At 45.7% G+C, this 144179-nt stretch overlaps 1 protein-coding gene across 1 annotated transcript; it reads left to right on the top strand.

Moving 5' to 3' along the window:
* Window positions 1-55863: 55863 nt before the first annotated feature.
* LOC148534683 (chymotrypsin-like elastase family member 1) lies at window positions 55864-123739 on the top strand. Its single transcript, XM_088465874.1, has 12 exons — window positions 55864-55900; window positions 57105-57202; window positions 60396-60496; window positions 61445-61570; window positions 62232-62368; window positions 63686-63831; window positions 69922-70081; window positions 91355-91394; window positions 91486-91578; window positions 92198-92290; window positions 110830-111123; window positions 123574-123739. The coding sequence occupies exons 1-12, from the start codon at window positions 55864-55866 to the stop codon at window positions 123737-123739; spliced, it is 1491 nt and encodes a 496-aa protein (XP_088322000.1).
* Window positions 123740-144179: the final 20440 nt, after the last annotated feature.

The following is a 144179-nucleotide window of genomic DNA, read 5'->3' as shown; positions in this document are numbered from 1 at the left end:
TAAAACACCCAAAATGTACGCTAATTGATTGTGTAATCATGACATTAGCAGCTCTGATTTCCACCTGCGTACGCTTTTGTGCTATCCCAATAAACTGCTTTCCAAACACATACCAAGCCGGTTTTCAATCCAACACTAATTACTTTACTGACCAGCCGCGATTAATCGCAGCACCATCGTTGAGTCCCGGGATGGAGGAGAAGGCCATCGCCAATGTGGTCGAGTAATCCTGACCCTAAGCTGTGCGAGCATTTTGAAGGGAAAGCGGATGTTCCAGTGACGTATGAGACGGTCCGAACACATTTGACGTTCGCATCTGCTAATGTATGTACGCCCCAAAAACGCCTCGCCACGCCTGCGTTTTTTCATCTCCACCCCCGTCAACACCCAAAAACGCCCTGTTCTGTCAATCACATTTGACATGTCACTTCCTGTACGCTATTTTAGGAACGAGAGAAAAAAAACTCGCAATCTGCCGTACGCACATGCGCAGTGTAACACCGACGCATGCGCGGTTAGTCAACATCGGAACGCAACGAGCGTACTGTTGTTAACGTGCGGCTCTGAATGAGGGCCAATATTCATTATAGTAAGTGGATTCCTAATAAGGGACAGGGTATCCCTTTTCCATAAACAGTTTGACAAATGCTAGACATATAGAAAAGGGGGCCCTAGACTGCACACCCTGAATATATATAATGGGAGGTGCTACCTGTGGAGACTATAGTTGCAAACACAAGAAGAAAAAGTACAGGTGCACAACTCCAACATTACTAATTATATATAATACATTGTGCAATAAAATTTTGCAATACATAGAGGTTGTAGCCCCCTGTAGTGCCCTTATAGTAATGCCCCCTGTAGTGCCCTTATAGTAATGCCCCTGTAGTGTCCTTATAGTAATGCCCCCTGTAGTGCCCTTATAGTAAAGCCCATGTAATGCCCTTATAGTAATACCCCTGTAGAATACCCTTATAGTAATGTCCCCTGTAGTGCCCTTATAGTAATGCACCCTGTAGTGCCCTTATAATAATGTCCCCTGTAGTGCCCTTATAGTAATGCCCCCTGTAGTGCACTTATAGTAATTCCCCCTGTAGTGCCCTTATAGTAATGCCCCCTGTAGTGCCCTTATAGCCACTGACACGCACACACACAAAAAAACTTACCTTAAACCCGCTCCTGTGTCCTCCGCCCTCTGGACCGCCTGGCAGCTCCTCGGAACTATGGGAGAGACGTCATGACGCCTCTCCCATAGTGCCCGTGGGGAGAGCCGGAAGCTGGAGTTCAGGGGAGAACTCCAGCCTCAGGTTACCACACAGTCCGCATCGTGCATTGAGCTGAGCAGTCTGTGTTCAGCCAGTGCTGTGAACGGAGTCTGTGACCATGTGCTCTCCGCTCTCTGCGCATTACACAGGCTCCTATCACAGCACAGGCTGAACACAGACAGCTCAGCTCGGTGCACGATGCGGACTGTCTGTGCTAGGGGGGGTGATCGCTCCAATTGCCCCCCCCCCCCCGGATCCACCACTGCCCAGGCCCACCCAAAGTTTCGACAGCCCAGGTTGGAATACACAGGAATTTATTTCAGATCCAAGACTCTTCATAATAGTACAGTGAGGTACACAATTTCCTGTTTCCAGCATGTCCAATCACTACCACATACAGTACTATCACCATCCCAAGTTTTACAAAACTAAAAATACATATGATAAACGTATGCTCTCTATTATCAGACAGGAGGCTTGTTTAATCATACTAAACATAGGTTTATTTAAAATATACATATAAAAATGCACATACTGTATATAGCAGCAATAAAAATATTTAAAAAATATATAAAAAAATAAATTCCCATATAATATACAGAACAATATGTCACTTCTAGTTGCTGTATCTGTTGGTAAGCCTGCAACTTAGTAATACAATTCACCACTTTACACACACTGCAGCAATAAGCTCATAGATTTATACCCAGTGAATAGTGAAGTCCATGATAAGTTTGCAAGACAGCTCCCAGCAAAATATCCACAATAATGTATCGCTTCAAATAGCTATTATTTTGTACAAAATCTGCAACATAGTAATTTGTTTGATTTAAAGCAGTTATTAAAAAGTTCCATCAAGCAGGACAAATCAAACCGGTTAGAGTGTAGCAGTGAAAAAAATCCCTGTGTCACTGGCGTCCCAGTGCACACAGTTTTGGTATTTTCCAGTACCACGTATAATTCAGTTAATATCCCCCTTTGGTAATATACAGTAAATCCTTAATATTTACCAATCTGCTGATAAGTAGCCTAGTCACGCTGCGGGGGATCCGCACACCCTGCACCCATATGTTTTGATTACTCACCCCTACCAAGTCTCGTGCCGGGCTGTCTCACTGAAGAAAACAAGTAGAAAAGACAAGCAAAAGAAACTCTATTTGGCGAGCACTCCTTAAACTGAAAATTATTCTAAAACATAACTTTTAGAGAAATAAGTCTAAAAAATAGTCAGGTTTCATATATCATCCAACTGACACCTACTTACGTGAAATAAATGAAGTAAATAACAGATTTCGCAATATCTACAATAATTAAATTACAACTTATAAGGAATAAAACAAAACAACAAAAGGTATATATATAAACACAAAACTAACACACTGGGGGCCTGATTCAGAGTTGGGAATAGAGAGAGAGATAGCACTTAACTGTACCTGGACAAACCATGTTGCAATGCAAGGGGTGTAAATACATACTTTTTTTTTTACATGTAGGGTAAATACTGGCTGCTTTTATATGTAGCCCACAAATACTGCACAGCTTTATTATTACTCTACAATTTATATGTCAGTTTGGACACCTCCATCCCAAATCTAAATTTCTCTGCACATTTTAAATCTGCCCCCCCCCCTGCAGTGCAACATGGTTTCACCAAGATAATCAGTTGAGAAAGAGAGATCTCTCTATTCCCAACTCTGAATCAGGCCCATTATCTCTAAATCGTCAGATATCTATGCTTGATAATCGCAGTGGAAATTTTGGTATTTATCAAGTAAACTAAACCTCTGTAACATTGGAGAAAACACCTGAAAAATGGCCGCCACTGCCATTTTTCCAGTGTTCTGCGCATATGCACTAGGGAAATTACCCTAGTGTGACTTGCGCATGCGCTGTAGACTCCGGGCACACTCTAGTTTACAAGTGCTGCGGCGCTGAGCGTGTCTGCCTCCGCAGAGAGAGGAAGGGGCCCGGGCAGAGAGTGCACACGGGCCCCCTCCTCTGTAGAAATGCCCCAAGGTAGCATCAAAGAGTTAGTGGCATCCGGCAGGACCAATTCGCTGGCCTAGCTTATAGGTAATACCAATAGGCCTGAAATGACTGATTTGTTTGCTATCTGTAAATATACACATTGTTCTTTTTATTTAAAAATACTGAGGCCTAAGGTTAAGTCTAGAACTTACATACAGTATGGGACCTAGCTGGGGAATCCACGGCTGGTCCATGTGCCGGGGGTTACTGCCACTTATTGTACCGTGTGCCACCGCTGGTCCATGTGCCGGGGGTTACTGCCACTTACTGTACCCTGTGCCACCGCTGGTCCATGGGCCGGTGGTTACTGCCATTTACTGTACCATGTGCCACCGCTAGTCCATATTCCTCTTGTGTTATATATAACTGGAGATCTTTTGCCTGCTCTCCTCTGTATTTAGCAGCTGCATTAATTACCTTTTATTAGTTTAGCAGGTGTGTTTTCTTCTATTCTTGATAAATTAGCTCTCAATTTAAAAACACATGAATATATAATTCAATAAAGGGACTCTCATAGCTTAGAGTTAAGGCCACTATTGGTGCTGTGAAGTGGTGAGAGGCTTATTATAGATTTGGAAATGCTTAGAACTAATGTAGGATACACACTGATACGACGTATCACTCAGAGCAGCCCAATCGGCCACTCGAGACATACCAAATTGAGATGTCCGTGTCAGTGGTCCCTGCAGCAAGTGTACGCACATGCAGATCGCAGATGCACTGATATAGCTGTACACTTCCGCCGATGCACTGTCGATATATTGTTCATCGATCAAATTGAAGTGTAGGAATGTGTGAGTAACGGAAGTGTAGGAATGTGTGAGTAATTGAAGCGTAGGAATGTGTGAGTAATGCAAGTGTAGGAATGTGTGAGTAATTGAAGTGTAGGAATGTGTGAGTAACGGAAGTGTAGGAATGTGTGAGTAATGGAAGTGAAGGAATGTGTGAGTAACGGAAGTGTAGGAAATGTGTAAGTAATAGAAGTGTCGGAACGTGTGAGTAGCAGAAGTGTAGGAATGTGTGAGTAATGAAAGTGTAGGAATGTGTGAGTAATGGAAGTGTAGGAATGTGTGACTAATGAAAGTGTACTGTAGGAATGCGTGAGTAACGGAAGTGTAGGAAATGTTTGAGTAAAAGAAGTGTAGGAATGTGTGAGTAAAAGAAGTGTAGGAATGTGTGAGTAATGGAAGTGTAGGAAATGTGTGAGTAATGGAAGTGTAGGAATGTGTGAGTAATGGAAGGGTAGGAAATGTGTGAGTAATAGAAGTGTAGGAATGTGGGAGTAATAGAAGTGTAGGAAATGTGTATGTAATAGAATTGTCGGAACGTGTTAGTAGTAGAAAGTGTAATAATGTATGAGTAATGTAAGTGTAGGAATGTGTGATTAATGGAAGTGTACTGTATGAATGTATGAGTAATGGAAGTGTAGGAATGTGTGAGCAATAGAAGTGAAGGAATGTGTGAGTAATGGAAGTGTAGGAATGTGTGAGTAATGGAAGTGTAGGAATGTGTGAGTAATGGAAGTGTACTTTAGGAATGTGGGAGTAATGGAAGTATAGGAAATGCATGAGTAATGGAAGTGTAGGAATGTGTGAGTAATAGAAGTGTAGGAATGTGTGAGTAATAGAAGTGTAGGAATGTGTGAGTAATGGAAGTGTAGGAAATGTGTGGTTAATGGAAGTGTAGGAATGTGGGAGCAATGGAAGAGTAGGAATACGTGAGTAACGGAAGTGTAGGAAATGTGAGAGTAATGGAAATGTGTGAGTAACGGAAGTGTAGGAAATGTGTGAGTAATAGAAGTGTCGGAAAGTGTGAGTAATGGAAGTGCAGGAATGCGTGAGAAATGGAAGTGTAAGAATGCGTGAGTAATGGAAGTGTAGGATTGTGTGAGTAACAGAAGTATAGGAAATGTGTGATTAATGGGAGTGTAGGAAATGGGAAGCTCGGCAAACAGCCTCAGTAGCACCATCATAGACATTACATAAAGTCCTGTAACATCTTTGAATACATTATCCATTAATATTTTTATTAGACAAATACCAAAGGAAAAAGATATATTGTTATAGTCCCTTTCATATCATGACTCCAGTTGCACTGAAACCAAGTCTGTGTTATTGGGACCCTTACCACAGCCCAACGTTATCCCATCCACCCTGATGATCCAGATGGGCTTCATAGCATTAAGTGTGCCTACATCTCTGAATAAAGCCCATAATGTGTTTAATGTTTTGTTAGTGTCACTAAAGTACTGGAACTTTATTGCTTTTATTTAGGTTTTTTTTTAAATAATTTTTTGGTCAGATATTGTTAAACTCCCTATCGGCAGATAAAGGACCTCATTGAGAGTCGGTCGAAGTGGACCCACGGTCGTACGCCACCGATGTTCGCTATACTGCGCATGCGTAAAGTTCGCAAAGCGCGTGCGCAAACTAGCTGCTACGATCAGAAATTTCTCTCTCCTTGAACACAGCCAGGTGGTTAGTTTGAGTGACAGATTGAGGCCTTTGTGCGTGGTAACAGGGGAAGGTGCTTGAAAACGGGGGAGTGGAGATCCTAATGCAGGCATGTCTAATTAGGTGAACAGTGTTTTATGGGAGTGCATACAGTTTATGGGAGTGCATAATTAACAAAGTAGCGTCATGGCACATGTGACATGGGAGGTTTTTACACTGACATGATCGTAGAGCTTAAGAGAGGGTATGGTCAACCTTAAGCTCTACGACCAGTTCCGAAGGTTCCAGATGGTATCGATTAATCCTTATATGCCCGAAGATGACGTGTAATGCGTACGAGAAGGGGGCGTATTTTATTTAATTCCGGCCGCTTCCTCCCCTTGGTCGGCCAGCTACCGATCCGAACTTAGGGACGCAACTTGCGAGGGAATCATTTGCATATGCGTCCCCTTTTCCCGTACGACCGTGCGGCCGCTTCGACCGACTCTGAATGAGGTCCAATGTGTGCAACCATAAACATATTATCACAATTTAACTAAAATAAAGAGACAAACCAAGTATATGCGATAAAATAAATGGTCGGCTTTATTTATTTTACAATCAGAGTATGGTGGAATAAGAAAGAACGGCAAGCCACCTGGCGCCCCACTTGACTTAAGCAAGGATATAATGCACTCACTGAAAAGGGCCACTCTCCCAATTGAAGTGTAAGAGTGATGTAAAAACTTGCAAGGGCTTATATCCCTCTCTGGCAAGTTAGACGGTATCCAGCCCCCATCCCAATGCACTATTTGGCCCACTCCGACGAGAGGTGCCGATGACCCCAGTAGGGTAAAATCAGACTAACCAGTGCATTGAAGAGGGGCTTACCGTCAATACTGCAGCAAGGTGGATGCTTTATATAGACTGCTATTCTTTTTCGCCACACATGTTCCCAAAGATGGAAACATGCCCGCCACCATACCACCTAACAAAGTAAACCTCCTAATACTGCACAGATACTCTCAAGAAATAAAAATTGTCCTTCCTCTCTGAGGTGAACCCCATCACTATGAAAAAGATGAGCATCTTGTACCCTAATTAAAGGGTAATGCACGACAAAACTTTCCTGGCCACCCATCTTTTAACTCTCTTCCTGGCCTTGTCCAGCCCCACAATACTATACCAACACCTCCAGGAAAGCCTGGCAATCATGTCAGACCATACAATCACACAATCCGGCCAAAGTCTGAGCAACTCACCCAAATCTCGTACAATAGTGTGCCGTAATTCGAGAGACGTCTGCTGGCACAAATCATTCCCACCCAGGTGAATCACTAAGACTATAGGAAGACCAAAGTCCTCCGCTGCCGTCTGTAGACAGGGCAATAAGGCTCCCCAACACATACCTCTGTGACCTAACCACCTAACGCTATCCCAATGAGGGAAAACAGAAGCATCTGAAGCGACAAACCAATCCAAGTGGGCTTACAATCCTGGATCCCACCTGCAATACATAAGTATGGTGACAATATGTTATTGCAGAGCAAGTTTCGGGGGGGGGGGGGGGGGTTTGGTAGAGGGAGAAGGAAGGCTTGACCCAAGGTAAAATCCTACAGAAAACCTGCTGGAGGATCTTTTTTCGTTTAGACTATGATATCATAGTTTTTTGTATATTGCCAATCATTGTCCAACGCAGGGCAAAAAAACAGGGCAAAATCTAAAAGGTGACGAGTTGGCCGAAGCATTCAAGCCTATAACAAAGTACATCAAGTTTAAGAACACACATATCTTCTAAAGGTGCTGGACCTCCACCTTCCCAGGGACTGGATTTCCTGTGAGGAAAAACCTGAAGAAGCCGCAAAGGTTGCCGCGCCAATCCGAAAGGAATGTGTACCAAACTCCGAGGTGGAAAGCCCAATGTGCGGGAAGCAACGATTGAAAACCGATCTGAATTGAAATTTAGTTGGAGGTGAACCATCTAAATGAATGAGCCAAGCCCCCTCAAGCATGGGGCGGCAATCAATATACTGCGAAGCTAGGTGTACCGGACAAATCCCCTCCACCGTATAGGATCGCAGGGACACCCAGCGACCCCATCCCATCTGATCGTCTTAGATCGTTGAATTCGGCAGAGCATGGAGTCACGTAGGACAATGTGAGAGTTCAGCAGCGGGGGGGGGCGGGGATGGCGGAACGAGAATGTGCAACCAACTCGCTGATGCAAAAAGCCCCATGGTAGGCCATCGCATAAGCGAGCCAGAAGAGCGACGTTTCGAAAGGGGACGAACACACAACTTGCAAACACTCAATTAACTGTAATAATAAGTCAGGACCAATGGAACATCAACGAACATCCGCTATCGGGCCTCTAAGCGCCTTTTGAATCAAAAAACCTTTAGTGACATCTTTACGTCTTGCCAGTTGCAAAAAGAAAGAAATGCCGGCAAGCCTCTGGGCCACATAAGCCCGCGACCTGCTGTCACCAAACAGATTCCACACGAATTTGAGCATGAGGGCACACTTTGAAGTACTTGCTGATCTCTGACTCTGTAAGAAGGATTCCCACTGGTGCCACGAGGCCTGATACGCAGTCAAGGTCCGAGGGGCCATGGACTGATGTGCGAGATCCTCCATGCCGGCTTGATAATCTGCCAACAATGAGATGGACACAGCTCACCCTGTAAAGCAGCAGCAGTGGCCAAGGCCCTGAACCTCACCCAATCCTGTCTAGACAGTGGGTCAGTGATAGCATTGTCAACCCCAGGCACGTGACCGGCGGTAAAGTTAACACTCATCTGTAACGCGCACACCACCAAACAGGCTAAGAGTCGCAGCACCAGGAGACACTAGGATGTTTGGTTGTTGATGGCCTGCACAACCCCCAGATTGTCACACCAGAACACCACAGACCGATCTCGCAACCGCCAACCCCAAAGTTCAAGGGCCACAATGATGGGAATGAGCTTAAAATATATTTAAAATACATGTATTATGAGTTTTTATTACAGGTAAAATGCCACTTTATTACTCTGCATTTTTAAAATAGGGAATTCTGGATCAATATAGGCCTATAGCTTTTATAAACGTGTCCTATAAGAGGAACAAGATGGTGGAAGCCTCATGACTAACAAAAGGTGATTCTTCAGCACTCAGGAGAGGAAAAAACCCCTGTGAAGGAAACCTCTGGGGAACCATGGCTGAAGGACTGCCCTTCCCTCTGGGCATTAGGAGGCTATGCAGAGTTTGCCCAGGCCACCCATCCATCTTGCGTAAGCGGCTGGTGAAGCACAGACCTGTACGTCGATGGCATGCCCACGTCCCCAATGAAAAGTCAGAAAAAAAGGGTTAAGAGAGAAAACAGTGGAACAGAAAAGGAGAGGGAGCTAGTGATAGGAAGACGGGGGAGAGAAGAGAAAAATAAGGGAAAGGAGGGGGAAAGAGACAGTGGAAGTGGGAGAGAGATGGGAAGAGGAGGCTGAGAGAGATGAATGAGGGAGAGAAAGAGAAATAAGGAAAACTCCTTAGTATTTGGGGCATCTTTATGTACATAATTTTGCTTGGAAATCACAAAAAACAGCAGTTTACAGGGGATACCTGCAAAAATCCCCCCGCCCCCCCAGGGTATTTGGTTCTGCAGCACATATCTGAGGTATCTGCTGCGGTTCCCATGTTTCCAATTGCAAAAGCAGCCCCCCATAGGTTTCTATGAGGGCTTCTAAATTAATTCTTTGCCCCGGTAGCTTACACAATCTTTAGATGGCATTATCCGTATCCCAGGCCCCCCGGAAGTATAATCTGGCCTGGATGGCTTGGCCCATAGTAGTTTATTATGAGATAATCTTCAGTATTTTAAAGCATCCCCAGGATGTATGAAGGGATGACCACAGCAGATATCAGACACATCTGCTGCAGCCCTTCCAGTTTTGATTGCAAAAAACATCTCCCATAGGTTTCTCTGGGGCTACATAATTGTGAATTTAACCAAGCTCCGAATTGCAAAGCATTCTAGGGCTTGGTCCCAGTAGCTAATGGGATCTTCAGATCTTCAGATAAGTTTTTACATCACTCTTATGGAGCGTACACACGGTCAGATTTGTCAGACTTGTCAGATTTGTCAGATGAACGACTGAACGATTGAACGATTTGAACGATTGAACGATTTTTGACTGCATTAAAATGAATGGAATCTTCCAAGTCTGACTGCAAACCCATCAGATGTCAGATATCGTTATCTGACAAATGGGAACGCGCATCGTTGATCGTCCATCGTTCAGGCATGTCAGATATGTCAGATTTTCCTTCAGATATGAACGACTGAACGATTTTTAAATCGTTATCGTTCATATCTGAAGGAAAAATCTGACCGTGTGTATGCACCATAACACTTCAATTGGGAGAGTGGCCCTTTTCAGTGAGTGCATTATATCCTTGCTTAAGTCAAGTGGGGCGCCAGGTGGCTTGCCGTTCTTTCTTATTCCACCATACTCTGATTGTAAAATAAATAAAGCCGACCATTTATTTTATCGCATATACTTGGTTTGTCTCTTTATTTTAGTTAAGTTGTGATAATATTAGCACATTTTAGCCTATGGGCCACTGCATTGCATGGTATATTTGTGAGAGGGATCCGTCCGCATCGGCCCGTATTGGTGCATGTGTAGCCGCCCGTATTATGCTCACCTGTAAATAACGTGATAGTTGGAGCTATCACTTTGCTTCTAGCCCTTCGCCAGGACACGGCTTTCTCAGAAGTTCTGTCCTGATACCCCAACATTAATAATTGCATGCGAAAATATATTAATTTTTGTGTTGCAAGTTGGGGTGTAATTATCGCATCAAATCTACATAAAAAATATGGAATGTGATAAATTTAGACATAGGGGTCTATTCATTATCCATTCAAATCTACAACAGTAGGTGAAAATTTAAATTTTCACCTACTTTTGTAGAAATTAAGTATCGGGGCCACTTATTATGAAGGTAACATAGGAGATATCATGGATGTCTCCTGCTTACCTTTCAGTCCTGATCTGGCTCGGCAACTGAAATTCATCCAGCTCCCTATATATAAAGAGAGGAGGGCTCATGGAGGGGAGGATGAGAGATATCGAGGAATGGGAACTCAGGGCAATGCAACTGCTATGGACGGTGGCAGAGCGATATGGAGGAAGGGAGCTCAACCTGTGATAAGACTGCTATGGAGGGTGGCAGAGTGTTATGGAGGAAGGGGGTTCAGGAGCAATGAGACTACTATGAAAGGGAGGCATAGAGATATAAAGAGGGAGGGGTAATAAGACTGTTGTAGGGGGGGAGAGCTATGGAGGGGGCAATAAGTGAGAAATATTAGGGGCATCAGGACATAACTTATTTTGGCCTTGTCTAATGTATGCAGATTTGTTGTTGTATGGGAATAAATATGTCAGTCTGTGAGGGGAGTTCTCTTTAAAATAGAGTTTAAGGTGAGGCCTGACCTGGAAGTTACTTGTAGGAAGCTGGGATGCTTAATTAAGTTTTTTTGCATAGAGGCCATGGCATAGAGTATGTATGAATGGCAGTAAATATTGGAAATGGCTAATACTGGTGTAGTTGATGCAGGCGCAACTGGCTGAGAATGGTAATAATGTAAATAGGTAACCAGGCTAACGATACTGAATTAGAACCTCTATACACTCCTTCCTATACCTTCTAATATCCTGCCTATACCTTCTAATATCCTGCCTATACCTTCTAAGGATGATGCTAATTTGCGTACGCAGACATACAGTAAATAAAGACTCCCGATCTAGAACTTGTGGTTCCAAAGCACAAAGTATTATTCAAGTAAAAAGTACAGTCAGTTACACGCTTATTGATCCAAATACAATTCAGCGCAAAGGAATTATACTGACCCAAGTACAGTATACATATGCAGCGCTTCTGGACCAGATTTAGGCATCAGCAAGAAACCCTCGTCAATCAGCATTCAGCAAGAAGACTAAGACCCAGGGTTGGAGCACACATATTTATACCCCCCAGCAATAAACAACACAATAGAGAAGTTTGTTGCTGATGCCATTGGTTCCCAAGGGGGATGCATCTGTTACAGAGCATTTAACAGGCTGATTCAAATAGACACAACCAAGTTAGTATGATGACAATTAGTATAAGGATCAAGAATTTGCCTATGCTGGTGATCACTTCCTGGACCCATTCCCCTAGACCTGAGAACCATTTCACTGGGTTCAGCCATGAAACCCATCCTTCTATCTTCTCCCCTACTTCAGCCACTGAAGCATTATGGTTCTTATGAAACTCCCATTTTAGCTGCAGAATTTCATCCATCTTCCGGTCTATCACCTCCTTGGGATCGCTGGTATCATTGGTGACATAGGTGCAACATTTTACTCCAAATTGGGTGGCTAACATTACGCAATACCCTCCAGTAACAGCAGTTAAATAATTCAACACTAGCCTGTGTTGCACCAGTTCTTTCTTGTATGCTTGCAATTCTCTCCCTGTATACCTGAATGTGTCATTGTACATCTCGGTGATATTATCTATCAATTTAGCAAGTTCCTGAATATATCTAAAATTTAATGTACCCCGAGCAATCCTGGTGGGATCCAGTGCGACTAAAACTTGAAAGCCAGTTGTCTCACTAATTAACTGAGTGGCTTTATGCACGTCACCAGGTATCATATTTCTTTTTGCCCCTGTGTTCATATTGCGTGTGAAGATATGGTGATGGTGTGTTTTTATGTATACCAAGCATTTCAACATGTGTGAGGGTCATAACTCCTGGGACTACTCTTCCCAGGTAAACAGTACTAAGATTGGTCAGACACTCCCCTGATTGGCATTGCACTCCTCCTGATTCCACTCCATCAGCACTGTCATCAGCTCCCATTTCCTCAATCGGTCCTCCATCAAAGACACTGAGTATCCCCAAACAGATCATCACGACAGAAACTCTGGAAGAAAGAACTAGGATGACCACAGCAGACCACTCCATTGCTGGAAGCACTGATCTACACATTTCTTTAGCTCAGGTATCTCACCGTCACCTTTTTAATCCTCCCGGCACAAGCTCGCAATCGACAGGTCCACGTTATCGGCCTCGTCTCCGCCTTGTATCTCCACCAGTTGGTTAACCTCCCTATAGTGAGTGGAATGGACCCACGTATCTTCCCTGGCCACCCTTTGAGGATGTGGTATTGTCAGGTCAGATATGGACCTTTCCACCGATCAGTCAAACAACCTGAGCTAAAAAAATTTGGATCATAACAAATTCTCCAGGTTTGACATCATGACAGTTTGCATTAGACATGTTAGTTAATGACACTTTAAATTTCTGTTATTCTCATTCATCTTCGTGAGACCCTGCACAGTAACCTCATTATCATATATTCACATGAGGCTGTCTGTTTGAACAGTATCTCAAAGGGGGACAAATAAAGGAAAAGACAGTCTGGGATAATCTTAGTGTTATTACCCGTCACCTTACACATGTTCTTGGAAACGTCACCTGTAAAATTAGTCCCCCTATCATTTTTAATAATTCTAAGTATATAGTATCTGCATACAGGTTCCTGCAATTAAATCTTGTTATTAATAGCTAAATAATGCCTGGGCCACTGGGTTGGATAGTATTCTGAGTATTCGACCTTAGCATATCCTTAGCAACCTTGTGTCCTGTGAGTGAAAGATAAGGCACAACAGTTTAATATCATTTAAACATGACCTAAATACAACAATAAATCGTCCACATTTTACATTAGAACAGATCCATTGGCAGGTTGAAAAGATTGTAAACAGTCACATAAGGCCTGGGAGAAGATACTGGGGTTGCCTATGAACCCATGGGAAACTCGTGTTCATGTGTGGTGTTCTTCACTTTGCAGTACTTACTTATGTGTCCCACTTGGTGACAGTTAAAACATCTTTTTGAACTAGGTGGATGAAAGGATTGTTGTGGGAGTTGAGCAAGAGGGAAAGATGGTGGGTATGGGTAAGGATATGAAGGATAAGGGTATGGTGGGAGGTATGAAGTTTGTGGGTAGCATAAGACCTGTGGTTGTGTATGATATGTGGGGTAAGGATGTGTTTGCTGTGGTGTGGGATTGGTGAGGACGTGTAACAGTTCAGGTGCAAGTGTGTGTATAGGTGCAGGTATGTCTGTTTGCTGTGATGTTACAGTCATTCCTTCCAGAGCTTGGATACTGACAGCCATTAGTTTTTTGCTCTGGGTCTCTCTCTTCTTTGAGATGTTTTTATCATGTTCTATGGCAGATTCTATGAGGGTATCTATTGTGACTCCTCTCCAGCCAGGTTGTGAGGTCTGAACCCTGGTCTTTAAGTCGTCTTTCAGACCGTCCATGAGTATGGTGACAATCATTCCCCTGTGGTGAGTGCTATCTTTAATATCTTCTAACCCAGTATACTGGGTGATAGTCTGCAGAGCCCGGTCGCAATAATCTTCTGCAGATTCACTCTCCTTTTGCTTTATGGTGAAAATTTTGTTCCAGTTAACTACTACCGGAATATATATACCCAATTGAGTTATGATGTGGGAAATATTATCTTGGTTTACTTGGTCTGTTAAGGGAACGTCACCATCCAATACAGAGTGAGAACTACCCAAATTCCTCAAAAATCTTTGACATTTGGCTAGTTCCTTTTTGGGATCGGGGAAATGATTTATGATGGAATTTAGTTCTGCTCTTGTCCAAGGACAATGCATTACCACTTCCCTCATGGGCACTACACCGTTCGCATCTGCATTTCCATTCGGAACAGTTATAGTCCGAATGGGATGCAGACCGGCAGTGCTGCTACCTTTGACCTTGTTACCTGGCTGGGGGTTTAATCTGCTGCTGCTACGTATGGTATTAACAACTTCCTCTACGGGTGCAGAGTGTGTTAGCACTTCCCTTGCTGTTACCGATGAAGATGGCGGCACCACTCGTGATTGTTGTGATGCAGCATCTATCATTTGCACAGCATGGGAAATGGCAGACATTACAATAGGCTCATCATCCACATCATGAACATTTTCTTTGTGGTTTCTTAAGAGAGGGTACAAATTGCTTGTTACATTTTTATGGGTATTTTTGGTAACTGTACTTGCACCTCCATCCACATAAGGTGGGGGTGGTGAGCGTGAACTGCTGGCAATACTCTCCACAACACTACCTTGCTGCATGTGCGCGCCATTTTGCGGCTCGCCCGCATTGCAATTTAGCGTCACAGATGCATTCTCTGGCAATGCGCTCACAACGCTAGTTTGCGTCGCTTGCGCATATTTAAGCCACGCATCCCCTTCATGCTGCCACAACTTTAAACGTTCTTAAGATTTTACCTTTTTACCTCGAGAACGCATCAGACTGATGTGGTCCCGGACATTATTCAATACATCTTTATCAAAATTACCAATTCTAGGAAACGGTTTAACACTCTTCCTCGTCATATTAAACCATAAATCACAATACCTGGTTGCACTGGCACCATACTTAATATGTATAATATGCCGCGCCGACCCAAGTGGCGCTTCCAACAGCAGCAAATCATTTAACATCTCTACCGATTGCTTGGCCCTCATCCTGGGAGAACCCTAAGTTTTTCAATAAAGTTTTAAATTGGTGAAAGACAGTCTAAATACTCTCACTTACCTACGGAAGAAATTTCCAGATGCCCCCGCTCACCTACGGAAGAAATTTCCAGATGCCCCCGCTCACCTACGGAAGAAATTTCTAGATGCACCCGCTCCCCTACGGAAGAAATTTCTAGATGCCAACGCTCACCTATTATCTCTCAGCTCACAATCACAAGTTTCCTAGTGCGGCTCAACTACAATGCTCAAGTAACCCAACCTAATTATTGAACACTGCAATCACACTGAGAGCCGGTCCCTACAACAAAGAAAACATGTACACCTGCTGATGTGTATAGAATGGTAAGCTACTTACCAAGCTATTAGGCCAACCCCTGCGCCTAGTACTTAGGGGTCATACAATACCCTTAACCTTTAGGTCCCGTGTTACACCCTAAACAAATACTCACAATCACACACTCTTTTCCTGCGCAGAAAACTATTGAAACTATTGGCAACAATTGAAAAGAATGTAAACCTCAATGGCTTTGTTTAAGCACGTGACAGCACAACCGGAAGAACGTATACGTTATTGTGCAACCAATTGCATACACCATAATGCGACTACCACACAACCATATGACAACTTTTAGCTACGTACGCAAAAGTGCATCTTTACTGTGCGCAAAACTGTGACTCAGCCACGTGCTCAATACTGCGGCACCCCTTTAAACGTTAGGTTCTATCAACAAAGGAAAACAAACTTTTTCCTCTCTTGTCCCTGGATTCTAGTCAGCTTCCTAGGCTCACACGAAAATGGATAGCGATCTTTCAGCACAAAGCGGTTGCAGGTAAACCCTGCATGTGGCCACTCCACCCTTTGCTGAGATATCGATAACCGTATGTGCCGTGTGAGTAGGTAAGTGACTTCACTACGAGCCCCCAACTAACGATACTGAATTAGAACCTCTATACACTCCTTCCTATACCTTATAATTTCCTCCCTTTACCTTCTAATATCCTGCCTATACCTTCTAAGGATGACGCTAATTTGCGTACGCAGTCATACAGTAAATAAAGACTCCCGATCTAGAACTTGTGGTTCCAAAGCACAAAGTATTATTCAAGTAAATAGTACAGTCAGTTACACACTTATTGATCCAAATACAATTCAGCGCAAAGGAATTATACAGACCCAAGTACAGTATACATATGCAGCGCTTCTGGACAAGATGTAGGCATCAGCAAAAAACCCTCGTCAATCAGCATTCAGCAAGAAGACTAAGACCCAGGGTGGAGCACACATATTTATACCCCCCAGCAATAAACAACACAATAGAGAAGTTTGTTGCTGATGCCATTGGTTCCCAAGGGGGATGCATCTGTTACAGTGCATTTAACAGGCTGATTCAAATAGACACAACCCAGCCTCTAACAACTGGGGGTCTCTGGTTTCCCGCCTCATGCAACATCCTAACAGTTGTTCATATAATGTACATTTTGTTGCTTGAAGTCTCTGCGGTTCATAAGTTGAGAATGCATGATGCGAACTCCACACCGATGATACCGGAATACTGTTGAAAGAGTACGCATCAGTACAATACCAAACATGGCTTACTTATCATGTATAAAACCTTAGTTACCAAATAATCTTTATTTCACAGCATTTATACTAAATTAACAAACTTAAATCTTATACCTTAAAGCTTATTAAACCTTTTATGTGAATAAGTAATATGTATGTATGCGGGGTGTGATGTAAAGACGCTAGTTAACTTGGGGCAGATGCGTGCGCATAAAGCTAATAAACAGCATTTTCATACAGGATCTTATGCATTCGCTAATATGCGACTAGTTAACAGCGCAATTGTGTGTATTAATGTGTATATGGGAAATGGTGAAAGATGCAATCGCATGGTGCTAATATTAATATCGCCATATGTACTTAATTGTGAGTTTATCTAAAATGGCGCTTGGGTGGCCATTCGCAAAATGGCGTCTTGCGATCTCATTTCCAAAATGGCGTCTTGCGGCCAGTCGCAAGATGGCGTAGCTACGATTCAATTTTAAACTGATCTTGTCTCAGCCAATTATCTAGCTTCGACAAGGCAAAAACCAGTATAGTAACAATAACTGGGCTGGAACAGGTGAGGCAATAGTGACAAGTCTGGGACCGGTGATATGTGTTGTTGAGCCCAGGCTGGAACCGGAAATTCATTAATGACCAGGCTGGGACTGGTTTACCAACAGAAACAGGTCTGGAACCGGCCATGCAGTAATGACTGAGCTGGGACCGGTATAGCAATACTTACTGGGCTTGTTTTGCAATGCAGTTATGACTGGGATGGGACCGTGCTATGGCTGGTATAGCAACAGTAACCGGGCTGGAACCGGCAATGCAGTAATGACCGGGCTGGAACGGTATAGCGACAATAACCATGCTGGAACAGGTGATGCATTAGTGACCGGGCTATGACCAGTATAGCAACAGTAACCGGGTTGAAACCGGCCATGTTGTAATGACGGAGCTAGGCCCAATATAGCAACAGTGACCAGCTGGAACTGGTAATGCAATAGTGACTGGGCTGGGAACTGCATACCCCCCAGCATGACCTTCTCCAGGAAGGATACAATACTCTGGTCCTGGACATCCCTGGTAAGAGGTGGGGCTGCAGCACAGTTCAAAATTCAAATAGGGGAGCCACACAAACTGTCATTTCACACGCTGCCAAACATCATTGGCTGGGACTCACTGGCAGTTTGTGTGACTCCCCTATTTGAATTTTGGACTGTACTGCAGCCCCACCTCTGGAGCCGCCACCAATCATAAATTACCAGGGAAGTCCAGGACCAGAGCATTGTGTCCCTCCTGGAGAGGGTCATGTTGGGAGGTATGGAACTGTATAGCAACAGTAACCGGGCTAATTCGTCAATGAAGTTATGACCGGGCTGGTATCGGTAAAGTAACAATAATCGGACTGAAACCAGCAATGCAGTAATGACTGGGCTGGGATTGGAAATTAAGTAATAACCGGGCTATGACTGGTAGAGCAACAGTAACCGGACTGGAACCGGCAATGCAGTAGTCACTGTGCTGGACTTGTATAGCAACAATAACCATGCTGGAACAGGTAATGCAATAGTGACCGGGCTAGGGCCAGCAATGCAGTAATGACTGGGCTGGGCCTGATATTGCAAGAGTAACCAGGCTGGAACCAGTAATGCAATAGTGATCAGACTAGGACTGTAGTAGCAACAGTAACCAGGCTAAAACTGGCAATGCAATAATAACTGCGATGGGACTGATAATGTAGTAATGGTTGGGCTGGACCCAATATAGCAACACTAGCTAGGTTGCAACCAGCAATGCAGTAAATACCGGACTGGGCCCGGTATAGCAACAGTAATCTGGCTGAACCGGGAATGCAGTGATGACTAGGCTGGGACCAGTCATGCAGTAATGACTGGGCTGGGACCATTTAACAACAGTAAATGGGCTTTAACTGGTAGTGCAGTAATGACTGGGCTGGGACTGTTTTAGCAACAGTAATTGGGAAGGAACTGGCAATGCAGTAGTGACTGGGCTAGACCGTTATAGCAACGATAACTGGGCTGGAAGCAATAATTCAGTAATGACCAGGCTGGACCAATATAGCGACAGTAAACATGCTGGAATGGGTAATGCATTAGTGACTGGGCTAGGACCGGTATAGCAACAGCAACCGTGCTAAAACCGGCATTGCAGTAATGACTGAGCTGGGCCCAAAATAGCAACAGTAACTGGCCTGGAACTGATCATGCAACAGTGACTGGCCGAGATCAATTTATCAACAGTAACCGGCTAGAAACCGGCAATGCAGTAGTGACAAGGCTGGGACTGGTAATACAAGAATAACCGGGCTGGACCGGTATAGCAACACTTACCGGGCTCAAACTGGCAATGCAGTAATGACCGGGCTGGATCAGTGTCACAACAATAACCATGCTGGAACAAGTAATGCGATAGGACCAGTATAGCAAACGTAACCGGGCTAAAACCAGCAATGCAGTAATGACCGGGCTGAGACCAGTCATGCAGTACTGACAGGGCTGGGACAGGTAAGGCTGTAGAGAATGGGCTAGGACCAGTATAGCATCAATAACTGGGCTGAAACTGGCAATGCAGTAATGACAGGGCTGAGAAAGGTATATTAACAGTAACTGGAATTGAACCGCTAATGCAGTTGTGACCGGGCTGGGACGGTATAGCTACAGTAACTGAGCTGGAACTTGCAATGAAGTAATGACTGGGATGGGACCGGTAATGCAGTAATGACAGAGCTGGCACTAGTATTGCAACAATAACCGGGCTGTACTGGTATAGTGACAATAACCATGCTGGAATGGGTAATGCATTGGTGACCGGGCTCGAACTGGTTTAGCAACAGTAACTGAGCTGGAATCGGCAATGCAGTAATGACCAGGCTGGGAACGATTTAGCCACATGTAACTGGGCTAGAACCAGCAATGCAATAGTGACTGTGCTGGACCGGTATAGCGACAGTAACCAGGCTGGAACAGGTATAGCAATAGTGACTGGAAGGGGACCAGTACAGCAACAGTAACTGGGCTGGAATCAGCAATGCAGTATTGACCACAGTAACTGGGCTGGAATCAGCAATGCAGTAATGACCAGGCTGGACTGGTTTAGGGACAATATCTGGCCTGGAACTGGTAATGCAATAATGACCAGGCTAGGACTGCTATAGAAACAGTAACCGTGCTGAGGCCAGCCATGCAGTAATGACCGGGCTGGGAGCGGTAATGCAGAAATGACGGGGCTGGGACTGGTAAAGTAACAGTAACCGGGCTGAAAACGGCAATGCAGTAAGGATCAGGCCAGTGGTCGAAGTGGGAATTTTGAAGTGGGGGTATGGCAAATGTAGAAGTTGTGGCAGTGGTGCAACCAGAAACAACGCGTCAGTGATATGAGTCGAGGGCGTCCAGAAAAAAAATGAGCATGGGCACGCATCACATGGGGTGTGTCAGGCAGTAATGGACGGGGAGAGAGTGAATGGAAGAGGCAGAGGGTGACAGGGAGAGGCTGAGAATGAAGGGCAGAGGGTGACAGGGAGAGGCTGAGAGTGAAGGGCAGAGGGTGACAAAGAGAGGCAGAGGGTGACAGTAAAGTAGAGGGTATCAGGGAGAGGCAAAGAGTGAAGGGAAGAGGGTGACAGGGAGAAGCAGAGGGTGATGGAGAGGCAAAGAGTGATGGGCAGAGGGTGACGGAGAGGCTGAGGGTATCAGGGAGAGGCAAAGAATGTTGGGCAGAGGATGACAGGGAAAGGCAGAGGGTGATGGTGAGGCAGAGGGTGACAGGGAGAGGCAAAGAGTCATGGGCAGAGGGTGATGGGGAGAGGGTGACGGTGAGGCAGAGGGTGATAGGGAGAGGCAAAGAGTGATGGGCAGAGGGTGACAGGGAGAGTCTTAGAGTTAAGGGCAGAGGGTGACTGAGAGGCAGAGGGTGACGATGAAGCAGAGGGTATCAGGTAGAGGGAAAGAGTGATGGGCAGAGGGTGATGGGGAGAGGGTGACAGTGAGGCAGAGGAAAAGAGTGATGGGCAGAGGGTGATGAGGAGCGGCTGAGGGTGATGGTGAGGCAAAAGGTTACAGGGATAGGCAAAGAGTGATGGGCAGAGGGTGACAGGGAGAGGCTGAGAGTGAAGGACAGAGGGTGACGAAGAGAGGCAGAGGGTGATGGTGAAGCAGAGGGTATCAGGGAGATGCAATATCGAAAGGAAGAGGGTGACAGGGAGAAGCAGAGGGTGATGGAGAGGCAAAGAGTGATGGGCAGAGGGTGATGGAGAGGCTGAGGGTGAGGCAGAGGGTATCAGGGAGAGGCAAAGAGAAATGGGCAGGGTGTCGGGGAGAGGCTGAGAGTGAAGGGCAGAGGGTGACGGAGAGGCAGAGGGTATCAGGGAGAGGCAAAGAGTGTAGGGAAGAGGGTAACGGGGAGAGGCAGAGGGTGACGGTGAGGCAGTGGATGACAGTGCGAGGCAAAGAGTGATAGGCCGAGGGTGACAGTGAGGCAGAGGGTGACAGGGATAGGCAAAGAGTGATGGGCAGAGGGTGACGGTGAGGCAGAGGGTGACAGGGAGAGGCAAAGAGTGATGGGCAGAGGGTGACGGTGAGGCAGAGGGCGACAGGGAGAGGCAAAAAGTTATGGGCAGAGGGTGACAAGGAGAGGGTGGCGGTGAGGCAGAGGGTGACAGGGAGAGGGTGACGGTGAGGCAGAGGGTGACAGGGAGAGGCAAAGAGTGAAGGGCAGAGGGTGACGGGGAGAGGGTGACGGTGAGGCAGAGGGTGACAGGGAGAGGCAAAGAGTGATGGGCAGTGGTGATGGTGAGGAAGAGGGTGACAGGGAGAGGCAAAGAGTAATGGGCAGAGGGTGACGGTGATCCAGAAGGTGACAGGGATAGGCAGAGAGTGATGGGCAGAGGGTGACGGGGAGAGGGTGACGGTGAGGCAGAGGGTGACAGGGAGAGGCAAAGAGTGATGGGCAGAGGGTGACGGTGAGGCAGAGGGTGACAGGGAGAGGCAAAAAGTTATGGGCAGAGGGTGACGAGGAGAGGGTGACGGTGAGGCAGAGGGTGACAGGGAGAGGCAAAGAGTGATGGGCAGAGGGTGACGGGGAGAGGGTGACGGTGAGGCAGAGGGTGACAGGGAGAGGCAAAGAGTGATGGGCAGTGGTGATGGTGAGGAAGAGGGTGACAGGGAGAGGCAAAGAGTAATGGGCAGAGGGTGACGGTGATCCAGAAGGTGACAGGGATAGGCAGAGAGTGATGGGCAGAGGGTGACGGGGAGAGGGTGACGGTGAGGCAGAGGGTGACAGGGATAGGCAAAGAGTGATGGGCAGAGGGTAACGGGGAGAGGGTGATGGTGATGCAGAGGGTGACAGGGATAGGCAAAGAGTGATGGGCAGAGGGTGACAGGGAGAGGGTGACGGTGAGGCAGAGGGTGACAGGGAGAGGCAAAGAGTGATGGGCAGAGGGTGACAAGGAGAGGGTGACGGTGAGGCAGAGGGTGACAAGGATAGGCTGAGAGTGATGGACAGAGGGTGACGGTGAGGCAGAGGGTGACAGGGAGAGGCAGAGGGTGAAGGGCAGAGGGTGACAAGGATAGGCTGAGAGTGATGGACAGAGGGTGACGGTGAGGCAGAGGGTGACAGGGAGAGGCAGAGGGTGAAGGGCAGAGGGTGACGGTGAGGCAGAAGGTGACAGGGAGAGGCTGAGAGTGAAAGACAGAGGGGGACAGATAGAGGCAGAGGGTGAAGGTATGTGGGTAGTAATTATAGGATGCAGATTGACATACATAGGTCCAATATAAGTGTGATACCCCTCGGGGGTGTCACATAAGGAATACAATAAGTGACAGAATAAGGCAGTAACACTGACACCATTTGCACTTACCTAGGTATAGTGTAGAAGGTCAGCAGTGCTGTGGGGAGTCTAGGCAGCAGTGTCTGTCTGTGTGCACTGTGCAGCTGATGAATGTTTGTTTCCTATGGCTGCATGTGCAGGTGGGCAGGGGATGGGACAGCAGAGCACACACAGGAAGTGGAAGAGCTCACCCGGACACCAGATGGAGGAGGCAGCGGCCGATAACAGTGCAGTACAGGTACACCTGCAGCAGTAACGTCCCTCCCCGCAGTGTCACCAAGTGAGGGGAGGGACACTGTGAGGGGCAAGGCCTCGCGGGCAAGGGGCATGGCCACGTGGGTGGGGCATGGCCTCGCGGCCCGAAAGCCATGCTCCATTGTTTATTACCGGGGGGTGCAGGAGGTGCGGGCTGTGTAGTGTGCCGGCTCCCTCACAGTGTCAGGAGCTGGGTACTGCATTTAATACTACAGTGCAGCACTCGGCTCCTGTCACTGAGAGGGAGGCTGCACCTTGGTGTCACCCCTCGGCGGGTGACACCTTGGTGGGTCTGCACCTCCCTTGTAATGCAGCGATGCCACTGACCTGCAGTCTGGCCGGTGGCAGAGAGACTGGCCACTGAGAGAACTCCAAGAGGTCCCCTCCTCCCAACGGCAGCACTCACCAGCTCACCTCCCCAGCGGCGCCAGGCAGCGGCTGACAGTGCAGATGACAGTGGGATTACTACTGACAGTTTGCATTGTCCGAGGCAATCCCGGAGAGGTGGCAGTGCTGATAGCTGTCAGTCTGATGGCTGTCAGTGCTGCGGATCATCAATGATGATCCGATCGTCAGGGAGGTCCCAGCGGGTTCCCTACTCCTGCATCCGGCAAAGTAGCAAAAAAAAAGGTTAGTGCTTGAAGTGCTGGTATGTCATACCATAACATACCAGCACACTTCGAGCACTGGATCGGGTAGGAACTGGCAATACAGTAATGACTGGGTTGGTCTATTTTATTGACAATAACCAAGCTTGAACCAATAATGCAATAGTGACCGGACTATGACCAGTATAGCAACAGTACCCGGGCTGGGACCGGTAATGTGATAATGACTGGACTGGGTCCGGTAATGTAGTAATGACTGGTCTGGGACCTGTATAGCAACAGTAACCTGGCTGGCACAGGCAATGCAGTAATGACCAGGCTGGGACCAGCATAGTGACAATAACCGGTATGGAATCGATAATGCAATAGTGACCTTCAGTGGGGTACTTCAGGGTCTATGTACTAAGCCTTGGGTCCGTATTCAATTTGAAGCGTTAAGTCCGGATCCGCGTTAAGTTACCGCCGTTGACGTCATTATCGCCTGTTTTGGTTTTACCCCGTATTCAAGTTGAAAAACTTTCTGCCTAGGCGGAAAGTCAATGCATAGTAATAGGCGGTAAAGTATCGCCTATGAATGGCAGGCGGAAAAAAGTGCAGAATTGGGGTTTTGGGGTGCAACATTGCGGGAACCCCCGTGCAGCCTTCAGACAGTCCCCCAAAGGTAATCTGTGTTAAAAAAAACTTAAGGACACCCCAAAAATTGACTTTGAAAAAGGGGGCAAAAAAAAATGTTGGGGTACAAACTTAAAAACTAGCGAACTTGACTCTGGGGGGGTCCCCAAGTATGCCCCATGTGTTTTTTTATTGCAGGTGTTTGCGGCAGGTGGATTTTTCACAATTTTTTCAAGTTCACTTTTTCAACTTTAAATATGCTGACCCCCATTTTCAAGTACCGAAAATTTGCTGGGATAACTTATTTTCTGGAAAAAATACTCCTAAATACTATTCTGCATCAGGTATAGAAAAACGGTATTTACCAGCTATTGAGACCATTTAAAAAACCAAACACCTTCAGCGAGCCAAATCGGGGGGCCCCATAGTGAACCCCCATGTCAGAGCATCATTTGGGGGGTGACAGGCTGATTTCCCCAAAAATGACAGTACTTTCCGCTAGTTACAGTATCGCCGGGTGCCGTTTACGCATACTTTGAAATTGAATACGGGTAAAGCGTGCACACGCGCGATACTTTAATGTCTACAAAACAGGCGAAGTCGGCGTTAAGTCCGGGTCGCGTTAACTTAACGCGGCTAGGCTCAAATTGAATACGGGCCTTGGAGAGAGAAAGTGGAGAAAGATAAGTTCCAGCCAATCAGCTCCTGTCAGTTTGCAGGCTGTGTTTGAAAAATTACAGTTAGGAGCTGATTGGCTGGGACTTACCTTTCTCAACTTTATCTCTCTCCAAGACATAAGGCACACACCGACATTGTAATCGTGCAGTCGTTTGTCAGTCTGTGGTGTGCCTACACTGAACGTTCAGCCGTTCAGTGCAGGCTCATCAATCATCTGCAAACATGCTAAACCTGACGTTATCGTCAGGTTGTTTAGCATGTTTGCCCGATGATAGATGTCTAAACGACCCGCGGGAGCGCGCATCGCTGGTCGTTTTCGACATTTTTCTAAACGATTTTCGAATGATTAATGAATGATTGAACGATAACGATATAGCTCAATTTAATCGTCTAGTGGATGTGTGCCTTAAGTGAATAGACCCCTTAGAGACTTAGGAAGGTCCTTTAAGTCTTAGTCTTATTTACTAACCAGTGTTAGGAGAAAAGTGATAAGGAGCCAGCCAATCAGCTCCCAACTGTCATCTCACAAGCTGTGTTTGAAAAATGACAGTTGGGAGCTGATGGGCTGGCACCTTATCATTTTCTTATCACTTTTCACTCTGTCTCCTAATACTGCTTAGTAAATAGACCCCTAAAAGACTTAGGAGAGCGGCAGACAATGGCGGAACTGCGTCACCGGAATCAGAATGCTGAGCTCCAGTTCATTACAAGTCTATGGGGGCAGTCACAGTAAGCGTCACAGTAAGAATCAGAGTGCTGAGCCCCAGTTCATTACATGTCTATGGGGGCAGTGAGTGTGTGAGACAGGATGTAGTTTATATCCCGGTGGTCTAGATGCTGACGCCAGAATTCTGACATCAGTCAGAATTCTGGGGCGCCAGCATCCCGACTGCCGGCACCCCGATGGTAAGTATTGGGGTTAGGGGGAGCGTTAGGGATAGCTTCGGGGGCTATTGGGCGTAGGGCATGTGTGCCCCGGTTTGAATACATTTCCATGACAGTCAATACTTGGATAGTCACATTTCAATACCAATATGTTGCACACTTACCTGCTTTCTATAAATTTTTTCTGGCAGCAGCCTGGTTCGAGGGGCGGCGCCAGACTGTTGGCGTAATTAGGCCCCGCGCCTTTCACGGGGAAGTATGCAAGGAGGGAACAGGGCTAAATGTAGCAAATCTCGTCGTTTAGCCCCGCCCCTCCTTGCGGACCAGCAAATTCCCCATTAAAGCTCCCCATCCTGCCCGCTTCACTAGGAAGTGGACAGGATGCGGGAGACCTGCCTACACTTCCGGCGGTGTGGTGAGCTATCCGAAAAATTGGGAGCCTCCCGCGACTTCCGGGAGTGTAGGCAGGTATGATATGTTGACATGGACTATGTTGAGACATTCAATATGTAGACAAGTACATAATTTAGACATAAATCAATATATAGCAGCAATATACAGCAGCACTACCATCATGGGATTTAGCAGCCGCAGCAATTAATGTAATTAATGTATGAACTACACCTGCTGGCATGTGTTGTTCCACAGCAGCTCATAGCATACAGACTGTCATATGCTAACTACAATCAGACTGTAGTTTCATTGCAATAAGCATTACAAGGGCAGTATTATCTGAGATACTAACTGCGATCAGCCTGACATGACAGACTTATGACTGTGGACATTTTGCTTGTCAACCTTTTCTGTAAAATTAACCTGTGTCTTTATTTTGACTGTTGACATTTTGACCTTGTTGACCTTTTACTGTCGGCCACATCAACCTTTTCTACCTGTCAAACTTTTGTGTTGACGAGTCTGTGACGCTGGAGTAGAGACGGAGGAGGTTGCTTTTGAAACAAGCGCTGCAGAAGGTGAATAATTAAGGACTAATTAAGCTAATTGGAAACTCCCAAATTACCTAATTAGTCATTAGGATAGGGGTGTCCAAAGGGTTCCAGAGCAAGTGCCACCAAGGATTTAAGAAAAAATTAGACCTGCTCTGGAGGCTCTCAAAACCCTACTCACAACTGAATACCAAACATTTGTGGTCAATTCGCACCTAATTGGAGGTGCCTAATAGATGAAACATGTATTTATTACAGTTTAGGATAAAAACAAAATTAATGTATAAAGCACAATATAATTCTCTCACAACTCTGCACATTAATAAGGATGGAAGAGTCACAATATAGTGAGATATACTGTAGGAGATGAAGCCTAATGGATATAAATAGGAACACACAGTCCTGTCCAATCAGCACTCACCAAAGTTCTCTGTCCCAGATGCAGCGCTGCTGGCATTGTCCCAGTAGGTGGGAGATTTTGTTTTTATCCGATACTGTCCTGTCCTTAAGGTCATATAGTAGGGTAGTCACGCTCCAAGTCTGCAGATCCACCCAACTGAGTCACCCCTGTGCTGTGTCATGTCAGTGTCCTGGCTGTGTGTGAGAGAGGCAGCAACAGCAAAGCACTGGTATAGGCAGTTACCATTATGACCTCACAGCATGACCTCACAGACACCTCACCAGACAGGCCAAGGCTGGTCATTTCTGGTTTGAGGCCCCTGTTGTCTCCTACATAAGTGATATAAGGGAAATGTGGGGGCAATTTCACTCCCTATTTAGAACTATTGCATTCACATCAGAATATTATCTATTATATTTATGGCAGGGGTTCCCTATTAATCATTAGCTACGTGAGGCTTTTTTTAAACTCAATTGTGACTGTGGTTACATTTATATTCGTAATCACCTCAATTAGCGATAAAACACTGATTACAGCACTGATCTCCCTCATTAGTATTGGGATACTTTTCATTATACAACATATTGGCCATATGGTATTGGCCATTTTGTTGGGGTGGGGGAGGAGCAATTAAAAAACCTGGGTACATTTGAAAATCTACCATGTTTTGCTCACCCAATCAACTTGGTGGTTCAGAAATGTTTTTAAAAATGAAAGGGGCATGCAGGAGATGCTGTCTGTGGCCATAACAATTTCTGGACATTTTTGGGATTCATCAACTGCATGTAGAAGATTTCAGTGGCTGTGGCAGTGCAACTTCCAACATGGCACATTTGCTGTAGGAAACAAGAGTGGCACTGCAGTGGCAGACAGGATGTTGTCTACTCAAAAAGAGAGCCAGCAATGCCCCAAACAATGCACAGTTGTATGGATACACACTGGGGTACAGCACAAAAAGAACAACTATTTTTTTTAAAACATTTTTTTTAAAAACCTTGACTTTTTAAAAGTTTTTTTTTATTTAACTTTTTTTTTTTACTTTTTCATTTTTTTTGTTTGATTGAATTTATTTTTTTAACACTGGAGTGGATGGACACCTTACAGGTGCGTCGGCAACATTGGAGTGGAGGGACAGGAGCATCGTCAGCACTGGAGCAGATAGACACTGGACAGGTGCGTCAGCAGCACAGGAGTGGTTGGACACAGCACAGTACTGAGCACAGGAGCAGCCACTGGACTGTATGGATGGCGCACAGCACAGCCCCTGGATGGACATAGCACAGTCCACAACTCAGCCACACAGCAGAGTACCGCACAGCCAGAGTAAAGCAAATGGCGCTGATCACCGCGGGGAGGGACTTATATGCAATCCAAAACCTGAGAGCATCAAATGCGGGATTGATGACGTTTTGCCTTGTTTTCGGATCCCAGTAAGGCCAGAAGACCTGAGCCTGACTCTGATCCTCTTCGTATGTGTAATTTTCGGGTGGGCCTGGATCTCAGAAAAGGAACCGCTTATTTCTGCTAACAATATGACACATTAGCATCTTATTTTACCATCAACCACTTTCTTCTAGCTACATGTTTATTATTGACTGTGACTGTCACCAATTTTTCTTTATCGGTTTTGGTTAATTACAGTATATGGGGATAACTTACTAAATATGTGGTGTTATATCTCCATCTTTAATCTATTTACATAGAGTTTTGAGTATTCCCATAATTACTAATTTCACACCATTTATCATTGTTATAGTAATATACAAATATTATACATATCACTGGGATGCAGTTGAAATCCTGGCTGTCGGCACTCAGAATGCCTGTACCGGAATCCTGACACCAGTCAAAATCGTGGCGCCGGCATCCCGACAGTAAGTAGTGGGGTTAGGGACTAGGGGGGAGGGTTAGGGGTAGGATTAGGATATTTACTGACAAGTGTCAGTATCATAACCCTGTCCGAGTGCCGGCGTCAGGATTCTGACTGCTGGGATCTCCAGCGCCGACATCCCTTACCCCACCCATATAGTCACAATCTAAATATTTTCATCCATACTTTGCACATAAGTTTGAAGATCACTTTTATTTTCTGTTTTTATTTGTCTACATCTTTGGGATTAACATCACATATTATGGCATAGTTGCCTACTCTCTTGGGAGCCGCGGGAGGCTCACGATTTTTTGGGTAACCCCCCGGAAGTGTAGGCAGATCTCCCGCATCCCGCCCACTTCCTAGTGAAATGGGCAAGACGGGGAGATTTTCCAAGAAATTTGCGAGTCAGTGTGGAGGGGGTTGGGCTAAATAGCGCAAATCACCTCATTTAGGCCTGCCCCCTCCTCATGGACCCACGAATTGCAGAGTTTTACTGAAAAGCTGAGAGGAGCAGTTCTTATCCAGCTGCTCCCGGAAAAGACTACTGAGAAGTCGGTAAGTATGTATTATGGTCACTTATCAATATCATCCTTAAATATGCTTCAATATTAGATGCGGTCTTATTTTGTCTCCACTGCACTTAAACTAATGTAGTTTACTATAAACACTTAGGGCTCTATTTATCAACATTATTTTTACTAAAATAATGAGAAAAAGGGTGTTTTCACACCCTTTTCACATTATTTTAGTATCACCTATAATTATTACAGGGCAATTGGAGTAGAATTCATAAAATTCTACTCCAAGCCCTAAGTATCACTTATTTTTAGTAATCAGATCACATTTCCCATAACTGTAATGGGAAATGTGATCGGACCAAAGTTATTAAAAATAAAATGTGAAAAAATATCGGGGAAAGCCCTGTTATAATAACGCCACCTGGAGGTGGCGTTATCCAGTGTCTCCCCCGGTTACCGGACTCCTGCCCTGCTCTAACTGGGAGAGCAGAGCCGGGAGTCGGTCCCAGTAATTAGCTGTGTGGTCAAAACAGACCGCAAGCTGATTACTGCAAAAAAAAGAAAAAAAAAATAGTAAAAAAAAAATTACTTACCTGACTCCAGGGACCGGTGATCGAGCCTCCGGTGATGACTCCCCTCCGGTCAGCTGGTCTCCCATAGTGCACTGCTGCCCGGTCATCAGGTGATCGGGCCCCAGTGCAGTATGGGAAACCACCTGACCGGAGGAATGGAGACCATCACCGGAGGCCAGGGGCATGCAGATAAGTGTAATTAAGGGAGGGGGGGTCGCGGGGGGGCAGGGGGGGTCACGGGGTATCCGCGATCGCAGGGGCGGGGCTTAGCACCGGGGGGGGGGGCCTAGCGCCGGAGGGGGATAGCAGCGGCGACCGGTCGGCGCATGCGCGGGCACTTAATCATGGTATTTTTTGCGAAAATACCGTGATAAGGCTCCGGAGGGGATTCGCAGGGAAAGAGCTTTATCGCAAGCTCTGTCCCTGTAAGGGATTTGTAGTAAATCCCTGTGATATTGCCTGAATTCGCAATGCGAATTCACTCGGTAATATCACACTACAATCTGCATTACCAATGCGGATTGTAGTAAATAGAGCCCACAGTCACTTCAGATCAATTTAAAATGTAGACTCCACCACTAGTCACTTTGTCACATCACTAATACCTTATTATCATACAGTATCTATATAAAGAAACATTTATGATTAGAGGTACCATGTTTATATAATTACACTTACAGACTCGCATTACTTACTTATACCCCTTTTACACCAACCGAATAACCCGGGTTATTGCCGGGACGATCCGGGTTGATTTACCTGGGAATCTTACTCGGGTTGAGAGCAGGGTTGAACACGGGTTGTTCCCGTGTAATGCGGCAGTGTGAACGGGTGCTGCCTGGATTATTTGACCCGGCTACATTCTGCTATTAGCTGATTGGAGCTTCTGGGGCACTGGAAGATGATGTCATTTGTCAGGGCCCTGCAGAGAGACGCACACGCAGCCATTACTTGCCTGCCTAACCTCCTGCACACAGCCTGCACCACAGCCTGACCAACTCCCACAAAACGCAGGCTGATACATAGGCTGCCACAGTCAGAATTGCAGCCTGCACCACAGCCTGAACAGCAGCTACAAACGCAGGCTGATACACAGCCATAACAGCAGCCTGACCCACACCCTGGAGCTCATTCAGAGTCGGTCGTGAGCGCTCCACAGCGCATGCGCACGACGACTACCGCTTGCATCCTACGACCGCCTCTGAATGAGGCCCCCTGTTCCTACAGCAGCATGTGTGCTGCCACGAACTGGACCGATGCCGATATCCGAGAGCTACTGCTCATCAGGGCGGAGGAAGAAATGAAACGCCAGATGACCGGCACAGTTAAAGATGCAGTAGTGTACCACAATATAGCCCAGATGCTGGAGTCCCGAGGGATAAAACGCACGCAGCAGCAAGTGGTAAATAAATTGAAGGCTTTGCGTAAGCAGTTCACTAAAGTGCACGATCATAACCGCAACAAAAGTGGTGCAGGCCGCAAGGAATGGGTGCATTACCAATTGTGCTACAGCGCTTTTGGAAATACAGCGCTTTCAAACCCCATAGCACTGTCCTCCTCAATTGCGCCATCCTGCTCCAGCCAGCAGGAGGATAGTCAAGAGGTACCAGCTACACAGGTTACCCTGCCGTCCTCACAAAGCAGACCAACATCACAGCTCCTACTGACCGATGAGCCTGGAGAAGGTAGTGGGATGGATTCATCTGTGAATGCTGACAGTATCACTGCCACCATAAATGAGTTAGTTGAGACAAGCTCAGAGACTGCGCACCCTAAAAAGACCCCTCTGCTACGCGCTAATAGTAAGTATTTTAAAAAAGAAAAACACCCACATTACACACACACACACATACACACACTACATTCACTTAAATCCAAATGGTAACTGTTGCAGAGTGCTGCTAGCGTGCAGGCAGATAGAAGGCCACAAGCACATATATGCAAACACCACTGCTATCACACCACTGCTATCACACCACTGCTATCACACCACTGCTATCACACCACTGCTATCACACCACTGCTATCTTTATGTCGACTCAGTGAATATTACAGTTATTTTTTTGTTTCTCCCCTTTGCAGTCTACAATGTGCCACCCAGAAAGAAGAAGCTCAATAGGTCGGAGCAAGCGGCTAGAGCGATGACTTCTGTGATCGTGGAGCATCTCCGCGAATTGGATGCCGACATTCAGAGGCAGGAGGATGCTAGATTGGATCGGTTTCTAGAGTCAGAAAGGCAAAAGCAGCAGTCATATATGAGGCAATTAATGGATATGCTAGAGAGACAGATGTCTTTTTTAGAGCCCAACCAAACACAGGCATTACCACAAGCCTTAGTGTACCCAGAACACAGATTTGGGCAGTGCAATATGGGGCCCAATTATTACAACCCTAGCACTAACCCTAACACAACACAAACAAACCAAGAGTCACCACAGTATACAGTGTATAGGCAATTGCCGTAAACATGGGCATTTTAAATATTTTATCGTTGTACCAACCGGAACATTTGCTATTTTAGTTTTGCTTTTTTATATTGTGTGGCTAAAATTATAATGTTTATTGTGTGAAGGCACTTTTCATATTTTTATAACTTTTATAGTGTGTTATTTTGACTGCAGGGATCTATAAGGCACTTTTCTTTTATACTGGACATACGTTGCTTGACATATGTTTTATACTGTTTTTATACTTTTGCAACAATCTGAGATTGTGTTAAAACTGTTCTATTAAAAAACACAATATATGCGCATGGTTAAAGTAAAAAAAAAAACTTTACAACCAAATAAACCAAAAACATGTTTGGATTTGGAATATGAAATTTTGCTTTTTATTTTAAACCAATAAGGGAAGGTTTGTTGCAATGGTGACCCGGATGAGCTCGGCGCTGTCCTCATGCTCCCCCACGTAGCTTACTGCATCACTTGTAATGCCCCCCACCTCAGTGTCCTGCACATTCCACACGGGAAGGAAGTGGTCCTTTTGAATTTCACAAATGTTATGCAGTATGCAGCAGACTGCTACTACATGGGGCATGATTTTTAGGTCCACATCATTCCTCTTCATGAGACAGCGCCAACGTCCTTTAAAACGTCCAAAAGCATTTTCCACAGCCATCCGGGCAGAGCTAAGGCTGTGAGTGTAGGTGACCTTTTCCGGGGACAACTGTACATGTTGTGTATAACCCTTCATTATCCAATGCTTCAAAGTATATGCCGTATCGCCAATGATGTGGACCAGGACCTCCACACCATCTACGGTCACCGATTTCTGTTAAAAAAAATATGGTCACTATAATGAGAAGTGGCATAGGTGTATTCACATGGTGGTCAAGTAGGTTTCAAAAATTTCATGTATTTTACAGCATAATATATGTGTTGACAAATACTTTGGAATATCATGCATTCCGCACCATTTCACACTTAATATTTTGCTAAAGCACATAAGTATAGTGGACATAAAGAGAAAAAGGACCATATATTCTTACCTCTCTAGGGAAAAGCCATTCACCCCGCATTTCCTCTGCAATGTTGTACAAGTCTGAGTTGGCTAGTACTCTGGCGTCATGTGCCCGTCCAGGCCACCCTATGAAAACATCTGTAAAACTAAAAAAAAAAAAATTAGTATTCTACCAACAAAAAACATAAATAAAAGTAGATATGAAAGAATAATTAGTACAAATTTACTTACCAGTATCGGTGATCCACAACAGCTTGAAGAATAATGGAATGCCACCCTTTCCGATTATAATAATCCACAGGGTTTTCATGGGGGGCGATGATGGGAATGTGGGTCACGTCTCTGGCACCAGCACACTGCAGATACCCACGCCTGAGGAAGCCTCGGATGGTTTCATCTAGGCGCTGTACTTCTGGCAAGGAGATAAAGCGCTGGTACAGGGTATCCATTAATGCCCGCGTCACCTGGTAAATGATCTTGCAGACTGTGCCAATCCCAGCCCCATATAGACAGGAGAGTGTGCGGTACTCTCCGGGGGTAGCATACCACCAGAGGGCAATGGCTAATCTCCTGATTGGGGTGATGGGCTTTCGGTAGTTGGTGGTCTGCATCATCAGTGCTGGTGCCAGTAATTCCATTATATAATAAAAGGTGGCACGTGACATCCGAAAGTGTTCCAGCCACTGCTCCACTTGGAAATCTTCTACAGTCAGCATGAAAGCTTCTCCATGGTGGCGGTCTCTGGCCCACATTCTTCTATTTCTCATCGTGGTCAATCTCATCATGGTGGTGATGTTGGCTGATATCAGTGCTCTCCTCCTGCACAAATATTGACGTCGAAATCTGGCCCTCTCAGCCAAGAATTGCGCTCTCCTCCTCAAACCCTGCACAAGGTGCCACATCATAAGCAGCTGCATCCGATTCTTTGTTGCTGGAATCAGCAGAAAGCTGAAAACAGTGACGAAATCGGGAATACCCACATGTGCTCCGTCTGCCATCATTGCTGCAATGCTGTAAGCAGTCCCCACCCCTTTCTTTTGTTGCCTTTTGTGACCTCATCTTTGTCAGCCCTTAAAAAAAGTCAATTTTTAATGACATCTATAGGGAAAAGCAGGGATTATCCGGGTTCAGTGTAAACGGGGCAAACCTGGGAATAACCCGGGTCGAGTTGCAGTGTAAACGGGGTCTGAAGCCGAGTGCGACTCGGGATTGACCAGTGTTCAAATTCCAGGTTCTGACCTGGGATTTTGGTGTAAAAGTGGTATTACTGAAGAGTTACATCATTTTATTTTTCTATGGTCACGAACTCACGATCTGTTTATGTCGCTCCCCATTTTAATCAATTATATAACTGTATAATGTAAATTCCAGGACCATAACTAGGGGTGTGCAAGCAGTGCTGTGACTCCCCCACAGCCCCTGCATCTACTAGCAGGATGGCTGGAATGGCACCCTGCAGCTAGTATGGATGTTTCAGGCACACTCCCTGCAGCTAGTATGGATGTTTCAGGCACACTCCCTGCAGCTAGTATGGATGTTTCAGGCACACTCCCTGCAGCTAGTATGGATGTTTCAGGCACACTCCCTGCAGCTAGTATGGATGTTTCAGGCACACTCCCTGCAGCCTGTACAGCCGCCCTGGTGCTGGTGATCCTATCTTCTCTGCATTATGTAATGTGCTCAGGGGGCGACCATCACAGGTCTACCCTGTTACAGCACTGGTAAATTCTGCCTTATTGTTATTATTTTCCAATGGGATCTCTGACACCTATTTTCACCTATATAATAATTTAAATAAATACAATATAAGCGATTCATGTGAATACAGCAAATATAACAACTGCAAATATTGGGCCTGATTCAGACCTGGTCGCATGCGCTGACCACTTGCAACTGGGTCGATGGTGGCCCACAGCTCCGTCGCTCCGGGTCTCGCACCAAAGTGGGTCGAGCTGTCGATGTTGAGTGACAGCTCGCCCCCTTTGGTGGGTGGGCCGGGGGGGTGGCTGCCCAAATGAGCCGAAATCTCTCTGGGGCTTGCGATGGGCGAGACCCTACCACAAGGGTCTCGTTGCAAGCCCGATGGTTGTGATGGTCTTGACCATCACGACCATCGTCATGGACGCTCACTATAGCTGTGGGTGGTCACCCACAGCTATGTGAGCGGCCAGGAGGCCGCTCCAAAAAAAAAAAAGCCCGGCCCTGATTCAGAGCGAGCGCTCTGTCAGAGTGAGCTGCTCTGAATCAGGCCCATTCATTCATTCCTATGGTACAAAGGGCCTGATTCAGAGCCGGACGCTATTTGCGCTCGCTCGTTCAGAAAAAGGGGGTGGCTATTTAAATTAACCGTTCGCTCTTTGCGGTCAGTTCACACCTCTATGTCTGAACGAGCGAACAAAACATGCGAACGTAATTTTGAAAAAAACGCCCCCTGGCTGCTCGCATCATACGTCATGTCCGCTATTTATTAGATTAATCAAGTACATCGGACGGCGTATGAACTGCTCGCTATTCTTGTGGTTGGTTTCTCCTACCGCAATCATGCGAGCAGTTCTGACTATAAAACAACCAAGTGACGTGGTCGATGACGCTGCTTTATTAATTATGCACACCCTTAAAACGTCCGTTTTGACCTTTAGGCACGCCTGCGTTCTGATCTCCACTCCCCGTTTTCAAGCACCTTCCCCTGTTACCACCCACATACGCCTCCTCCTGTCACTCAAAATAGCAGGCATTCGCTATTTAGCGAGCACACGATTTTTGGCCGCACTGACTGGTTCGCGCATGCGTATTACAATCCGTACGCATGCGCAGTTGTGCGAACATCGCTTGGAACGAACGAGCGGCCGCTTACGAGCGGCTCTGAATCAGGCCCAAAGTACGTGAAAATCTTAAATCTTTAATGCATCTTGTTTTTCTTTTGAGTCTTAAAATTCCTAAATATAAAAATTACAAATATAACAGCATATTTGGTAGAACTGACAACCTTGCTTTAACTAGCAACACCGGCTCAATAGGCTTTCACAAAACAACCTTCTATTGTTTGCAAAGAGGTCCAGCATATTCAGTTGCAAAGTGACTCTGGAACCATTTTATGTTTGATATCATAAAGATTCTTTTGGCCAAAACAAAAACCTAATTCCTGAGCAGCTACAGTCTCTCTATTGGCTGGTCTCAAGCTAACTGCTTGTTGTTTACAAAGAGATCCAGCAACAGACCAATGGTGTCGTCAGCAGTGTGTTTATATAAAATGGTGGTTGCTCAAATCAACTTAATGGCCCTTTACAGGTGCATGAAAAAGGAAGGGGTTAATCTAGATAAAAATTACTTGAATAGTACATGATAATAGAAATACAAAGATCTCAGTTCACATATATATGCAAAGATGTGTTTAAGCCACCAGGCCGCATCCAGGCGTTTCTGTTCTGCTGGTCCCTAATGCTACATGATAATAGCAACCACTTTGGGCACACTTGCCTACCCTCCCGATTTGGTCGGAAGCCTCCCGAAAATCGTCTGTCGTTCCCGACCTCCCGGGAAGGCAGGCAAGCCTCCCGGCTGCCGCTGACCCCTCCTATCTCCCCACAATTACATGTAAAAGTCCCGCAGCGGGGAGGGGGGGGATGGTGACGCGATTTACGCGGAATCACATCATTTTGGCCCTGCTTCACAATGCCTGTAATATTGGCATTGTGTAGCGGGGACGGGGCCAAAATGACACGATCGCCCTCCATTCCGCCCACAAACACTTATAATCTGGCTGCCCTCACCCCCGTGTGCTGACAAGTAATGCCGATCTGGCTGCTCCCTCCCAGAAGGGGCAGCCAGATAGTCGGCAAGTATGACTTTGGGTCATATAATTGCATGCTGTTAGGCTACATGATAATAGCACATACATTAATATATATAAATTGAGAGCCAACTCACCTGGAGTAACCCCAAAAGCCTCTAAATAGTACTACAGATATCAGCAGCACACCTTCCACAAATGCTGGTCCCATCCATGACTCTCAGAACAGTAATATAGGCAGTGTGTTGGCCACTGCATTAACTGTTTCTATTGCCATTGGCATTGGTTTTTCACAAAAACCAGCAAGAAGGGGTTTTGGATTGCTTGCATGAGGAATTTATCAAGCAATTATTTAGAGAACCATCACTTGAGGAAGCAATCCTTGATTTAGGCCCTGATTCAGAGCCGGACGCTCTGACCAGAGCGCTCGCTCTGAATCAGGGCCCACCTCCATAATTATGGAGCGTCCTCCTGGACGCTCGTATAGCTGTGGGTCACCACCCACAGCATATACGAGCGTGCAGGATGATGGTCGCGATGGTCTTGACCATCGCGACCATCGCCACTGCGAGCCGAAGCCTGCGGTTGAGTTTCTCAACCGCAAGCCCCGGAGTGATTTTGGCTCTATCAGAGCCAAAATCACTCCCACTGACATCACTTGTGATGTCAGTGGGGCCGGCTTCTGACGGTAGGCGTTCCCTTGGGAACGCCTCCGTCTGGCAGACACGCCCCCGGCACGCCCACCAAAGGGGGCGTGCTGTCAATCAACATCGACAGCACGCCCCCTTTGATCAGACACAACGAGCGAAGGAAAGTGCTTCGCTCGTCGCGTCTCGCGCATGCGCACGACGGAGCTCCCTCCGTCGTGCGCATGCGCAGTGCACACCATCGACCCACTTGCGAGCGGACAGCCGCTCGCGAGTGGGTCTGAATCAGGCCTTTAGTTCTCATGGAACTGTGGTTTCATGTACAGACAGCAGTAATCAGAAACTGTTATGAATCACACTAATATAATATCCTTGTGATAAACCTTTAGAACCATAACCTTATCTTTCAGCTATAACAGTCTCCTTTGTCATAAATCCAGGTATACTTGGATACTGTCAGGACATGAACATCAGTAGTAATGGCTTAACAATGGTTAGTGTAATTCTAAAGGATAAACAGGACATCTGATCTAATAAATAAATAAATAATATAGATAGAAACACAGGCAAAGATCAATATTAATGCTGCAAATTGAGTAACTAACAAACTATATAAGAATTATTAGCAAGAGGTTCCGAAGCAGCACAAGACACATTAATTATAATACTGAAAACAATGTTGCTGGTGCAACTTATTAAAGATGGAATATAATTTTCCTATATATTATGAATAAAGACATTTGCGTGAAGTGAATTTAAGATATTAAAAAACCTTGCAATGTTCAGAAGGGAAAAAATACTGATATGCAATAAGAACATATATATTTGAACTAGGAAAAATAAGTCTTAAATTAAGTTTGCATATAGATAATGCATCATTATAGGCAGGGGTAAAGTGGGCCAGAACGGGGCGGAACTGCGTCCCGTCACTTCTATTTGGAGACGGAACCAGTTCTGCCTCATCCGGCCCACCTTAGCCCGGCGCCGCAGGGAGGCTCCATTTGTCGGTGCCCACTGAGATTTTGTTACCAGCAAGTACCCGGCTCCTTCCCCGCAGCGCCAGCGGCAGCTGGAGGCTGGACCTCACTCATGAGCTCCGGTTTACTCCATGGGCACTATGGGAGAGACGTCATGACATCTCTCCCATAGTTCCAAAGAGCAGCCAGGTGTACCGGAAGGCAGCGGACGCAGGAGCGGGGTTTAAGCTAAGTATTGTGGTTGGTTTTTTTTGTGTGTGTGTACGTGGCAGTATTACAGGGGGCATTACTGCAGTGGGACTTTACTATTGGAGGCATTACTGCAGGGGGCATTACTATTGGGGGCACTATTACAGGAACATTACTATTGGGGGCACTATTACAGGGGATATTACTATTGGGGCAGCGGCATTTCTAGAGAGGAGGGGGACCATGTGCAGTCTCTGACACGGGCCCCCTCCTCTCCGCCCGGCGGCCGGCAGCGCACTGAGCTGTGTGCTGCCAGCGCCAGAGTTATAGACTCTGGGCACTAGAGTGTGCCCAGAGTCTATAATGAATGCACAGGTCACCGGGAAAATGGCCATGACGGCCATTATCCCTGTACTGCGCATGCTCAAACGACGGGAAAATGGCCACCGTGGCCATTTTCAAGTAATTTTACAGCGCCGGACCCCCGCGCCGACGTGGGACTCCGGAGAGGTAAGTAATATTATGGGTGCAGGGTGTTCGGTGCGAGGTCCCCCTGGAACAATTATAGATATGCCCCTGTATTGGGGGATTATTACAGGGGGCATTACTGCAGAGGGGAAAACTACAGGGGGCATTACTGCAGGGGCATTATTACAGGGGGCATTACTATAGGGGGCATTACTGCAGGGGCATTACTTCTAAAGGGGCATTACTATTGGGGCATTACTGGAGGGTGCATTACCACTGGGGGCACTACTACAGGGGACATTTCTATTGGGGGCATTAATACAGGGGGCATTACTTCTACAGGTGGCGTTACTATTGGGGGCATTACTGTAGGGGGCATTACTACTACAGGGGGTGTTACTACAGGTGACATTACCACTGAGGGCACTACTACAGGGGGCACTACTGTGGGGGGCATTACTACAGGGGGCATTACTATTGTGGGCACTATGAGGCATTACCACTGGGGGCATTACTACAGGGGGCACTACTACAAGAGCATTACTACTTGGGGCATTGCATAGGGGGCACCACTACTGGGGGCACTGCATAAGGTGCACCACTACAATATTCATTGCATAAGGGGTACTGGTGCTGTTGGCATTATGTGTAAGGGGCACTACTGCTGTGGGCATTATGTGTATTAGGGCACTACTACTGCGGGCATTCTGTATAAGGGACACAAATGTGGGCATTGTGTAAAAGGGGCACTGCTGAATAAGGGACACTACTATGTGATGTGAATCAGGGGCACTATGTGCAGTGTAATGTGAATAAGATTGTGCTACTGTGTGGCATAATTTGAATTGGGAATGCTATGACCACACCCCATTCTTTTGAGAACACGCCCCTATGGCGCTCTGTCCCTTTTTTTAAAAAGCACCAGGGGGGTGGGGGTACTTCTCTAGGACCACTTTAAGCACTGATTATAGAAATATATATTTGTTTAACTTCAAGGTTGGCAGCATGCCAATAAGTTGGGTGTTATATAAAAATGTTACCTAACTTGTTATTTCTTGTTGATCACAATCTGAAGCTTTACAGATAGGACTAAGATGACGGGTCATAGATGACTATACAAAAGAGACTGATCACCTTGCTGTATGAAGATCGCGGGCTCCAGATATGAACATCTATCTGTTTCAATGTGGAGAAGAGTCAAACCAAGTTGGCATGGACACTATTCTCTTTATGACTAAGGAATTAGGACCTCATTCAGAGTCGGTCGCAATCGCTGAGCGCTCGCAACTGACTCGATGTTTTGCTCCTGCGCACGCGCAGCGACCGCACTGCACATGCGCAAGCCCCGGAGCTCACTACAAAAGGGGCGGCTGACGATGCTGATCTACAGCTCGCCCCGTTTTGTAGGTGGGGCAGGGGGGTGGTTACAAAAACGAAGGCGTTCCTGATGGAACGCTTGCCATTTTGTGGGCGGCCGCACTGACATCAGCAGTGATGTCAGTAGGGAGCTTCCTGCTCGATCAGAGCAGGAAGCTCCCTGGGGCTTGCGGTTGCCGAGACCCAACCTTAGGGTCTCGTCGCAAGCCCCAATGGTCGCGATGGTCTTGACCATCGCGACCATCACCCTGGTTGGTCGCTAAGCTGTGGGTGGTAACCAACAGCTTAGCTGGCGACCAGGAGGCTGCACAAAAAAAAAAGAAGCGCCCGCCCTCATTCAGAGAGAGCGATCGCTTCTTGCGAACGCCTCTGACTGAGGGCCTTATTCCTCAAATTCAAGAGACTTTTGACCTGTGGACATTGAGGACATTTGCATATAGGCAATAGAAATTAAAAGATGTTACTTTACATTCTAAAAAGCCTAAATTGTAGATACCAATTAAGTGTTAACACTATTTACTAATGAATATTGTAATCAGCTATGGTATATAAGTAGGCTGTTGGAATAAGATAATTTAGAGCTTTTGGATTGAAGTTTGAAAGACAGCTGTCGTGCTGCCTCAAGGCTTGCTGATATCAAATGCTGATTGTAATCCCTTGCTAAAATAATTATATAAAGAACAATTTTACCTTTCACGTGGTGCACAAGTTATACAATCGCCTTAATAAGCTTATGGAACCAAACTTTGGCAAGAGGTGTCAAACACAGTCTTAAAGAAAATTGCCAGCTGTGAAATAATGCAGATATACTGTAGATGCTAAACAAAACCACAAACTTAACTATTGTTAATGATTGAGGCAGAAGAATAGTCAGGAACACTCTAGGCAGAACATCATAAAAGTCAGAGGATTAGGTGATCATAACCAGGAATCAAAGTAGCAAACCAGTATGGAGCACAGGTATAGACTACAGAGTAAGAAATATCACTGGCACAAGTGAAATGGCAAGGCACCTATTTAAAGTCTGGGTAGCCAAAGGAGTGGATTTGGAATCATGCCTTCTTGTAATGAATGATCAGCAGCAATACCTGAGAGACAACCCAGAGTAGGAGCTAAGCTGATTGGGTCTGCTAGGCAACTTGCACAGCTGCCTGGCTGACATTTGCTGGAATTGTCAATTCACCAAGTGGAGCTGATGGGAAACAGAGAGCAGAGCAGATAAGTCACTGCTGGAGATAAGTCACTGCAAGAAAGAGGACAGTGTCAATGTGCTGTAAACATGGGCAAGGAAAGAGAATACCACTTTTATAGTAATATTTGAAAGAAAAGTACTAATAACCTAGAAAGAGCATCATGTCTTACAGAAAAAACAAGAGATATGGTAAGAACTTACCTTTGTTATCTCTGTTTCTACGAAGTCCATAGGGTCCACAGGGTTGACCTTGGGGTATAGCTGTATCTGAATCCACGGGCACCACGCACTTAAAGCTTTAGCTGCTCCCAGGATGCTCTTGGGTCCATCCTCCTCTATACCCTGCCCCCGAGCCACAGGCACCTCAGTTGGTAAGCAGCCCAGGCTGGAGGAGGAGACTAAACAGAGAGAAGGAAGACTGGAACACACAAGAAAACCATACTCACAGAAAAGGGAGACGGAAAACCGGTGACCAGCAACACAGCCCTTTTCGAAGCCAGGTGCGTCAGGGCGGGCGCCCTGTGGACCCTATGGACTTCGTAGAAACAGAGATAACAAAGGTAAGTTCTTACCATATCTCTTGTTTTCTACTTCAGGGTCAATAGGGGGTCCACAGGGTTGACCTTGGGGATGTCCTAAGGGGATCAACTAAGGGCGGGGACACTCCTGTGCAGAAAGGAGAATCCTGCGCCCAAAGGATGCATCCTGAGAGGCAAAGGTGTCAAACGCATAAAACCTCAAAAACGTCTGAATGGAAGACCAAGTGGCTGCCTTGCACAGCTGAACAGCGGAGGCACCACGTCTAGCAGCCCAAGAAGGACCCACAGACTGAGTGGAATGAGCCTTAACAGAGACTGGAACAGGTAAATCTACCTGTACATAAGCCTCCTTAATAACAGAACAAAGCCAACGGACTAAGGTTTGTTTGTTGGCAGGCCAACCCCTCTTATGAAAACCAAAGAGGACAAACAACGAATCGGACCTTCTAACCGAAGCAGTCCGATCAACATAAATTCTTAGAGCACGGACAATGTCCAACGAAGCCTCACCAGCTGTAAGATCAGGAGACTGAAAAGCTGGCACCACAAGTTCCTCAGGACGAGTGCGAAGTACTGCTCTGTCCTGGTGAAAAATTAAGAAGGGGGGACTACAGGAAAGTGCCCCCAACTCGGATACTCTCCTGGCTGAAGCAATTGCCAGGAGAAACACAGTCTTAAGTGTTAACCACTTGAGGTCAACCGACTCAAGAGGTTCAAAAGGAGGTCCCTGCAGGACCCGAAGAACCACCGCCAAGTCCCACAGAGCCACTGGAGGCACAAAGGGAGGCTGGATTCTAAGAACAGCCTGGAAAAAGGTATGAACGTCAGGCAGTGTAGCGATTCTACGTTGGAACCACACCAACAGAGCCGATACATGAACCTTCAGGGAAGCAAGACGTAAGCCCAGGTCAAGACCTGACTGCAGAAATGCCAAAATCCTAGAAACCCTGAACACCTGAGGATCAAAGTTTCTGGACTCACACCACTGAAAATAAGTGTGCCACACTCTGTGGTAAATCCGTGCAGAGGCCGGTTTAAGCGCCCTCAGCATGGTACCGATGACAGGGCTTGAAAAACCCCGGGACCTTAAGACGGCTGTCTCAAGAGCCACGCCGTCAAAGACAGCCGACCCAGATCTGGGTAAAGGCAAGGCCCCTGAGACAGCAGGTCCCGACGCCGAGGTAGAAGGAACGGAACGTCGACGGACAAGCTCCTGAGATCGGAGTACCAAGGACGTCTGGGCCACGCTGGAGCCACCAGCAGAAACGTGCCCCCGTCCTGTTTGATTTTTCTTAGTACCTGAGGGAGCAGGGAGATCGGAGGGAACAGATACTCTAGGTGAAATGTCCATTTCACCGTCAGCGCGTCCACCAGGCTTGCACCTGCGTCCCTTGTCCTTGAGCCGTACACGGGTAACTTGTTATTGTGACAAGAGGCCATCAGGTCCAACTCCGGCAGTCCCCATCTGTTCACGAGGTTGAAACACCTCTGGGTGAAGCGACCATTCCCCGGGATGCACGTCGTGACGGCTGAGGAAGTCTGCCTCCCAATTGACGACTCCTGGGATGAAGACTGCCGAAATCGCTGGAAGGTGGTGCTCCGCTCAAGCCAGGATCTGAGATACCTCTGACATCACCGTTCGGCTGTGAGTTCCTCCCTGGTGATTGATGTACGCCACCGTGGTGGCGTTGTCGGAGTGCACCTGCACTGCCCTTCCGTGAAGAGCGGAGCCTGATGACAGCAGAGCCCTGTACACGGCCCGCAGCTCCAGCACGTTTAAAGGAAGAACTGCTTCCTCCGCAGACCAACGGCACTGAAGAGACAACGAGCTGGTCACTGCCCCACAACCCCGGAGACTGGCATCTGTTGTGAGCAGAACCCAGTCCGGGATCCAAAAGGGGCGACCCTCGATGAGATGGGCTGGCTGAAGCCACCAAGCTAGAGACTGACGCACTTCCGAGGACAAGACCAGTGTCTGGGATCGGATCTGGTGAGGCAACCCGTTCCACTCCGATAGATCTGCCCCTGCAGGGGCCTGCAATGGAACTGGGCAAATTCCACCATGTCGAATGCCGACCCTAGGACTCTCATGGCCGAGTGTACCGACACCCTCGTCCTGCTCAGGCAACTGTGTATCCGCAGTTGTAGGAAAGACACCTTTTCCGGAGTCAGGAAAATCCTTTGCTGACGAGAATCCATAAGGGCTCCCAAATGAACCATCCCTTGTGATGGGATCAGAGATGACTTCTTCCAATTTACCAACCACCCATGTGCTTGAAGACAAGCAATGGTCAGGTGGAGATGTCGAAGAAGTACCTCCGGGGAGCCCGCCAGCAGAAGAAGATCGTCCAGATACGGCAGCAGCCGTATACCCTGGTCCCGAAGGTGGGCGGCCATAACTGCCATCACTTTGGTGAACACCCTTGGAGCCGTGGAAAGGCCAAAAGGCAATGCCCAAAACTGGTATTGATGTTGCCGGATAGCAAACCTCAGATACCTCTGGTGTGCCGGTGCTATGGGCACATGAAGATAGGCGTACTGGATATCCGGGAAGACCATGTAGTCTCCGGGATCCATCGCCAGAATGATGGAATGTAACGTTTCCATCCTGAACTTGGGAACCCTGAGGTATTTGTTCAGAGATTTCAAATTCAGGATAGGGCGATGAGAACCATTGGGCTTCGGTACCAGAAACAGAGTAGAATAGTACCCCGTCCCGCATTGAGACTGCGGAATGGGAACAATGACCCCTGCTTGTAGCAAGGATTGTACAGCCACCTGAATCTGGGAAGCTTTGGCCTTGTCCAGAGAAGGACTCGTGCAAAAAAACTGGCGGGGCGGCCTGACCCGAAAAGACAGGGTGTACCCCTGAGAGACTACTTCTCGAACCCAGGCATCCGTGGTGGTATCGTGCCAACACTGGGTGAATTGGAGAAGTCGGCCTCCCACTCTGAGGTCCCCCAGAGGGAGGCCCGTGACATCAGGCCGCAGGTTTATCTTCCTGCTTGGAAGAAGGGCGCCGGCCACTCCAGGCTTGCTTCTTGGGTTTAGAGGCGGTCTTAGTCGCCGACTGTCTCGGGAAGGACTGACCTTTTGCCTTACCCTGAACCCGAAAGGAACGAAAAGCCGAGCTCCGGACCTTGGCAGGCGTTGCCGCTGAAGGGAGGAAAGCCGACTTGGGTTTAGCCAGGGTATCCACTATTTTGTCCAAGGGCCTGATTCAGAGCAGAACTCTCTGACCAGAGCGCTCGCTCTGAATCAGGGCCCTCCTCCATGAAAATGGAGCGGTCTCCTTGCCGCTCGCATAGCTGTGGGTGACCACCCACAGCATATGCGAGCGGCCAAAAAGATGGTCCCGATGGTCTTGACCATCGCGACCATCGGACTTGCGACGGAGACCCTGCGGTAGGGTCTCCCAGCCACAAGCCCTGGAGTGATTTTGGCTCTTCCCATGGGAACGCCGCCGTCTGGCATCAACATCGACAGCACGCCCCCTTTGGTGCGAGACCCGGAGCGATGGAGAGCCCGTCGCTCTCCGGGTCTCGCGCATGAGCACGACGGAGCTCCCTCCGTCGTGCGCATGCGCAGTGGAGGACATCGACCCGCTTGCGAGCGTACTGCCGCTCACGAGCGGGTCTGAATTACCCCCCAAGTCTGGACCAAATAGTAATTCTCCATTGAAAGGTAAGGCCTCCAGGCCCTTCTTTGAATCAGAGTCCGCTCTCCAGGACCTCAGCCATAAGGATCGGCGGGCAGACACTGCTGCAGCCGATACTCAAGAAGTCAGCAGACTAGCATCCAAAGAGGCTTCTCCAATGTAGGAAGCAGCGTCCCTCATCTGTCCCAACAACGCCCTCTGGACATCCGGAGTGTCGTCTGGAAAGGTATCCTCCAATGCGTTGGCCCATCCCTCAATGGCCTTGGCCACCCAGGAGATGGCCATGGACGGTCGGGCCACTGCCCCTGAGAGGGAGTAAATGGACTTTAAGCAAGTCTCAACTTTCCTGTCCGTGGGATCCTTCAGCGAGGGTATAGACGGTAATGGCAAAGTAGCGCTCCGTATTAAACGGGTGACGTGAGAATCCACCGCCGGTGGAGTTTCCCATTTTTTACAATGTGCCTCAGGAAAGGGATAATTAGAAGCCAACCGCTTCTGAGGTAGGAATCTCTTACTGGGCGCCTGCCAAGCCACCGCCATATGATCCGTCAACTGATCAGACAGGGGAAACACCGCAGAAGCCATCTTAGTTTTTTTAAAACTAGGATACTTCGACTTAGGAGCTGGTGCCTCATCCTCTATTAGGAGAATGGCTCGCACCGCCCTAACCAGTGCTCGCACATTAATGGATGACTTGGTATGCACTTCCTGGACCGATGTGTCCGAGTCAGTGTCATCAGGAACCTCCCCATCATCTGAGGACCCCTCTGAGTCCAATACACGAGCCGCCCGCGCTATTAGTGTGCGTTTGGACGCCCTAGAAGGCATGTCAGTCTGCAACATTGACTGAAAAGCCGAAGACGCGGCCGCCAAATTTTGTACGGAGTTGGAGAAAACATCCACCCAGCGTGGAGGAGCTGCCATAGGGGCCTGGAAGGGCACCACAGACTGCTGCGTCACAGGGGAAGCCTGTATATATATATATATATATATATATAGGTAACCCCGCATAAGGACCAACAGACTGAGACCCGGGGGGGCTCCGCAATAATTGCGGGACACCCGGGGAATGGGGGACGGTCGGCTGGGGCAACGCTCTAGTAGGGACAGCAGTCGAGACCGACAGACGGTCCGCAATAGACACCAGCACCTGATAAAACATTGCCCATGGTGGTTCCTGCGTCATAGGAGGTTTTGATGGTCCAGGAGCCAACGGCACCGTCTACACAGGCCATCCTGTGACAAATCCTCCCTATCCACTCCTGCAGAACAGCGTCCGCAGGAGACCAACACCAGAGCCACGGAGTGCTCAATCTCCTCGTCCGACATGACAAAATATATTATATAAATAAATATATCTGGCAACAGAGCAGAATCAAACGCTCTCACCAGTGTGCTGAACAACAGCCCACAATATGGCACTGTGTAGCACACAACTGTATGTGACGGACCTCACAAATACGTGATTTATATAGGTGAGGTCTGTAGAAACGCCCCTCCCCCACACACCTGTAGGGCTTGTAGGAGAAGTAAAGGGATAGGTATAGGCTGACAGTAAGTAGAAATAAGTCACAGACAGGCAGCACTAGCAAAAGTCACATACCATGCAGAGAAGATATACTCACTGCACCTTTCCACTACAATCAACCTCCCAGATTCAGTGTCTAGGAGGGCTATAGTGCTGTGTACGCTGTCCTTGATCGGGGGAGAGGTACACAGGGGGACCGGTCCGCATGCTCCCTGAGAGATATGCGCTGCCACAAGAAAATGGCCCCCAGAGATCTCAGAGGAGGAGTGGCCGAGTAACTGCAGCTCAGCGATGCCAGGCTACGAGCTGAAAGGCGCGCTGAGCTGAGGGGAGGAGCCGCTAAACAGGGAAGGCTTCCTCCCCTGGCTAGCCATTAACCCCCGGGTTGCCGGCATCCCGCTTGCTGCGTATTATAGAGGGAGCCCGCCGCCACTGCTAGCAGCCCCCGGTCTGTCCCCTAGAACCGGGGCAAAGGACTGCATTTAATTGTAAGACCGCGAGCCGCCGCTAATCAGCGACTCGCGGCTTACCTTCTCCCCGGCGTCTCTGGCAGCAGTCCAGGGAGGTCCCCAGAGTCCGGCTAGTACGGACTCTGGCCTCCCGCCACGATCCCCAGTGCAATACTGCGCAGGGTGACCCGACTCCGGCCGGGCACCAATTAAAACTGAGGTGCCTGTGGCTTGGGGGCGGGGTATAGAGGAGGATGGACCCAAGAGCATCCTGGGAGCAGCTAAAGCTTTAACTGCGTGGTGCCCGTGGATCCAGATCCAGCTATACCCCAAGGTCAACCCTGTGGACCCCCTATGGACCCTGAAGTAGAAAGCTGTATGTTTGACAAGAGGAGCTGCCAATCCTATAGTGAAAGCTGCCAGTGTTTGCGGAAAGAGCTGCCAATCTTTTACGAAGAGCTCACAGGTTACTAGACATAGCTCCCAGGCTCTCTGTCAATTCCAGACGGAAGTATGCTATTACCTGACAGTAAACTGCAAAAGATCTACAGTAATACAAGTTGTGACAGGTCCAAAAAGAGTCCAAGCCTAGGTCGGTTGTCTAGAGAAAGTCCAGGAGCTCAGGACCAGGTCTAGAATTGGAGAGAAATTCTGGAATTTTAAAATATCCTGTTTCAACAAAAAATTTGCAGGTGCTAGTTGTTGCTATTACTACATCACTATATCACAGACTAAAGGAAGGTCACTCGAGAACCATCCATCTTTGTTCTGTGTTTCAAGAGGGCTCCAGTTTTCCAACACTGGCTACTGGGCCTGATTCAGAGCCGCTCGTAAGCGGCTGCTCGTTCGCTCCGAGCGATAGTCGCACATCTGCGCATGCGTATGGGTTGTAATGTGCATGCGCCAACCAGTCAGTGCGGTCGGAAATCGTGTGCTCGCAAAATAGCGAATGCCTGCTAATTTGAGTGACAGGATGAGGCGTTTGTGGGTGGTAACAGGGGAAGGTGCTTGAAAACGGGGAGTGGAGATCCGAACGCAGGCGTGCCAAACAGTGAATACGGGCGTTTTAAGGGTGTGCATGATTAACAAAGCAGCGCCATCGACCACGTCACTTGGTTGTCTTTTAGCCTGAACTGCTTGCATGATTGCGGTAGGAAAATGCTACCACAAGAATAGCGAGCAGTTCATACGCCTTTCGATGTACTCGATTAATCTAATAAATAGCGGAGATGACGTATGATGTGAGTGGCCAAGGGGCGTCTTTACAAAATAGCAAGCGCATGTTTCGGACGCTCGCTCAGACATAGAGGCGTCAACAGACCGCAAAGAGCGAGCGCTCAATTTAAATATCCAGCCCCTTTTTCTGAACGAGCGTCCGCAAATAGCGTCCGACTCTGAATCAGGCCCACTGTCCACAAGTGTGAGCTGCTGCACTGAGAGTCTAGCCTTAAGCTACCTAATACTGACAGGACTACTCCAAACTTCATCTACTTCCCTTATCTATGTAGTCTTGTTGAAGTGGTTATCAGGGGCCATGAGAGGGGGCCAGTACTGAATACCCAGGGCTGGGCTTGTTGGAGGGGCCCGAGTCAGGTACTGAGGGGGACAAATGTTCCCCTTTGCAGTGTGAGTATATTTTTTTCCATTTTTCACTGAATTGACCACACTCTCCCCAGTACCTGTGCCTCGTTCAGCTCTCGGCAGTCCTGGTGGTTATTACCCACATTACTGTCTTTCTACCATAATATGTTAGGACTACTACTCATAATATTATCTTTCTCTTTTATAAGTATTATCATTTTTTGATATACCATCGCGACCATCGGGCTTGTGACAAGACCCTTGTGGTAGGATCTCGTCTGCCGCAAGCCCCAGTGAGCTTCCGGCTCTAATAGAGCCGGAAGCTCACTACTGACATCAATCGTGATGTCAGTAGGGCGCCCTCAAATGGCAGGCATTCCTTCAGGAACACCTCCATTTGACCAGCCACCCCCCCTCTCCGCCTACAAAACGGGGCGAGCTATCGATCAACATCGACAGCCGTCCCGTTTGTAGCGAGCCCTGAAGCGAGTGAAATTCTCACTCGCTCCGGTGCGCCCGGCCATTGACCCGCTTGCGAGCGCATAGCAATTGCGAGTGGGTCTGAATCAGGCCCAATATGTACACCAATACTATTCGTCGGTATCTCATCTTATTGTAACCCCCCTTTTATCACTAAAGGGTCACCAGGTTACTAACACCTCTATTACTCCTAATGTACCCACCCTTAACCTCTCTCTAAGTGGTGTACCATTATTTTATCAGTGCCTCCACCCAAGTATTGGTTGTCGGTATGGGTCTACTTGGGAAACCCATAGAATATGTATAGGACTTGCCTATGTAAGCCCAAGGATACACTCAAGTATTAATATTACTCCCTATAGTGTAGTGTGTAGAAGGGGCATGTTAGTTGAAAACAATATTATAACACAAAGACATCTGTTCCTTATACTTTTTGGATGCTTGCATCACACCTCCAGGTAAGTAAACACAATTACATATAGATATAACGTTCTTTATATTGACGAAATTCCAAGTAAATAAGAACATACATTCATCTCATTATATGACATAACAGTGTACTGTGTTGTATATTGACATACATATGTTTATCTGAACAATGCAGTAACATCATGCATAAATAATAACAATATATCAATATAGATTTCCTCCTAAATACTAAGTTCTAAAAGTCCGGTTGCAGTTCCTGTGGATCTCTGCTATCAGAAGCCAAAACTGAATAGTTACTTTACTGTGTGATCAAATGTCAATATACCAGTTTTCAGCTTTGTCTGAATAAGTGCAGTAAACTGTTCTCTCCTCCACCTCTTTAGTCAGTCTGGTATTAATGAGAGAGTATTAGAGATATAGTACATGAGGCTAGTAACTGCAGGTAACACGGCTGCTATTGGTGTGACTGCACAGATTTTTCTGCATCCTGTAAGGGCACAAGTTATGGTTACTCACAGCCGATGACTGGTGCTTTCCAGGGAGATAGACGGCTTTTTGACCACGTCAGCGTTTAGTGCCTGCCCCGGCAGGACACTAGTCTGCTTCACTGACAGGGGCTGTGTGCACACAGGCTCTCCAGCTGCTTGTGCAGGGATGACTGCTGATAGCCTCACCCCATCAGCTGCAGTGTCTCCCTCTCCCCCGGCTGTCATAGCCTGCCACCAAGCAGGCAGCCCTCCTGTAACTGGACAGTAGCCAGAACTTCCGGAGCTGCCTCCCCGCTGATGTGGCGGCTGACGTCGGGGCTTCCTGCGTGGCTCCAAGCCACTTCCACTCATGCTGCCTAGTCCACGTCCCACAACGCTGCCTCTCTGGCATCATCAGGTAGGCAGGGTGGGTGCCACTGTTCCACCTTCTTCCCCAGCTCCGGCTGGGCTCCATCTCCGGCTCTGCCCCCCTGCGCCCGGCAGCATATAGCCGCTCACTGGCTGCTCGGGTCACAGGAGGGCAGGCACTGGAGGGAGGGATCAGCAGAGTGCCTCTCAACTGCTGCTAACCACTGTTATATCTCCTCCCTCTCACCGGATCCTATTTTCCTGACAGGAACCAATTCACTCCCATCTATATTACTCCGCCCCCTTCTGCAACTATCACCAATGTCTGTGAAATGTATATCTGCAGCATGAAGCACCAAAGTCCACTGACATCATAGATATCTTACATGCACAGGGTACATACATTTCCACATATTTACTTATATTTATATCACATCACATCTATCCCTACAGTATATATAACATTTACCTCATAAATGGCATTTTTCTGTAAATAGATGAATGAAAATATATACCTGTTTCAATTGAATATATGAATTATCTCCGTAACCCTAACCAGGGTTACATTATTATAACCCAAAGAGGAGAGAGTTCTGTCTAAGGGCCTGATTCAGAGATGTGCGCTGATGCATTCGCAGTTGTGATCCTGGATGTAGCTGCTGTGGAAACATATGCTAATGCTGGAGCCGGGTGGAAATGTATTGAGACGGCCAACAGCAGCTTCGCAGGTCCAAGCAAGTGTGTACAAATACGCAGTCGCCATCACAGAGTATTCCATAACCAGTCATCTGAGTAGTCCTATGGTTACGCAGAATGGCCACCTGAACTGAGCCATCGGAGCCACTTTATCTTAGTGTGGGATCACAGATGCAGGCTACAACATGCCCTGAAAACCTCCGCACACACCTGCTTTTTTTGCGGCCACTCCCCTTTACCTCAGCCAAAGAGTCCCTGACTGTCATTCACTTCACGAAGAAATCCTCTATTTGATCGACCTCATAACATTACCTTGGCGCCTGCACAGTGCGACCCTGACACATGCACAGTCGACCGATAATCACTCAACTGCATACATTTAAGAATAGCGCACATCTCTGAATCAGGCCCTAAGACACTATTTAGATTAGGGGGTGTGCTTGCAGGTTGGAATGAGAGTGCAGTCCATACTAACTCATACCAAAGCCTGAGACTTAAGCAAGAAGTGTGAAACATAACAAGGAACTGCCACACAGCAATGTTCCAGAGTGCTAGAAGAACGGTCACAGGTTAGTGAATAGGGTCACTGTTAGTATTGTCATCGTAGATTCTGCCATTTAATCAATGCTATCAGTGTTTATGTTATTACAATGTGTTGAATTATCTAAAGTACAGTATATGTTAAGTATATATGGGACCTACAGATGTGTCCTTATAAATCTTTGCTGCAGTCATGCTAAAATGTGTCTGTCGCGATGCGATGTGATTAGGATGCACCTGTGCTGATTAATGTGATATGTGACCCTTGTATATCTGTGTGCGGCTGAGTCCCTGAATCTGCAGCTTTTTTCATTCCGAGTTCCGTTGGGCTTTATATACAGACTCAGGTGCACATAGATTTACAAGTGTAGAATATGAAATTAATCAGCACAGTCTGCTGGTGTGTCCTAGTCGCATCAAAAGACACCCAACGTTAGCAGTGTAGCACAGGACCTTTAATAAACGTTCCAAGTGACTTTTCCATATATAGTGGGTGTTATGTCATTAAAGGTGTGGAGAAAAAACTTTATATATATAATATGTGATTTGTTTGTCAAATGCAGATGATATCTGTGTTATCTCCGGGATACAGTCAATATCCCAGCACCTGTCAGAATCCCAGTGCTGGCATCCTAAAGGTAAGTAGTTAGGGGGAGGGTTAGGCAGTAAGGGGGTAGGGTTAGGTTTAGGGTGAGAGGAGGGAGATGTTAGGCTTAGGCACTAGGGGGGAGGTTAGGTTTAGGCACTGGGGAGCGAGGGTTATAGGTAGGGAGTGGGGGAGGGTTAGGATACCGACCGATAGCTGGATTCTGACTGCCGGAATCCCGAGCACTGGCATCTAGTACTCAACCCGTTATCTCCTGTGTCTGACATTGGTAAACCCAACTTTACTAATATAATGTAGAAAATGCTATTTCTGCATTATTTATGGGGCCAGTGGTGATGATGAGGAACAATTTCTACGTAACATAAGACCATAATAAGCGTAACAGCATATACAGATACCTTTATACCATAATCTGATAGTGTAACATAGGGAAGGAGAACTTTTTTAGATCTTTGGAATATTCTTGCAGCGGTTATTTTGATGAACTCATTCAGCAAAATAATTCAAGAACGTACGGAACACAGATTTTGCTATAAAATATTAAATACTAAGAAATAAATACAAAAATACACATAAAAAGGGCGGACTGGATGGTTCCAAAATGCTTTTAGCGATCAATTTTGATGCATCTATGTTTAGTAAGGCAGATAGCTTTCACTATTAGGCCTGGCCATAAATATTATAATTCCATCTTGTTTGGCGGTGTCCAAAGCACATGAATAGGAGTGGTAGATACTGTAGCATTGGATATTTGAGGCGATCATCAGAAATACGAGTCTTTCATCTATGTTCTATTCAATGACAACTTTTTTGAAGGCCGCTTGTTTCTTTAATGTACTGCCATGGTTGAGAATAAAGTGGAGCTGGAATCACTTCAAGAACAAGGCAGTTTGCTAGTGTTTGGTTGAGATAAAGAACTGCCAGATCAAGAGGGTGTAATGTAGAAATTGGGGAGAGAAGTTGTTGTAAAAAAGTTGTTGAAAATGACTAAAATAAGAAAAAAAGAGCAAAAAGAACCAGCGCATGGGTATAATGTATATAAAACAATATTTAAAAAATACATACAGAAATGCATATATTATATTAATTGGTAGAGTAATAGAGAATATTAGAAAATGTAACCATAAACATTATATTCAATACAATGCACATATTTCGGATATCCACAGATACCAAATTAATAGCAGGCACGTAAATAATAGCTATTCAGTGATATTTAAACTTTATGTCCAATATAATTCCACTAGAAGATAGCATAGTAAATAGGAATTCCTCCAAGTAACAGACAATAGAGTTTCTTCTTCCTTTCTTAAGAGGGTGATGTGATCCACCTGAAGTAAGACCTTTATATATGTATATACTGGAGCGGGAAGCAGTCAGGAAGCCGATAGACGGAATCCCGACCGTCGGCTTTCCGACTGTCTAATCCCGGCAAGGGTTTAAATGACAGGCGTCGATATCCCAACGCCTGTCATTTTACCTAAGCTGGGAGCCCGACACCCGGCTTACCGATCGAAGGTAAGCCGGGCGCGGACAGCCCTGGGGAGGGGGAGGGTTAGGTTTAGGGTTCCCGGGGGGGACTTAGGGTTAGACACCCCCCCGGGAGGTTAGGTTTAGGCTAGGGGAAGGGGGGGTTAGGTTTAGGCACTTAGAGGGGGGATTAGGGTTAGGCACTTTGGGGGGTTAGGGTTAGGCACCCCTAAGGGAGGGTTAGGGGGTAGAATTAGGTTAGTAAATACCTACCTTTGACGATCAGGATTTCCTCCTCAGCCGGGATGCCGCTGCCGGGATTAGAAATCGTATGTATCCCACTGGAGCGCCAGATGATTAATTATAGCAGTGAAGGTTCAATCCAAGCTAGATCAGCCACTTGGTGTAACCGCACTGTCAGCTGATACGTGACTGCAAATTGATTAACCAACTGGCAGCCAAATTCACAGTGTAGGTGTTTGGATCTTGGAAATGGTTGCAATGATATTTATCTTCTTTTCATGGAATATTATTTCACTATGAAGAACAAAACATTACTGCACTGTATATGCTATAAAGTAATATTTCCTAGACATATTGTATGCTGTGCAGCAGGCAATATCAGGGAGCATAGGTGGAACTATTAAAGCCAATACCAGCTGAAATATCCCTCTTGCAACTGGTAAAACAAATATTATTTCTAATAAACAGTTTGAATTGATTCCCCTGCTCACTAATGTAATTATCCTTGAATAAAAAAAGTAACAAACAAAATTAGGACAGAGAGCTACAGTAACATCTGAGAATATTCCCACCACATGCTTCTTGGGACTGTATATAAAGGGGAATCACAATCACTCCTTCACTGCACAATCACTGCAAGGGATCCAAGATGAAACTCCTGGTGCTCGCTGTTTTTGTCCTCTTTGGTAAGATAGATCTTGAAGTGTCTGCTGCATGGCTACAAGTTTTTTTCTTGTGCATTGTCTGTCACTCTTCTACGCACTCATTGTTCCGTGTGTCATGTGTGAGCCTCGTTGTTAAATGCACCGCCAAACACATAGTACAGCTAGGTACACACTATAAGGCTGAGTACACACGTAAAGATTTTCTGTCCAACCATCCAACTAGTTGATTAGTTGGAATGAATATCTGGTAATGTATGGGAGTAACTGATGATCAGCAATTTGCTCCTAAATACCAGAAAACAGAGGAAAATGGTCGTCAGACAAGTTTGTTAAATGTTTGATCTAAACAGTTTGTTCAAACAGTTTTTGTCCATTTTCCGGCATTTGGGAGCAAATTGCTGATTGTCATTTGCTTTCATACCTTACCAGATTTTTATTCCAACCAATCAACTATTTGAATGGTTGGACAGAAAATCTTTACGTGTGTATGCATTTTAAGATTATCTGTCCAATCTGACTGGTTGGAATGAAAATCTGGTAATGTATGGGAGCAAATGACAATTAACCATTTCCTCCCAAATGGCTGAAAACACACAAAAATGGTCGTTTGGACAACTTGGTTAAATCAAAATTGGTTAAATCAAATGGATATTACTCACAAAATGCAGATGTACTGCAATTATTCGTTTTCTTTTTACCTAACGTCATACTGAAAACAAACAGATTAGTAAGCGATAAGGCTGAAGCTTGTGTGCTCTATTGTACAGGAATATAATCATAAATATAGAAACAGCAAAAGTAGATCCATACTGTACGTTGTTAGCTTAGCTCTGACCCTACACCACCTGTTATTCAAAGTTATGCTCCTGTATTATAGAAATTATACAGTACACTTTCTGTTATTGAAAATTACACTATATGTTTTATTTATGCCTCCTGTAGTGATTTATGTGGTTATTGCTTTAGAGTTGCACTGCTGCCCCAAAAAGGAAGATCCCTCTCCCGCCAGGCTGCTCCCTTAGAGGACAGCGGGCTAATGTCATCTTTGATAAATAGGCCCTGTAACCTCTTCATTATATTTCATAAAACATCTTGGCTGCTCTAGTATCACCATTTACTACTGATTCTTAAACTATTAAGTAGAATTTATATGTACTGCATATTGGGCAGATACATTACAATATGCAGAACTTAATGAGCTTATCAAATTTATTTTGATCTTTAGGACATTGTTTTGCTGATGTTCAGTACCTTGAGGACATTGCAGACAATGCACGTGTGGTAGGAGGATCAAATGCTGCCAAAAATGCCTGGCCATGGCAGGTGAGTGATGAGAATATACAAAATGCGGTTAAACTTATAATGGGAGCTAATTATGGGGCTGACACTATAATGATGATAATCTTAAGAAATATTGTTTTGTTACCTGAATCTTTGTCAGGGCTGTCAATTAAATCTTCACCAATCACCCTGGACGAGTAGTCATTAGCTGAGCAGGCTGCTTGCTGTAAATTACTATCAGCAATGGCTGCTAACTACTGTACTATACATGTGCAGAGGCGTTTTATCACAATGGGGGGTGCCCATGTGCAGTGGGTGACACATCCACCTCAAGCAATGGCTCCCACCCCATACCATAATATTGTCTAACTAGCTGTCTGCTCTGGAAATCAGTAACATGCACTACTTGCTATACATACATGGTACCTGCACACATGTGTTTCTTGTTAGCTGCTGGTTATCGTAACTTACAGTACAGCAAACAACCCAAGTCATTGATACTAGTGCAGGCTGCATGTTATGAACATCACTTGGCTGTAATTGGTGTACAGTACATGGGGAGCTGCATGGATTTTACGTTGGACTGGAGAAGGTGGAGTCTGTAGGGGTTAGGACTGTATAAAAAAATGCATCATGGCTCTGATCTTTGGGTATTCACCATAGCTGTCTGCCCAAAACCAATTTGCAATATATCCTGACTAACATACCTGCCAAATAAATACAATTAACAAAAGAAGACATGATAAGAGAGTGTCCCATTTACAAATAACCAATTGTATAGACTTTTTGGTGCCCTGTGCCAGTAATAGCATTGGCGCCCCCCTCATTTTTCAAAGGAACATAATGCACCTAAAAAAGGGCCATGGCTTCATGGGGAAGGGCCAGGGAAGAGATAGGAGAGGCCAGGAGATGCTGGGGATGAAATAAGAGGAAGCTACAAGCAACAATAATAATAAACAGAAATTTGACAGGCCCAAACAGCACCCCCTGATCTGTGGTGCCCTGTGCGATGGCACCGGCCGCACTACCTTAGCTACGGCCCTGTATAGATACTACACTGTACACAAAATATTTAGCTTTGATAAAGCTGCACTTCTAGCTAATGTAAGGAACATTTTTGTTCACCACTTTAAAATGGCTGCAGAACAGGGGAGATAGAGAATGAGCATAAGGTCCAATGTGAAGCCACAATGTCCATTATGTCATCCTCCTTACCCTACCACCACCATCACACAGCCCAGGTTTTCAGTCACCGCTATAATGCTCCATTTGCCTCCCTAAGGGGCCCATTTTTGGGGAATACCTGCAAATATTAAGTGTCCCCTGCATGTACCATAGAGGGACCTCAGCAGATATCTCCGATCTTTGAAAAAAAACGGGGATAACTTTTCACCATGTTTTATATGGCGAAAAAAAGTGCAGAATTGGGGTTTAGGGGTGCAGGCTTAAAAAAAAATAGCCTGCACCCCTGGGAATGACATTTAACAATAAACTGTGTCCAAAAAAGTATTTAAAAAAAATAGGGACACCCCAAAAAAATAATGAAAAAATTTGGGGTGAAAAAAAAAAAGGAAAAAAAGTGTTTAAAAATAGGGAAATAGGTTCAGGGCTATTCTGCAAATATGCGGCTGGTGTATTCTAGAATAGATTATTAGCGGCAGGTGCATTTTTGACAAATTTTTAAAGAAACACTTTAGGGACTTAAAAATATGCTACTACCCTTTTTCATGTACCCCAAATTTGATGGGACCACTTAAAAAAAATAAAAAAAATAACCTAAGTGCTCTTCTGCATCACTTCTTCAATGTCGGGGAAAAAAACACCTGCAGCAGCTATTTAAAACCCCGACTTACTTTTGCAGGTTAAAACTGGGGTACCCATAGTGATCCCCCATATCTGGACAACTTTAGGGGAGTCCCACAATTTATTCCAGATAAATCCCATTTTTTTCGCCGATCCTGTTTCGCCGGCTCCCGTTTTCGTAACTTTTTAATTGAATACGGGGATAAAGCGGGTGCACACCCGATACTTTATCCCCAAAAAAGCTCCGATGTGGGGCAAAAAGTCCAGCACGGACTTTTCGCTCCAAATTGAATACGGCTGTATGTGTGTGTAATTCATCTACACATACTGTAGGAACCTTAAAAACATTACAAGGTGTGTAGTCCAGAAAGTCCATATTAGGCTGATGTACTTAGACCCATCTGTGCCACACTTTAGTTTAACATGATCATACACTGCTGGCAGTGAAGCTGGTATAGTACCTGGTAAGTAAACAATAGAATATTCTTTTAAAGCTTTCCAGCGCTCACTTCAATTTCTTTCTATATTAATTTCTAAAAGCAGGCAGGACCCCTATACGTGGAGGAGGGCAGGAGGCTGCAGGACAGTGTTAGGAGGGCAGAGTAGCCAGTAACCAAGTATATTGTTCTAAAATATGGCGCTGTTCTCTATATGAGCTGGGTGATGGCAATGGGGCTGATTCAGAGATGGACGCAGTAAGCTACTGAGCTGCGTCTTTGGATGCAGCTGCTGTGTGTAAATGTGATAATGCTGCAGGTGGCATCTTATGTTAGTAGACACCTCCTGCATGCTTGTAACCCCCAGGATACACCGGATGGACAGGGATTTCACGCCGCAGAGGCCAGTAAATCTGCATCAGAAGACACTAGCCTCAGCACTCCAACAAAACGGAGGCGACGCGTCTCTGTTTTGTGAAACACTTCCTGTCGTCACCTCCTCCCCCCCAAAAAAATCCACAACCTGTAAATAGTGTTATGCCCCATGTTGGACAAATCCAGTTTCCGAAAACGGAGGCGTGTCACTGCTCTCGGGGGGGGGGGGGGGGCGGTGGAGAGACCAGGATCTCTGTCGGCTAAAGGAGGTTTCCTGGCTGTATCTGCAGTGACCAGCTTGCGTGACCCCGCGGGTCACTTAGCCGGCGGACCGGATCACGGAAGATCCGATACTGTGTCCTGGATGCAGCTCGAATCGGTAATGCATGCAGGAGGCCAATTTTTTTTTAATGCTACTGTGTGTATGCAAAAATCCCTGACGCTCAATCGTTTACACTGGTGGCCAAACTCACACAGAAAGTCTGCACCTGCCATAGTGCTGGTGTAATTTTCGATGGCGCGACCAATGGAGGTCTCTAAGGCACCAGCAATCCTGCTAGTGTCCTGATGTACTGTATATCATTATGACTGGTACTGTAAAAATATGTATTATCTTCTAGGTATCTCTCCAGTATATCTCTGGCGGCAGCTGGTACCACACCTGCGGAGGTTCTCTGATCCGCGCTAACCGTGTGATGACTGCCGCTCACTGCGTGGACAGGTAACAGACACTGCAAAATTGTCAGGTTCAGTGTTAAGTGTTTCGTATTGTGACTCCTAAAAGAACCGCTAAATGTCATCAACACGTAAATTGCACCATATCTAAGGAATCCGCGAGATTAAAAGTCGGGTACACACTAGATGATATGACGTCTGATCCGGCACATCGTCTGTTATGTACCGGCCTTTAGTTTGCAGATACTTGGAAGTTAAAATTGGATGCATCTCTAACAGGTGTGGTTGACTTGCATTCCCACACCCTTAATGTACTCAGCACACACCTACCAAGGCTACATGGTATCATGCATGAGAAGTTTGGACATTTTTTACCAACCACAAAGGAATTTGCCTTTAATTTTAGAACAGGCCAAAAGCGAATGAATGCAGGAAAAAGCTATTAAGCTAAAAAAAAGTTAAAATTGTGACTACTAAAATAAAGGTAGCCTTGATTCCTCGTACAATCATCAGTCCCATAATACATAATACATCCTATATTACAAGGTAAAATATTGACACAATAATTGGCTATTCCACTGATCCATTTAAATCCCATCCTGATCTCCTGAATTCAGGACTGTTGGCAACTATGAAGAAATGAATGAGGTTCATAAAGCATTCAAATGTAATAGTAGGAAATAACTAGAGGTTGTTTTTTGAATTCACCCATGACAATTCAGAATGAGGCCATGCACCGACAGTATTGTACATTGTGTTGTAAGATGGACCCTATTGTGCTGCTTCTCTGCAAATTTCTCAATGTAAATTACCCTCAGTTAATTTTATGGTGTAGAGTATCTTTACTTAATACAAGTGCTATACTAGATGATGTTATGCAACTATTAATATTAATGTGAACTGCAAATTATTTTAGTATTCCTTTTGGATATTTGGAACCCGTCATCTCTACAGTGACCTAATTCTCTCTGGTTATTTCCTACCTGTTGATTAGGGTAGCTACCTACCGTGTGGTCTTGGGAGACCACAATCTGAGTGCAAATGATGGAACAGAGCAGGTTATCTCAGTATCAACCATCCGAATTCATGCTTCCTGGAACAGCAACAGTGTTGCCGCTGGGTACGTTTCTATCATGATCTAAAAGTAAAATATGGTTCATAGCATACCTAAAGAGATTTAAATAATTCAAGATTTCCTTTTCAACTTTTAGTTAACTTTTTGAAGGATCAAAGTACTTTCAAAAGCAAACTTTCCCCTTCAAGGGGTAATTCACCTTCAGTAGACTTTCATTTATTGGTTTGTGTTAGAGTTAGGCTGCCAAAGGTTAGGGTTAGGCACTTGGGGGAAGGTTAGGGTTAGGCACTAGGGGGAAGGTTAGGGTTAGGCACTAGGGGCAAGGGTAGGGTTAGGCACTAGGGGGAAGGTTAGGATTAGGCACTAGGGGGAAGGTTAAGGTTAGGCTAGAGTTAGGTTTATGCACCAGGGGGAGAGTTAGGGTTAGGATTAGGGTTAAAGTAAAAAAAAAATGTCACCCACTTTTGTGTCAACCATTTGAACCTGTCGACATTGTAACCCTGTCGACATTCTGCACTGTCGACCATTTGTCCGTTGACCTTTTGTCCCTGTCGACCTATTGCCTGTCTTGTATCGACCTACTGACTGTCGATTTAGACAGTTGATCTATTATATCACACCCTGTTTCAAGGTGACATATTTAAGTCAAAACAGTTTGCATGGGTATGAGATCTTACTATATGTTTATTTCTCTCATTCCTTATAGTTATGATATTGCTATCCTCCATCTGGCAGCCAGCGCTACTATTAACAGCTATGTGAAACTGGCTACACTGCCCGCTAGTGGCGTTGTCCTGGCCAACAACCACAACTGCGTCATTTCAGGATGGGGAAGAACCAGCAGTAAGTTATCTTTGTAATTGGTTGTCTACACAATAGTTCAAGCTGGTTTTCATGTGTAGCAGCAAAATGGTGAGGTCCCACTGATATGAGTACCAGCTAATGCAACATATAGCCTCTAACCTTTGTTACCAGCACTGTACAGGGGATGTAGTTATAATGCCAACACCCGGGAAGCCGTCTGACGGAATCCCGGTGTCGAAATCCCAACATAAAACTAAAGAATCCCGACAGACAGCTTCCCGAACGAAGGTAAGCATTGACAGGGTTAGCATTAGCTGCAGGAAGGGGGGTTAGGTTTAGGCACCCCAGGGTGACTTAGGGTTAGGCACCACCCCGGGAGTGTTAGGGTTAGGCACCCCTATGGAAGGGTGAGGGTTAGGGGGGGGGGAGATAAGGTACTTACCTCGTTCGTCGGGACTCTGACTTTCCGGTCTTCCGGAAGCCGCCAGGATTACATAGCCAACCAGTATACAGACCTTGTTCCTTGGGTTGAGGAGTTAGGTCTAGGCACCCCCCCCCCTGGGGAGGGTGAGGGAATGGCTAGGGGGAGGGGGGTTAGGGTTAGCCACCTCCTGGGGGAGGTTAGGGTTAGGCACCCACTCGGGTTAGGTTTAGGGTGCGGGCAGGGGGAGTTAGGTTTAGGCACCCCCGGGGAGACTTAGGGTTAGGCACCACCCCGGGATTGTTAGGGTTATGCACCCCTATGGAAGGGTTAGGGTTAGGGGGGGAGAGGGGTAGGGATAAGGTACTTACCTTGTGCATCGGGATTCTGACTGTTCGGTCTTCCAGGGTCAGCAGCCGCTGGTATAACATACCAAACCAGTGTATAGACCCTGTTCCTTGGGTTGAGCCTTTCAGCAGAGAACTCCAAGCAATGGGTCATGGACACTGTAGTCGCTATCATGGGTTATATAGATAATATGGAGATAATTAGATATATGTTTATAGATAATTAAGGTACACATAAGGTATTTTATAAATGTGTAGCATAAAACGGAATGCTTGCTTAAAATATGTAGGGTGCTGGATGAAGAAAGAAAACTCTATTAGAGGGAATGCTGCCAGGATTATTGTGCAAAAGAAAAAAATAGTTTATATATTTCCAGCTTTGAATTTCAAGAAATAAAACTGGCATTACTGAAGCCTGTATAATGGTGTGGTGAGGGGGCCACAAATAGTGGTTACAAGATCAATTGACATGTTGTTGCACAATATCTGATTTAGAATATCTTACTTGCAATATTAATACAAACTCTAAGTACATCCTTGCTTATCATGTTACAGTGCACTGGGAATAATTGTATTCTTTTGTTGCAGCCGGTGGATCTCTGCCATCCATCCTCCAGCAGGCTCCTCTGCCCGCGGTTTCCCACGCAACTTGCTCAACTAGTTCCTACTGGGGTAGTACTGTCAAGACCTCTATGGTGTGTGCTGGTGGTAACGGAGTCCAAGCTGGATGCAATGTAAGGGTTCTGGCAAGTCTTGATTTGCTGATACAGTTAAATAGACATCTACATTATTTAAACAGTATTTTTCGTTTATTTGCTGTTGTCGTGTGGGTGTGGTACACATAGCAATGCCCACAATCACAGTTTCACAGCATAAGTACAGTGGCATAGCAACTGCCCCTGCAGACCCAGTGTTGGCTGGAGGGCTTCGGCAGGGCCGGATTAAGTTTTGGGTGCACGAACATGGCCCCTGGTCAGAGCACTCAGCACATTGCTGCACTGTGACTGCAGTATCGAGTGCCCGTAATCCTCCAGTCTTCACCAATCTCTAGCCTCATCAGCCTCCTAGATCTGTCTCTTGCAGTGCACTCTGGGGGATGTAGTCCTTTCCTTTACAGCTGTCATTAGCTGTTGTCTCCCAGAACTACAATTCCCAGCATCCCCCGCATCTGGCTTCCCTCATCAGGATGTAGTTATGATACCAGCGTCCGCTATGCCACCGATCTCAATACCAACAGTGAAACCCCGTCAAGGGACTTAAGATAGGCGTCGAAATACTGCCTATTGTAATCCCGACGCCGAAACGCCGAAGGACAACCGCCCAAACGAGGTAAGTCCGGGGCACCCTTAGCTTTAGCCATGGGGTCGGGGAGGGTTAGGTTTAAGGAGCGTAGCAGAGTTAGGGTCAGGTTTTTTGGTGGATGAGATTAGGTTTAGGCACCCCTAGAGGGAAGGGTAAGAGTTAGGCACCACTGGGGGGGGAGTATTGTTAGGCACGAAGGGGATAGGGTTAGGTTTAGGCACTAATACGGAGGGTTAGGGTGCAAGGTGGGGAGGGTTAGGGATAGGCTACAAGAAGGGAGGGTTAGGGCTAAGGGGGAAAGGGGGGAGAGTAAGTACACTTAGCTGACCCCTGTCGGCCTACCAACCATCGGGATACCGCTGTCGGTTTTCTGGCAGGATGCATCCCCTCATCTGCGAATACCCAGCAGCACACACTGCTCTGCAATCCCCTCAAATTGTTAGTACATGTTTGTGAGATAACTTTTATTATTTGTGCATGTAAAGAAATATATACGGGGGGGGCAGAAACTTTTTTGGCAGGGGGGAGCAAAATTTATAGTTACGCCACTGTAACTAATTTGTACAATGAAAGAAAAAGTCTAAAATAAATATTAAGTTAAAGCAGACATTGTGTATGAAGGAAAGATATAAAGGGGGATAGATGAGAAGATATCCTATAATATGGGCAAGGAAAGCAGATACTTTAGTTTGGGTTGGCCTGGCAGTGGTTTAGGTCAGGTTTAAACAGGTTCAAGGATACTTCTTAAAGCTGACCTGGTTGGATGCTTTATTGAGCAAGCCACAGTTCCAATCTTTAGGCATCTTACATGGAAAGGCTGGCTCTGCATGTTAGTTCTGCATTGAGGATGTGCTAGTTCTGTATATGGTAACCTGAAGAGACAAGGAGCCGGTGATAGACCTGTTCTGACAAAACTTTCTATTAGAGGGCTATACACTCAATAGCTGGAGGATTTAAGCTGCGTACACACGGTACAATTTAAATGGACGATATGAGCGATAACGATATCGATCATATTGTTATTGTTTATATTGTGTATTTTTCAATGGCCAATGACCTGCAATGCATGGGCACGCATGGACGGTATCGATATTGTCCATCGCCATGTATGCAGGCCAACCTGGTTGACTATAGGGACACGTGATCGTGGGTCGCTATAGTCGTTGCTGGGTACATGGTGTGCAGGATAATCAATATCAATTGTCCAGCACACCAGGGAGATCGTGCAACAATATCGTTATCGCTGTCGATCGTCCCGTGTGTACGCACCATTAAGCCAATTTAAATCAGCAAAGAGTTGACAATGTAGTTGAGGATGCAGAAGCATAGTGGCAGATAGTATTAATCACTTGACTGGCATGGTCGTATCAGATACGACTATACCAGGCTGGGCTTTCCCTGACATGGTCATATCTGATACGACCAGTCAGAAAAGCTCTGTGGGCGGCTGCTGCAAAATCATTTTCTACCAGCCGCCAATCACAGAGGGACCTCCTGGTCCCTCTGCACACTGTCCATCCCCGTGGGCCGATCACTGCTAGCAGTAATCGGAGAGCCCAGCGCTAGTGCACCCAGGGGCAGAACTATGGGAGACAATGGAGGCGCCTGCCGCCGGGCTCCAGCTCTGAAAGGGCACCTCCTCCATCACCCACAATATATTCACCCCACTTAGGGCTGTAACTATGTAGCCAGAGTGTACTGTCATGGCCACCCAATACATGGCACCCCTTCCCAGCACCTGAGAGGACACCATACACTAGTGGAGAGCTCCATGTCAGACCATCAGCTGCTGTCTATCTATAGCCTGTCTGCATACAGTATCAGCAGCTCTGCCGGGTGGGGGCACCAAATTATAACTTGCCTCCGGGTGTCTGGGATGAACTTACGCCACTGGGTGCACCCACCCCCCCAGCGGCTACCGAGAGGACTGGGCAGAAAAGGCAGCACTGAGAGCGCTGTCCTCTCCGTCCTTCGGGTAGCAGCAGCCCGGCGTATGCTGACAGGGCAGAGAAGGCAGCGCTGACAGCACTGTCCTTCTATCCCTCCCCCTCCGGCTAGCGCAGCCAACGGGCAGAGAACGTAGCGCTAACAGCGCTGTCCTTCCCTCTCTTCACCCCCTCTAGCAGCAGCCTCTCCCCCATTTTTGCAAGCCTCACCTTCCATGAATAAACAGCAGAGCCCTGGCCATATTATATATCTATATGTGTTGTGTGTGTTGTGTGTGTGTGTGTGTATATATATACACACATGTGTAATAAAATAACACATGGATATATACTTATACTGTGTGTATATATATATATATATATATATATATATATGCATATATACCGTATATGTATATACATTTTGTGTGCAGCCCCCCAACCAATGTCAAACAATCGATTGTTTCTATCGATGGTTGAACCAATCGGCCGTCGATAGTACAGCTGTCAATGACCAGAACTGCAGTATACCATAAAAAAATATTTTTATGGTACAGTATATGGTGTTTTTAAAAAAAAAAATTGCAATGGAATAGTTTTAAATAGATGTTCTTGACCTAATTCAATCATGAAAAACCCGACAATTTTGGAGTGATTTTTGGGAAAAAAAAATTGTCAGTTAAGTGGTTAAGGCTGTGTCCTATTTATAAAGGGAAGATTCTGAGGCTGAGGTGAAAGTGACTGAGCTAAAGGCAAGTGCAGTAAACCTTGTGACAGTAGGCAGCAGAGGACATGGCTAGTTGTGTAGCTATAACTTCATGTTGTAATGTGCAGATCAAAATATAAAGCAACAACAACTTCAGTAGATACAGTAATTAATGGATCTAATAATATTCTCCAGAGAACAACTTATTTCTAGGGTATGGAGATTCCCCTTTAGCCTGGCGCTAGAGCAAAAGAGCATTGAACATACGGTTATCATTATGAATGGGTTTGTTCTTCATTCTCCAGGACTGCATATTTCTAAGCCAGGGTTAAAAAACTGGTCTATGTCAGCAACATTTTTAGCATTTATAAGTATATATATAAAATTATTTTGTGTAGATTTTATGATACTTTTTAACTTAATCTATTTTTATTTAACTTGTTTTCAAAGTGGAACTGAAAGCCTATGTCTGGGCCAGTGGCATAACTAGGGTATTTGGAGCCCAGGACAAATGTAAAAATGGAGCCCCTCCTATGTGTGCGCATCGAAGGCGCACGCGGCGAAAAATGGGAATGGTCACTTAAAAATGGGGCGTGTCAACATGACACACACCCCTTTATCGTCACTCTGAACATTCTTTTCCATATGCACCTTAACCCCAGCAGTGCCCCTTATACAGTACCCCCAGTATGCAATGTCCCCAGTTGTGGTCCCTCTTATGCAGGCCCATAGTAGTGCCACTTATACAGTACCCCAAGTAGTGGTCCCCCTTATGCAGCCCCCCATTAGTTCCCCTTATACAGTACCCCAGTATGCATTGCCCCCAGTAGTGGTCTCCCTTATGCAGTGGCCTTTTATATAGTGCCCCCAGCAGTAGTCCCCCCCATCCAGTGCCCCCAGTAGTGGTCCCCCTTATGCAAGCCCCCAGCAGTGATCCCCCCTATACAGTGCCCCCTGTAGTGGTCCTACCTATTTAGTGCCCCCAGTAGTGGTCCCCCCAGGGCAGTGCCCCTTGTGCCCCTAGTAGTAAGCCCCTTATATAGTGCCCCCAGTAGTGGTCCCCCTATCCAGTGCCCTTATACAGTGCCCCCTGTATTGGTCCTCCCTATTTAGTGCCCCCAGTAGTGGTCCCCTAGTAGTAAGCCCCTTATATAGTGTCCCCAGTCGTAGTTTCCCTTGTGCCCCTAGTAGTAAGCCCCTTATATAGTGTCCCCAGTAGTAGTTTCCCTTGTGCCCCTAGTTGTAAGCCCCTTATATAGTGCCCCCAGTAGTAGTTCCCAGTAGTGGTTCCCCCTCCCGATGCAGTGGCCCCAGTAGTAGCCCCCCCCCCAGTTGTAGTCCGCAGTAGTGCCCCACCCCCAATAGAGGTCCCTCCAGTAATGGTGCCCCTAGTAGAAGACCCCCTGCCCCGTAGTGCAGACACACAAGCTAAAAAAATAAATAAAATAAATACACTTACCTGAATCCACACTCCAGCTCCGGCCACTGCTCCCGCCACCGCACGTCAGTCCTCCCGGGCTGGCGCATTCTGCATTATGGGAGAGACGTCATGGCGTCTCTCCCATTACCCACTGCAGAAGCCGGAAGGCGGAGCTCATGAGTGAGCTCCAGCCCGGCTCTTGCAGTGGGTGCCGCAGCAGTCAATGAGAGTCTGTCTGACTCTCAATGGCTGCTGGTTAACACACACATCGCCACCGCGCGGCGGTGATGTGTGTGCAGCAGCAGCAGCCGTCAATGACAGTCTATCTGATTCTCATTGGCTGCTGGTTAACACACACATCGCTGCCGCGCTGGCGGCGATGTGTGTGTTAAACTGCACAGCTTGAGCCCGTCTCCCACTCTCCTCCTGGCGCTATTGGGTAAGCGCTCAGGGGGAGGGAAGGGGCTCGGCTGTGCAGCACAGGACCTGCACTGGGCACAGGGAATCCTAGCGCCGGTCCTCTCTAAATGTGTAGCGCTGACCACACACACTGCGGTCGGCGCTACACTGCCTAACTAGGACGGGCCGGGCCTTTAACAGATCGGGGAGCTAGCAGTTTTTTTCAGTAGTTTACTAAACTGGGAATGATGTGTTATGTAGTGGTAGTACCTAATACCTTCCCAGTTCCCAGATTTGCAGTAATCTGGCCTGTTTTCCAGGTGAACTGGGCCATGATGACACTGTGATAGGTTCAGCATTTTGGTTAGTTGAGAGGCAAAATAATGGGCAGTAGTTCTTATGGGCATTGGGTCCAAGCCATTGGATCCAATGCTAGTCAGTCTGGAGCAAAGAGTTTTAACACTTCGGACAAAATTTACTAAGCGGCGGATTCTAAACCCCCGGCAGTTTGGTGGCGGATTGACGGTGGGTTCTATTCTGTTCTAAACCCCGTGGGTTTGGTGGCGGTTTTGCAGCGGTTTACTAAATGACAGCCCTGTTCCATTCTATTCTAAAATGTGTTTTGACGGTGGTATGGCGGCAGTTTTGCTATCTGCAAATTTTTAGGCCAAAACCGCTGCAAAACCGCCACCAAACCGCCGTCAAAACACATTTTAGAATAGAATAGAACAGGGCTGTCATTTAGAATATTGCTGCAAAACCGCCACCAAACCCCTGGGGTTTAGAACAGAATAGAACCCGCCGTCAAACTGCCACCAAACCGCCGGTGTTTAGAACCCGCTGCTTAGTAAATTTTGCTCTTCAACTCTTAAGAAGGAGGTGATATAGGTCAGATAGTTAGATAGATCTTTCAATATTGAAAGAATTAGCTATTGTCACTGGATTACTGCCATGTATGCAATTTAGAAGCATTTTAATACTAATTTAGACACCTTTGAATTAAATATTTGAATAAAAAGTAACAGAATTATTATCAGCTGTCACCAACACATTTTCTATATTTATATTACAGGGAGATTCTGGTGGACCCCTGAACTGTGTAGTCGGTGGTAGATATGAAGTCCACGGTGTGACAAGCTTCGTGTCCTCCCTTGGATGCAATGCCTACCTTAAACCAACAGTGTTCACTAGAGTGTCTGCCTACACCGCCTGGATCAACAGCGTAAGTATTGGTAATAGATAATCTTCATTCTAGAAAATAGCAATTGATTTCCTTTTCTACATGTATATTTTTTATTTATATGTGCTCACAAACCCCACAGGGAAAATTACTTCATAAACATTTAGCTTACTGTTCCTAGGATCTTGTAGAGATGTGCGGGTTCGGTTCCCAGAGAACAACCAAATTTAGTGGTTCCAAGTCGAACTGGGGGACGACCGATTCAGAGCCGCTCGCTAGATGCGTTCGCAATGCCGATGTTTGCAATCTATAAGATGCAGTGCGCGTGCGCAAACCAGTCCGTGCGATCGCGAAGCGATTGCCCCTTGTGCACAGACACTTTGCTAGAATGATTGACAGAACGAGCCGTTTGTAGGTGTTGACAGGGGTTGGTTGAGGGAAACGGGGGTGTGGTGGTGCGAACGCAGGCGTGTCTGTGCGTCTTAGCGCCGTTCCAGAGGCATGCATAATTAAGACGCAACGTCATAATACACGTCACTTGGCTGACTTTAATACTGAAGCCCTTGCTTGCGGTAGGACATGGTCAGCCTTGAGTGCTGCGTATGGGTCCGATGGTACTCAATGTTACTCGATCTTACCCATTGTTACATACACTTCCTGGAGATGACGTGCATTGCTAAGGGAAAGTGGGCGTCTTAAGACAGGCTGGTGGGCGTCTATATACACACAACGCAATCGCACGCCAAGACATAGTGGGCGTGCTTATGCCTTGCTGTGCATTCGCGGGATTTGCATAATTTGGCAGCTGACGGCTGTCACTTTGGGGCACCGAGTCAAACAGAGTCCTGGTTCAGATCTTCCTGTGGTTCGAAACTCGGATTTTAAAATCGAACTCGGGTTTTGGATTGCATTTAAACAGGTAAAAATTACATCATTTAAGCTGTTTTTTTTTTTTATTACAAATCCGGATCCAAAATGGGAGTACCTATTTTAATGTATTTAAATGGGATGTAGTTGCTGGTCTGAATCCTGTCCGACAGGGGACTTAAGATAGGTGTCGAAATACGACGCTTAACTTAATACCGACGCCAAAACACAGACAGACGCCAGCCCGAACCAGGTTTGTCCGGGGCGTCTTGGCTGTTAGCAACAGGGGGGAGGGTTAGGTTTAGGTAGAATAGTGTGGTTAGAGTTATGTTTTTTTTGGGGGGGAGGTTAGAGTTAGGCACCCCTAGGGGGGGTTAGGCACTAAGGGGGGAGGGTTAGGTTTAGGCATGAAGGGGGGAAACTTAGGTTTAAGCACTAATGGGGAGGGTTAGGGTGTGGGTTGGTGAGGGTTAGGCTACAAGAAGGGAGAATTAGGGTTATGGGGAGAAGGGGGGAGGGTAAGTATACTTACCTGACCCCTGTTGGGATACCAACCATTTTGATGCCGCTGTTGGCATTTTGACAGGCGGCATCCCGACTGCTGGCATTATATACCGATTCCATTTAAATATAGGAGAATGTAAGGGGCCTATACACTAGACGATTTTTTGCACGATTTGGCTGATTCTGACACATCGGAATGACAAACCGTGTAGTGTCCACGAACGATAATGATGCCGATACGCACTCCCTCAGGTCGTTTGTCGTATCCTCAGATCTTACCTACATGCAGTAAGATCTGGCAATCTCGTTAATGAGATTAAGGTTGTTGGTCAGATTGCACAGTTTAAGCACGATACCGTATGTCCGGCAGATTTGCAGAGAAAAATGGGAAAGGGAAATCGTTGACGACACTGCATAGTTTGCGACAGGGTTGTTTCTAGAGCAGAAGGGGCCCATGTGCAGTCTCCGACACGAGACCCCTCCTTTCTGTCCGGTGGCCAGCAGTGCACTGAGCTGTGTGCGGCCAGCGCTGGAGTTATAGACTCTGGGCACTAGAGTGCACCCAGAGTCTATAGAGTATGCACAGGTCACTGGGAAAATGACTGCAGCTGCCATTTTCCCTGTACTGCGCATGCGCAAATAACGGAAAATGGCCACGGCGGCCATTTTCCAGTTGTCTTTACAGCACCAGACCCCCGCGCCGACGTGGGACTCCGGAGAGGTAAGTAATACTATGGGTGCAGGGTGTGTGGTGCGGGGCCCCCTGAACCCAGGGGCCTATGTGCCCCGAACACCCTGCAGCCATTATAGATACGCCCCTGGTTTGTGAGTTTTCTAGTGTGTAGGCACCTTTAGAAAGCTTTACAGAGTAAGGCCAACTTGTATCCACTAAGAGCACTTTAATATTCAGTGAACCTATAGCTAGTAATACCATTAGAAAAATGGCCCTCATTCAGAGGCGCTCGCAAGAAGTGAGCGCTTGTTCTGAATGAGGGCGGCCGCTTCTATTTTTAAGTGCGGTCTCCTGGTCGCTAGCTAAGCTGTGGGTTACCACCCACAGCTTAGCGACTGACAAGGGTATGGTCAAGACCATCGTGACCATCGGGGCTTGCGACAAGACCCCAAGGTTGGGTCTCGGCAGTTCTGATCGAGCAGGGAACTCCCCACTGATATCACTGCTGATATCAGTGTGGCCGCCCACAAAACGGTAGGCATTCCTTAAGGAACCCCTCCGTTTGTGAAACCACCCCCCCGCCCGTCTACAAAACGGGCCAAGCTGTCGATCAACATTGACAGCCGGCCCTTTTGTAGTGAGCTCCGGAGCGGAGCATGCCCAGTGAGGCCACAGTGCGTGCGCAGGACCAAAACATCGACCCGGTTGCGAGCGCTCAGCGCTTGCGACCGGGTCTGAATGTGGTCCAAAGTTTTAAGGCCCCTGCACACTAGATGATATTTTGAACAATTTGGCCGATTCTCACGCATCGGAAAGACAAATTGTTCAAAGTGTCGTGTGTTTGCACTATGAGCGTTCCCGCTGCGTCGCTTGTTGCATCTTCAGATCTTTTGCACAGGATCTGTCAATCTCCTTAACAATTCCCCGCAGATCGTGCAGTGTGTATGACCAGGCAATATGGTTACATTATATAGTTATCGATCTAATCACCAAACGATGCAAGATATATTGTTTGGTTGTTTGTTAGATTGCACAATGTGTATGCACTAGATCGTTTTTCCGGGAGTTCAGGGGAAATTGTTGATGACATTGCATCGTTTGCAAGTCGTCTAGTGTGTACCAGACCGTCTGAAGATAATCAGACAATCAGAGCATTCTGAAGGCAAGAACAGTATGCTGCTAATCAGAAAGGGCAATTCATGTTCTCTGTGATGTGCCACCGCAATGCTGAGCACATTACCACTTATTACGGTAAGCAATCTTTGCCCATTTTCCTACACACCTCTATGGGGTGCAAGAAAATACATGGGCTCAATCCAATTAATTTAGCCCCCCACGCGGCCCTATCTCACCCCAGATTTGCAGATTTTTGTACGCAGCCCTGTGAGCAAAAATCCACAATTCCGGCAGTGCCCTACAGTATATGTGACATATAGCCATAATTGGATTGAGCACATGAGCGAAGACACATACTGTACATCAAACATGGAGTGCATACGTGACCATTCTAGGGAAACACTGTGGAGAATTGAATTACACAGAGAGTCTATAAACTGGATTTAACGCAAGAGGCGAGTCATCATAAATAATCAAGAGCATAAATAAATATAGTACGTGTGAAATATGGCTCCACGTTAAACATTTAATTTGTTTATTTTAGCAGGAGTGCACTATTGTTAAATAGCAATAATCTATGATTTGAGTTTAATTTATTTGTTATGTTGTTTATCTTGCAGAACATTTAAACTCACCTGATGTAATACAGAATATTTGGTAACATCAAAGATATATATGGGAAAATATATACGCCTTCCCTTAATGAAATCAAAGAGATAATAAAGACGATATTACTATATGTGCATCATTTGATTTTGCCTGTGTACAATTTATTTTGATTATTTTAAGCTTGAAAAGGGAATAGCAAAATGATAAAGGAGAGATGGACAGAATAAGATAAAAATCTAAAGTGAAAATCCAAAATTGCAGCATACAACGGGGCTGTAACTAGCAGTGCGGAACGGCACCCTCCAGCCTATGGAGTTACGTGGAGCATGTTTAGGACGCTCCAGGGAGGGCATCACTTCTTAGCGCCGGCACCCCGGCCACTAGGCATGACACCATGATGTCACAGGTTTAGAGGGTGGGGTCGGCACAGGGCCCTATTCCGACCTTGGACAACAATATACAACAAAGGCCACTAGTACACCAGTTAATACTCTCCGTCTAGAACATTGCTCTTCACCTTCCTCCCATAATCTTGCCATTGCTCAAAGATGCCTGCGCCCAATCATGTAGCTACCTTCATCTATTTGCACAGAGCGGAGGCAGCAATTCAGTTGCTTTACATGGTATTCTTGAAAATATTTCCTATCAAGTGTTACTTACTACGCAGTGACAATTGGCAAAAAATGTAGCGTAACTTGGTGTCACAAGTTACTAGAAATCTGGTTAGTTCAGCAAAATAAAATAGACTGCCTCTACTACATTTCATAAACCATTTCTATGTCGACCTTTTACACCTGTCAACTTTCTCCCATGTAGACCTCCTTCCACGTCGACTTTGTGGTGTTGACCAAATCATTGTCAACCTTTTTTTATTGTCAACCTTTTGTACCTAACCCACCATTAACATGTTCAGTAAAAAATTATGTCGTCAAATAAAATGCCAACATGCAGAGCCCTCCTTGCCCAATGGCTGGTTAGTATGTCATTGGGCCTTGGGTGGTAATCCGACATGGTTCCCCATGTCCAATCTATCTGCCAACCATTATCTCTATCCATTTCCTGTGAGGTTGTAAAAGTCCTAGTAATTGCTCAATATGTAACATTCCCAGTAATTGCCAATCGGGATGTAAAATATCAATTTTAGTAACTACCCAGCAATATATAATATATCCAGTAACTGACCAGCGAGATATACAGTATTCCCTGGTTATATTGTATGAACAGCATATAATATGGTTTAATATCTACAGTAGTTATCCATCACTCTGTTGCATATCCAGTAATCACACAGTAATATGTAAGTTCTTCACTTATAGCCTACAAGGCTGATTTGTATTTTCTATATAGAGCTAGGCACAATTTGCCTGAGATGGATAGAAATATGCCCCAAAATCGCAGGCATAAAATGTGTACACTGTAAAAAGCCACCATTGTGATCATATGCAAAGTGTGAATTATCACAAGATACTTGCAGGCCTGCACCAGTTACACATGAGCCAGGATTACATTAGGTGTGCAATGCATTCACTTATACCCATGTTTTAAGTCATTTTTTTTTTGTGAAATACACATTCGCTATTAGACTTCAATAACAATAACTACACAATGTGTGTACCCAGCGATAGCAAGATGTGATGGCAAGATACATTGCGCCATCCGTACATACAGCACAATGCAGTGGATGATGGTGGGATGTGTAGTTCCATGCTGCATTTAGATGGGACGATGCGATGAACAACCCGCAGGCACGCACGATCAGGCGTACACAGGGCTGGTTCTAGACATTGTGGAGCTCAGTGCGAAAGTTTCCAGTTGCCCCCCCCCCCCAAAAAAAAAGTTATTACCACGGAACACCACCAGTTCATCACACTTTGAGGTGTGCCCAGAACTTATGGAGGTGTAAGGTGCAACAGGTGTATATTGATGTTGCTGAGCCTGCCTCCATTACTTGCTCCCCCTTGACCAACACCCTAATACCAGCAGCAGTTACACCCCCCATACACCAGCAGCAACACCCCCTCACCTTACACCAGCAGCAGTTACATACTCCAAGCCTTACCAACACCCCATCACACTCCACTCCTTTACCAACACCCCAACAGCACAATCCCCCCTTTACCAACACCCCATCAGCCCACTCGACCCCCTTACCAACACCCCAGCAGCACACTCCCCCCTCCTTACCAACACCCCAGCAGCACCCCCCCTTACCAACACCCCAGCAGCACACTCTCCCCCTTAACAGCACCCCAGCAGCACACTTCCCCACCTTACTAACACCCAAGTAACACACTCCTCCACCTTACTAACACCCCAGCAGCACACTTCCCCCCTTACCCCAGCATCACACACCTCCCCTTACCCCAGCATCACACACCTCCCCTTACCCCAGCAGCACACACTTCCCCTTACCAACACTGCAGCAGCACACCCACCCCTTACCAACACCCCAGCAGCACCCCCCACCTTACCAACACCCCAGCAGCATACTCCCCCCTCCTTACCAACACCCCAGCAGCACCCCCCTTAACACCCCAGCAGCACACTCCCCCACCTTACTTATACCCCATCAGCACAGTCCCCCCTTAACACCCCAGCAGCACACTCCCCCACCTTACTAACACCCCAGCAGCACACTCCCCCACCTTACTAACACCCCAGCAACACACTCCTCCACCTTACTAACACCCCAGCAACACACTCCTCCACCTTACCAACACCCCAGCACCACACTACCCCCTCTTACCAACACCCCAGCACCAGCATCACTTACAGCAGTACACTAGTTAAAAAAAATTCCTTACCTGATGCTGGTCTTCTCCTTCCGGTTGGCTGTTTAGTCTCTGTACTCTGTACTGCTGTCATCCTTCCCACACACTTCCTTGTTGCAAGCGGCCATCATCCATGCCCGGGTGGGACGCTCCCAGAGCAGTGTACTGAGAGCAGAGCTTAAGGAGGCGGAGCTTCTCAGGCTCAGCCTCCGAGACTCCTATTATGCTGCTCCTGCTACTGCTATACAAATCAGGCAGCCAGTAGCAGCAGCTGCCTGGCGGCCACAAATTATAGTATAATGAAGAATAAATAAATGCCTGATAATGACAGGGAGGCTCAGCAGCGCCCTCTAGGGGCCGGCGCTCCGGGCGATGGCTCTGTTAGCCCGCCCCTAGAACCGTCCCTGGGTGTACACACTATGCGAAACGCACGATATATTGTTTCGATCCCCGTCAGAACGATATATCATGCAATGCATCGCGAGTGTGTACAACTCTTCGTCTTGTGTATAAAAAAAGTAGCAAAAATATGTGCACAAAAATGTAATGTATACACAATCAGACAAAGAAAAACCTATCATAATGAGCGGTACATTTGCAATTAGCCAATCACAAGCAGTATTGCTAGTGACCGTCATTGTGTATTTGCACCAGCCCTTCGGCGCCCTCAAGTGATATGGCTTTTACAAGCATTTATGTATCTGTGTGCTGGTCTGCTTAGTGCTTTTGTTTGCATTTACCGAACCTATCCAATATTGGAACACCCTCTTTTTCCCCTGTTCCATCTCGACTACTTTTACAGGCAATTGTATCAAAAACAGAAATCTGCATACTGTAGCCAAACATTCATTCAACAGGTTTTCTGATCATGCACACAGTGCATTTACATATTTTATGCTAGGTAGTCTGGAATAGTTTCATCAGCTTTCGACTGGGGCATGAAGGGCCTACTGGGCTAGGGCCCAAGCTTAAAGGGTGTGTCCAGCCAGCACGGAGAGACTTGGACAAATTTTAGAGAGAACATGGTCAGCCTGCAAATAACAGTGCACCAAAGAAAGGAAGGGACAGGGATGTGTCAGGACCACCCATTCTGATTGGCAGGAGGGGTAATATTGGTGTAGGTTTCATAGAAATAAACCAAGTACCTAAGTTTCTCCATGTTCCTGCTCCACCAAGTTACTGATCCTCTAGTAGCGTAACAATGCAAATTATAAGTGCAATCTGGAACCTGACTCTTAGAGGAGGGCCCACAGACTATGGGGCCCAACGGGGATTTCCCTAGTACATCTGTGGGCAAGTCTGACCCTGGGTCTGACAATAATATGATAATTTTTTATGGCACAAACCACTCTGACACTCTTCCAATCTGTACTCTCCGCACATTAGCACTACAAGTCACTTTTTTTGCATCATCAATCCCCACCATCCTCTACATCCCGTTTCATAGCGCTACTGACACTGCAGCATCATTCCCGCTAGTTGTAGTCTTGTCATTGGTCTGACACAATATACCTGCCCATTTAGAAGCCAGATACACATACCCCCATGTCACATATGTAATATTAAGCACTGCTGGGACAGATCTACACGTGGAACCAAGACAAAGAAGCCCTAAGTATATAAACAATGCAGTATAAACAAAACAGTATCAGGCATGAATTGGGAGATGGCTCGACAGACATACGGAGATGGTCCATCGTGGGGCGTGTTGTGGGCGTGCAACTGAAGTGTTTGCATAAACAGAGGCTCAGTCGTTTACTTAGGAGGCCGTATTCAGACAGCAAATCTGCACCTGCCATAGGGCTGCTGCAAGTTTTGATGGTGGCATCTAAAGCTGTAGCAGGCGTTAGTAAAGCCTGTATGTATGGAAGTGGGCGTCTCTATCCTTGCACATTCATATGTATGGATGTACACCAGGGAAGGGCTTGTAGTGGCATTTGCCTAAAGTCACAGACAGACTACGGATGCATGTGCCTTTAACTCCACGTATCTCTAATAACATGGCTACCAATGAGCACCAACACAAGGATAGAGGGCAGATGGAACCCCTTACACCATTGGAATCCTAGGGGTATATTTACTAAAGTGCAGGTTTTTAGAAGTGGAGATGTTGGCCCTAGCAACCAATCAGCTTCTAATTAACATTTATCTAGCACCTTCTAAAAGATAATGGTTAGAATCTAATTGGTTGCTATGGGCAACATCTCCACTTCTAAAAACCTGCATTTTTGTAAATATGCCCCCTAATGTTTCAAACACCATATGTGAAGCTAGATTGCCCACAGCAACCACTTCAATGAACATTAGAACAACTAGACTCACATGGGTGCTGAACAGGTTCTGCACTTGACCCCATGCTGAAGACTTTATCTTTGGTTTCCAGTCTCTGTATAGTGTATACAATGTATACATACCAGACAATCTGACACGGTGTGACATGTGGTGTGCCGTATTACCACAGTGTCTTTTATTTTCTTTACAAGATTCTATTTAATAAGAATTAATATGATATTAAAATATGGGCATTAAATAGATGATCCATATAATTTATTTATTAGGTGTCACAAAGCTCTGCAATCTCAAATTATACAAAATTCATAAACAGGACAAGTACATACTAAGTTTATGAAGAAGGATCAGACAGGGCAGAGTGTCACAAGCTGCCGCACTGCGAATGCTGTGCGAGGCGAAGGCCGGGTGAGCATTTGCTGAATCTCCACCTACCTCCTGTCGATTATTTTGGGATCAGTCTGGATTGGCTCTGGCATCTATTTTTTTCTGGTGCAAACGCTGCGCCGATGCCGGTGATACAGTTTTCGTGTTTCGGGTTCTGGCATTGTCTCCTGTTTCCAGTCGAGTCCCTGTTCTCCTAAAAACAGGAAAAAAATAAGAAAAGTGTTCCAAGGAGCTGACAGATTAATAGTTTTAATCAATAAGTTAAAATTGTTATAAAATATATATATTATGCACATACAATAATTAAAATCTATAACCATACCACCCCTCCTATCAACTCTGAGTCTGAAACCAGAAAGACAAATTTCTAATAGTCCAATGAGGGTAGTATCCTGCTTTTGATCTGATTCCGAACACAAAAAAGTCTGTATCTACAAGTGTAGACAAATGTATCCAGTTACATCTTTCTTTAATCCAAATGGCAACATGATGATATAAAGATTGTATCTTTATGTCGCTTTGACAGGGAGAAATCTGATGAATATAGTGCTCAGATTGTAGCATAAAATGTCATTTATTTCTCAGCGATTATTGACATCTCCTAGTAATAAGCCGTTTGCCTGTTCTTATTGCAGCTTCTCATACAGCGCTATGCTGTATGTGTAGTCAGGTGAGCAATTAATAATTAGTTTGAAAGTTCACCGTCTCTGCCATCCTGAATAGCAGGTTTTTCAGTCTCAGGCCAGGGGTATTTCATTAGCCAGAATGTCTCTACGCGTTTCTCTGCCTCTCACGCAGTCGGCGGCTTCCTCAGGAGACAGGAGTCCCTGTTCTCCTGTCTTATTGTTATATTGCCATTTGTGTCATCCAGGCGGCAGTGTTCACATACCATCTACAAACCTGCCATTGGTGTTATCTAGGCAGCGTGGTCCGCATATCTGTCCTCTGCCGTTCGGGTCATCCAGGCGGCACGGACAGTACTCTGTGCCCAGAGTACGCACTCCAGCGCCAGCTGCCTATGGCAACCCGGCGACACATGTTGCACTCCAGCGTCAGCTGCTTGTGTCAACCCAGCAGCACAGGCCACACTCCAGCATCCTAAGTACGCAATCCTGTGTGCCAACGCCTGTGTCACCCCAGTGGTTCTTATCTCCATCTGCCACATCTAGCCAAGTTATACCAGCCCACAAGGCTCCTACACTGCCCAAAGGCCGCATCTTGTTCTATGGCCCACAGGTCACAGCTAGCCAAATTATACCAGCCCACAAGGCTGCTACACGGCCCAAAGGTCGCATCTTGTTCTACGGCACACAGGCCACAGCTAGCCAAGTTATACCAGCCCACAAGGCTGCCACATGGCCCAAAGGCCGCATCTTGTTCTACGGCCCACAGGCCACAGCTAGCCAAGTTATACCAGCCCACAAGGCTACTGCACGGCCCAAAGGCCGCATCTTGTTCTACGGCCCACAGGCCATAGCTAGCCAAGTTATACCAGCCCACAAGGCTGCTGCACGGCCCAAAGGTCGCATCTTGCTCTACGGCCCACAGGCCACAGCTAGCCAAGTTATATCAGCCCACAAGGCTGCTACACGGCCCAAAGGTCGCATCTTGTTCTACGGCCCACAGGCCACAGCTAGCCAAGTTATACCAGCCCACAAGGCTGCCACACGGCCCAAAGGCCGCATCTTGTTCTACGGCCCACAGGCCACAGCTAGCCAAGTTATACCTGCCCACAAGGCTACTGCATGGCCCAAAGGCCGCATCTTATCTTATGGCCCTTATGCCCATCAAGCCAAAGTCCCTGTTCTCCTGTCTTATTATTATATTGCCATTTGTGTCATCCAGGCGGCAGTGTTCACATACCATCTACAAACCTGCCATTGGTGTTATCTAGGCAGCGCGGTCCGCATATTTGTCCTCTGCCGTTCAGGTCATCCAGGCAGCACGGACAGTACTCTGTGTCCAGAGTACGCACTCCAGTGTCAGCTGCCTATGGCAACCCGGCGGCACAGGTTGCACTCCAGCGTCAGCTGCTTGTGTCAACCCAGCGGCACAGGCCACACTCCAGCATCCTAAGTATGCAATCCTGTGTGCCAACGCCTGTGTCACCCCAGTGGTTCTTATCTCCATCTGCAACATCTAGCCAAGTTATACCAGCCCACAAGGCTCCTACACTGCCCAAAGGTCGCATCTTGTTCTACGGCCCACAGGCCACAGCTAGCCAAGTTATACCAGCCCACAAGGCTGCCACATGGCTCAAAGGCCGCATCTTGTTCTACGGCCCACAGGCAACAGCTAGCAAAGTTATACCAGTGCACCAGGCTACTGCACGGCCCAAAGGCCGCATCTTGTTCTACGGCCACGGGCCACAGCTAGCCAAGTTATACCAGCCCACAAGGCTACTGCACGGCCCTAAGGTCGCATCTTGTTCTATGGCCCACAGGCCACAGCTAGCCAAGTTATACCAGCCCACAAGGCTGCCACACGGCCCAAAGGCCGCAACTTGTTCTATGGCCCACAGGCCACAGCTAGCCAAGTTATACCAGCCCACAAGGCTACTGCATGGCCCAAAGGCCGCATCTTATCTTATGGCCCACAGGCCCATCTAGCCAAAATATACCAGCCCTCAATGCTGTTGCAGGTCTTTACCTTCAAGAGTCATACTTGTGGCTTAACACAGAGGTTTTGCTCATGAAAGCTTAGTATCTAGAGGGCAGATACACATCTACCACTATGTTTCACAATCTATCTTTCCCCAATACATGTGTGTAGATAAGTTACCCCAAAGTAAAAAGAAGATTCCAGACCCCTGTACTCACTAACAACTCTAAATCTAGGTACATGCTATGCAATTATTGGTCCAATTTGCGAATAATCGGGTGATCGGCCTCTATTGTATAGCATATTAGAACAATCATTTCAGAGTTTCACCGATAAAATGGCTAGAAAACATCCACAAACGCATTCCTTCGATTATCCGATCTGTCGGTCAAGACCGAAAATCTCAGCCTCAATTTCCCGATATGGAGCAGTGTGTGCATTCTCGATAATCTGCCATATTTCCTATGCTTTATTCTGATTACCTCATCATTCTTGTTGGTGTACATATGCAAAATCACTGTGAAATTTGCGAGGTACTTAAGTTAAATTTAGCACAGATTTTGGGACCATGATTTTGGAAGAAAATCTTTCCAATTATCGGTTTGATAAAAAAATCGCATAGTGTGTACCTATCTTAAGATTGCTTACTAACATATTGGACCAGGGAGTGCTGACTCTGTATGGTGGTGGTGCGGTGCAGTTTATGAGGCATGGGGCTGTATATGGAGGGCATGGGTTTGGTACACATTGGCTGTATATGATTAACTTAAGGCTACTGATGAACTTAAGGCTACATATTGTCATGGTAAATTGGGCAAGATGCTTTTTGCCGTACAGTGTGTCGAAAGTATTTATACTTTCTAGCACTCTACTGAAATATCTAAATGATGTGTACGTATGATCAGTTGCTTTGTTAAATAGTATGGCAATCTGGGCGAGTGAGGGGTAGGCTGCTTATGTGGGTGATATTAATTTATGACATTAAGGATATTTATGGATAATAATGGTGTTAAGAGAGTGGGTTAATAAAGGATGATAATTAGAGAGTTAATGGAGAAGGATTATGAAATGAGGATGATGATTCTGGATCAGGGAATAATGATTGATGGAGGATGAGGGTTTATTGATGATTGTTGTATGGGTAACAATGGAGGATGACAGTCATTGTTCTATGGATAAATGTTTGCCTAAAAAAAAAAATACATTCTTGAGTACTCAATGAAATATGCATACTTGCCACTATCAGACACATAGAACATTTCCATGTGTAAGAGCACCTATTTACTTACCAAGCATATTTATAGGGCATAAGACAAATTTGTGTAAGGGACAACTAATGAGGATTAAATGCAATTGTTCCTCCACTTCAGATTTTGAATTACATTCTTAGAAAGATGTTATCCTCCTGCTCTGGTGGATAAGGCTCTTTATGAAGTGTCTCTTATGAACAGAAATAATCTTATAAAACCAAGAAATTCTAATACTGCTAACAACATACAAAATAACTCAAGTTATGATATGGCCTTCTTATCGAAGTATACTAAAACATCTAATCAGATTAGAGGCTATTTCAAACAACTTCATTCTTTTCTTAAATAGGATCCCTTATTTAACGATGCCTCACCCCCCAATACTAATATTATCTTTAAGAAGAATAAAAGCCTCAAAAATCTAATTGCAAAGAGCTTCTTTAATCATAAAAAGAAGTACCACTCTAACCACTTCCCAACTGGTTTCCATCTCACATACATGGTTGTTATTGATGCAATAAGACAAATTGCATCACCTGTGGATATATCATAAACAAAATGATGCATCTGCTAGTCAATCGATATATCCTATTAAAGGATTTATTACTTGTAAATTATGTAATACATAATTTGCAATATATTTAGTCTACTGTAGATGCAATCTATATTATGTTGGTTGTACAACATATTAAATATAGAATCAATGTACATAGGAGGAATGCTGTAAAGGGTTTATTGACCATGTCACTATGCAGAAATCCACAAAAAAAATCACAGTTGTCTACGGGTCACCAGTTCTGAACATATAAAAATAGCAGGAGACCATTTCAAGTCTATATCTCAATAGGGAGTTTCCGAAATATATCAGCTTAACAGCAACTGGACTTAACGAGTCTCCAGACTCAGCAATGTCCACTAAAATCCTTCTACCCTGTCCATTTTCCATCCCCCTAATATCTATGTGCCGGCCCCCATCAACCCCTACAATTTTTTTCTACCCATTTTTATTCCCCCTCCTTTTCAAAACCACTCCATCTGCCCAGTATGGGGGATCATTCTACTTGAGAATAGGTTCCTATACCACTTGAGTGAATGCCTCATCCCCCCTCCCCACACACAGGCACCCGTTTTCCCCGCTACCCCTTCTATTTCTTCCCACCTTGCTCTATTCCCTTTGGGATGGGCTAACAACACTCCATCTTTGAGAATAATTCCCTATTCCATTGATGGGTTTGCCCTTCTCCTTTTCCCCATTTTTTCACCCTTTTCATCCTCTTTCCTCCATTTCCTCAATCTCCTTCCTCTCTACTCCTTTTCTAATCTAATTCCCTTTAACCTTTTCCCTTTCCCTAGGATGACTTATTTTCAATCTTTTCAAAATTTTTTACATTTTCTCAATATTTAAAAAATGAAAAAAAATTCTACATCCTATTGTCTTTTTTTCCCTCAGTTATTATGTTTTTTTTCTTATCACTAGGTCATTGCAAACATCCCTATCTTTTTCTAAACAGGACAAATACAGTTTTTAGGGGGGTTAGGATTATTTAGGTTTCATTACTAGGTTTCATTAATTGGTTCATGTATATTCTTTTGTAATTTCATAATTATTTATAAGTTTGTATTATTTTATATGAAACAATTGAGAGAATTATATCCACAGTGGGTCAATCCTTCCCATTAATAAATACATGTTTTTTATGTTCCATAGGATAAGTAACTTATTATTTTTATATGTTCTATGGTGTCATATGGATAAAAAATTGTGTTTTTATGGTAATTATATATGTTTTAATACAACAATGTGATTCCAAAGTGTGTTTTGACAGAAAAGTGTTTTCACAAGAAAGGGCGAAGATCGCTGTCTGGTTCATATGTGATCAGATAGATAATGGTTTACATTGCAAGTATACTCAATATTGGATAAGGTGAAAGAACTATAAATGGTATATAGCAAAGGGCGCTGTCATGGATCGCTGTTCCAAGCAGCTGCTAAAGGGGAGGTAGTCAGCCTCCTGGATAACATTAGAAACAAGTAAAAAGCAGCGCTGTACTAAAGATAATAACAATTTATTACAAAAATGAATTAACAAATAAACCCAGTACTGAGTGTGATTACAAAAAAGGAATTCCTGAGTGGATGCAAAATTAAAATACATGAACGTTCAATATAAAAACATTGAGGTAAGAACCCTTTAGGCACTTATAGTAAAAAAGGAAGCAATGATTGATCACCCATCAGTTTTAGAAGTAGCATATAGTCCAATGATAAGTGTTGTTTGGTTTACCAGCTTCTGATGCAAACTGAAAGGAGTCCTTGGTTAACATTGATCTCATAGCAAATAATGTTCCAATGTATGCAAGTGGAGACTCCTAATTGCCAGTATCTGGAAGTAATGTACAAAGTCCCGGATCCAAACACTGTATCCAAAGAATATAAGGGTGCTGGCATCCAAAGTGTCAGGTGTCAATAACTGGGATCAAACCATCACACCAATGCGTTTCACTGCCTTTTTCAAGGTATCTGTATGCCCGCAAAACAGCCTTTAAATAGTGGCTTGCATTAGGATTTAATAGTCCCCAGGTGTAATCAGTTGAATTCGTCATCCACATAGTATATATAATTACAACAAATGTTCAAATAAATGGTCACAATAAGAGGCAAACCTGTAAAAGGTTGGAGAATAGTACACAATAAAATATATATATATATAATGATAAGCACACTTATTTACTTACAGTACCGCAGGTCAGATCGTAACATGACTGACCCTGCTGTTTACATTAGCAACCATCTGGTCTATCATTGGTTGTTTCAGGGTCACATGTTGGAGACTGAGGGCCAAATGTAATAGGGTGTCAGTTTTAGTAACAGTACAAACTCGCACTTTCTCGCACTTTTAAAAAGTGAGAGTTTGTACTGAAACTCGCAAATTCAATAGCCTGCGAACTTTTCAGCTCGAGGCTACTGCATTTGCGAGTGCAGGCGAATTTAGGACTATGTAAACTGACACCTTTTAATGCGAGTAGCACTAAAAGGTGCGAGTTTTAGAGAAGCTATCACAGATCAGTGAGATCCGTGATGGCTTCTGTGTGTGTGTAAAAAAAAAAAACGTGCACCCCCTCCCCAAAAGCATAACCAGCCCCGGGCTTTATAAAGCCTGTTCTGGTTCTAAAAATACAGGGGCCAAAATGCGTAGGGGGCCCCTGTATATTAAGAACCAGCACAGGGCTTTGTTGAGCTGGTCCTGGTTCTGGAAAATCAGGGGACAAAAAGAGTAGGGGTCCCCTGAAAATTCCAGAACCAGCACCGAACTCTGTCTAGCGGGGGGATAATGCCACAGCCAGGGAAAACTTTTCACCGGTTTCCCCGGCCAAAGCATTATCCCTGACCACTAGTCAGTCCAGGCCAGGGATCTCTGGGGAGTTGGGTACCCCCCAATAAAGGGGTACCCCTCTCCAGGGCACCCCAGGCCTAGACTGATAGCCCGGGGCTATCCCGGGCACCCTAGGGCGGTGGGTGCCGGGTTGATAGTGTAAAGTGTAAAAATAAGTTTTCCATATTGTCTTTAGTTGTAGAACCACAAGTACCAGCAAGCCTTCCCTGCATGCTGGTATTTGGAGAACCACAAATACCAGCATGTGGGGCATTACGGGCCCGCTGGCACTTGTAGTTCCACAACTAAAGAAATACGTAAATAAACAAACATACCCCGTGAAAGTAAAACATACATGCACACTCACACTCACACATACTCACCTAGTATCCGAAGTAATCCATAGGGGTGTACCTGTAAAAAAAATCCATTCTCACCTCTCCTATGCGTAGATCACGTCCTCTTCTCCAAGTAGGCAATCCAGCTGTTAAAATAAAAAAACGCAAAAAAACCCGATCCATACGGACTGAGCAAAGGTATGTGTGTACACATACCTTTGCTCCGCCTAAATGACCGGGGCACATGTGTGCCCCGTCAGTGAAGAGGCCGCCAGCCAATCAGGGAGAATCTCCGTCGGAGCAGCTCCCTGATTGGCTGAATGCGGCCAGCCTGTGTCTCCCATAGACGTCTATGGTGAGAAATCCCCATAGCCGTCTATGGTGGGAGCCGCTACATCGTAACCGCAAGATTAATTGAGGTTAATCTTGTGGTTACATCAATGATACAATGTTTGTTTATTTACGTATTTCTTTAGTTGTGGAACTACAAGTGCCAGCGGGCCCGTAATGCCCCGCATGCTGGTATTTGTGGTTCTCCAAATACCAGCATGCAGGGAAGGCTTGCTGGTACTTGTGGTTCTACAACTAAAGACAATATGGAAAACTTATTTATACACTTTACACTATCAACCCGGCACCCACCGCCCTAGGGTGCCGGGGATAGCCCCGGGCTATCAGTCTAGGCCTGGGGTGCCCTCGAGAGGGGTACCCCTTTATTGGGGGGGTACCCAACTCCCCAGGGATCCCTGGCCTGGACTCACTAGCGGTCAGGGATAATGCTTTGGCCAAGGAAACCGGTGAAAGGTTTTCCCTGGCTGTGGCATTATCCCCCCGCTAGACAGAGTTCGGTGCTGGTTCTGGAATTTTCAGGGGACCCCTACTCGTTTTGTCCCCTGATTTTCCAGAACCAGGACCAGCTCAACAAAGCCCTGTGCTGGTTCTTAATATACAGGGGCCCCCTACGCATTTTGGCCCCTGCATTTTTAGAACCAGAACAGGCTTTATAAAGCCCGGGGCTGGTTATGCTTTTGGGGAGGGGGTGCACGTCATTTTTTTTTTTATTAAAAACATTTAACATAAGTACACACAGAAACATGTACATATCTCATGGATATGTGCATGTTTCTGTGTTAATCTGACCTGCTCAGGATATACTCGCTGGCCTGAAGCAGGTCTATTATTTGGGGACTTTTGGTAATCTTTTTTTTGCGAGTCTGAAACAGACACCCTATTACATTGGGCGAGTTGATTGTTTTCAATGTGAAAACATCTGGATGCGAGTTTGAGAATGGAGAGTTTTAGTAACTCTGAAAAATGCGAGTTTTAGTGAACAGACACCCTATTACATTGGAGAGTTGTGAAAAATTGCGAGTTTAGCACCAAACTCGCAATTTACCAAAACAGACACGCTATTACATTTGGCCCTGAATGTCTGTGATGGAGCACGGCGTCATCTCACGTCGTGCTCCAAGCCTCTGACTGGATCTGCCTGTTCATCACAGATCTCTACGTTGGAGCGCAGTGTCTGTGTCACGCTTCAGATCTCTGAACGGACCTGCCCGTCTTGCACAGGTGACGGCCCGTGTCACGTGTTGTGGTCTTACAGACCGAACCAATGAGTGGCACAGACTGAACCTATCAAAATCAGCCTGTGCATTGCAACAGAAATAAACAAACAAACTAGGACATCATATATTATCATATATTAGGGGTGCCAGCAAGCGTAAATGAAAATAGATATAGAAACAGTTAGACACCAGAGTTCTCCTAAATATTCACTAACTTATGAACCGATGATAGACCATTTTAGAGTTTTTGATAAATAATAAAAGTTATATGATAAACCATGAGAAGTAGACCAAAAAACGAGGAGAGTCTAGGTTTAGTATATACAGTTCTTTAAATAGTGTTTCATACATTTATAGTTTGTAGTTTCCCAATCACTCAGAAAACAACAAGACTATGGTAGACTTAACATACCCATATTCATAACATGATCAAGGGAGCTTAAATTTCATTCAATCGATTCGGAAACAGAAAGTAAATAAATACCTAATATGTCTCCTGTAGGCATAATTGCCTAAATCTCTTCATAGATCGCAATAATGGGAAGGTGGAAGCTATTGATTTACTGGAAACAACAACCAAACAACATAAGATGGCAAAATCGATAAAAATTATGAATAAAAAATGATAAACAGAATAAATGGATATATGTAGCTAAAAAAAATGAAGAAATTACAAAATTATAGCTCAGTACTTGCAACTAAACCAGTGTGTCTTAGCAGACCTCCAGCCTGTTTCCCTCAGGCAGTGAGAGACTTTGTATGGGATGTAATGTATTGCTGTTACTCACACATAAATTGATATACACATACTGTATATAAATCCTATGTAGCAAATGGAATGATACTTCTTGAAAAAATGGAAAAGACTGTAATCTCCAAATAATGACAGTAAGAGATGGATTGGATACAAAGTTTCCAAATATGAGGCTCAAAAGTTATTTGCCATCATCGTTGTATATATTGTAATCGATACTTTGAATGGTTGGAGACCAGATTTATAAATCTTTGAGAACTAGAAAAATGAGGTTAAAGCTGAGTAGCTGTTTCTTGTAATCAGGTAAATTACAGTACCTGTAGAGCTGTGTTGCACTCCACACAGAAGCATGAGAGTTCTCTAGCTGCGCTAGGATAAGTTGCCATGTGTGAGAAAGAAATAATCACTTGCGTTGTACGAGGGCTCCGTGCATGATATGAACCCTCATGGCTGCACTCTTGTGCTGGATGTATAGTGCTGTCTGTGTGGGATGGTTGCGGGGAGTTACATAGACGTTACATAGACAACCTATTTTTATGTGGGATGGAAATGAGGAGTCAGCCAATACATTTGTGGAGTATTTGAACATCAATCCTTTTCAACTCACTTTCACCAGCAGTTGTAGCAGGTTGTCCATCAGTTTCTTAGATATTCCAGTTTATATTAAGGAGGGCCATATTCTACATGCACGTATCAAAAGAAAACCGACACTTATAATTTTAGACCATTTAAGAGTAACCATTATCAAAAATGGCTACAAAACATCCCCTCAGGTCAATTACGCCTCATACAAAGAAATTGTTCGGAATTTGATGAATTCAAAGAACATTCACATGAATTATTAGAAGCATTTAGAAGGAAACAATACCCAGATACATTACTACAAGACTCTTACAATAAAATATCCACAATGGAGAGAGAAATACACTTTACAAACAAACAGCCAAAGGAGTCATTAGATGTAAACAATTTCAACCAAAAAGTTAAATCTTTAACCAAATATAATTCGGCAGCAGATAAAATTATGGCTATTATTATGCCAAGACCTCTTATGCAATTTAACTGTATTATTATTAGGTTCAGCATGGTAGAGTGTGCACTTGCAATTGTCTGTTTCTGCTTGCAGCACTACAAGTCCCAGCAGGTAGCACCTCACATTGTGCTTAGGGTGTGCAATCTAGGGCCCCTCCCCCTATGTATTCTGTACTATGTGTATGCATGTACACTGGAAGGACGAGACTCCTTCCACCTTGATTAGCACCCCTCTCACCTGTTCCTGAGTTTTTTTTAATTAGCAAGGAGTCCTTGCACTCCAGACTGCACATCTAATGAGACACACTGACGGTAAGACCTATCATATATATATATATATATATATATGCTGTGTGTCAGTTTTGGGACTGGTATTGGGGTGCGGGGCTCTGAGGGCTGGTGTGGCTGGACTGCGTCATGGCATCATACTGTACACTTTTTCACTTCTTTAGCTTGTTTTTTCTATATGTAGCACTTTATACACTTTTTAATATATACCCCTACTTATGTAGGACTTAACACATAGGCTTTCTTTATTATTCTTTAACCCTCACTTTATATCTCACACTATTGTGATGCCATGGGGTGGTTCTGCTGGGTTGGCCTGGGGGGTCCCGTGCCCTGGATTTGTTGCATAGGAGTGTTAGGGACCTGCTTGATAGAGGTCACCTGGACGCGGTGGGCATGCCCATAATTATGGCCATTATTATGCTAAGAACCTCTTATGTAATTTAACTGTATTATTAATAGGTTCAGCATGGTAGAGTGTGCACTTGCCTGTTTCTGCTTGCAGCACTACAAGTCCCAGCAGGTAGCACCTCACATTGTGCTTAGGGTGTGCAATCTAGGGCCCCTCCCCCTATGTATTCTGTACTATGTGTATGCATGTACACTGGAAGGATGAGACTCCTTCCACCTTGATTAGCACCCCTCTCACCTGTTCCTGGGTTTTTTTAATTAGCAAGGAGTCCTTGCACTCCAGACTGCACATCTAATGAGACACACTGAGGGTAAGACCTATCATATATATATATATATATATATATATGCTGTGTGTCAGTTTTGGGACTGGTATTGGGGTGGGGGGCTCTGAGGGCTGGTGTGGCTGGACTGCGTCATGGCATCATAATGTACACTTTTTCACTTCTTTAGCTTGTTTTAGCTTGTTTTTTGCCCTGGATTTGTTCCATAGGAGTGTTAGAGACCTGCTTGATAGAGGTCACCTGGACGAGGTGGGCATGCCCATAATTATGGCCATTATTATGCCAAGAACCTCTTATGTAATTTAGCTGTATTATTTTTTATATATTCTTTTATTTAAAGATACATTAATAGAGAAAGTCATCAGGTTAACCAGACTAGACATGTGAACAACTCAGAGGGAAAAGCTACAGCCCAAATTGCTAAACAAAAAACGTAAAAACGTAAAAGAGAGACTTCATATACAGCTAGAAGAAAAACAGTTATACGGATTCCATGGAGACCTATGATAAGGATGTAGCTGGGGAGGGAGGAAGACACATGAGGGGAGGAGACAAGGAACAACAAAAATGAAAAATCACATGACAATATAAAAAAACAGGCACAAATGTAAACATAAAAAACAATCGCCCTGGGACCCGTGAGGAGACCAAAGATGGCCATGCACAGATTAGAGAGTGGAGAAAAAAGTGCACCAATAGGAGAAAAAGAGGGGGGAGGGGGACAGGTAGGACAAAGATCATCATAACTGGTATCCTGTGAATTACAAAACAAAGTACAACACTCTGCACCCGTGCCAGAACTCATAACAGACTGCAAAAATATGGTTAAGGACAGAAACATTAACATGAACTGCACGTATTGCTTACAGTAAAACGAAACATGAACATTTCTAGAGCAGAAAGCTCCCATACATATATAGAAAGAACAACAGCAAACAAAGAAAGCTGTTAAATGTCAGATGAGGTCAAGTAATTCAGTCAACATCACCATGGGATTTAGGCAGAGAACTCACTTCTTCCCATGGACTGTATGCCACAGGTCTTCCCTGAAGACACTCGGCAGCGGCGGTGGATCAAGGCGAGAAGACAAAGCAGACCAATCTGCAGGTCCACACGAGGGATCTGAAGACCATCACAGAAGGAGTGTAAGTCCCCAGGGTCTTTGAGTGAGTGGAGAGTTCCATTGTGATGGACCAGGAGGCTCAATGGGAACCCCCCAGTGGTATTTCAATTGGTGTTTCTTCAGCTCCTCAATCAACAGGCTCATTAATCTTCGCTGCTGCAGCATACTCCAGGAAAGATCTTGAAAAATTTGTATGGTGGTGCCATTAAAGTCAATGCCCTGTAAGGATCTATCTTTCAGGAAAATAAGATCTTTATCTGTAAAGTAATGAAGCCGACAAATAATGTCCAAGGTTTATCACATTGAATGTGTCTGGGCCTCAGAGTTCTATGAGCCCTGTCAAAAACTATAGGGGTGTCAGGAGCCTGCTCAAGGACCTCATTAAAAAGCTTTGTAAGTATGCCGATAATGTCCTGGGTCTGCACATCCACTGGTATCCCCCGGATCCTTAAATTATTGCACCTGCCACGGTTGTCCAAATCGTCCAGCCTACTAAGCATCTGTCTTATCTCTAAGGCTTGTTGGGCTGTTGTAGAGTGAATGGAGCGATGATATTCCACCATCTTCTCCTTCCGTCCCTCCATTTCCAAGAGGTGGTCTGCAACTTGAGCAAGGTCCGCATGCAGGGCAGAAACATCTTTTTTAAAGCCTTCATGGAGGCATTGTTCAGAGGCTAAGAGATCTTGTTTAGTTGAAAGAGACACTGGAGAATAGTAGCCAAATAACTTTTAGAGGCAGACGACCCGGACTGTAGTGAGGATGCCATGGAGTACTCAGTGTCAGAAAGAAGCAAAGGATCCTGTTCAGGAGAAAGAGGGGCAATCGAGCCCGCAGAAGAGAGGAAATGATCCAACCACGGTTGGAGCAACTGGCGATACTTGGCGGGACCCTTGGTTTTACGATGAGTTGACTTCCTGCCCTTCGACATTCAAATTAGACCGGCACGGGATCAGAATAGCGGCTACAAAATATTCAACATAGGAGACGTCAGAGTAGAGGCATGATCCAAACTGTGTCCCCTCCTCCCAAGGTGCTTATACAGTCAGTAAAGACATATATTCATATTCAAGGAGGAATGACCCTGAGGACCCAAAGATGGTTCATTGTAGGACTTGCAGTAGAAAAGTAGAAATAGAATATAATTGAGGTGTAGTTGCTGCAAGCAGCCACTAGAGAGAGCTCCAACACAAGGACAAGCACAGATTGTTGTTTTAACCTGGAGCCACACTAAAACAAGCCTCCGTCAGTGGATAGAGATGCAGGGATCACTTCCAGGTGCAGGAGTGTACTGTGGAAGGTGAGGGAGTTGTAGTTGCTGATTTGTGACAGCCACAGGAGAATCAGGTGCAGGGCAGGTAGCTGGACATTTTTTGTTTGTTTTTTTCCCCTATCTCAGCAGCCATGGCAGCAGGGGATGCAGAGCTAGACACCCACCTCCTGCACTCCGGTAATCAGCAGAATACATTCATTAGTCAGGGGAAGGCAGCGGGTGCAGTCACAGCGGGGGCTGGCATCCTCAAAATGGCGGCCAGAGCACCTCTGATAAATGCCTCTGCTGGAGGGGCAGCACCAGCGGGTGCTCGAGCAGGGAATAGGCAGTCCACACACGCAGCAAGGTCCAGGTAGCTGACCAGGAGAGACTCGATCCACTAGCCAGTGAAAGAGCTCAATTAGAGAGTAGCTGGTGTGCTCCACATCCTCCATCATGGGCTATCAAGCCCCTCCCCTCCAATTTAGCTGTATTATTATTAGGTTCACCATGGTAGAGTGTGCACTTGCATTTGTCTTTCTGCTTGCAGCACTACAAGTCTCAGCAGGTAGCACCTCACATTGTACTTAGGGTGTGCAATCTACGGCCCCATCCCCTATGTATTCTGTACTATGTGTATGTATGTACACTGGAAGGACGAGACTCCTTCCACCTTGATTAGCACCCCTCTCACCTGTTCCTGGTTTTTTTTAATTAGCAAGGAGTCCTTGCACTCCAGACTGCACATCTAATGACGCAGACTGAGGGTAAGACCTATCATATATATAAACATATATATGTTTTTATGATCAAAATATGTTTTAAGTATACTATAGCACCTTACTCCTATTGTTTACTATATGTTGGACATCTGAAATTAATATCAGAGTCAATTAGATGGTGAAACTATAAGAAAATGGCCGCCGCAATAGAACTAAAGACATAGGAGTATGACTGCTTCATGGCATCATACTGTACACTTTTTCACTTCTTTAGTTTTTTTTTTTTATATATGTAGCACTTTATACACTTTTTATTATAATCTCCTACTTATGTAGGACTTAACACATAGGCTTTCTTTATTATTCTTTAACCCTCACTTTATATCTCACACTATTGTGATGCCATGGGGTGGTTCTGCTGGGTTGGCCTAGGGAGTCCCGTGCCCTGGATTTGTTCCATAGGAGTGTTAGGGACCTGCCTGATAGAGGTTACCTGGACGCAGTGGGCAGGCCCATAATTATGGCCATTATTATACCAAGAACCTCTTATGCAATTTAGCTGTATTATTATTAGGTTCAGCATGGTAGAGTGTGTGTAACCCCCCAGGAATAACCCCAAGACTGTAATGGGGATAACATAGCTTTTTTTACTCTCCAAAATACCAATGGTTAATGTGGCTTCCAGGCAATACAATGTTGCCAGTTGCCTTGCATGTTGCCTGCAGCTGATTGGGTGCCCTAAGGGTGGGAAGCCCAGATTTAGAATGTTACCCTGGATCTGCAGAAGGGATATATACAGCTGCTGCATAGGCTGGGTGGTGTGCAGATCCAGCATGAAGTGTACCAGCGAGGAGTGCTGGGAAGGAGAGTTTGTGTGAAGCATTTTACTAGTGTGTGCAGCCACAGCAGCAGCTTAGCGTTATTGATTCCAACCTATCTATACACCCTAAATGTTGCTATTTAGCGTTATAAGTCGCACAAGGAATAATTGCTCTTCAGACATTGATTGTGGCTCCAAAGCACAAAAAGAAATTATTCACCAAAAAGCAGATAGTTACACGCTGTGATCTAAATACAATTAGCGCAAACAAATTATACAATCACAAGGTACAGTCGAAACATACGCAGGTGCTCTGGATCCAGATTTCCGGCATAAAAGGGGAAGTCTCAGTCAAAGAAAGAACAAGCAGACTAACTACTGGAAATAGAGCATCCATATATATACCCTTACAGAAATAGGCAATACAATAGAACAAGTTGGCATAATCCCATTGGTTCTTCTTCCTGGTTCTTCTGTTACGATACAGTTCATAGGTCAGTTTGTAGCCTCCAACAGCTCTTTGTGTCCATTTTCCTGCTGAAGAACAAGTCTAAATTGGCTAATAAACATAACATCACAGAGTACATTTCAATGCCTATCTCTCTATGATCCATAATTTGCAGACGCATGTTGCGATTTCCTCGCCGATGGAACCTGAGATCTGCAAATAAACAGTGGTTCAGAATAGCACCAAACACGGTCTGCTTATCATGTACTAAACCTGAGATGTTAAATACAGTCGCTGTATTACATACTTAACAATAAATAAAACATTGAATATAAACCTTAATGCTAGGGAACTTTTTTATGTAAGTGTGCAGTGTGTAAGTGTAATGATATTAAGAGAAGATGCTAGTTAGCGCTGTGCGTCTACGTGTTTGTGAAGTACACCGTGGCACGTGTTTTGCAGGGTTGTGTATATTATATGTTTTAGTAAATGTATGTATTTATATAATGATGACTTTTAACATTGTTCTATTGCGTGGGAATCGCACGATACTAAAAAATAGCATCGCTGTATGTACTTATAATGTGTGAGATTCCCTAAAAATGGCACTGGGCGGCCATTCGCAAAATGGCGTCTTGTTGCCATTCGCAAGATGGCGTCGTGCAGATTTTAATTTTAACAGATTCTGGGCCTGATTCAGACTGAGTGCTCGCAACCGGGTCGATGGTTGCCCAGAGCGCATGTGCACAACGGAGCTGGCTCCGTCGTGCACATGCGCAAGACCTGGATAGCGATGGGCAATCCGTCACTCCGGGTCTCGCACCAAAGGGGGCGTGCTGTCGATGTTGAGTGACAGCACGCCCCTTTGGTGTGCGGGTCAGGGGGGGTGTCTGCCCAGACGGAGGCATTCCCATGGGAACGCCTACCATTTGGGGGCGGCCCCACTGACATCACAAGTGATGTCAGTGGGATAGCTTTCAGCTCTGTTTGAGCCGAAAGCTCTCTCAAGGGTCTCGTCACAAGCCCAATGGTCGTGATGGTCTTGACCATCGCGACCATCATCCTGGCCGCTTGCATTAGCTGTGGGTGGCAACCCACAGCAATGCGAGTGGCCAGGAGGCCGCTGAATAAAAAAAAAAAAAAAGACGCCCTGATTCAGAGCGAGGGCTCTGTCAGAGCGTTCGGCTCTGAATCAGGGCCTCTGTCTCAGCCAATTATCCAGCTTCATAGACGATGTGATATTTATTTGGAGGGGGGAGGAGACATCATTACAAAACTTTTTACAGTATATTAACAACAACAATAGGAACCTTCAGTTCACTTCCAATTACAGCAAAAAAGAAGTACAGTTTTTAGACCTAGATATCTTCATTGAAAATTCAAAGATTCTCACTAAAACACATCACAAGGTAGTTGATGTGAATAGTTACATTCTGGCCAACAGTAATCATCATCCAAATTGGATTAAAGGTATACCAAAGGGACAATTCACCAGACTAAGACGGAATTGTACAAACATGGAAGATTATGTCACACAAGGAGAAAACCTTAAACACCAATTTGGACAAAAGAAGTATAATATGGGAGAGGTAGAGACAGCATATAATACATTGAAAGGTACATCAAGAGAGTTACTGCTAGAAATTTCGACAAAACTATGCACCAAAAAGAGTGAGAAAAAGTTTATTTCATTATAGAATACAGTGGAGCAGGCTCTAGAATTAAGACTATTTTACAAAAACACTGGCATATTCTCCAGATGGACGATAAATTAAATCAAATATTACCCAGTAAACCAGATCTCGTATTTCGGAAAGCACGGATTTGAGGAAGAAACTAATTCGTAACCAAATAAAAGAAACAAAAGAACAGAAACAGAGGGCCTGATTCAGAGCCGGACGCTATTTGCGGACGGTCGTTCTGAAAAAGGGGCCGGACATTTAAATTAAGCGCTCGCTCTTTGCGGTCTGTTGACGCCTCTATGTCTGAACGAGCGAATGAAACATGCTCTCGCTATTTTGAAAAAACGCCCCCTGGCCGCTCGCATCATATGTCATCTCCGCTATTAGATTAATCGAGTACATCGAACGGCGTATGAACTGCTCGCTATTCTTGTGGTAGCATTTTTCTACCGCAATCATGCTCGCAGTTCATACTAAAAGACAGCCAAGTGACGTGGTCGATGACGCTGCTTTGTTAATTATGCACACCCTTAAAACGCCCGTTTTGACCGATTGGCACGCCTGCGTTCGGATCTCCACTCCCCGTTTTCAAGCACCTTCCCCTGTTACCACCCACAAACGCCTCATTCTGTCACTCAAATTAGCAGGCATTCGCTATTTTGCGAGCACACGAATTCCGACCGCACTGACTGGTTGGCGCATGCGCATTACAACCCATACTCATGCGCAGATGTGCGAACATCGCTCGGAGCGAACGAGCGGCCGCTTACGAGCGGCTCTGAATCAGGCCCAGAGTACAATAGGGGACATCCGGTGGCGAAGGGATACTTCCATTGTGGGAGATGTGCCAATTGCAGAAATTTAGGATTCAAAAGTACAAAACCCATCAATCGTATCATATCAAAAATAACATCAAGAAAACATAACATAAGAGACACTATCACGTGTGACAGTGATCATGTGATCTACATGCTGGAGTACCCTTGTTGAGCGGCCCACATACCCTCCAGTATGTGGGCCGCTCAACAAGACCCTTAAAATCAAGAGTAACTGAGCACTTTTAGAAATATAAAGAAAGGGTACCAAAATCACGGTGTATCAGAACACTTTAGGTTAGTGCATCAGAGTGACCCTAAAGGATTAAAATTTACAGGAGGGGCGAGAACAAGATAGAAAAGATAGACCATGCTGAAAGTAGATGGATATTTGAACTACAGACTCTACAACCAGAAGGTCTCAATATTGACCCTTAATTATACTGAATATATTAAGATATCTGTAAGAGAATAAATTAATATACTACATGATCATAAGTCAACAAATCATTATATCACATGATCATTGATCATTGATTGTGATCACGTAAAATGTAGAACTAATACAGCAATGGGTATAAAAGGAACATGAGAATATATGTCCAATATGAGAGGACAACAGTTAGACAACCTAGTCCAAAAGATCTGAATATATAGTAAAAAGAGACAGTGGAGGGTTACTTAGAGTGGGCATACCACTTATTGATTTAGGTAATCAAAAAATAAGCCTAAAATAAAAACAATACTAAAACATCTCAATAAGTTTCCTTGCATGACTGATTGCATTATGCGCACATAACATATTGGGAATCTAAAATAAGTGCAGCAAATATTAGCTGCATCAACCATATGTATACCACATACTTACCATCATTACATGTGGACTGAAAAATATTTACAGATTGTTTAATAATTATCCCTTCACAATCAAATACATCATAATCACATGCATATAATATACGAAGCATTCCTATATATAACACATGCAGGTGTTATTTTGGCTGTATCAATCACATGTACTCTAAACATCAATAACATTTGTACAATATAACATCTGAAAAAGGACGTATAGAAACAGGTGGAGGATTGGCCATATGAACACAATACTGTGAGACCTCTACAAAATGGTCGCCACCAGAATTAGAGACTGAAGCCCGTATAATAGGTAACTAACATCTATGGCAACTAAAGGGAACTTCAGCCACTAGAGGACAGAACACAAACAAACAGTGGCTACAGCACCAGTTCAACGCATGCGCAAAAAAGACATTGATTGGTGGAACCCACGTGACTGGTCACGTGATCGGACAAAGTGACGAACCCGGAAGTGCGGCAGGAAAATACAGCGAACGGACAACTGAATTGAACCGCGAACGGACAACTGAGTGAGTATAAAGCAGAGGAAGACAGACGACCCCATTTGCCCTTGAAAAAGGCCAAATTGAGGACGAAACGCGTTGGGTCTAGCACCCACTACTGAATATCTCTTATTGACTTTTTAACAGGACATTATAGCGTGTATGCTTGGATGGTTATAATACCATTTGACAAATAAATTGGATTATTTTATCTACTCCCATTATTATAACATCATTAGCATTGCACAACACCACATAGCCTCTCACTCACATCCACTGGGACAGGAGCCGGTTACCAGGAGGACCAGCAGAAGCTGTTTGGTAAGTACCATCCAACTTACCTTTATCTGCACCACCAGTGTCCACACAATCCTGATACTGCACTCATTGTTTTGAGGTACCCAAGGTGAAGTAGAGGCAAGAAAAGGTGTTCACTTTGCATGCAACAGACAAGAATTAACGGGAGCAAGATATAGAAGTAGGACTACACTTTAACCCCAGCATAATTGAATACACTGCCTACAGTTTTTGCCAAGCAGACACATCACACCATCTTGAATTGACTTTCCATAAACTGATGTTACTAGTGACTCCATATTTAGATATTATTTACAAATTGAAAATTCTGCCTACAGTTATTGCCGACCAGTTGGAGTAAGAAGCCCAGAGCCACAACATTTTGCATAATATGGGATACAGCCAATACACATAATTCTAAAGTACACATTCATATTAATTACTAGACCACAGAGCGCTCACCCTTCCCCCACAAGTACTATCATAATTATAAGAGGTTGGAACACCTCATAGAGTAAGCTGCTAGTGGTTTAGTGGGTTAGGAAAACATCCTGAGAGCGCCCACCATCTATTGTTTATTAATTATCCAGCTTCGACAGTCCACCCTTTTATAGCAAACAACTGATTTTACAATTAATTTAGGCTTACATTATGACATATTATTTAATGTTATATTATGGGGTGGCACAAGGTGGTTCTTAAACCATCAATAATGTGTCTCTAGGGGAGCATAAAACTACCCTTATACGCACACCGCGGATCTTGGGAGATCATGGGAAAGATGTGGAGATGCACCTATCCTATAAAGGAAGTCATCATCGGGGAGAACATAAGGAATAGAATGCATCATGATCATCCAACACATTTCCCTAACAAATGATCCTATCTCAGGTTCTCCCATCTGGCTACACACGTTTCTGGTTGTATAATCCTGGCACAGTACCCTTCTGGTACTTTGCTAACCATTTCTTTGGTGTTACTTAATGTATACCGATATCGGAAGTGTCTCCCATTTAACCTAATTGTGCATAACAGTTCAAACTTTATAGGCTCATAATCAGCTCTTAGTGAGAAGGTCATCGTCTGGTTATTCCCAGTCACCTCCCAACTTCCTGGTTTATTGGAGTTGGTGATGTTCAAACATAAAAGTGATTTATCCACTTGGTACTGGTGGAGTTTAAAATGAGGTGGTTTGGTGTTTAGAAATTTTCCATCCAGTGTCTTCCCTTGTTGCAGTTCTAAAACCTCAGAGACATTTAATGGAAATGGCACTAACCCTACATTATGCTGTCCCTGAAGCACATGAGAACACATCCAACAGTCAGTCTGGTTTAAAACTTTGCCCACCATAGTATGATAATCCTCTAAAGGATACCCACCCCAATACTGGTTATACTTAGGTTGGCACTGCTGGATGCAATTCTCATCAACTAATGACCCACACAACTCACAAAGCCAATAATCCTTGGAAGATAGACCTTCACACTGTTTCCGAGTTTCCATGATAGCAGATCTCTTAACAATTACTGTACTGGGTTTGGTCAGGTACCGTCCTTGTGACTGTATTGCTCCTACTTCCAACTCCACTCCATTGAAATCACCATCAGCTCCCCTCTCCATCCTCTGTCCTCCATCACAGAAACCAGAGATCCCGAAACAACCCAGGATAATGAGAACTCTTGGAGAAAACACAAAGATAACCACAGCAGACCAATCCATTGCTGAAAACGATGATCTACAAATTTCTTTAGCTCAGGTATCTCACTGTAACCTTTAACCTTCCCGAAACAGACTCACAACTGACAGGTCTACGTTATCTGCCTCGATTCCGCCTTGTTTCTCCACCGGTTGGTTGACCTTCTTACAGTGGGTGGAATGGACCCAGGTATCTCTCCCTGCCACTTTCAAAGAATTTGTACTCATCAGCAACACCTGATATGGACCTTCCCACCGGTCTGTCAAACAACCTGAATGCAAGAAATTTCTGATCATAACAAATTCTCCAGGTTCAACATCATGACAGATTTTTTCTGGCATATCATGTGACAACAATTTCAGTTTCTGCTGTTGCTGTTTTAACTGTTTACTCATGGTTATAAGATACCTTATAGTTACGTCATTGTTACTTTTCAAATCTTCCTGTGGACTTATAATCAAATGAGGTTGTCTACCAAACAGTATTTCAAAAGGGGGACAGATTAAGAGGGGGTCTAGGAGTTGTCCTCAGGGCCGGTGCAAGGTTTCTTGGCACCCTAGGCATTTCTTCAGCCTTACTCCCCCCCCGCCATCGATAGCTACACATGCCCTTATACAGAGCCCCAGTAGTGCCGGCAGTAGTGGTCCCCCCATGCAGTGCCCCCAGTAGTGGTCCCCCCAATCTAGTACCCCTTATAGAGTGCCCCCAGTAACAGTCCCCCCCAGCAGTGCCCCTAGTAGTACCCCCCCAGCAGTAATCCCCCCATGTAGTCCCCCCAGCAGAAGCCCCCCCAGCAGAAGCCCCCCCAACAGTACCCCTAGTAGTCATTCCCCTCTATGCAGTAGTGGTCCCACCAGTGTGCAGTGCCCTTAGTAGTACCCCCAGCAGTGCCCCCAGTAGTGGTCCCACCAGCAGCGCCCCTAGTAGTGCCCTTAGTAGTAGTCCCCCCCAGCAGTGCCCTTAGTAGTAAAGTAGCCCCCCCAGTAGTGCCCTTAGTAGTAGCCCCCCCAGCAGTGCCCTTAGTAGTAGTCCATCACCCACCAGCAGTGCCCTTAGTAGTAGCCCCCCCAGCAGTGCACATAGTAGTAGTAGTAGCCCCCCAGCAGTGCCCTTAGTAGTAGCCAATCCCCCCAGCAGTGCCCTTAGTAGTAGCCCCCCAGCAGTGTCCCCCGGTCAGACACGCACGCACAAAAAAAAACCTCCACTAACCTTAATCCATGCTCCAGCATCTGCTCCTCCGACTGGCATCCTCCCGGGCCGGCCCGCTCTGCATGATGGGAGAGACATCATGACGTCTCTCCCATCAGCCACTGAGGGAGCCGGAAGATGGAGCCCGGCTCCCGCAGAGGGTGCAGCAGCCAATGAGGGCGCAGCAGCTGATGAGAGTCTGATTCTCATCGGCTGCTAAAACAAACACACTGCTGCCGGCGCCGGCAGCTGTGTGTTTGTTCCTAGAGTGTATTGCGGACGGCACTTATGTGCAAATGCCTAAGTTTGCCTAGTGGTAGCGCTGGCCCTGGTTGTCCTTATACTATGAAGGACAAGTGGTAGTGCTTCTGGCCAACCCAGTCTAGTTTCCGCCATGATCTTACTTAATTTATTCTTAATAGTACCGTTCATCCTCTCCACCTTGGCACTGGCTTGCGGTCAGTAAGGGGTGTGGAGTCTACTATTAATACCCATCAGCTTACACATGTTTTGGAAGATATCACCTGTGAAATGAGTTCCCCTATCACTTTCAATAATTCTAGGGATACCGTATCTGCATACAAACGCCTGAACTATTTTCTTAGCAGTAAACTCAGCAGTATTAGTGGCAGCTGGGTATGCCTCAACCCAATTAGAAAACACATCAGTGCACACCAATACATACTTGAGATTCCTGCAGGGTAGTAATTGGATGAAATCAATTTGTATTACCTGAAAAGGTCCATTGGTCGGAGGAATGTGGGATGGCTCGGTAGGGATGTTTTTCCAGATGTTTTCCTCAAGCAGGTCAAACAGGACATTGCTCTCTTTTCCGCTTGGGAAGAAAAACCCAGTGCACACCAGTATGCTCTCACCAATTTGCACATACCTTGCTTTCCCAAGTGAGTCAGACCATGCGTTGCCTCAGCCAGGCTTGGGTAGTACGCCTTGGGGGCCACTGGCTTACCTTGTCCATCTCTCCAGAGTCTAGAAGACTCTTTCCCACATCCCTTGGACCTCCAGATTGCCTTTTCCTGTATGGAACACAAATTTTGCATCTCAATTATTTTCTGCATGTCAATCATTTGAAACATCATTTGGTTAATTGGCACATTCACTGTTAACCCTGCTGCTGATTTGGCAGCTTCATCTGCCCTGTTGTTGCCTAGTGACACTGGATCATCCTCACATGTATGGGCTTTACACTTAATTACCGCCACTGCCTTAGGCAACTGGATCACTGTCAGTAGTCCTTTTATATGTCTGGAATGTGCGACTGGTGTGCCTGCTGCTGTCATAAAATTTCTCAGACGCCATAGAGCACCAAAATTATGTACCACCCGAAGGTGTACCTAGAGTCAGTGTAGATATGAGCAGATTTACCTTCTGCTAATTCACAAGCTTTTCTTAGTGCAAACAGTGCCACCACTTGGGTTGAGTGAGGTGGACCAAGAGTTTCGGCTTCTATGATGTCTTCATCATTACCACAGCATAACCTGTACATAACTCTCCAGTGTCAGTTTGTCTATGACAACTCCCATCCATGTAAAATGTCACATCTACATTTTCTAAAGGTGTATCCCATATGTCAGGTCTTGCAGTAAAGGTCTGATTCAGATATTCCATACAATCATGTGCATCAATATACATACCTACAGAACTCACCTTCCATCAGTGACTTACCTCTCTCCACCCTTTGTGCATCCTGTTGCACATATGGTACGTACGTTGCTGGATTTAACATACTGCACCATTTGATGGTGATGTTTGCAGGTGCTATTAGGGCTAGTTCCCATTTTGTGAACCTAGATGAGGAGACATGTCTGGTTTGGGCAGAATTCAGCAAAGCAGATACAGCATGGGGTGTATAAACAATCATATCATGGCCTAATATTACATCCTCACTCTTACTGACCAATAGAGCAGTTGATGTTACACTTCTTAAACACTTTGGGAGTGATCCTGCCACAGTGTCCAATTGTGCACTGTAGTGTGCTACGGGCCTACTGGCATCACCATGTTTTTGTGTGAGGACACCTGCTACACAACCATTAGCTTCCGTACAGTACAAATCAAAAGATTTTTCACAATCAGGTGTTTCCAATGCAGGTGCTCTTGTCAGACTATCCTTAAGGTTAAGGAAAGCCTGCTCTGTTTCCTCTGTGTGTATGATACGATCGGGCTTTGAGGAAGAGACTAAGGACCTCATTCAGAGTCGGTCATTGCGGCCGCTCGGTCGTAAGGTAAAAGGGGCCAGATATGCAAATGAAGCACTCGCAAGTTGCGTCATTAAGATGGGATTGTTAGCTGGACGAGCGAGGGGAGGATGCGGCCGTAAGACTAAAAATATGCCCCCTTCTCGTTCACATTACACGTCATCTCCGGGCATATAAGGATTAATTGAGACTATCGGGAACCATCGGAGCTGTTCGTAGAGCTTAAGGTTGACCATACCCTCTCTTAAGCACTACGATCAAGTCAGTGTAAAAACCTCCCATGTCACATGTGCCATGACACTACTTAGTTAATTATGCACTCCCATAAAACGCCATTTGCATAGTCAGGCACGCCTGCGTTTGGATCTCCACTCCCCCGTTCACAAGCACCTTCCCCTGTTACCACCCACAAATGCCTTATCCTGTCACTCAAACTAACGACCTGGCTGTGTTCAAGGAGAGAGCAATTTCTGATCATAATAGCTAGTCTGCGCACGTGCATTGCGAATTTTATGCATGCGCAGTTTAGCGAACATCAGTGGCGTATGACCGAGCGGCCGCAACACTGACTCTGAATGAGGTCCGAAGTCCTGTAATGGCAAGGCCAAAATAGAAAAACCTAGGATCCTCATTCTGCAGTATCCACACATTCCCAAGAAGGTACGGATTTGCTGTTGGTTCTGCGGCAGTGTCATGGTCTGTATGGCTTGGATTCTGTCATTGGTCAGATGTCGTAACCCCTGGGTTAGGCAATGTCCCAAGTATTTAACCCTGGACTGGCATGGCTGTAGTTTGTCCTTAGCAACCTTGTGTCCTGTTTGCGAGAGATGAAGCAATAAAAGTTTAGCATCATTTAAACATGACATAAACGAATCAGAACACAACAATAAATCATCCACATATTATATTAGAACAGATCCATTGGCAGGTTGAAAAGATTGTAAACAGTCGTGTAAGGCCTGGGAGAAGATACTGGGGCTATCTATGAAGCCCTGGGGCAATCGTATCCATGTGTATTGTACACCCCTGTATGTAAAAGCGAATAGGTACTGACAGTCAGGATGAAGAGGAACAGAGAAGAAAGCAGAACAGAGGTCAATGACAGTAAAATGGGTGGCATTTGGTGGGATCTGCATAAGAATGACAGCTGGATTCGGCACTACGGGGAATTGGGTCTCTACTACCTTATTAACCCCTCTAAGGTCTTGTACTAGCCTATAACCCCTCCCACCACTTTTCTTCACAGGAAAGATGGGACTGTTGGCTACACTTGCTGTACAGACTAAAATTCCCTGTTGTAATAACTGCTCAATTATGGGATAAACCACTATCTCTACCTCCTGTTTTAACGGGTACTGGGGAATCTTTGGAGCTTGCCTACCGTTTTTTAAATTTACCATTACGGGAGCTATGTTTGCCATCAATACAGTGTCCTGTCCATCTTTGGTCCAAAGTGAACCTGGTATTTTGGATAACATTTGATCTACCTGATATGAATTTTTAACTGAACCAGTAGAGTGATACATTAACCTTTGGGGAGTGTCCAATATATCCCTCACCTTGTGCGCAACTCTCTCTGGGATATCTAAGAATATACCATCAGGGGTACGATATATGACACATCCCATCTTACATAACAAATCCCTTCCCGGTAGGTTGGTAGGGGCTGCTGCTGCCAGGAGAAAAGAATGCCTGGTTTGCAATGGCCCGATAATAACCTCTGTGGATTTGGTTAAAAGATAATGTTGCACTTTACCGTTACACCCATTGCTGGTACTGTTTCGCTGGTCACCTGTAAATTAGCTGGAGATTTTATCACTGATCTGGTTGCCCCTATGCCTACAAGAAAAGGATGTTTAGTACCAGCTACATCAACCATCATCACCGGTTCTTCCCTAGTACTTCCAGTTAACCTGACTAGCTGTAGACTACAGGTATGACCTGCCCCCTAGCGTTGACTCTCATTCTCCAATACAGCATTTAAGGCCACAATTGGAGCAGGTGACTGTGGAGAATGCCCTACATTCTGCATATATCCCTTATGTGGATATCTAGGTACTCCATGCTTAGGGGGTCCTACCCTCTTCACCTTACAGTTCCTAATTACATGTCGCACTTGGTTGCAGTTAAAACACCTTCGTGAGTGGGGTGGGGGAAAACATTGTTGTGTGGGTTGGGCGGTAGAGAAAGATTGTGAGTGTGGGTATGAATTTTGAGAGTAACATGGTGGCTGAGGGTAGTATGGGTTTTGTGGCTGTGTGTGATAAGTGGGGTAGGGCTGTGTTTGTGGCGGAGTAGGATTGGTGAGGGCGTGTAGATGTGTGTCTGGTGGCTGTGATGGTATATTCATTCCTTCTAGAGCTTGAATGCTAACAGCCATTAGCTTCTTGCTCTGGGTCTCTCTCTTCTTGAGAATGTTTTGATTGTGCTCAATAGCAGACTCCCTGAGTGTGTTTACAGTAACTCCCCTCCAGCCAGGTAGAGAGGTCTGGACTCGGGTCTTTAGATTGTCTTTAAGACCATCCATAAGTACCGTGATGACCATTTCCCTATGGTGGGTGCTATCTTTAATATCTTCTATCCCAGTGTACTGGGTGATAGCCTGCAGAGCTCGGGTACAGTAATCTGCAGATTCACTCTCTTTTTGTTTTATGGTGAAAATTTTGGAATTCATTATGGAATTTAGTTTAGTTCTTGTCCAAGGACAATGCATCACTACATCTCTTGTGGGCACCACACCATTCGCATCCGGATTCCCATTGGGAACAGTTATTGTCCGGACGGGATGGATGCCTGCTGTAATGCTACCTTTGGTCTAATTACCTAGTTGAGGGTTCAGCCTACTGCTACTACGTATGGTATTAGTAATCTCCGCTACTGTTAAAGTGGGGGTTAATACTTCCTGTACGGGTGGGGCTACCTCCATTTCTGCTACTAGTGAGGCAGCTACCAGTGTTTGCTGTGGTGGTACATTTAAGATTTGTGCAACATGGGAGAGAGCGGACATCACAACAGGTTCATCATGTACATCATCAACACGTTCCTTATAATTACTCAAGGGAGGGTACAGGTTACATGTTAAATTTTTATGAGTTTTTACATCGACTGTACCTTCACCCCCATCCGCATAGGGTGGTGGTGGTGCACGTGAACTACTGACATTACCTTCCGCAATGCTACCTTGCTGTGTGTGTGCGCTATTTCGCGGCACGCACACAACGCTGTTTAGCGCTGCGTGCGCACTCCCCTGCATCGTGCACGCGACGCTGGTTTGCATCGTATACTCACCCCTAAGCCACGCATCCCCCTTGTGCTGCCACAACTTTAAAGAATCGTTATACTTTATCTTTTTCTTTCAAGAGTGCACCATACAGATGCTATCTTGGACATTGTTCAATACCTCCTTATCAAAGCTGTCATTTCTGGGAAAAGATTTCACACTCATTCTCGTCATCTTAAACCATACATCACAGTACATAGTTGCATATGTACCGTACTTAGGGCCTGATTCAGAGCCGGATGCTCTGAACGAGCGCCCGCTCTGAATCAGGGCGTTTTTTTTTTGTGCGTCCTCCTGGATGCTCACATAGCTGTGGGTTACCACCCACAGCTTATGCGAGGGTCCATGATGATGGTCACGATGGTCAAGTCCATTGCGACCATCGGGCTTGCGACGAGACTCTTGCGGTAGGGTCTCATTGCCGCAAGCCCTGGAGTGATTTTGGCTCTATCAGAGCCAAAATCACTCCCACTGACATCACTAGTGATGTCAGTGGGGCCGGACCCAGACGGTAGGCGTTTCCATGGGAACGCCTCCGTCTGGGCAGCAATGCCCCCGGCACGCCCACCAAAGGGGACATGCTGTCACTCACCATCGACAGCACGCCCCCTTTGGTGCGAGACCCATAGCGACGGCTTGCACACTACAGCACCATCGACCCGCTTGCGAGCGCTCAGCGCTCGCGAGCGGGTCTGAATCAGGCCTACAGTATGCATTATATGCCGTGCCGAACCAATCGGCGCTTCCAAGAGCAGCACATCATCTAACATCTCTACCGTTTGCTTAGCTCCCATCTTGGAAAATAACACTAAAATTTTCAATAGTGATTTAAATCGGTGAAAGAATGTCAAGGCTACTTTCACTTACCTGTGGACGATTTAACAGGCCGTGCCCACACACCTATGGAAGAATAGCCAGGCTGCTTCCACGCACCTAAGCCTTTTTTGAGTACTTTGCACTGCTAGAATTTAAGCATCCAATAACACTTACCCTTTTCAGTGATTTCGTCCACCACAACTCAGTTCACAATCACGATATGCCACAACCGTGCAAATTCAATCACAATGCCCAATAACCCTAACTGATCACTGGATGCTGCGATCACACTGAGAGCCGTTACCTAACACAAACAACAACAACTACACCTGCTGTGTGTATAGTATCTACTACCGAACCACTAGGCCGACACCAGGCACCTAGCCCCTAAGGGTCCTATGATACCCCTAGCTAGGGAACATGTTACCCCTACCAACACACGTTCACTGTTACGCACCTTTTCCTGCGCAGAAAAATAAATGTTTTCCCAGATATGGCAGCACCGACTAAGATCTTAAAACAATGCTATCACACTATCAATATCACAATGCAATCTCAACGGCTTTGTTTAAACACGCGGCAGCAATACAGGAAATACGTACACGCTATGGTGCGGCTAGTTGTATACACAATAATGCGACCGCTACACAAAACGTATTATTACCTTTACGCTATTGTGCGACTTCCCCTTTTAACAGGAAGTTTTATCAACAAAGGAACACACACTTTTTCATTCCTTGTCCCTGGATTCTAATCAGCACTCCTTGAACTCACACAATAACAGATAGCGGTCTCTCAGCAACAAAGTGGTAGCAGTTATTCGAAGGCGCAATGCATTCTTTCCTGTGTGTGGCGCCTCCACCCTTTGCTGAGAGATCGATAACCGTGTGTTACCGTGTGAATGGTAGTGTGATTTCACTCTACGAGCCCCCAACTACTGATTCTTACCTATCTATACACTCTAAATGTCGCTATTAAGCGTTATAAGTCGCACAAGGAATAAATGCTCTCCAGGCTTTGATTGTGGTTCCAAAGCACAAAAAGATATTATTCACCAAAAAGCAGATAGTTACACGCTGTGATCTAAATACAATTAGCGCAAATAAATTATACAATCACATGGTACAGTCGATACATATGGAGGCGCTCTGGATCCAGATTTCCGGCATCAAAGGTGAAGCCTCCATCAAAGAAAGAACAAGCAGACTAACTACTGGAAATAGAGCATCCGCATATATACCCTTACAGAGATAGGCAATACAATAGAACAAGTTGGCATAAACCCATTGGTTCTTCTTCCTGGTTCTTCTGTTACGATACAGTTCATAGGTCAGTTTGTATTGTCACAGTCCAGCCTCCAACAGCTCTTTGTGTCCATTTTCCCGCTGAAGAACAAGTCTAAACTGGCTAATAAACATAACATCACAGAGTACATTTCAATGCCTATCTCTCTATGATCCATAATTTGCAAACGCATGTTGTGATTTCCTCGCCGATGGAACTGGAAATCTGCAAATAAACAGTGGCATAGAATAGCACCAAACACGGTCTGCTTATCATGTACTAAACCTGAGATGTTAAATACAGTCGCTGTATTACTTACTTAATAATAAATAAAACCTTGAATATAACCTTAATGCTAGGGAACCTTTTTATGTAAGTGTGCAGTGTGTAAGTGTAAGGATATTAAGAGAAGATGCTAGTTAGCGTTGTGCATCTACGTGTTTGTGAAGTACACCGTGGTACGTGTTTTGCAGGGTTGTTTATATTATATGTTTTAGTAAATGTATGTATCTATAAAATGAGGACTTTTAACATTGTTTTATTGCATGGGAATCGCACGACGCTAAAAAATAGCATCGCCGCATGTACTTATAATGTGTGAGATTCGCTAAAATGGCGCTGGGCAGCCATTCGCAAAATGGCGTCTTGTTGCCATTCGCAAAATGGCGTTGTGCAATTTTAATTTTACAGATTCTGTCTTAGCCAATTATCCAGCTTCGACAGCGTGAAGCCTGTACTTTCTGCATCAGCAGTGAGTGACATGTACGCAGCCGACCAAGGACTCAGGAAACAGAGCGTCAGCCTCTTACACCTGGAACAACAGCACAGCAGCACTATCCCTGCGGCAGGAGTCCTGTGGAAGTGGCCAAGCAGCCCTGAGACCCGCTGGGTAGCGGTGGTCCAGGCAACTGCTGGGAAGACCGGCATCTGCCTATCCCATGAAGCTGCAACCAGGAGCCATACAGTGACCATCTATGGACTCGGGTAAGACAATCACCCCTCTGCTTGTGATCACCCCTGTTGCCAAGGGACATCCCCCATAGCTGTAAAACACTGGGCCAGAGCCGGCCTTAGCCAATTTGGTGCCCTTGGCAAGATTTTGGCTGATGCCCCCATCAGATAATCCCAGGCTCTCCCTGCACAGCACCCCTCTCCCCTCACAGCACACTGCTGTAACTAAAGAAAAAAAGGACAGAGTTTAGGGGAAAGTCCTTTATACCCCCACCTCAGAATGCATTCTATGGGGCACATTCTCTGCTCACAGCACCACAGGTTCTCCCTTCACAGTTCCCCTCTCCTAGCACAGTATCTTTCACCCAGGACCCCTCTGCTAACTTAGCAGCCCACACCCAGCACATCACCCCTCAACTAGCACCCCCCATAGCACAGATTACAGCACAGCACCCCTCACCATGCACTCTCCCAGCACAGCACCATGCTCATAGCAGTGTCCTATACCCCTGGGCTTACACTACCAATATGTCTTCCTCTCCCCTCAATAGCAGTGTCATTAGCACCCTGAGCCACCACTACCAAGGTTGGCCCTAGCCAAATTTTTTTGGTAAGCAAATATATTAACTGGCACCACCAGGTGTATTGTTGCGCGCACCTAAAACGCATACCCAAAAAAATGTAGGGGGCATGATCTCATGAGTAAAGCTGGACCCATGAGCCATTTGTCACACTGGATGCATGCCCAGCACTCCGGGAGCTGCTGGCCATGCTCCTAGTCCCTCTCTCCAGTGAATAAATGCGGCACAGCATTTATTCACCCTTTGCTCAAAGCAGCTACCCGACTTTTTTTTTAACTTTGGATATGGCTACTATGCAGATGTATGGAAGTCACCCATTGTCACACACACAAACATACACATCATTAATTGTCTCGCATACCAACAGCAGTCACCCATTCTCTCTCTCTCACACACAGCAGTCACCCATTCTCTCTCTCTCACACACACAGCAGTCACCCATTCTCTCTCTCTCACACACACAGCAGTCACCCATTCTCTCTCTCACACACAGCAGTCACCCATTCTCTCTCACACACACGGCAGTCACCTATTCTCTCTCTCTCTCACACACACCAGTCACCCATTCTCTCTCTCACACATAGCAGTCACCCATTCTCTCTCACACACTAGTCACCCATTCTCTCTCACATGCACACACAGCAGTCACCCATTCTCTCTCTCTCACACACAGCAGTCACCCATTCTCTCTCTCTCACACACACAGCAGTCACCCATTCTCTCTCTCACACACAGCAGTCACCCATTCTCTCTCACACACACAGCAGTCACCCATTCTCTCTCTCACACACAGCAGTCACCCATTCTCTCTCACACACACAGCAGTCACCCATTCTCTCTCTCTCACACACACAGCAGTCACCCATTCTCTCTCTCTCACACACACGGCAGTAACCTATTCTCTCTCTCTCTCACACACACCAGTCACCCATTCTCTCTCTCACACATAGCAGTCACCCATTCTCTCTCACACACTAGTCACCGATTCTCTCTCACATGCACACACAGCAGTCACCCATTCTCTCTCTCTCACACACAGCAGTCACCCATTCTCTCTCTCTCACACACACACAGCAGTCACCCATTCTCTCTCTCACACACAGCAGTCACCCATTCTCTCTCACACACACAGCAGTCACCCATTCTCTCTCTCACACACAGCAGTCACCCATTCTCTCACACACACATAGCAGTCACCCATTCTCTCTCTCTCACACACACAGCAGTCACCCATTCTCTCTCTCTCACACACACAGCAGTCACCCATTCTCTCTCTCTCACACACACAGCAGTCACCCATTCTCTCTCTCTCAAACACACAGCAGTCACCCATTCTCTCTCTCACACACAGCAGTCACCTATTCTCTCTCTCTCTCACACACACCCCATTCTCTCTCACATGCACACACCTGTCACCCATTCTCTCTCTCTCACACACAGCAGTCACCCATTCTCTCTCACACACTTGTCACCCATTCTCTCTCACATGCACACACAGCAGTCACCCATTCTCTCTCTCTCACACACAGCAGTCACCAATTCTCTCTCTCTCACACACACAGCAGTCACCCATTCTCTCACACACACACAGCAGTCACCCATTCTCTCTCTCTCACACACACAGCAGTCACCCATTCTCTCTCTCTCACACACACAGCAGTCACCCATTCTATCTCTCACACACAGCAGTCACCTATTCTCTCTCTCTCTCACACACCAGTCACACATTCTCTCTCTCACACACAGCAGTCACCCATTCTCTCTCTCACACACAGCAGTCACCTATTCTCTCTCTCTCTCTCTCTCTCTCTCACACACCAGTCACACATTCTCTCTCTCACACCTAGTAGTCACCCATTCTCTCTCACACACTAGTCACCCATTCTCTCTCACATGCACACACCTGTCACCCATTCTCTCTTTCTTTCACACACACCAGTCACCCATTCTCTCTCACACGGACACACCTGTCACCCATTCTCTCTCTCTTTCACACACAGCAGTCACCCACTCTCTCTAACACGGACACACCAGTCACCAATTCTCTATCACATGCATACAGCCCCGGGAGGAACATGAAGATTGTCGCCAGCACCAATGAGCCTTCCCCAAAAATGGGCAGTGGCTCTTGCCATCCTTTCACCCTCTGCGGTGTTCAGCCCCAGCACTGTTTGTGCGCTGCGCTGCCAAGTGGCGGCATGTTGTCACGTCGCTCGCTACAAGCAAGGGGCCCATTACAAGTGCTTTACAAATGTGGTGCAGCTGTGTCACAGTGACAGTCTGCCCGTGGCCCACCTCAGCTACTGACTGCCTTGTTGTGGCTTACATAATAAATTAGCATAGTCGCAGCCAGTGCTCTCTCCTTGGCTGCATACCATGCGTAATTGTAGAACCGGCCCTGGCCACTCCCCATGTGTCTCTGCCTCATGTGTCCCACACCCCCCAATAGCACTGTCATCAACCCTAAGCCCCCACACCCCCATGTCTCTGCCTCCTCCTCCTCCCCATAACAGTGTCATCAGCCCTTTGAGCATCCACTCCCCATATGTATCTGCCTCCCACTCCCATAACATTGTCATCAGCCCCCTGAGCCCCTACTTCCCATCTGTATCTGCCTCCCCCTCATACAGCTCTTACCTTAATCCTAAATGGCTGAAGCAGGGCAGGGTCTTGCAGCTCCACAAATGTTTCCTGACTTTCACTTATGAAAGTAAAAGTAAAAAACTCTCTGCCTGTTTGAGTCACCACTCTGTGTCATCCTGCTGCAGCCACCTGACCTCTCCTGCTGGCTGGTTCGGATCGCTGAGATAGCGATCAGTGCCAGAGCCAGTTGAAAGGAATTTTTTTTTTTTAACAACCCTAGGCTTGAGATACCCCTAGGCATTCCAGGTGCCCCTAGGCATTTGCCTATTATGCCTATGCCTGGGGCCGGCCCTGCACTGGGCTGGGAGAAGCAGCAGTGACCTTACATTACAGCCTGATAATTACCAAGCAACCTTACGCAGAATTAAAGGCTAGTATTCCATTACTGCAGTAGTGACTCTGATTAAATATTACAGCAAAGTATATAGTTCTATTTGTAATACTACAGTAGTGACTGACCAAATACAAGAATAATCAATATATATATTAGGGGTGAGCGGGTTCGGATTTCTGAAATCCGAACCCCCCCGAGCCCCCCCGATCCGAGGCCGATCCGAGTCAGGCTCGAATTTTCCCGCCTGACTCATATCTGAAATCGAGGCAAAACGTCATCATCCCGCCTTCCGGGTCTCGCGGGTTTTGGATTCTATATAGGGTACCCGTGTCGGCGCCATTTTCTCACTCGGCTGTGGACAGTGAAGAGGGAGGGTGGGAGTTAGGGCTGGCTGGGTGTGTAGTGCAGTGTAGTGTAGTGCAGTGCAGTGTAGTGTTGTGCTGCGCTGTGCTGCTGTTGTCCATAGGGGCTGTGTCCACTCCTCCAAAGTCCATAGGGGCTGGCTGTGTTATGCTGTGCTTCTGTTGTCCATAGGGGCTGTGTCCACTCCTCCAAAGTCCATAGGGGCTGGCTGGACTGTGTTGTGCAGTCAGTTGTCCATAGGGGCTGTGTTCACTCCTACAAAGTCCACAGGGGCTGGCTGGACTGTGTTGTGCAGTCAGTTGTCCATAGGGGCTGTGTTCACTCCTACAAAGTCCACAGGGGCTGGCTGGACTGTGTTGTGCAGTCAGTTGTCCATAGGGGCTGTGTCCACTCCAAAGTTCTGTGCAGTTTCCCAGTCCTAAAGGGGTGCTATAGTGTTGTCCAGGGGGTGCTCTGTCCATCAGGGGTGCTCTCCCCAAGTGCAAAAAAATAAATATTTTTTCTGTGTTTGTGAACTGTGTGCGTAGTAGCCGCACGTGCATCAACAAAGTAGTGCCAAGCGTGCGCCTGTGTCATAAGTAAAGGGCCAGCTGGCTTGACCGTTAAAGGGTGCTATAACCCCCAAAGTGCACTCCAAACAAAATAAAAAAATATTTTCTGTGTTTGTGAATTGTGTGCACTGTGGCTGCACGTGCATCAACAAAGGAGCAGCGCCAAGCGTGCGCCTGTGTCCCATAAGTAAAGGGCCGGCTGGCTTGTCCATTAAAGGGTGCTATAACCCCCAAAGTGCACTCCAAACAAAATAAAAAAATATTTTCTGTGTTTGTGAATTGTGTGCACTGTGGCTGCACGTGCATCAACAAAGGAGCAGCGCCAAGCGTGCGCCTGTGTCCCATAAGTAAAGGGCCGGCTGGCTTGTCCATTAAAGGGTGCTATAACCCCCAAAGTGCACTCCAAACAAAATAAAAAAATATTTTCTGTGTTTGTGAATTGTGTGCACTGTGGCTGCACGTGCATCAACAAAGGAGCAGCGCCAAGCGTGCGCCTGTGTCCCATAAGTAAAGGGCCGGCTGGCATGTCCATTAAAGGGTGCTGTAACCCCCAAAGTGCACTCCAAACAAAATAAAAAAATATTTTCGGTGTTTGTGAATTGTGTGCACTGTGGCTGCACGTGCATCAACAAAGGAGCAGCGCCAAGCGTGCGCCTGTGTCCCATAAAGAAAGGGCCGGCTGGCTTGTCCATTAAAGGGTGCTGTAACCCCCAAATTGAGCTCCACAAAAAAAAAAATTCTCCTTTTTTTTCTGTCTTTGTGAATTGTGTGTGCTGTAGCTGCAACTGCATCCTCAAAGCAGCAGCGACAAGCATGCGTCTGTCTGTTAAAGGGTGGCGTAACCCCCAAAGTGGGCTCCAACCAAAATAATATAATCTTTTTTTCTGTGTTTGTGTGTGAAATGTATGCGCAGTAGCTATACCTGCACCCTCAAAGCAGCAGCGCCAAGCGTGCATCTGTCTGTTAAAGGGTGGTGTAACCCCCAAAATGCGCTCCAACAAAAATAAAACATTTTCTTCTGTGTTTGTGAATTGTCTGCACTGTACGTGCATCCTCAAAGTAGCAGCGCCAAGCGTGCGTCTGTCTGTTAAAGGGTGGTGTAACCCCCAAAGTGCACTCCAACAAAAATAAAACATTTTCTTCTGTGTTTGTGAATTGTCTGCACTGTACGTGCATCCTCATAGCAGCAGCGACAAGCGTGCGTCTGTCTGTTAAAGGGTGGTGTAACCCTCAAAGTGCGCTCCACAAAAAATAAAAAATTATTCTTTTTTTTCTGTCTTTGTGAATTGTGTGCCCTGTAGCTGCACGTGCATCAACAAAGGAGCAGCGCCAAGCATGCACCTGTATCCCATAAGTAAAGAGCCAGTTGGCTCATTTCTTAAAGGGTGGTGTAACCCAAAAAGTGCACTAGTCTCCAACAAAAATAGACAATTATTTTCTGTGTTTGTGTGCACCTTAGCCGCATGTTTATATCAATATAACATAAATGGAGGACCAAACTTTCTCCGATAAAAATAAAATAGGGAAAGATCAAGAACCACTTCCTCCTAGTGCTGAAGCTGCTGCCACTAGTCATGACATAGACGATAACATGCCATCAACGTCGTCTGCCAAGGCCGATGCCCAAAGTCATAGTAGAGGGCACATACAATCCCGAATGACAAAGTTCAGGAAAATGACCTTAAAAAAAAACAATTCAATCATCTGAGGAGAAACGTAAACTTGCCAATATGCAATTTACGACACGGAGTGGCAAGGAACGGCTAAGGTCTTTCCCTATGTTCATGACTAGTGGTTCAGCTTCACATGACGATGGAAGCCCTAATCCCGGTAAAAAAATCAAACGAGTTAAGCTGACAAAAGCACAGCGAAGAACTGTGCATTCTAAGAAGATATCACAAATCCCCAAGGAGAGTCCAAGTGTGGTGGCGGTTGCGATGCCTGACCTTCCCAGCACTGGACGGGAAGAGGTGGCTCTTTCCACCATTTGCATGCCCCCTGCAAGTGCTGAAAGGAGCACCCACAGTCCACTTGCTGATATGCAAATTGAAGATGTCACTGTTGAAGTACAACAGGATGAGGATACTGGTGTAGCTGGCGCTGAGGAGGAAGTTGGCGAGGAGGATTCTGATGGTGATGTGGTTTGTTTAAATCAGGCTCCGGGGGAGACAGCTGTTGTCCGCGGGATTAAAAAGCCCATCACGGTCATGCCTGGGCAGAAGACCAAACATTCCACCTCTTTGGTCTTCTACCACTACTTTTACTAAACAATTGACCCTCCAACAGTCCTTAGCGAGGAGGATGCAGTACGACAGCAGTCATCCTGAAGCAAAACGTATAACTGAGGCCTTGACTGCTATGTTGGTGTTAGACATGCATCCAGTATCCGCCATTAGTGCAGTGGGATTTAGACAATTGATGGAGGTAGTGTGTCCCCAGTTCCAAATCCCGTCTAGATTCCACTTCACTAGGCAGGCGATACTGAGACTGTATAGAAACGTCAGAAAAAGTGTCCTCAGTGTCCGGAAAAATGCGGTTGTTTCCAATGTCCACTTAACCACGGACATGTGGACAAGTGGAACAGGGCAGACTAAGGACTATATGACTGTGACAGCCCACTGGGTAGATGTATCACCTTACGCAGCAACAACAGTAGCGTCAGTAGCAGCATCTCAGAAACGCCAGCTCGTTCCATGGCAGGCTACGCTGTGTATCACCGGTTTCAGTAAGAGGCACACCACCAACAACCTCTTAGAGAATCTGAGGGAAATCATCGCCCAGTGGCTTACCCCACTTAGACTCTCCTGGGGATTTGTGATATCTGACAACGCCACCAATATTGTGCGGGCTTTACATCTGGGCAAATTCCAGCATGTCCCATGTTTTGCTCACACAATAAACAGCAAACACTCTTGAACCTGCCCCGCCATCACCTGAAGCAAGAGGTTGTGATGCGGTGGAACTCAACCCTCTATATGCTTCAGAGGATGGAGGAGCAGCAAAAGGCCATTCAAGCCTATACATCCACCTATGACATAGGCAAAGGAGGGGGTATGCACCTGACTCAAGCGCAGTGGAGAATGATTTCCGTGTTGTGCAAGGTTCTCCAGCCCTTCGAACTTGCCACACGTGAAGTCAGTTCAGACACTGCCAGCTTGAGTCAGGTCATTCCCCTCATCAGGCTTTTGCAAAAGCAGCTGGAGAAAGTGAAGGAGGAGCTAAGACGGAGCGATTCCACTCGGCATGTGGGACTTGTGAATGAAGCCCTTCATTCGCTTTGCCAGGATTCCAGGGTGGTCAATTTGTTGAAATCAGACCACTACATTTTGGCCACCGTGCTCGATCCTAGGTTTAAAGCCTATGTGGTGTCTCTCTTTCTGGCCGACACAAGCCTGCAGAGGTGCAAAGACCTGCTGGTGAAAACACGGTCAGCTGAAGCGGAACGTGACACGTCAACAGCTCCTGGGGCTGCCAGGAAAAAACTTAGGTATCCTAAGCGACCAGCTGGCGCTGATGCAGGGCAGGCAGGACCAAGTTTGGACATCTGGTCCGGACTGAAGGACCTGGCAACAATTTCTGACATGTCTACTCTCACTGCATATGATACTGTCACCATTGACAGAATGGTGGAGGATTACTTCGGTGACAGCATCCAAGTAGGCATGTCAGACAGTCCATACCTGTACTGGCAGGAAAAAGAGGCAATTTGGAGGCCCCTGTACAAACTGTCTCTATTTTACCTGAGGCCCCCCTCCAGTGTGTACTCCAAAAGAGTGTTTAGTGCAGCCGGGAACCTTGTCTGCGAAAGGCATAGGAGGTTGCTTCCACAAAATGTGGAGAAGATGATATTCAGAAAAATGAACTCTTCCAGGGAGACCAGCCTCAAGAACGTACAGAGGGACCTGTGGTGGTTGATTCCAGCGGGGACGAATTAATACTCTGTGAGGATGAGGATGTATACAACACTGAAGAGGGTGAGGAATCGGTGAATGAGGAGGATGAGGACGACATCTTGCCTCCGTAGAGCCAGATTGTGCAGGGACAGATTAATTGCCAGCTTGTTTTGTGGGGGCCCAAACGAACCAATCAATTCAGCCACAGTCGTGTGGCAGACCCTGGCGCTGAAATGATTGGTTTGTTAAAGTGTGCATGTCCTGTTTATACAACATAAGGGTGGGTGGGAGGACCCAAGGACAATTCCATCTTGCACCTCTTTTTGTTCTTTGCATTATGTACTGTTTGGGGCCTAGTTTTTCAAATTGCCATCCTGTCTGCCACTGCAGTGTCACTCCTAGATGGGCCACGTGCTTGTGCCGCCCACTCGTATCTCTTAGTATAGTCATCCAGCTACCTCGGTGCAAGATTTTGGACATAAAAACACTAGTGTGAGGTGTTCAGAATAGACTGGACATGAGTGGAAATTAAGGTTATTGAGGTTAATAATAGCATAGGAGCAGAAAACCCCACAAATTCTGTGATTTTAGCTGTTTTTATGCTTTTCTTTTTAAAAATACAGATCCAAAACACAAAACCCAGAACCCAAAACACGGAAGGGTTGGTTTGGCAAAACCAATCCAGATCCAAAACACGAAGAAAGATCCAGATCCAAAACCAAAACACAAAACACAAAAAGTGGCCGATGTACACCCCTAATTTCCATATACTGTATGTGGATAACAACAATAATCTAACATTTGCACTATCTTAAAATATTTTCCTGCATGGCTCAGCTTTAGATCATACTATTGATTTATCCTTTTTAAAGCATTGTATGGTAATATTCCAGGGCCGCAACTAGAGGGGAGCTGGAGGTGCACGTGCACCTGGTGCTGGATTAGGGGCCCATAGCTCCTTCATCAGACAGCGTCGCTGCACTCTCCACCAGTGTCCCCCAAGCCACCTCAGCTCTGCGCTGCAGGGAGGCTCCATTTGCTGGACGACCGCTGGGATTTTATTATCAGCGGGTGCCCGGCTCCTTCCCTGCAGCGTAGCGGTAGCCGGAGGCTGGAGCTCTCTCCTGAACTCCAGCTTTCAGCTCCCCCCACGGGCACTATGGGAGAGATGTCATGACGTCTCTCCCATAGTTCTGAGGAGCAGCCGGGCAGACCGGATGGCGGCGGACACAGGAGCGGGGTTTAAGGTAAGTATTGTTTTTTTTTTTTTTCCTGTGTAAGCGGCACTACAGGGAGCATTACATCAGGGGGCATTACTATATGGGCACTACTACAGGGGCATTACTATGGGGGCATTTACTCAGGGGGCATTACTATAGGGGCACTGCTGCAGGGGCATTATTATGGGGGCATTACTATGGGGGCATTACTATAGGGGCACTGCTGCAGCGGGCATTACTATAGGGGCTCTGCTGCAGGGGGTATTACTATGTGTAAGTACTACAGGGGGCATTACTAATGGGGTACTGCTGCAGTGGGCATTACTATAGGGGGCATTACTATAGGGGCGCTGCTGCAGGGGGGTGGCATTATGTGTAAATGGGATTATGTGTAAAGGGCATTACAATATGTGCCATTATGTGTAAAGGGCATTACAATATGTGGCATTATGAGTAATATGTTTGTTCTGTCAATATTTGTAATTTTAATAAAATTATTTGGACATTTGATGGTTTTATTTAATAAACCTTAACTAATATTTTTAAGGGATGGATATTAAATTTATGTCAGAATAGGCCATTTTATGATGGGCAGGGGGGTGCCAAATTACTGTCTTTCCCAGGGTGACAAAAATCCTATATTCAGCCCTGAGTATTCTAATTATTATGCATTCAAATATTAATAAAATGGCAATAAATAAATACAGCATTGTTTTTTGCTTCCAAACTGCATAATATAAATAGTCTACCATGAAAAACACATGACTCTAGCAAAAGTGTTCCTTAAATTGTTACAAATAATAATGTAATATTTTAACAACTGTAGTAGGAAATAATTATCTTACCTATATAAGGCCATTACTCTAATAATAACCTCTGACTTAGCAACACCTAATTTCAAGGTTTCCTAGAATATAATGCAAATATAGTAAAACTCATAGATAAGGTTAAATAGTTTGGGAGAGGCTAATAATATCTTTTCCTCACAGGTGTTTAAGACAGGCAACTACATACAAGGGCTTAGTTCACTACCAAAATATAACATAAGTTACTTTTTAAACCATATATAAAACTTGTTCAAAGTTATATTAAACACATCCAAATACAATATACAGTATTGTTAATTATCTGTGCACTAGTCATTTATGAACAATACAATGACTAAGATGAAAATTATATTAGAGGTTTTTAACCCTCAGTTGGCCTACATCTCGAACAAAGTCAATAGGCTTGTTGGCCAAAATTGTGGCGTTTTTATAGAAGGCTCTTAACAGATAGTATGAACATAATACAGAAGTTTAGATTGTCAAAAACAATACAGTAGCCATGAACAATACAGAGGTTTAGATTAGCATGAAATACAGAAACCATGATTATAAAACAAAGGTTAGACCGCCATTTAGGGTCATCAGTTCCAAGGATTATTGATCCCATCCATGAAGGATCCAGGTGAGGCAGCCATTTTAGAAGCTCTATATAGGATTACATTGGGCAAAATAGGCAACGCCTGGAATTGATGACACGCAATGGGGGACATGAAAATACTGGGGGAGATCCTTGCAAAATCATTAGAACTATGCATTGTTCATTCTACACAACAGAGTGCCTTGTGAGGCAGCCATGTTGGGCACACTACATTGGTTGCAATGTGTGATCAGACATACAAGGATAAAGTGAACAGTGACTAACAAAAATCCCACTGCATAAATGGTCCCAGCACTTGAATGTCCCAGACGAGGCGGCCATCATAGGTTACAGGGGCAGGATGAGCAGTTCATAGAAGTGTAAAATGCAGTGGTAAATAGCAGAGAAAAAAAGCACAGTAGGTTGAAGTGGGAAGAGATACTGGGTATTTGTGATTGGGAAGAATGGGGATGGGAGGGATGCAGGGATGTATCTATAATGGGTGCAGGGTGTGCGGGGCACATGGGCCCCCGGGTCCAGGGGGGCCCACACTGCACACCCTGCACCCATAAGTGTTGCAACTCTCGGGTAGATTATGAATGCGGCCGTATTAGGGAGTTGGCTAGACCTAAGCCTGAGGCGCGGAGTCTAATGTGCCGGAGGTATTCACTAGGGACTCTCCCTGGAGTAAGGTAATAGAGCCTATACTCTGGCACTGGATCAATCCCAGGAACTTCCTTAAAGAGGTAAGGGTCCAACCAGCCTCAATTAGCACCAACAACTTCCTGTGCCTGCCCCTTTAAATCTAAAGCAGAGCAGCGCGCGCGTCCCTATGGGAGTCGCGTATGCCTGCACACAGAGCCACTAGGGGAGAGAGAGCGGCTAGTTGCCGGGGTGGAGACAGCAGAGGACAGTGGGCGCCGGGAATACACTGCCCGCACTCCAGCATTGCTGGACCTGGTAAGTGACAGCCGGTGTTCGGTGCGCTGTGTCATTACCCCCTCCTCTAGGGGTGGGCACTGAACCCCTCACAAATGGTTTGTTGGGAAACCTTTGGTGGAACTTCTGAAGAAGACGGGGCGTATGGATATCTGAGGCCTTGACCCAGCAGCGCTCCTCAGGTCCATGCCCCTTCCAGTCCACCAAGAACTGAACAGCTCCTCTAGAAACCCTGGAATCCAGGATCTGTTTCACTTCATACTCCTCCTGCTCATCCACTGCAATCACCAGGTGCCAAAAAATGGTTAAGGACCAGCGGTTTTAGAAGGGACACATGAAATACATTGGGGTTCCAAAGTGTATTAGGAAGCTTCAGACGGAATTCCACTGGATTAATCACCTGAAGAATCGGGAAGGGACCAATGTATCTTGGAGCAAATTTCATCGTAGGAACTCTCAATCTCAGATGTTTGGTTGACAGCCAGACTTTATCACCAGGCCTTAATACTGGAAACTTCCTCCTTTTCCTATCTATACATTTTTTATACCTTGAAGAGGCTTTGCACAGATTCTTATTTACCTCCTTCCAGACCTTGAGGAAGTGGCTTACTGTACCATTGCACAGCTGGACACGATGCTGATAGAAGACCTGGTAGTTCTGGTAACATGGGATGCAAGCCGTTTATCACAAAAAAATGGAGAGTGCCCCGATGCTTCATGATACAAATTATTGTGGGCGAATTCAGCCCATGGTAACAGAGAGACCCAGTCATCTTGATTGGCTGAGACATATATCCAAGGAGAAGCTCAACTTAATGCCAAAGCACCTGCATAATGCTCTCCAGAATTTAGAAGTAAACTGTACCCCTTGGTCGGAAACAATGTCTTTTGGAAATCTGTGCAATCTAAAAATCTCTCTGACAAATACCTATGCCAACTTCAGTGCTGAAGGTAGACCCTTTAGAGGAATAAAGTGCACAGTCTTGGAGAATCTATCCACCACCAACAAGATAGTGTTGTACCCTTTGCACAAAGGGAGATCTGTCACAAAGTCCATAGAGATGTGAGTCCAGGGACAATCAGGTACTGATAGTGGCATCAGAGGACCAGTTGGAGGGTGTGATGGAACTTTATGCTGTGCACACGTATGACAAGCTGCCATGAAGTCCTTAATGTCTTGCAGAACTGTTGGCCACCAGTATCTTATGAGGATCAGCTCCAAGGTTTTCTTGACTCCTGCGTGCCCACTGAACTGTGACGAATGTGCCCACTGGAGTAGTTTGGAGTGAAGTTCGGAAGCTATAAATGTTTTCCCCTGCAGAATTTTGACCTTGCTGGTGACAGCTACAAAGCAAGCAGGGTTCAGAATGGCTTTATCTTCCTTTACTTCCTCCATTTCAGCAGTACTAAATGCCCGGGACAGAGCATCCGCTTTGATGTTTTTATTACCTGGTCGGTAGGTAATCACCAAATTAAATCAGTCATAAAACAATGACCAACTGGACTGACGATAATTTAAACAATTCGCTGTCTTAAGGTATATTAAGTTCTTATGATCGGTATAGACTGTCACTGGAAACTTAGCTTCCTTCAACAAATACTGCCATTCCTGAAGAGCCAACTTGATGGCTAGTAGTTCTTTATCCCTGACAGCATAATTCTTCTTCGGAGCTGAGAATTTACGGGAGAAGAACCCACAGGAATACCACTTGCCTTCTTCATCTCTTTGGGATAGCACCGCTCCCACTCCGACTGTAGAGGCGTCCACCTCCAGGAATAATGGCTGATCACAATTTGGTTGCCTTAGAATTGGCGCTGACAGGAAACACTGTTTTAACAGAATGAAAGCTTCTTCTGCCTCAGAAGGCCATACTCTAGTACTCTGGCCCTTCTTGGTAAGAGCCGTGATTGGGCTGCGATGGATGAGTAGTTCCTGATGAATTGACATTAGAAGTTGCAAAACCCCAGGAAACTTTGAATGGCTTTTAATCCAACTGGACAAGGCCAGTTGACAATGGTGGAAAACTTCTTTGGGTCCATCCGAAGGCAAGACCCTGAAACGATGTATCCCAGAAATGTCAATTCTTCCTGTTCGAAAGAGCATTTTTCAAGCTTGCAAAAAAGCTGGTTAGAACTAAGTCGTGACAACACTTCGCATACATGCTGACGATGACACTATATCCTCAGAGAAAATCAGGATGTTGTCCAGGTATACCACCACGTACTTGTATAACAGGTCCCAAAACATATGGTTCATATATTTTTTAAAAACTGCGGGAGCGTTGCTCAAACCAAATGGCATAATAAGGTACTCGTAGTGGCCATACCCAGTATTAAAGGCAGTCTTCCATTCATCTCCTGACCGGATCCTGATTAGATTATAAGCCCCATGAAGGTCCAGCTTGGTGAAAATCTTTGCTCCCTTTATCCGATCAAAGAGCTCAGAGATCAGAGGTAAGGGAAACCTGTCATTGATAGTAATCGCATTGAGACCTCGGTAATCAATGTAAGGTCGCAAACCTTCATCCTTCTTTTTAACGAAAAACAGGCCCGCTGCAGAAGGGGATTTGGTTTCCCTGATAAAACCACGTTCCATATTCTCCTTAATATATTCTGTCACTGCCTGGGATTCGGGAAGTGAGAGAGGAAAAATTCTTCCACGAGGAGGCACTTTCCCAGGTAATAAATCAATGGCGCAATCCCATTCTCTGTGGGTAGGAAGCGTCTCAGCGGCCTTTTTACTAAATACGTCACTGAAGGATCGGTATGGGACTGGAAGCTGTTCCCGTGGAGAGATGACTGAACTTTGCATAACTCGGTGTGGAGGTCTGACAGACGACAGGCAGGACCGGTGGCATTGAGGACCCCATGACAATATTTGAGGTTCCTTCCAATCCAGGACAGGGGCATGCTTGCGGAGCCAAGGTAGACCCAGGATGACCGAACTCTCAGCTGACGGGAGTATATAGAACGCAATCTGTTCCCGATGGAGCGCCCCTACTTCCATAGAAATCTCTGTCGTCCGAGAGTGGATGGCAGCTGTGGGAAGTTTATTCCCATCCACTCCAATGATACAAAGGAGTGTTTGTAGAGGCAGACTTGGGATTCTTAGTTCCTTCGCCTTTCTTGCCGATATGAAGTTACCATCGGCACCCAAATCTAAAAAAGCTTTAGTGACTTTGGAGGAATTTCCATGGACCAGAGTTACGTCAATGGTAAACTGAGGAACAGTACAGTCTTTTGGGGTGTGTTGAAATGTACCTAATCTGACCACCCCTCGATCAATTAGGCCTTCTCATTTCCCGGACGTTTTGAGCATCCAGAAAGAAGGTGTCCCGGCTCACCACAGTACAGACAGAGTTTGTTTTTAAACCTTCTCTCCCTCTCTGCGGCAGGAAGGTGGGACTTCCCAACCTGCATGGGCTCCTGAGGAGGTTCCACTGGTGCCGTGCAGTGAGGAGCGAGTTTGAAGGTGAAGCGACGGAACTGTTCCTTCTCTTTTGCTCTCTCCCTGTGTTGTGGAGATCTACATGGATGCATAAGGAGATTAAGTCATCCAATGTGGTTGGCAATTCCCTGGATGCGAGTACATCTTTGATCTGTTCAGACAGTCCTTACATAAATGCAGCAATCAACACTTTATCATTCCACCCTAATTCTGAAGCAGGGGTTCGGAAGTGCACAGCATACTGTCCTGCAGATTGTCTGCCTTGTTTCAGTTGTAAGATAGCTGATCCTGCAAAGGATACTCGTCCAGGCTCATCGAAGAACCTCCAAAAAACTTTCAAAAACTCTGTTATTGACGAAGGGATCATTCCGTTCCCATAACGGTGAAGCCCAGGCTAACACCTGTCCAGTCAGTAGGGAGATCACGTAAGCCACCTTCATTCTCTCTGAGGAGAAATTCACTGCTTGGTCCTCAAATTGGATTGAGCATTGGTTCAGATAACCTCGACAGCTTTTGGGGTCTCCATCATACTTCACTTGATTTGGTATACGTAATGAGCCAGTAGCACCCACAGCTTGTACAATCACCATAGGAGGGGTGGTTAACTGCACTGGAGGCGGCTGAGCAGTTCCAACTTGCTGCATTAGGGTCTGCAGGCACTGCATAATCTGAGCCTGGTCTTGTTCTTGTTTCTCGACCCTAGCAAGAAGGTTCTCAAGCAGGGCTCATGGCGATGGACTTCCAGAAGCCTCCATGTTTTTTGGGCCAGAGTATTCCATCGCAATTCTTGGGTAGATTATGGATGCGGCCCATATTAGGGAGTTGGCTAGACCTAAGCCTGAGGCGCAGAGTCTAATGTGCCGGCGGTATTCACCAGGGACCCACACAAGAAGGTATGGGCTTGGCTGCATTCGACACACAGGTTGCGGCCCTCAGGATAGGTTCCCTTACACAGGTGCTGGTAAACTCTGGATGGAGTGTAGCGGATATTCAGCGTAGTCGACAAGCCGGGTCAGGACCAAACAGACAATACGGTACCAGGGAGCAGACAAGGAGCAGGTCACAGGGAATAGCCGAGGTCAGAACCAGATATAATTCAGTACCAAGGATCAGGCAGAATCGGAGTCACAGGCAAGCCAAAGGTCAGGAACGTTTTCAGAGGATATACACAGGAACGCTGGAGTAAGGTAATAGACATACTCTGGCACTGGATCAATCCCAGGAACTTTCTTAAATAGGTAAGGGTCCAACCAGCCTCAATTAGCACCACCTACTTCCTGTGCCTGCCCCTTTAAATCTAAAGTAGAGCAGCGTGCGCGTCCCTATGGGAGCCGCGTCTGCCTGCACACAGAGCCACCAGGGGAGAGAGAGTAGCTAGTCGCCGGGGAGGAGACAGCAAAGGACAGCAGGCGCTGGGAATACACTACCCGCTGCCCGCACTCCAGCGCCGCCAGACCAGGTAAATGACAGCCGATGTCCGGCGCACTGTGACAGTAAGTAATTATACTTACCTCTCAGCCGATTCCCGAAGTGCTGCTCTGTGACGCCGGACCGGCGCTGTAGAGCAGCAAACACTCACTGGGAAAATTCAATTTTCCCAGTGAACTGTGCATGCGCAGTAAGGATGTCCCCGGGAAAGTAGGCACAGGCACCATTTTCCCGGAGACCCGCACGTGCGCTGTAGATTCTGGTATGAAGCCAGAATCTACAGTGCTCACTGCTGCTGAGCTGCCATCAGAGAGGAGGGGGCCCAAATGGAGGCTGCACACGGGCCCCCTCCTTTCTTAAAACGCCCCTGGAGGGATGGTAGAGTAAGGAGTTCATGGTGCTGCAGTATAGAGAGACAGTATAGTATAGTATATTGCACATAGAGAGACAGTCAGTATATTGCACATAGAAGTACAAAATAACATGAATTAATAACTTGATCTGTATCAGAAGAAGGGTTTATTGGAACCCAAAACATGTTGCTGCCTACACTTGATCTACAGTCTTTAGGACTCACACACTTTTTGCGATGGTGCCGAGCCATTTTGCCCGGGACACTTTTGCTCTGCTGGCATTAGCCACTTATGGTGAGAGGCTGAGGAATCACCCCTTAATGTGTCCAGTGTATTCTTTTTACTTATTTGAATTATGTGAAAGTATGCTTTATCTTTTTTATTTGGATGTAATAAAAATTCCAGATCTTTAACACATGTTCCCGGTTATTCAGTGTCACGGCTACAGACACTTGAGACTCCTGGGAAGAGTCAGGCTTACTAGGTAGTATGTTCTGAGGTGGTTTTAGGAATGACCTTTTCATGAAATATCACTAGCACGAAATAAAGGTAAATAGAATTTATTCAAGAGCAAAAACTGTATGGCAAAGTTCCACATTAAATCTCAATAACACAAAGTTCATGACATGCACCAGGGGCAGAACTATGGGAGACAATGGAGGCGCCTGCCGCCGGGCTCCAGCTCAAAAGGGGCACCTCCTGAATTCTCCACAACATATTCCCCAACTTAGGGCTGTAATTATATACCTGGAGTATACCATCACGGCCACCCAATACATGGCACCCCTTCCCGGGACCTGAGAAACCACCATACACTAGTGGAGAGCTCCATGTCAGACCATCAGCTGCCACTTTCTTCTATCTATATCCTGTCTGCATGTGAACTGCTACATTACAGTATCAGCGGCTGTGACAGGGGGGCAACAAATTATCACTTGCCTCCGGGCGTCTGGGATGAACTTACACCACTGACATGCACTAACAGGTGCAGGGGTGAGAGAGCAAAGTTCGAAGTACACACTGAACTGGTGTGGGGTGAAAACCAGAGTCTGACACAAGGCTAGGGTCTCAGGATAGGATGGAGGTCAATAACAGGGTTGAGCCCTGTAGCATGACGGAGGTCTGGAACAGGGTTGAGCCCTGAGATGTAACAAGATCCGGAACGAGGTTAAGCCATGAGATGTAATGAAGATCCAGATCAGGGATGAGCCCTGAGACGTGATGAGGGTCCGGAATAGGGTTGAGCCCTGAGATGTGATGGAGATCCTTGACGTGGTTGAGCCCTGCGGCAGGATGAAGGTCCGGAGCAGGGTTGAGCCATGCGATGTGACAAAGGTCCAGAGCAGGGTTGAGCCCTGCGATGTGATGAAGGTCCGGAGCAGGGTTGAGCCCTGCAGTGTAATGAAGGTCCGGAGCAGAGTTGAGCCCTGTGGCGCAATGGGGTGCCGGTAAAGATAGACTGTAACGGTGCAGTTGACAACTGTAGAAGAAGTAACCACAGTGTCCGTATGAGTCAATAATAACAAGTAAACCAAATAGTGTAGCATAGAATGGAGTAGTAGTAATAGAGCAGGATAACAATGGAAAGACAATGGCAATGCTGAGCTCTGTAGTGCAGCTGATAACCTGAACTAGAACTTGAACCGGAACACGAGCAGGAATATAGCGAGGTCCACAGCATACACTAGGCACAGCGGGGATCTGACAGGAGTCCAAGGAAGACTTGAAAGTAACATTGCACAGACAATGAGGCATAGTTAGTAACAGGCTTTATACTAGAGGTCTGTGATCCATAGGACGTTCAGAACATGTGACCCAAATAGAATCAGGAATAAAAAGCAATCAAGGAATCCAACAACCTGACGACACCTAAGAAACAGATGATCACTTTAACTCTCTGCACACTGCATGTGATGAACGCCAGCAACCAGGATAGATCCTCCAATGACCACAATGGAACTTCTGCAAGTGTAGTTTATCTTTATGTACTGAAATAGTCAAAGTCCTGACATTCAGGTAATTATTATTGGAATATCTATTTGTCTTTTTAGCGCCAATCCCCTACACTATTTGTACTTTTATTCCATTGATTTTGAATCCAGAACACTTCTCATTAAGAAAACCTGCTAATTATTGGTGTACAGGCTGCATCACATGCATCTGCCAAGAAACAGGTAAAAATTTTGCCCATCAGCTTTCTGGTACAAAATATTGCATTAATTATTCTCTTACATGTACAAGAAGATCTGTGGTGTCCTTGTGGGCTCTCGTAAATAGGCAAAACAACATGACAGTTTAAGGAGAGAATGGCTCTCTACAGGTAAGCCATTCGCCAAGCATTGGAAGGAAAGGAGAATGAACAGCCTGTAGCACGACACTTTAGCAACCATAAACATACAGGTATGCTTGCCATATTGTGCTACAAAATGATTAACCGGGATCAATAGAGGAGGTGGTAGAGCTAACATTTATTTACAATTGGAATATCAATGGATCTATCCTTTAAACCAGTGGTTCTCAGACTTTGCTGTGACACTCTGAAGAGTGATACACCCAGTGGCGAAACTGCTGGAGGCAATAGAGGCAGTCAACACTGGGAGCTAGCAGTGAAGGGGGCACCTTAACCCCCTTCATTGCCCTGGGTTCGACTTTAGGTGCCCCAGAGCAAGGTTAAGCAGGGAGCTCCCATAGACACAAGGTCGGCTTAGCGGCAAGTTGCAACTCATGACTCTGCTGCAGTGCACATAACAGAGACAGGTCACAGTGCACAACCCCTACTTCCTTAGCTCCTCCCCCTCATACATGTGATGAAGAGACCGACCTACTCTGAACTCTGATGTGGCTGTGTGGAGGCTGGGAGCAGCACAAGGGGGAGGGTATGTAACTTTGGGTGCTGCTGAGGTTAGGGTTAGTCAAGTGGGGTGTAAATGTGGGTGCTAATAAATTTGGGGTGTTTGTCAAGGGGGGGTGTCACTGTGAGTGCTGCTGAGTTTTGGGTGTTGGTCAAGAGGGGGGTTTACCTATGTGTGCTGGTGAGGTTGGGGCTTTGGCCAAGGGAGATATGCTATTTTGTTTGTGAGTTGGATATTAGGGGATATATTTACAAAAGTTTGATTTTTTATTCGATTTTATGTTTGATTTAACTCACCTGGAATCAAATCAAATCGAATGTAAAATCATCAAAAACACAACATCGACCAAAATTGAATTTTGATAAATATACCCATAGATCTTTCCACCCAGAGGGGTAAATTTACTAAGATTCGTGTTGGACCCAATTTGCCCCATTTTTCAATTCGGATAGGATCGATCAAAAACGACCGTTTTTTTCACTTAGTAAATCGGGAATTTACCAAGCTCCTGGTTTTTACAGGATCATTTTGTTTGATGTTGTATTTGATCAATCCTGTCCGTGTTGAAGCCCTGAGTTCCCTGCCCGACTTTCTCTCCCGAACAAGCAGCCTGTACATATCAGTGAAATATGTGCAGGCTGCTTGTTTGTTTTTATTTATTTTAAAAGTAAACTTTTAAAAAAAATTGACATGGGGTCCCCTCACAAAAGGCTAACCAGCCCTGGACTGGTCAGCCAGCCCTGGTTCCTAAAATTATGGGGCACAAAACGTGTAGGGTTCCACCTTAATTTAAGAACCAGCACCTGGCTGCAGGGTCTGTGCTGATTTTAATATAGGTGGGAAAAAAAAGTAGGGGTTCACCTATATTTAAAACCAGCACCAGACCCAAACCGACCGGGATGTAATGCCACAGCCAGGAGACCCTATTACTGGGTTTTATTTATTTCAACGGTTCATTTAAAAAAAAATTTTTTACGTGGTGTCCCCCCCCAAAGGGCTAACCAGCCCCGGACTGGTCAGCCAGTCCTGGTTCCTAAAATTACGGGGAACAAAACGAGTAGGGTTCCATCGTAAAACGGCCAAATATAGCAAAACGAATAATAGTAAATTCCCAATTTAGGAAGAAATGAATGAAAAGTACTTCCGATTTGAGCCGATGGTGAATTAATTTCTATTGGTAAAAAACGGCCGAATTTGCGGCATTAACTCACCCGATTACAACCCCAAGAGATGAACAAATCACCCAACTTTAATGATAGTAAATTCCCGATTTGCAAAAAAAGTTATTGTTTTCACCCGAGATAGCAATCTCGGATCAACATTAATCTTAGTAAATTTACCCCAGAGAGAGGGAACTTTATGTCAGTTTGAGTCAGACAGACTGGGAATTATTTTTATGTTTTGTTTATTTTATGCTGCCAAATAAAACTAGCTGCAGTTGATTGTACCAAGGCACTAGACTGGTATTCTATTGATTGGCTGCTGCATGAGAAGTGCTGCCGTTTACCCCCAGGAGATGGCACCCCTTAGCCTAATCTTGCTACATACCTTTTATCAGCCTACCCTGTTACACTTATAAATAGAGGTAACTAAAAAATAGGGAATGGGTATGGGATCCCACTGGTCAGAATCCCAACACAGGTAGGATACAAACAGCTGTGGGGTAAGTATCATATCCCTACCAATCCCTCCCCGCTCCCTAACCTAACCTCCCCCCCTAGTACCTAAACCTAACCCTCCCCCCCTAGTGCCTAAACCTAACCCTCACCCCTAGTACCTCCCCCTCCCCCTAGTGCCTATCCTTAACCCTCCCCCTAACCCCAGTACTTACCGTCGGGATGACGGCGTTGGGATTCTGACTGGTGTCGGAATGCCAGCGTGGGCATTCTGAGCGCTGGCATCCTGCAAGATGGTATTTCAACGGGTTTGCTATGGGATGCCGGCTGTCAGAATCCAGACCCCGGTATCCAGACAGGGCTAGCATAACAACACTTGTTGTTCGGTATGCTAATCCTCCCCCACTCTCTACCTTTCCCCCTCCCTGTTTGGTGCCTAACCACCCCCCATAGGGCCTGAACCTAACCTCCCCCTCCCCACAACCTAAACCTAACCCTTCCCCCTTAGTGCCTAATCCAATCCTTCCCCTAGTGTCTAACCCCTATACCTAACCCTAACCCTCCCCCCAACTTTCTACTTACCTCTGGCATCCCAGTGGTCGGGATGCTGGTGTCGGTATTGTGAGAGGCGTCAGGATTCCGGCAGCGGCAATATCAGCACTGGCATCGCGCCCGCCGGGATACTGACTGTATCCCAATTCAACTGCATCCCATAAATAGATATCATAGTAAGTGAAAAACCAGATATAGGTTACATGAATATATTAGAAACAGTACCTTTTTATTGATTGTTAAATTATACCAAAGAGGAGTATATGATGTGCAAATATACATTTACATTGGGACTATAAAGCTCCAAGATGCTCCCAGTCTGCACCACAGGTTATGTACTTATATGTATTTGTATTTGTTGTATCAATGTCTCTGTGTAAACTACTCTGAAATATTTCCAACAAGGATTTTGCTAAATCCCTTTATACAGTATCTCTAGTTTCTTACTTATATTCCACCGAACATGACTTTATGACCTATATGTATTTCCATATACTGTGCTGCATGTGGATAACAACAATAATCTAACATTTGCACTATCTTAAAATATTTTCCTGCATGGCTCAGCTTTAGATCATACTATTGATTTATCCTTTTTAAAGCATTGTATGGTAATATTCCAGGGCCGCAACTAGAGGGGAGCTGGAGGTGCACGTGCACCTGGTGCCGGATTAGGGGCCCATAGCTCCTTCATCAGACAGCGTCGCTGCACTCGCCACCAGTGTTCCCCAAGCCACCTCAGCCCTGCGCTGCAGGGAGGCTCCATTTGCTGGACGCCCGCTGGGATGTTATTACCAGCGGTTGTCCGGCTCCTTCCCTGCAGCGCAGCGGTAGCGGGAGGCTGGAGCTCTCTCCTGAACTCCAGCTTCCAGCTCCCCCCACGGGCACTATGGGAGAGATGTCATGATGTCTCTCCCATAGTTCCAAGGAGCAGCCGGGCAGACCGGATGGAGGGACGCAGGAGCGGGGTTTAAGGTAAGTATTGTTTTGGTTTTTTTCCTGTGTAAGTGGCACTACAGGGAGCATTACATCAGGGTGCATTACTACAGGGGCATTACTACAGGGGCATTACTATGGGGGCATTTCCTCAGGGGGCATTACTATAGGGGCACTGCTGCAGGGGGCATTACTATGGGGGCATTACCTCAGGGGGCATTACTATAAGATGCACTGCTAAGGGGGGCATTACTATGGGGAAGTACTACAGGGGGCATTACTAATGGGGTACTGCTGCAGCGGGCATTACTATAGGAGGCATTACTATAGGGGCGCTGCTGCAGGGGGGGTGGCATTATGTGTAAATTACATTACAGTATGTGTAAAGGGCATTACAATATGTGCCATTATGTGTAAAGGGCATTACAATATGTGCCATTATGTGTAATATGTTTGTTCTGTCAATATTTGTGATTTTAATAAAATAATTTGGACATTTGATGGTTTTATTTAAGAAACCTTAACTAATATTTTTAAGGGATGGATATTAAATTTATGTCAGAAAAGGCCATTTTATGATGGGCGGGGGGGGGCGCCAAATTACTGTCTTTCCCCGGGTGACAAAAATCCTAGTTTCAGCCCTGAATATTCTAAGTATTATGCATTCAAATATTAATAAAATGGCAATAAATAAATACAGCATTGTTTTTTTGCTTCCAAACTGCATAATATAAATAGTCTACCATGAAAAACACATGACTCTAGCAAAAGTGTTCCTTAAATTGTTACAAATAATAATGTAATATTTTAACAACTGTAGTAGGAAATAATTATCTTACCTATATAAGGCCATTACTCTAATAATAACCTCTGACTTAGCAACACCTAATTTCAAGGTTTCCTAGAATATAATGCAAATATAGTAAAACTCATAGATAAGGTTAAATAGTTTGGGGGAGGCTAATAATATCATTTCCTCACAGGTGATTAAGACAGGCAACTACTTACAAGGGCTTAGTTCACTACCAATATTACATAAGTTACTTTTTAAACCATATACTGTATAAAACTTGTTCAAAGTTGTATTAAACACATCCAAATACAATATACAGTATTGTTAATTATCTGTGCACTAGTAATTTATGAACCATACAATGACTAAGATGAAAATCGAAAATTATATTAGAGGTTTTTAACCCTCAGTTGGCCTAGATCTCGAACAAAGTAAATAGGCTTGTTGGCCAAAATTGTGCCGTTTTTATAGAAGGCTCTTAACAGATAGTATGAACATTGGGGGGTCATTCAGACCCGCTCGTGAGCGGCAGTACGCTCGCAAGCGGGTCAATGTTCCCCCACTGCGCATGCGCATGACAGAGGGAGCTTCGTCGTGCGCATGCGCGAGACCCGGCGAGTGACGGGCTCTCCATCGCTCCGGGTCTCGCACCAAAGGGGGCGTGCTGTCGATGTTGATTGACAGCACGCCCCCTTTGGTGGGCGTGCCGGGGGCATGCCTGCCAGACGGAGGCGTTCCCATCACTAGTGATGTCAGTGGGAGTGATATTGGAACCCGAAACATGTTGCACGGAATGCTTGCTGCCTACACTTGATATACAGCCTTTAGGACTCACACACTTTTTGCGATGGTGCCGAGCCATTTTGCCCGGGACATTTTTGCTCTGCTGGCATTAGCCACTTATGGTGAGAGGCTGAGGGATCACCTCTTAATGTGTCCTTTGTATTTTTGTTATTTATTTGAATTATGTGAAAGTATGCTTTATCTTTTTTATTTGGATGTAATAAAAATTCCAGATCTTTAACACATGTTCCCAGTTATTCAGGTAATTATTATTGGAATATCCTTTTGTCTTTTTAGCGCCAATCCCCTACACTATTTGTACTTTTATTCCATTGATTTTGGAAATTCATGTTGTGGGGACTGTTTTAAATCCAATTTTTTGCGCATTTATATGGTATCTTTTCACTATTACATTATACTGCAAAAGCTAGGCACACATCTAGATGGCAAAGGCATCTCCCAGACAATGGAGAAGAAGAATTTACCTAGTTTTAGTTGACAAAGTAGACGCACCAGTGTAAAAGCAAGGTGATTTGCAGTGATCTGTCAGTCACTGATGACTGAACCAGACCTACTTATTAATTAAACTAGAGCATGGGTGCACTGTGTATGCTCGAATTTGCTGTTTTGGCAACTGCTCCTGTTCAGTCAGGCTCTGCATATAAATATGTCCACATGCACCTATCCTCAAATCGCATCAAATAGCCATGTTTACAATGCTACAGACTTTGCCAGTTATGGTTCATATACACGGTCAGATTTTAAAGGACGATTTAAACGATAACCATATCGTTTATCTTTTGATCGTTTAAATCGTCCTTTTTTATGGCCCCTCAAACGACCAAACAGCCAAACGATGCGCGGGCATGGATGGTTGATATCGATATCGATCATCGACCGCAGTGGCGTAACTAGGGCAGGGCGAGCGGGGTGCGTGCCCTGGGCGCCGTTGGACCGGCGGCACGGGGGGGCGCCGCCAGCCACGGTACCAGCCCGCCCGCCCTAGTTAGCCAGTGTAGCGCCGACCGCAATGAGTGCGGTCAGCGCTACACATTTTCACAGGACCGGCGCTAGGCTTCCAGCGCCGATCCTGTGCTGCACATCTGAGCCCGTTCCCTCCCCCTGAGTGCTTGCCCAATAGCTCCAGGAGGCGGGCTCAGGCTGTGCATAACACACGCATCGCCGCCAGCGCTGGCGGCGATGCGTGTGTTAAACAGCAGCCAATGAGAGTCAGATAGACTCTCATTGACTGCTGCAGCACCCACTGCAAGAGCCGGACTTCCGTCCGGCTCCTGCAGTGGGTAATGGGACTGAAATCATGACGTCATGATGTCTGTCCCATAATGCTGAGTGCGCCAGCCCGGGTGGGAGCGGCGTCGCGAGCAGGACCAGGAGCACAGGTTCAGGTAAGTATATTTTTATATATATATATATATATATATATATATTTTTTTTTAAACCTATCTGCACAACGGGGGAGGGGGGGTGGCTACTACTGGGGGGACCTCTACTGGGGGAGGGGTGGCTACTACTGGGGGGACCTCTACTGGGGGAGGGGTGGCTACTACTGGGGGGACCTCTACTGGGGGAGGGGTGGCTACTACTGGGGGGATCTCTACTGGGGGAGGGGTGGCTACTACTGGGGGTGCCATTGGGAGGACCTACTCTACTGGGGACTACTACTTGGGGGGTAACTACCACTGGGGGCATTATAAAAGGGGCCTACTACAAGAGGCACTGCACTCGGGGGACCACTACTGGCGGCAATAATAGGAAGAGCCACTACAGGGGGCACTGGATAGGGGGGATCACAACAGGGTGCCTGCATTAGGGGACCACTACTGGGAAAACTGCATGGGGGGGACTACTGCTGGGGGCACTATATAAAGGGCACTGCATAGGGGGGGGACTACTACTGGGGGCACCATATAAAGGGCACTGCATAAGGGGATACCGCTACTGGGCGCACTGCATTGTGGGGACTGCTACTGGGGGCACTGCATAAGGGGGAACACTACGTGGGGCACTGCATTTGGGGGGGCCACTACTGGGGGTACTGAGTAAGGGGAACTAATTGGGGGCTGTATAAGGGGGACCACTACTGGGGATACTGTATAAGGGACACTACTATGGGCCTGCATAAGAGGGACCACAACTGCATACTGGGGGTACTGTATAAGGGGTACTACTGGGGTTAAGGTGTATATGGATAGGAATGTTCAGCGTGAAAATAAAGGGGTGTGTCATGTTGACACGCCCCGTTTTAAGTGACCACGCCCAATTATTTTTGCGCGCGCCTTCGGTGTGCACATCTCAGGATGTTTGGAGGGGGGGCTCCCTTTTCAAATTTGCCCTGGGCTCCAAATACCCTAGTTACGCCACTGATCGACCGTGCATGCAGGCCAACCTGGTTGATATTGACCAGGTTAGCCTGTTTAATGTAGCGACCCACGATCGTTGATCGTGGGATCGTTAAGTCATGGGGGATGCTGCATGTGCTGGATGTTCGATATCGAACATGATATCGAACATCCAGCACATGCAGCATCCCCCATATCTGATCATTGTCTGATCGACCCGTGTGTACGGGCCATTAGCCCCACCAAAACACAGAAGCCCAGTTTTATCAATGAGTGATATTCTTGTTATCACTCATTACAAATCTTCAATGGTGCTCCAACCAATCAGCTCATAACTGTCATTTGTCAAACACATGACAGTTAGTAGCTAATCGGTTGGAGCACCACATAAGATTAATAATGAGTTATTTCAAGATTGTCACTTGTTGATAAATCTGGGCCTAATCCTAGTACCTACAAGTACACTATAAGTGAAGAAAGCACAATGGAGGAAAGAGTAGAAAATTAAGGGCACAGTACACAATCTAGGGTAAAAAGTAAAAAAACAGGTCCAATACGAGTGACCCGCTCCATGCATCATTATGCTTAATGTGCAACTACCAATTTCTTTACTAGACAAATACTAATCCTAAATTCAATAGCACATTAAAGGGTGCTAAAGTGCGCAAGATTTTACCTGCAAAAAATTACGTGGATCTCGCAACCAATTTTGGATTACAGCTGGTATGCGCACTCCCTATACCCGCAGCATCCAATTTAAAAAAATTGGTCACAGGGTTTTTGTGGACAAAATCTCATGGAAGGGGGTTTTCTTTTAATGCAGCCAGCGGACGGCTGCCGATGCTGTGTGCAGGGAGCGGGTGCAGTGCAAAGTAGTGTGTGAGGGAAGCGGGTGCAGGGTTAGCAGCGGTTGTGTACTGTAGGTAGTATGTGCGGGGAGGGGGTGTAGGGTTAGGGGTAGTGGGGTGCAGGGTTAGGGGTAGCACCTGCCCTGTGCCTGGCCAGTCCATGGAAGCTGTCTGCAACGCTGGAGAAGAGACACCAGTGCTGCAGAAGGTGAGTAATTAAGAACTAATTAAGCTAATTGGAAACTTCCAATTGCTTAATTAGTCATTAAGGGGGAGGTGTTCAAAGGATTCCATCGCAAATAAGTATTTGTGGAAAAAACAGACCTTCCCTGAAAGTGCTCTATAAAACGTGAGCACTCAAAAAAAAATCAAAACCCGCACCCAATTAGATACCAAAATCTTGCACCTGTGGCAAAAACCTGACAGGTGCAAGATGTTTGTTAGACTCACACCAAATTGGATATGCCCCTGAAATACAGTAAGACACAAAATTTAGGAAAAAGGAGCAAAACTGAGGTAAAACTGAGGTAAATGTAGTCTACGTAAAAGGGCAAAAGTCAGGTCTGAAAAGGAGTGACCCGTGCTGTCATGGCTAGGGTATTTCTTCCCATGAGCCTGCGGTGCTTACCAGTGCAGACGCTGTGGCGTGGCCCTTCCGGCGGTGGAGTGGGTACTTGGAGACTGGCACTGAGTGCGCATGGGGGTCTGATGTTTGTGAATCCTGCTGGCAGGGGTAAGGCTATCAGCATCACCACGGCCATTTTGCCTCAGGGCATGTGACTCACGCTCTGCTGCTGGGTACGTAAGGGGGTTTGGAGCTCCCTGTGAGAGAGTTCCCTGTGCTCCTAAGCCTTGTTCCTGCTCCGGTGCTACCTTTGCCTCCTGTCAGCTAAATTGGCTACCACAGACCTCCCAGCACCGCTTTGACCGGTCCCACAGCTTCCAGTCCAGTGGTGACTGCTCTGTCTCCCACAGGGTATCCACTCCTGTGTTCTGAACCTGTTGTTAACCCCTCGTTCAGCCATTGATCAAGGATATATCATTCAAGTCATTCTACAGCATATCAGAATATCTCATTCAAGTCATTCTACAGGATATCAGGATATCTCATACAAGTCATTCTACAGGATATCTCATTCAGCCATATTATTTCTGGATTTCACTTTAAACATCTCTGCCACTTTTCTGGACATTGACCTTGTTCTTTCCCACTACAGTGACCTATCATCCACATACTGTACCCCGGTTTTAAGTTTATTTACATTGGGACTCTGGTCCTGATTCAGAGCCGGATGCTCTGACAGAGCACTCGCTCTGAATCAAGACTGGGCTATTTTTTTTTTAGTACGGCCTCCTGGCCACTCTCATAGCTGTGGGTGACTACCCACAGCTATAGCGAGCAGCCAGGAAGATGGTCGCGATGGTCAAGACCATCGCGACCATCGGGCTTGCGACAAGACCCTTGTGGTAGGGTCTCATTGCCGCAAGCCCCAGAGAGCTTCTGGCTCTAATAGAGCCGGAAGCTCTCTCACTGACATTACTCGTGAAGTCAGTGGGGCGCCCCCAAACAGAGACGTTCACATGGGAACGCCTCCATTTGGGCAGCCACTCCCCCGGCCCGCCCACCAAAGGGGGCGTGCTGTCACTCAACATCGACAGCACACCCCCTTTGGCACGAGACCCAGAGCGACGGATTGCCCGTCGCTATCTGGGTCTCACGCATGCACACGACTGAGCCGGCTCCGTCATGCACATGCGCATTGGCCCAGCATCGACCCGGTTGCAAGCGCACAGCGCTTGCGACCGGGTCAGAATCAGGCCCTTTATTTGCTATCTGTATATTTTCATGTCTACTAATATCCATATAAAACAACCAACTTTCCAATTTAAATCTGTTCCTGCTTTCACTTCTGTTTCCACCTCGGGTCCACAAAAATCCCAGTCCGTAACACTTGCCATGCTATTATTATGCTTTATCTAATTCCTTTACACCCATAAAAATAATCTGACATACCTACTACATTATGGGTCTGATTCATAGATGGTTGCTAATGCAGCCATGGTTGCCCTGCTCTCGCAGTAGCGGTTGCGGAATTATGCAAATGCTAATCTCAGCCTTCCCTTTGTGCTCCACTGTGTGATGGAGTGTATGAGTGGTGAGACGCCCACTTTCAAGCTGTGTTGTCTGTGTATTTGTGATTGATTGTAAACACCAACATCGGTTGCACCATCAATATTTGTGGTAGCCTACGATCTACTGTAGCTACTCTCCTCAGATCCAACTAAACATGGCCTCTGAAGCATTGTATTTGTGATTGGGAATTCAGCAGCGTTCCCAGACATGGCCACAACACTCCCCTAACACGTCCATGAAACGGCCCCTTTTTCCAATTACTTTAGATCACCACCCAGTCTCCACCCTGATAACCGAACAGGGATCGCAAATTGTTTTTCAAGTTCTATCAATTCTGTATGTAATTGGGAACGATATTGCACACATTGGTTTGCCATGCGCAGTAAGGGATTTCTAGACTTTTTTTTATGCATGCACAGTAGCAAAACATTCCTTAACTGTGTAAATATTGGATAAGCGTCCGTCTCTGAATCAGGCCTATGCTACATGCAAATTTGAGAAATAAACGTAGCAAAATTGAGGAAAAAGTACAGAGCATGGCAATCACGCCAGGTGTCATGTGCTGTATTGCGTAAAAAGTATAGATGTATGAGGACATTTCTGTGTGTGTATGTGATAACTCAATTTCAATAATATTTAGGGCCAAATGTAATAGGGTGAGAGCTTAGAAAATGTGAGAGTTTAGCAGTAAAACGCTCACACTAATACATTGGTTAAGTTGTTTTTCAAAATGGGAAAACACCTGGATGAGAGTTTAAATCATGAGAGCTTTTTGTGTTTTAAAAATATGAAAGCTTGCATGTTCTGTGACTTTATTACATTGGCCGAGTTTAATTAGTGTGAGAGCTTACTGCTAAACTCTCACATTACAGCTAAACTCTCACATTACTGATAAACACTCACATTACTGCTAAACTCTCACATTACTGCTAAACTCTCACATTACTGATAAACACTCACATTACTGCTAAACACTCACATTACTGCTAAACTCTTACATTACTGATAAACACTCACATTACTGGTAAACTCTCACAAACTCTCACATTACTGATAAACTCTCACATTACTGATAAACACTCACATTACTGCTAAACTATCACATTACTGCTAAACACTCACATTACTGCTAAACTCTCACATTACTGCTAAACACTCACATTACTGCTAAACTCTCACATTACTGCTAAACTCTCACATTACTGATAAACACTCACATTACTGCTAAACTCTCACATTACTGATAAACACTCACATTACTGATAACACTCACATTACTGATAAACTCTCACATTACTGCTAAACACTCACATTACTGATAAACTCTCACATTACTGCTAAACTCTCACATTACTGCTAAACTCTCACATTACTGATAAACACTCACTTTACTGATAAACTCTTACATTTTCTAAACTCTCACCCTATTACATTTGGCCCTTAGTGTTTAGATTCTTCTCAAAATTACTTTTGACCTACAGCTGTCACATAAGATATTTAATACAAAATGTAATCAGCTCATATGTGTATTTTGTACAAGACACACATAAATATCCCTGGCCCAATGTATATCAACAAGATAGTTTTAAAATATTATAGAATTTCAAAGAAATGAGGACCACATAGGCTATAAGTCAGTTTTATTTTTATTGAAGCAATGAGTGATATATCCAGCAACAGAAGTAATACAAGGCAAGGTACATAAAGAACATTCCCAGTAGGACCCAACATGTAGCATGACATGACAATATAAATGAAAGTACATAGAATAATCAAGAAACAAATGATCAAGCAAATTAACACTTCTGGGAAGTTACAGGAGCAATTAGACAGAGCATGCTTTAGTATTTCTAGAAATCATAGTGCACAATCAGCAAAGATAAAATACATTGTACAGTATAAAGATGGTTTGTGAGACGGGCAATGTCAGGCCCATAGGACTGACAGGGCAATAAATTAGAAAAACTTGTACAGTACATAAACAAAAACTATATTAAACCATGCTCACCCTATCTAACAATATATTCAAGTTAGTAGTATGTATACATATACATTACAAACATAATACAATATAATTCTTGAGTTATAGCCATGAACTACAGAGAACATTCATTATATTGAGCTTTATGATTTTAATGGACCTTAATTTAGCTCCAATAAAGTTGTGATGGAGTAGTTCAACAAATAGTATAAATCCACACGTTAATGTGAAATAATTGCAGTGCTTTTCAAACGTGTGACATTGATACTATGATACTGTTTGATAGCACAACCAATTCTTGATGACAAAGGTAATGGCAATGCTGATTCCAATATACAAATAATACTCTGTATTATATTTGTGGATCATGCTTACAGAAGTCCTTATGGCCGTGGATGCCCCCTACACACAGGTGAATTTAGTCCCTGCAGATTTCTGGACAAAGGTATCCTCAGTGGTACCTTTAATTCCACAAGATTGCACGGCTCAAAGTACCACGTCAGATGCCCTGATCTATGATCTACAGTACGTAGTTGCCCACGGACTGCTGTCTACAGAGTTAAAAACAAAATAGTGCTCCTCTACTGATGCGTTTCTGTGTCCACTGACACTGTTATCAAGGGAATTGGGGCTTGAACCATTCGGTAGAGGAGTGGGGCGCTTTGTTACCTACTATATGTAATTCATGCATTTTTAGTAGGGGTGAGCGGGTTCGGATTTCTAAAATCCGAACCCCCCCGAGCCCCCCCGATCCGAGGCCGATCCGAGGCCGATCCGAGTCAGGCTCGACATTTCCCGCCTGACTCAGATCTAAAATCGAGGCAAAACGTCATCATCCCGCCTTCCGGGTCTCGCAGGTTTTGGATCCTATATAAGGTACCCGCGTCGGCGCCATTTTCTCACTCGGCTGTGGACAGTGAAGAGGGAGGGTGGGAGTTAGGGCTGGCTGGGTGTGTAGTGCAGTGTAGTGTAGTGCAGTGTAGTGTAGTGTTGTGCTGCGCTGTGCTGTGCTGTGCTGTGCTGCTGTTGTCCATAGGGGCTGTGTCCACTACTTCAAAGTCCATAGGGGCTGGCTGG

Source organism: Taudactylus pleione, unplaced genomic scaffold (genome assembly GCF_031769625.1).
Source record: "Taudactylus pleione unplaced genomic scaffold, aTauple2 ptg000065l, whole genome shotgun sequence".
Lineage (NCBI taxonomy): Eukaryota > Metazoa > Chordata > Amphibia > Anura > Myobatrachidae > Taudactylus > Taudactylus pleione.
Note: the sequence above shows the minus strand (reverse complement) of the source record. Positions and strands in the feature narration are given on the sequence as shown.

Excerpts from the sequence above, each read along its gene's own strand:
- LOC148534683 (XM_088465874.1), top strand. The coding sequence starts at position 55,864 with ATGAAACTCCTGGTGCTCGCTGTTTTTGTCCTCTTTG. Across the intron at positions 62,369-63,685 it reads AGGATGGGGAAGAACCAGCA|CCGGTGGATCTCTGCCATCC; the intron begins GTAAGTTATCTT and ends CTTTTGTTGCAG. Across the intron at positions 63,832-69,921 it reads GAGTCCAAGCTGGATGCAAT|GGAGATTCTGGTGGACCCCT; the intron begins GTAAGGGTTCTG and ends TTTATATTACAG.